General features: G+C 44.9%; 1 protein-coding gene across 1 annotated transcript; it reads left to right on the top strand.

The window, feature by feature from the left end:
* The first annotated feature begins 23600 nt into the window (after positions 1-23600).
* On the top strand, positions 23601-143621 carry LOC147724735 (uncharacterized). Its single transcript, XM_086967054.1, has 2 exons — positions 23601-23696; positions 141718-143621. The coding sequence occupies exons 1-2, from the start codon at positions 23661-23663 to the stop codon at positions 142735-142737; spliced, it is 1056 nt and encodes a 351-aa protein (XP_086823180.1). The 5' UTR covers positions 23601-23660; the 3' UTR covers positions 142738-143621.
* Positions 143622-144179: the final 558 nt, after the last annotated feature.

Here is a 144179-nt window from a genome sequence, read left to right as displayed (position 1 = left end):
GGTTCGCTTGGCATCCCAAGGGCCACTATCTTGACCGCACCATGTATCCGCGCATATCTGTTCACCACCCAGCAGGGTATCTCCTCTTGGCTCTGTGCAGTCTCCTGCACCCCCAGCCATGGTCGCGCTCAGTACTAACCATGGGCGAATTTAGCGAATCTCGCGTTCGCGAATTTTGCGGATTTGCGAATTTGCAATCCGCAAAATACGCGAATTCTCGCGAATTTGCGGATTTTTATTTTTTTTTGTGTTCGCAAGTGTTTCTGCCAGTTCGCGAGGATTTGGTACTAGTTCGCAATTGCGAAGTTACTTGTCGGCTCGCAACGGTCGCGACTATGTTGTTTCTTCTACGTCTGGTTCATCATCACAGCCTCCCAGCACCCTCTGTTTCACCACTGGCACCCTCTCTTTGACCCATGCCACCCTCTGTTACATCAATGCCACCCTCTGGTTCATCATCACTGTAGAAGATGGGGGGGGGAAGCAAGCCCACCTGCCCTGCTTGAACTGACATGAATTAATTTGGGGTTAGTTTATTAACAACACCTGCCCTGCCCCAACTGACAATAATGAATTAGGGGCTAATTAATGTGTCACTGAATTTGAGGTTCCAGCCTGGCACCTGCTTGTCTGCTCCCTTAGCTGTAAATCAGGACCTTTGTGGCATACAGTTAAGGTCAGAGCAGGGTCACACAATAGTTGCAAGCAGGCAACCGAATTCTGGAGGGCCCCCTCAGGAAGCACTACAGTGAATCGTTACAAATCATGAGGTTGACCTTTTGCACCTGCTCATTGCTTTTGCTTTTGCAAAAATCGTTTTTCGGTTTTTTCGCGCTATTCGCGGGGCGCGGCGTCGTGCGAAACCGACCGCGGAAGCCGCCAATTCGTGCGAATGAGCTTTTTATTTTTTTGCGGCTTGTTGTTTCGCGAGTTTTTTTGCAGTATTCGCGAGCCGCTTGCAGCGCAACACGCGAATTTACCCCAAGGTCGAGTACGGGCGCGGCCATTTTGTTTGCGTGACGTATTTCCGTTTCCGCCCGCTATGTATAATCTCGCGCAGTAAGCGCATTGCGAGTAGAAGTTCGCACGAGATCGCGAGGAAAGTCTTACTTTCGCGCTCGTGAACGGGCGCCGGCCATCTTGTTTTTCATTCATTTCCTGTGTCTGGGCATGGTGTTTAATCCTCTTGCTATCTTTGCCATCCTTTGCTTGTTTTCAGTTTTTTTTAACGATTTTGCTTCTTATCTATCCCTCTCTTTTCCTAGCTGTATATTTTTGTCTTTTCTCCTATTTTTCTTTACTTTTAAACTACTTTTTTAAACTCTTTTCTTTTCTTCTTCCCTATCCTATTCCTTCTTAATTTTCTACTTCCTACCTTACCTGCCCAGACCATGGTGAAGCCAGGCGCCGTGAAGCTGCCCAGGCACTTGAGGGCGGCAGCGGCGGCGGGGAGGAGGATTCCTGGACCCCGTGCCAGGACACCATGCGGTCGATTGAGGGGGGAGCAGGTGATGCGACGGGAGATCTTCAGCCCGGAGGAAGTGGGCGCGCTGGTCTACTTCGTCCAGCGCCGCCTGCCCAGGACCATCGCGGGAGGCGGCAGGATCGCGGCCGGCGGCTACAACATGCAGGAGCGACGGAAGCGGTGGGAGAAGGTGTGCTGGGCCATATCCCACCTCTACGGGGTCCAGCGCACCTACAGCCAGGTCACCCATCGCTGGACGGACCTCCTGGACCGGGAGCGCGACCTGCTGCTATTGCTTCTAACTGAGTACGGGTTAAGCGCCAGGATGCCCTTTGTGGTGACAGGTTGCGCTATACAAGTATGCCACAATGCCAATGCTGGACCAGCTCGGCTTGGAGATCCCCGGGCTTGGTGAGTAGTAGTAGCCATTTCATCACTCACTACTATGATGTTTTCTCCTGCTCTGTGTTGTTGTATTGCAAATATTTGTTTTTTACATGGAGCAAGCCAATAATGCCGCTGATGACGATTACATTGTAGTTAAATTATATTTCAAAATCTTCCGTGCATTTCAGGTGCACTGCTCTCCTTCTCAGTGGCGTTGCTACTATGCTTATTTGTTTTCTATTTTGTGGTCTCATTGGCCTGAGTAACTATTATGTACGAGTGTACTTTACAGAACTGCGTAATGCTAGACACTAGGGGGCAGATTACATTTACAAGCCCCTTGCACCACATTTACGTTGCCTTGCGTGACGCAACAGCGGCGTAAACGTGCCGCATCCCTGCGAGTCATTTACAGCATGACGCATCTAGGGAGATGCGTCACGTTATAAAGCCATGGGCCTGCACCACAATGGGTGCGTTCCTAGTACGCAGGGTTGGCGGTCCGGCGGCTGTGCGCCTCGCAAAATTGCCTGCGTGAAATCTACAAGATTTAACGCAGGCACTTCTGCGACGCTGCTACGTCAATTCAATTCCTTATGCCTGCTTGAAGCAGGCGAAAGGACTGCCACAGCATGTTAAGTATTGGGTGGCCCTGAGCATTACTGGAGTTGCATTGCGTTGGCGACGTGACTCCAGCGATACGCCGCTCTTACGTGACGAGATGCGTCACGCAAGTGCCTACCCTTGTGCCAGGCACGCCGCATTGTAAATGAGGCGCATCTGCCGTTCGCAAGGGTAGTTTTGCGTGACGCATTTGATCTGGCGCATCTCTGGAGATGCGCCAGAACGCGTAAGTAAGTATGCCCCTAAGGAGCAGAATTGCAATTACCGCACAATTATTGGCGCATCCCTGCTACTTTGCAGGGATGCGCCAATAATTGTGCGGCCCGCTACCACCACCAAACATGGTGCGCCGTATTTGCAATGCGGCGCACCATGGGCCCAAAACGTCACCGAAGCTTTACTGCTGGAGTTGCGTCGCAACGATGGCGCAGCTCCAGCAATGCTCTGGGGTACCCTATCTCCCCAATGCTGGGTCAAGCCGTACGTCTGCTTCAAGAAGGTGCAGGGTTCGTGTGACGCATCATTGTCCTAAAGGTGACTGATTGAAATTTTGTAGATTTCCCTCAGCCACTTTTAGGATGTGTTCCAGCGCAGGAATGCCCTCCCTTGCGCCGGAACGCCCCCTGTGGCGCCGGAACGCCCCCTGATGGCGCAGGGCTTTATAACGGGATGCATCTCCCAAATGCGTCACGTTGTTATAATATTATACGCCGCACCATGGCGCCCTTTTTTGTTTAGCTGCTGCGTCACAAAAGTCACGCAAGAACGGAGCAAAAGAGCCGCAAGGGGCTTAAATCTGCCCCTTCCTTTGTACCCCTGACAATAAGAAAAATAGTGGCGGTGGATTGATAGTTTGACTATTTAAATGACTGGTAATGTAGCAGGCAACTGTTAGTGTTGTCACTGATCTGACTGAAATCACAATGGAGTTTGTCTGTCACTTTGCGTCTTGCCTGCGGACTGCTGCCTGCCAGTCCTAGGTGAACCTTTCAGTGCTTTGTTTAGTGAGTTACGTGACTTTCGAAGTCACAGGTCCGCAAATAAATGAAAACTAACCCTAATCAATATAATTTCGCGGAAATATTTTGTTATTGTTCTTTTGAAATGTTTGATTTGGTTGACATTGACAAGCAACAATCATCCATGTTTTCTGTTCTTTCTTTCATGTTGTACGTCAGCTCCCCCCAGGGGCGAGGGGAGGACACAGGAGCAGCAGGCGGCGGATGCTGTTGAACAGGGCCAGGATCGGGCAGGCGAGGGCTTCTTTGCTGGCCCCAGTAAGTTTTCATTTTAGACTAGTACCTATTTTTCCTAGCGTTTCTCATTTGATTTTTTCAAAATCGTCTTTGATCTTCTTGTAGACTGTATCTAAATTCTTATCCTGCCTCTACTATGACTCCCTGTGGTATTACTAGATTATTCTTATTAGTCTGTCTGTGTAGCTAACTAAGATTGCACGGTTGGCGAAACTCCCATTCTAGTCAGCAATAGCTCTATCAACTTAGTGCAGTCCTCTGGGATTGTCCATAATGTCTTTTGAAGTGTTCTATCTGCTTTGAAAATTCCCAACTATAAAATGTGAATGACCACCAAGAAAGAATAAGATACTACCTTTTGGTTTGGATAGGAGAACAATCCATACCACTACAGTGGCGCGGACAATTCTTCTGCAGAAACAGAACTATGGGCAATAAATAGTGCATTGCTTATCAATTATAATAGGCGCTGTTAGAGTTTCCACATACCTCTGTGATAACAGACTTTGAACCCCCAATGTCCTTACTGACTGACTACATAGTGTGGCACAGTCATATACCTCCCGAATTCATCGATCATTGATCCCCAATGATGATTATTATCCAACGTAGCTGAAGAGTACGGAGTCAGAGTCAAGAAGTGTCAGAGGCACGGACTCATGCTTGCAAAAATTGCAAAACCTTTCGCTCAGTCACTCTAGTCACTCTGGACCAAAAAACACAGAGTCTCTCTAAGTTTAAAAGCTTTATTAAAAGTAAACACATTTATTAAAATGAAGTCATAATAAAAAAACGAAACGTTTAACTGAGAATGTAAAAGTGGTTAGTGCTGACGATTAATTGAAGACATTTCTTGTGGTCGAGCCGAGCTCTCAACTTGTTTCAACTTGATCTTGTTGTTAGAAGTCCATCTTCTGTCTGTGTGGAAAAAAATGGTGCGTGTTAAAAAGCCAGCCTTCATCAGTTGTGCCAAAAAGTGCTGCATTACATTGTTTTCACATGTCTTCATTCCTTGACCAAATACTAGTGAGTGGTTTATTCTAACATTCTTAAATGTACTTTGTAGGTGGAACATCTGGTGGCGGGGCCAACGCAGAGGTGGTGGTGCTCGACACGGAGGTGGAGGGCAATTCCTCAGGGGAGGATGCGGCGGTTCCAGTGCCGGCTGTGAGAGTTCAGACGGTGGTGGTGGCGGGCAGAGGTAAGCTCTTATATATTCCTTACTTATTGAGATTGAAGACGTGGCTGGGAAGGAAAGAATATGAGATGCATGGCTGGGTGAATGATGAAGCAATGATTGGTGGAAGGACAACAGCCTGGGTGGGTGACACAGAAACTGTATGTGTCCATATACCTGGATCATGCTACTATCTGACTCTTAGATAGCATATGTGTATCTAGAGCAGGGGTACTCATAGTACGGCCCGCGGGCTGGTGGCGGCCCGGCAAGCCTTCCTTGGCGGTGTGCAGACCTTGCAGACAATCACTGCTCCCCCGGCCCCCACAGAGCAGAGTGGAGATGCATGGCCACAAAGAGGTGAAATAGAACAAAGCCTCTGCTCTGTGGGGCCAGGCAAGCAGTGATTGTCAGGGTGGAGATGCAGGGGCGCAACAACAAACAAAGCCTCAATAATATGTTAATGGTCTTTTAAAGACCTGTTAAGTTCTTTGGTGTGGCTGTCTGTGTGTGCGCGTTGAGGAAGCTGTCTCAGCCCGGGCTGAAGGCTGACACAGACAGACACACACACAGTGAGATGACAGAGGGGGAGGGAGAGGGAGGGCAGGAGGGAGAGAGAGATGGAGAGGGAGGGCAGGAGGGAGAGCATGAGTGAGAGAGATGTATGTAAATGCTGGGTCTGGTGGCTCAGTGGATGAAGGCATCTGCTGCAGGGACCTGTGTGCAATCTCATGGTCACAAGTTTTCGTTTTGCTTTAGCCCCGCCCCCTCTGACTCAGCCCCCACCAGTGCAGCCCTCGGCCACAAACTACACTGTAAATTTAGCCCCTGAGAGAAAGTTTGTGAGTACCCATGATCTAGAGAGAGTAGACGGTCAGTGGATCAACTAAGTGTAACTTTGAAGAGCATGTAACACTGCACCCGCACGTCCGTTCCATTGTAGGAAAGGCAAGGAAAAGAAGTTTTAATTTTGTCCAAATACTACCATCAATAGTAGCAGTAGTTTGTATTGCAAGCACAGCATAGATCCGGTTATTACGGTGGCCACTCCCTACCTCTCTTAATAAGTTTAGTAGTACTCAGTCATTCATGTGTGGATGTATCAGAGGTCACTCAATAAAAAGCAAAGCACCTAAAGTCATCCCATATATAAGCAATAACATCCCATGTGAAGTGATAGATAATCAGATTATTTATCTTCTTCAATTTTCCATTTCTAGTTCTCATTTCCACTGTAGGGTGAAAGTTAAATTAATTAAGCAGTAGCCCTTGAGTTGTAACAGAATATTCTCAGTGCCACCCGTAATAGAAAAGTAAGAGCTTCACCACCTGCATGTACTGGACGGGCACAGTAACGCAACGCAAGTCTAGGTCACTCATCATGGCGTGCGTCTCTTTTTCTCGGGTGCAAGTTTACTGCGCTGGCATTATGCCGGCTTGCAGAAGATAACGTACCAATTTTCCTAAACAAGAGACAAGAAGAAGAATAAGACTGGTGTACTTTCATAGTCGACTCCAATGGAAGTCCATAGTGCTCGTAGAATTTGTTCCTTAAACTCCCACTAATGTTAGAGCAAGGATGAAGAAGTGTGAGGTTAGATAGATACTGGCCTCAATAGTTATGTAATGCGCTTGCAAGTTGCTAGTTGTACTGCAACACAAATTTCTGCTGAATGATTGAGTTAATCTTAAAGAGCATTGGTTACAGACTATGTCTTTCTTTCTTCATATAGATTCTCCTTCCGAACAAACAAGGAGGAAGGAGCTGGCTAGAGCGGCCCGGCAACGGAGGATCGATGCCACTGTGGCCGAATATCGGCGGCTGGTGGCCCTGGAGGACGAAGAAAGTGTGCAGTCGACCACAACAACAACGTCGTCTGCATCGGCCTCCATGCCCCCACGGGCTGCCACCCAGCACAGTGGTCCACCCAGACTGAGCCGGGCTGCCAAAGCCAAACGCCACCGCCGAGTAGCAAGGACAACAGCTTCCTCTCACAGCCGTTGCACCTGCAAGGCAGTGAAGGCACGCCTGCGCCGCAGTACCCTGATGGTGTCCCGCCTCCAGCAGGAGCTCCACCACTTTTCAAACGTGTTGGAGGGGCTCCGCGTAGAGCACGCCTTGCTCTGCCAGGAGCATGATGCCCTGGCCCAAAAAGTAGACAGCATCCACCCATAGTGTCCCTTGCCCCATTATTAGAGACTTTTGGGGGGTGGGAATTGGGAGTTGGGTTTTTGGGGACTTTTGAAGGACAATCGTTGGGGTTAGGGAGGGTCTTGCGGGAGATTATTTTGTTAGGGATATAAATATACTTTTTCAAACTTTATCTGAGCATACCTGTTTCTTACTGCTTGCCTGGTGGGTGGGGGTTTAACAGTGACTTTGTTTTCCTGAAAGTTTAGTTCCATTTTCTTCCTTTAAGTGTAAATGCCCAAATGTTTTCAACACTAAGTGCCTCTCACAGAGTAAGTGAAGTGAATCCAAGAGTCCTAGGACTTTAGTAGTACTACCGTCAGTCTCTCGTCTTTCCTACTAATACTCCATTATACCCCCAAACCACCAAACGCTTATCTTACCTGTAATTTGTGTTTGAAAGTAGGGCTAGACCCGGGGCTGGCTCCACGGGAAACAGCGAATAAGGTTGGCAATCTTGGTCGGATAAAATTTCCTCATAGCGGTGGTACTAGTGGTGTGACACAGTGGCAGTTGCATGCCTATGAAAAAAAAGAAAATTAAATCTGATTTGTCCTCCTGAGCAATTCAACGGTACAATAGAGAATATAGCAGGTGACAGAAGTACACTAGAACAGTGCCACATTGTAGCCTAACAAATGGTAAAGTATAACTACTAATTCGGTTGAAGTTTTTTGACATTAGCCATGGGTCTTTGTCAAGCAGAGTAAGAATATATCCTCGGATTTCTTCACCAGCCTGTTGCTATCACCTTATCCTCCCCAGCAAGTGTGTGGATTTATTGCTGTAATTTAGTCACACATCAATCAAAACCACACAGCCCGGGGGAAGAGGGTTAGGGTTTGAAAAATGGATCGGTACGGGGGTTTTTGGGAAAGGTTTTGGGAGACAAGAAAAAATAGCACAGCATGGACAAACAATTGTGAACATAAACAAATCTTTGGGTACAAACCTATCCATCAATCTTTGAAAGTGCATGCACTACTGCATGCATGTCAGTGAAAAGTAAGTAGTACTTTCGACAACTGTGGAAGAAAGAATGCGACAGTACAGGGCCTGTGTGGAATTATTGATAACTATATTCAACATAAGGTCTCTGTAGCCAGATACCTGAGAGTCTTGCTGGTCACTATAAATCCATTCACAACAACACTCAATGGGGTTGGTCTGGAAGGTATAATAGATAGAAAAGGAGAAATTGCTTTTTTTCTAGGTGTCCCCTCACTCACCAGGGTTGCCCCTTGGTGACATGCTTCATCATTGGGGCCATCCCAGTCCTCTACGGGCTGGGGCGTGCTGCGACTTGCGAATTACGTAGGAGCACTTACAAATGACTATGTGTGGTGCAGATGTGATAGTGGAGTGGACTAAGTGATGTGTTAAGGGATCAATTTAGAAGCAGGGAGAGATACAAGAAATGCAGTCACAGTCAGAGAAAAAGGCAAGGGATACTGTATCTATGTTGTTGTAGTTGTCCTGTTGGAAGTGGTAAGTAAGTTGCCTGCAGAAAAAAAATCCTCTTATTAGCGGCACTCCTCCATTGCAGCCGACGCTTCGTCCATCAATGTTGGTCACCAGAAGACACCCTGTAAAAAAAGCACAGCATAGACAAACAATTGAACATAAACAATTATTTGGGTACAAACCTATCCATCAATCTTTGAAAGTGCATGCACTACTGCATGCATGTCAGTGAAAAGTAAGTAGTACTTTCGACAACTGTGGAAGAAAGAATGCGACAGTACAGGGCCTGTGTGGAATTATTGATAACTATATTCAACATAAGGTCTCTGTAGCCAGATACCTGAGAGCCTTGCTGGTCACTATAAATCCATTCACAACAACACTCAATGGGGTTGGTCTGGAAGGTATAGTAGATAGAAAAGGAGAAATTGCTTTTTTTCTAGGTGTCCCCTCACTCACCAGGGTTGCCCCTTGGTGACATGCTTCATCATTGGGGCCATCCCAGTCCTCTATGGGCTGGGGCGTGCTGCGACTTGCGAATTACGTAGGAGCACTTACAAATGACTATGTGTGGTGCAGATGTGATAGTGGAGTGGACTAAGTGATGTGTTAAGGGATCAATTTAGAACCAGAGAGAGATCCAAGAAATGCAGTCACAGTCAGAGAAAAAGGCAAGGGATACTGTATCTATGTTGTTGTAGTTGTCCTGTTGGAAGTGGTAAGTAAGTTGCCTGCAGAAAAAAAATCCTCTTATTAGCGGCACTCCTCCATTGCAGCCGACGCTTCGTCCATCGATGTTGGTCACCAGAAGACACCCTGTCCACTGCCTGCCTGATGCTGAATTGTGGCTCGCTAATGTGAAGCCTGACTCCATCCTTTTTTCCCCATTGCAGAGACTGAAACCCGGCCTGTAATTATTCAACGAAAAACAGGAAGTGATATAATATTACAACACCACTGATAAATAAATATAAGGTATGTAGGCTGTGGAGTGCAAAAAGTCACACTTTGATTTTCCTAGTAGACAGTACAATATTTTTGAAAGTGCGTACTCTGTCTGAGTCACCTTTTGAAGGATAAATAAGTAGGGGCAAATTAATGTAGCGGATCTTTCCCCTCAAGCTAGGTGTACTGTAAACTGTGTTTTAGAACAAAATTAGATCTTCCTAGCAGTGCTCCCACCCAGACCCTTACTAAAGCCAGTCGCAAAAATGTAGAAGACCCCCAATCAAATCTCAAAAAATGAGGCTTAGCAGAAAACTGGTGACAAAACTTACTTTGAAAGTAAAAGTAGGCCGAAGTACCCCCTTACTAATTAACCCCTTACCCACCGTGGATTGCATTCAAACCACTTGCAAGCAACCAAGCAAAAGTATCCATAGCCAGCATCGCTCCAAGACTCGAAATCCCCCCCACTCAAACACATGCAATAGAAATACTGCTAACCCTAACGAACCCTAAGTTAAGAATAGTGGCAAAGGCTTTCTTTAACTATGCCAAATCCCCCCTTTCCCACCATGGATTTTCTTCAAATGACTTGCAACCAAAATTACACATTCTCACGAGTGCTCTAAGACCCCAGAACTCAGTTGCAAAAATCTAGAACACCCCGAAACACATGCAATCCTGTTGCGAGGGCTAACCCTAACGAACCCTAAGTTACAAAAAGTGCCAAAAGGCTTTTCCGCAAGGATTTTGTCCCAACCACTTCTACCCGGTATTAGACCTTCCCAGGAATGCCCCAAGACCCGCCAACCCACCCGCCAAGAAGCATAACACCCCCAAACAGGCCAAAAGCAAAACCTCATACTTGCAATATTTCTCGGCCTTCGGTCCAAACGCGCTGCGTAGCTAGGCCATAAGTCGGGGTTGCCACCACGGATTTCCTGAAAAGCAAATGCAATCAAGATTAGAGTGTCCCAGAAGTGCTCCCAGACCACGAAACTCACCCACAAACAGACGGAACCCCCCCTAAAAGCCCCTCAAAGGCAAGCAAGTAATCAAAAACACAAAAAAATTTCTGCCTGGGATTTGGTCCAAACCACTTTTATCCGGTATTAGAGCTTCCCAGCAATGGCCCCAGAGCCGTCAACCCAGGAGAAAACGAGTAGAAGACCCCCAAACAGCCAAAGAGCAAAAGTACAAAAATGGGGACTTTGTCAGTTTTTCCCAAATTTCCCAAATCACTCCGCGCGCGCTCTGCAGCTAGGCCCTAACTCCCCTCTGCCACCATGGATTTGCTTCAAACCTCTTGCAAAGTAAAGTATATATAGCCAGCAGTGCGCCCATACCCCGAAACCCACCCAAAAACACCAGGAAGCCCCCCAAACAGGCCCCCAAAAACGCTACATTGAGCAAAATGTCAGAAATAGCCAAAAAAAAATCGGCCTGGATTTTGTCCCAACCACTTCTACCCGGTATTAGACCTTCCCAGGAATGCCCCAAGACCCACCAACCCACCTGCCAAGAAGCATAACACCCCCAAACAGGCCAAAAGCAAAATCTCATACTTGCAATATTTCTCGGCCTTCGGTCCAAACGCGCTGCGTAGCTAGGCCATAAGTCGGGGTTGCCACCACGGATTTCCTGAAAAGCAAATGCAATCAAGATTAGAGTGTCCCAGCAGTGCTCCCAGACCCCGAAACCCACCCACAAACACCAGGAAGCCCCCCAAACAGGCCCCCGAAAACGCTACATTGAGAAAAATGTCAGAAATAGCCCAAAAAAAATCGGCCTTGATTTTGTCCCAACCACTTCTACCCGGTATTAGACCTTCCCGGGAATGCCCCAAGACCCGCCAACCCACCCGCCAAGAAGCATAGCACCCCCAAACAGGCCAAAATTAAAATCTCATACTTGCAATATTTCTCGGCCTTCGGTCCAAACGCGCTGCGTGGCTAGGCCATAAGTCGGGGTTGCCACCACGGATTTCCTGAAAAGCAAATGCAATCAAGATTAGAGTGTCCCAGCAGTGCTCCCAGACCACGAAACTCACCCACAAACAGACGGAACCCCCCCTAAGAGCACCTCAAAGGCAAGCAAGTCATCAAAAACACAAAAAAATTCTGCCTGGGATTTGGTCCAAACCACTTTTATCCGGTATTAGAGCTTCCCAACAATGGTCCCAGAGCCGTCAACTCACCTGCAAAGAGGTACAACAACACCCCCACAAGTGCTGAGTCTTTCTTCATTGGGCGTAAACCAGCCCTCTGGTTTGATGGAAATAGGAGTCGGGAGGAGGAGGATAGAGGAGCATGTTCTTCTGAACTTGTGAACCTGAGGAATGCAGACTGCGGCAACTTCAAATCAATTAGCAAACCAGTGAAGACAGTTCTGCTGATGGGCTTGTTTTTGTGATTATCTGATTAAAGTTTGAAATATATTAACTGTGCACAACAAAGAAAGACAGACACACAGGAATAAAAGTGAATAAGGACGAAAAAGAAAGTTATTGATTCGTTGTCTCATTTTCAGGGCTTGGTATCACGTTCCAGGAATGAGAATAAGGCTTCGTCATCATACTCTGCGAATTCAGGCAGGGTGAGCTCAGTGTCACCTGACAGAGTAGAAATTCCCTCATCTATGTTGCTGGCCACCTCCTCTTCATCCGGCATGCTTTCTCGTACTCTGAAATCTGGTGGTATGAGGTGCTGATTCATCTTGATCATTGTTAACCTCTCCACATTTTTGGGCGAGAGGCGGCTCCGTTTGGGAGTTACAATGCCACCAGCAGCACTGAAAACCCGTTCAGAAGACACGCTTGCGAGTGGGCAAGACAAGTAGTTTAAAGCCAGGTTGGTGAGCTATGGCCACAATTCTTTTTTCCCATGCCAATACGCCAATGGGTCAGAATTAACATAGACCTCTGTTGAGTCATTCAGATAGTCCTTCACCATCGACTCAAGGTCCTCATCCAAGGTTCCTCCACTTTGCTTAGCTCTTGCTGTGCCTCTGACCTTTTGAGAACCAAACCCATGCAGAGCTAGCCAATCCTCTTCAGCCTCCATTGTTTCTGTTGTGTCTCGTGCAGATGATCCGGTTGCCGGTGTCTTTAACGGCTGAGAGGTCACTTGTGCCACAGCCACAGGTACAGAAGTGGATTGTTTTGACTGGGGATGGCCTGCTGATGTACTGCCATTTCCTTCAATTTCCAGCCGTTCTCTTTCAAACCTCTTGGCTGACAAGGCTAGCCAATGTTTGTACTTTGGAACATGTTCATCATCAAAAGGAAAGAATGCTTGGCCTGCCAGCGCCTTTTTGTAGCGTGGATCCAGAATAGTAGCACAAATGTAATGCTCTTCTGAGTGGATCTTTTTAAGACGTTCATCACCTTGTAGGAGCTCTAATAATTTCTCAGCCAGAAGAAAAGAGTCTTGGTTTTTTACATCTTTTTCAAACACAGAACACACCTCCTTCAGTTGGTCCTCCAGCATGTACAACAATGGGATAGCTTTTCCCAAATTACAGTCCTCCTTGCTGACTGCACGTGTGAAGAACTCAAAAGGACGAAGCATGCGTGTCAGGCTTTGAACTATGTTCCATTGCGCCGCACCCATCCTCAGCTCCTCTGTACCCTCTGTAAGGAAATATTGATCGAGTTCCTTATACTGCTCATACAGACGCTCAAGCATGTAGAAGGTTGAGTTCCAACGTGTTACCACCTCCTGGATGAGTGCTTTCACTGGCATTTTACGTTGATATAGCAGGCTCCTCAGCTGCTTCCGGGCCTTAAAAGAATGGCTGAAATGCTTGCACATTTTTCGGCAGGTTTCCAATACACTGTACGCTGCACTGCCTTTATTACCCAAGAATTTTTGGACAACCAGGTTTATACAGTGCGCCAAACACGGCACTCTGAAATAGTTACCGTCCCTCATGGCCTTAACTATATTGGCGCCATTGTCCGTGGAAACATAACCAACCTGGCGTTTTAGTGGGGACAGCCAGTTAAGGACCTTTGTGTTAAAGACATCCAAAATGTTTTCTGCTGTGTGACGTTTCTCCAAACCAAACATGGCTAGTGTTGCATGTTTCCGAGCAGCTTTAAAAACAATGTCCGTGTCAACACCTGTGTTTAGCTTTGCTTTAGCCCCTGAAAAAGAGTCCCAGTGTGCAGTGATGCACATGTAATCAGCGCCTGCGCCACTTGTCCACCTGTCTGTTGTCATATGTATAGTGTGAACAGCACTCTTCTGCAAAGCTGCCCCAATCACCTTCAGAACATCTTCATGTAGTGCTGGAACCGCAACTCGGGCAAAATAGAACCGGCTAGGAACCTTCCATTTAGGGCAGAGCGCTGCCACTAATTCTAGAAAACCAACCCCTTCTACAAAAGAAAAAGGGAGAAGGTCCAGAGCTAGCATTTTAGCCAGCTTAGTGTTATACAGACGTGTCAGTGGGTGGTTGCGTTCATATTGCGCTTCTGTAAACAACATCTTTTTAATGTTGCCCTGGACCAAAGATTTACGGGATGATGATGATATCTTCGACCCAGTTACGCTCGCTGATGAACTTTTTCGCAATGGTGTATCACTCTCTCCCACACTCTTAGTGTGGCTCACATGGGGTGTGCTGCTGACAGGGGTACTGGGTGTAAGTGAAGGGTTTGACACGTCTTTTTCCTCCTCGTCATCATCAGATGAAACGGCATTATGTGCAATTCGGGCTTCCTTGATCGCCTGTAGGTGCGCAAACCATTTGACAGCGTGCTTTCTTTCAATATGACCTCTCTGGCCTCCGGTACCATAGTTGGAACCCAACTTACCACAACTAACTCGAACCTTACACATGCTACAAGTGCCTACGGTTTCATTTTTTGGGCAAACACTAAAGAAGTCCCAAACTGCAGAGTTGAAATGTCTTTGGGGCCGGAGGAGGGTGCGATACTGGTGGTGGTGGTCCTGCTGCTAATGCCAGATGAAGTGGAGGATGTGGATTGCCGAACTTCAGTACGTTTTGCACTTTCACCACCACGAATTGAGGTCGAGGTGGATGTAGGTCCCTTCTTGTGAGGAAGAAATATGGAAGCGGTAGGTGTTGGTGTACTAGTTAACTCCAAATCTAATGATTGTTGTGTTTCCATTTCCATTGCCTCCTCGTCGACATCATCATCACGCTCAGCACTTCTCGGGATAGGGTCAAAATGTCTCTTTGCTGCATGCCCGCTGGGGCTGCAGTGACCTTTGTGATGACTGGCTCGTCGTCATCGTGAGAGGCTTCATCACCAGCAGTATCTGTCACTTCTTGTTGAGCCTCATCACACTCCATAGCTATGAGTTTTTCGACGACCTTCCTTTTACGCTTAGGTACCTTTGTCAGATCATGGTGTGCCTCACTCTCAGGCTGCAGTGGTGGTACCCAATCGTCATCCACATCATCAGTAGGAGGTGGGCTTGAAGAAGATGTAGACACCCCCCTTGATCTTTTCCTTGCTAGGGATGTGGAAGACAATGAATGATCATCAGGAGGAGTGGCTTCCAATGATACCTCGGCTTCATTGTCGATTTCCTGATATGCCCCTACTTCGGGAGGAACAACTATTGTGGGCACTTGTGACCCTCCATGCACCTCTGCTTGCGCATCTCCTTTTGCTGCCTCTCCTTCCACATGTACTTGGGCGTGTACTTGCACATGGTGTTGTTGTTGCGGCTGTGGTTGTTCAACACTTGTCAGATGAGTTACAACAACCTGTGTTGATTCAGAGACATTGCTGCTACTTTCTTGCGATGAGCCAACATCACTGGTCGATGGTGATTGGAGAAGTACACTGACTGCCTCTGAAGCACTCAAGGGCTTTGACTTAAGTTGGTGTGGTGGTGGAGGCACTGAACCCAATGGAGCAGGGGTGCTGCTCCAGGCTTGGTCCCCAGCAGATCCTGCTGCTGCTGCAGGCGTACTTTTTTTTCGCTCCATAAAAAACCTGCCGGTTGGCACACCAGCCTCCTTGGTAACTTGCTTCTTCTGCTCCTTACTAGCAACTTTCTTGCTAGAGGAGCTACGGAGAACTTTTTTTGGGGCCATCTTCTTCAGAGCAGGTCAGACAGCAGGCCGCAGTTGCACGAATTGTAGAGTTGTCTGAGGCCAGACGTGACGTCGCGTGACGTTATGCTGCACACACACACCGCTGCAGGACTTCTTCCTGGCACTGGTGGTTCTCTTGAGTCTTGTGCACCTAAAAACAATGGAAGACAGAGGAACATCAGTTCAGTTATACACCACAAAAAAATCGGAAAAAAAACAGAAAAATCAGCACAATCCCATTCCATCCATGCCCTCCATGATGTTTAAGTTCAAGACACCCCACAGAAAGACTAGGCCCATGCTAGACTCAAATACCCCTGGTGAAAAGGCCACAAGTACAGCCCCAAAAAACGAAAATCACTGAAAAATCAGCACAATCCCAATCCATCCATGCCCTCCATGATGTTTAAGTTCAAGACAGCCCACAGAAAGACTAGGCCCATGCTAGACTCAAATAACCCTGGTGAAAAGGCCACAAGTACAGCCCCAAAAAACGAAAATCACTGAAAAATCAGCACAATCCCAATCCATCCATGATGTTTAAATTCAAGACAACCCACAGAAAGACTAGGCCCATGCAAGACTCACTACCCCTGGGCATAAAGGTTGAAAAGTAGGCAAAATGGTTGCAGGCCTAACAACAAAGCCTGCATTCAAAATGGCCACTTGCCTCCCAGCACATGGCCAGTGCCTGTAGCAGCACTCAAAATGGCCACCAGCCACATGGCCTGTCCCTCCCCATGAACACCCCCAAAAATCGAAAAACACTGCAAAATCAGCACAATCCCATTCCATCCATGCCCTCCATGATGTTTAAGTTCAAGACAGCCCACAGAAAGACTAAGCCCATGCAAGACTCACTACCCCTGGGCATAAAGGTTGAAAAGTAGGCAAAATGGTTGCAGGCCTAACAACAAAGCCTGCATTCAAAATGGCCACTTGCCTCCAAGCACATGGCCAGTGCCTGTAGCAGCACTCAAAATGGCCACCAGCCACATGGCCTGTCCCTCCCCATGAACACCCCAAAAAATCGAAAAACACTGCAAAATCAGCACAATCCCAATCCATCCATGCCCTCCATGATGTTTAAGTTCAAGACAGCCCACAGAAAGACTAGGCCCATGCTAGACTCAAATACCCCTGGTGAAAAGGCCACAAGTACAGCCCCAAAAAACGAAAATCACTGAAAAATCAGCACAATCCCATTCCATCCATGGCCTCCATGATGTTTAAGTTCAAGACAGCCCACAGAAAGACTAGGCCCATGCTAGACTCAAATACCCCTGGTGAAAAGGCCACAAGTACAGCCCCAAAAAACGAAAATCACTGAAAAATCAGCACAATCCCAATCCATCCATGATGTTTAAATTCAAGACAACCCACAGAAAGACTAGGCCCATGCAAGACTCACTACCCCTGGGCATAAAGGTTGAAAAGTAGGCAAAATGGTTGCAGGCCTAACAACAAAGCCTGCATTCAAAATGGCCACTTGCCTCCCAGCACATGGCCAGTGCCTGTAGCAGCACTCAAAATGGCCACCAGCCACATGGCCTGTCCCTCCCCATGAACACCCCCAAACATCGAAAAACACTGCAAAATCAGCACAATCCCATTCCATCCATGCCCTCCATGATGTTTAAGTTCAAGACAGCCCACAGAAAGACTAGGCCCATGCTAGACTCAAATACCCCTGGTGAAAAGGCCACAAGTACAGCCTCAAAAAACGAAAATCACTGAAAAATCAGCACAATCCCAATCCATCCATGCCCTCCATGATGTTTAAGTTCAAGACAGCCCACAGAAAGACTAGGCCCATGCTAGACTCAAATACCCCTGGTGAAAAGGCCACAAGTACAGCCCCAAAAAACGAAAATCACTGAAAAATCAGCACAATCCCAATCCATCCATGCCCTCCATGATGTTTAAGTTCAAGACAGCCCACAGAAAGATGAGGCCCATGCTAGACTCAAATACCCCTGGTGAAAAGGCCACAAGTACAGCCCCAAAAAACGAACATCACTGAAAAATCAGCACAATCCCAATCCATCCATGCCCTCCATGATGTTTAAATTCAAGACAACCCACAGAAAGACTAAGCCCATGCAAGACTCACTACCCCTGGGCATAAAGGTTGAAAAGTAGGCAAAATGGTTGCAGGCCTAACAACAAAGCCTGCATTCAAAATGGCCACTTGCCTCCCAGCACATGGCCAGTGCCTGTAGCAGCACTCAAAATGGCCACCAGCCACATGGCCTGTCCCTCCCCATGAACACCCCCAAAAATCGAAAAACACTGCAAAATCAGCACAATCCCATTCCATCCATGCCCTCCATGATGTTTAAGTTCAAGACAGCCCACAGAAAGACTAGGCCCATGCTAGACTCAAATACCCCTGGTGAAAAGGCCACAAGTACAGCCCCAAAAAACGAATATTACTGAAAAATCAGCACAATCCCAATCCATCCATGCCCTCCATGATGTTTAAGTTCAGGACAGCCCACAGAAAGACTAGGCCCATGATAGACTCAAATACCCCTGGTGAAAAGGCCTCAAGTACAGCCCCAAAAAACGGAAATCACTGAAAAATCAGCACAATCCCAATCCACCCATGCCCTCCATGATGTTTAAATTCAAGACAGCCCACAGAAAGACTAGGCCCATGCAAGACTCACTACCCCTGGGCATAAAGGTTGAAAAGTAGGCAAAATGGTTGCAGGCCTAACAACAAAGCCTGCATTCAAAATGGCCACTTGCCTCCAAGCACATGGCCAGTGCCTGTAGCAGCACTCAAAATGGCCACCAGCCACATGGCCTGTCCCTCCCCATGAACACCCCCAAAAATCGAAAAACACTGCAAAATCAGCACAATCCCATTCCATCCATGCCCTCCATGATGTTTAAGTTCAAGACAGCCCACAGAAAGACTAGGCCCATGCTAGACTCAAATACCCCTGGTGAAAAGGCCACAAGTACAGCCCCAAAAAACGAAAATCACAGAAAAATCAGCACAATCCATCCATGCCCTCCATGATGTTTAAGTTCAAGACAGCCCACAGAAAGACTAGGCCCATGCTAGACTCAAATACCCCTGGTGAAAAGGCCACAAGTACAGCCCCAAAAAACGAAAATCACTGAAAAATCAGCACAATCCCAATCCATCCATGATGTTTAAATTCAAGACAACCCACAGAAAGACTAGGCCCATGCAAGACTCACTACCCCTGGGCATAAAGGTTGAAAAGTAGGCAAAATGGTTGCAGGCCTAACAACAAAGCCTGCATTCAAAATGGCCACTTGCCTCCCAGCACATGGCCAGTGCCTGTAGCAGCACTCAAAATGGCCACCAGCCACATGGCCTGTCCCTCCCCATGAACACCCCCAAACATCGAAAAACACTGCAAAATCAGCACAATCCCATTCCATCCATGCCCTCCATGATGTTTAAGTTCAAGACAGCCCACAGAAAGAATAGGCCCATGCTAGACTCAAATACCCCTGGTGAAAAGGCCACAAGTACAGTCCCAAAAAACGAAAATCACTGAAAAATCAGCACAATCCCAATCCATCCATGCCCTCCATGATGTTTAAGTTCAAGACAGCCCACAGAAAGACTAGGCCCATGATAGACTCAAATACCCCTGGTGAAAAGACCACAAGTACAGCCCCAAAAAACGAAAATCACTGAAAAATCAGCACAATCCCAATCCATCCATGCCCTCCATGATGTTTAAATTCAAGACAACCCACAGAAAGACTAGGCCCATGCAAGACTCACTACCCCTGGGCATAAAGGTTGAAAAGTAGGCAAAATGGTTTCAGGCCTAACAACAAAGCCTGCATTCAAAATGGCCACTTGCCTCCCAGCACATGGCCAGTGCCTGTAGCAGCACTCAAAATGGCCACCAGCCACATGGCCTGTCCCTCCCCACGAACACCCCCAAAAATCGAAAAACACTGCAAAATCAGCACAATCCCATTCCATCCATGCCCTCCATGATGTTTAAGTTCAAGACAGCCCACAGAAAGACTAGGCCCATGCAAGACTCACTACCCCTGGGCATGAAGGTTGAAAAGTAGGCAAAATGGTTGCAGGCCTAACAACAAAGCCTGCATTCAAAATGGCCACTTGCCTCCAAGCACATGGCCAGTGCCTGTAGCAGCACTCAAAATGGCCACCAGCCACATGGCCTGTCCCTCCCCATGAACACCCCCAAAAATCGAAAAACACTGCAAAATCAGCACAATCCCATTCCATCCATGCCCTCCATGATGTTTAAGTTCATGACAGCCCACAGAAAGACTAGGCCCATGCTAGACTCAAATACCCCTGGTGAAAAGGCCACAAGTACAGCCCCAAAAAACGAAAATCACTGAAAAATCAACACAATCCCATTCCATCCATGGCCTCCATGATGTTTAAGTTCAAGACAGCCCACAGAAAGACTAGGCCCATGCTAGACTCAAATACCCCTGGTGAAAAGGCCACAAGTACAGCCCCAAAAAACGAAAATCACAGAAAAATCAGCACAATCCCAATCCATCCATGCCCTCCATGATGTTTAAGTTCAAGACAGCCCACAGAAAGACTAGGCCCATGCTAGACTCAAATACCCCTGGTGAAAAGGCCACAAGTACAGCCCCAAAAAACGAAAATCACTGAAAAATCAGCACAATCCCAATCCATCTATGATGTTTAAATTCAAGACAACCCACAGAAAGACTAGGCTCATGCAAGACTCACTACCCCTGGGCATAAAGGTTGAAAAGTAGGCAAAATGGTTGCAGGCCTAACAACAAAGCCTGCATTCAAAATGGCCACTTGCCTCCCAGCACATGGCCAGTGCCTGTAGCAGCACTCAAAATGGCCACCAGCCACATGGCCTGTCCCTCCCCATGAACACCCCCAAACATCGAAAAACACTGCAAAATCAGCACAATCCCATTCCATCCATGCCCTCCATGATGTTTAAGTTCAAGACAGCCCACAGAAAGAATAGGCCCATGCTAGACTCAAATACCCCTGGTGAAAAGGCCACAAGTACAGCCCCAAAAAACGAAAATCACTGAAAAATCAGCACAATCCCAATCCATCCATGCCCTCCATGATTTTTAAGTTCAAGACAGCCCACAGAAAGACTAGGCCCATGCTAGACTCAAATACCCCTGGTGAAAAGGCCACAAGTACAGCCCCAAAAAACGAAAATCACTGAAAAATCAGCACAATCCCAATCGATCCATGATGTTTAAATTCAAGACAACCCACAGAAAGACTAGGCCCATGCAAGACTCACTACCCCTGGGCATAAAGGTTGAAAAGTAGGCAAAATGGTTGCAGGCCTAACAACAAAGCCTGCATTCAAAATGGCCACTTGCCTCCCAGCACATGGCCAGTGCCTGTAGCAGCACTCAAAATGGCCACCAGCCACATGGCCTGTCCCTCCCCATGAACACCCCCAAAAATCGAAAAACACTGCAAAATCAGCACAATCCCATTCCTTCCATGCCCTCCATGATGTTAAGTTCAAGACACCCCACAGAAAGACTAGGCCCATGCTAGACTCAAATACCCCTGGTGAAAAGGCCACAAGTACAGCCCCAAAAAATTAAAATCACTGAAAAATCAGCGCAATCCCATTCCATCCATGGCCTCCATGATGTTTAAGTTCAAGACACCCCACAGAAAGACTAGGCCCATGCTAGACTCAAATACCCCTGGTGAAAAGGCCACAAGTACAGCCCCAAAAAACGAAAATCACTGAAAAATCAGCACAATCCCAATCCATCCATGCCCTCCATGATGTTTAAGTTCAAGACAACCCACAGAAAGACTCAGTCCACCCACCACTGAGTACCCCTGGGCAAAAGGCCCCAAAACAGCCCAAAAATCGAAAATTCCAAAATTTTAGTTGCAGCAACTGTAATGCCCCAAACAAACTTACTTGTAAAATTTCTAATCCAACAGTGATCCAAAGAAAGTCAAAAAGGCCTCAAATCCAAATATCCAGCAGCATCCACAAAAAGTAATCCTTCCAGCTCCACTCGCACTGGGAGGAGCCTGCTGAACAGGAACAGGAAGTTGAAGACTGTGGGGCACTTCCTTCCTCCCAACCCCTCCCCCCCCTCCCCAAAATGGACTCCTCGCTAAAAAAGTGCAGGCAAATATCAACCTAAGGAGTTATTCAGATAAAAATCATCATTTCAAGAAGGTTTATGCTGCTTGCCTGTGGATTTCTTGTGTAGAATTGCAAATTTTATATTTTCGCTTATGCGAGATTCTTGCTGCTCGCCGCATCTCAAATCTCGCAATTGCGAAGTACCGCGAGACGTGATCTCGCCGTACTCGCGTTGACAAACCCTCGCTGTGCAAGTTGGCAAGCCGCGATGACGTAATCGCGCTCGCCAATTCCCGCGGGATCACACAGCAAGATCCAAAATGGCGCAGCACTCGCAAACTATCGAGAAAAACAACCCGGCAAACGATGATAAACGCCGCGCGCCGCAAAAATTGTATCACCAACGCCGCGCGCCGCAAAAAAAATCCGCTGCGTGCGAATTTGTGGATTTTGGGAAATTCGCAAATCTCGCGGATTGCGAATTTCCCGAAAATCCGCAAAATCCGCGAGCGTAACGGATTTTCCGCCCATGCTTACTCAGTACCTGCAGCACGGCTAGGTAGCAGTGGTAGGAGGCATAGGATTCCCTGGCTCGCGAGCCTAGGCGAGATACACCATCGTGGGCCTCTGCCTTGGTCATGCCCTCACCCAGCTGCGACTGTTGTGGGAAACAGTAGATAAGTTCTGTATTTTACTTTCTTTTATTTGCAACAATTTCGGACAAATAAAAAAGCTCTTCTTTGGCAATCAAGGCAGGTATATCCAGATAAATTTAGGGGTATGAAGAAGGGACCAAGCAGTATGGGCAACAGATATTTTTTCATATTGAGAGAAAAAGAAAGCCATCTAATGGTGCATGTGTCTGATTATTGGCTGCACTTAACAATAGCACACATAGGATCACTTGCAGCCAAGGGCAGCAGTCTAACATTTTTACTGGACCTGCACAGTGAAGCTTTCTAATGAGATATAAATATGACATCTGAAACTTTAAATTGAGAGGAAGTTAATTAAGGCAACCAAATAATAATAGCATTGTGATTTTTATGAAAAACTCTAGTTGGTCCTATAAGTCATCAATATTGTTATCAATAGTGGCATTGGTGATTGAAGATGCAGTATTATCAGTTATGTCAAAAGTCATTCAATTAGCGAAACGACCTGAGATGACGCGGCGGTTAGATTAAAGAGGAAAATAAGACGTGCATAGCTCACTTTATGAATTAGCTTGAATTAATTGAATCTAATGACGCCCTAATCCTGAAATTACTTAAAAAAGAATTGATTATTTGTATTGAATGTATTTAATGTTCGTATGGTTTTATTGTAATTTATGGCTGTTTTTAAGTCGGACTGTATCAAGTGTTTAGTATGCTTTTATGGTTTTAATATGAACCGAATAAAGTATTTTTGACTGACTGACTGACTGTACAAGTCATAAGATGTTTATGGAGGAGTGTATACATGGAGCAGCTACTGTAACAGGTGAATAACAAACACACACACGCATGCACCTTCCTATACAAACTGCTAAGAACTGAAATGTGGACAAAGGGAGCGATACTGGCAATCTGAGTTTAAAAGGCAACCCTCCACTGATCCATAAATGACACATTCCGTTTTACTCTTAGACACCTATTCAATTGGGCAATTTGTCTACCACAAACAAACCAATAATCAGAAGGTGATCAGAAGCAGGAAGGCCAGGTAAAACTGGCAGGGGATTTGAGAGGAGAGGTTTTATGGCTTGATTCTAGCTGTGCACAGCTATTTTGGACCAATTTCCCTAAGTGCCTTCACAAGCAATCACCTTAATCCCCCATTACTTATCCTGGAGTGATGCTGAATGTATAAGCTCTCACTGATCCCAAGTGAATACAAGCAATGCAGCCTTTTCAGACTCAGGCACTGCACCTGAACGACAGGACGGAAATTGAGCCCATCAACAGAGAGAGGGAAGGAAATGATCGCGACAAAAGAAGAGCTGTTGGGGCAAAGAGTGAGTGGCAAGTGAATGCTTTTCTTTGCGCCAGTGTACCTAGAAGGAATGACAACTTAGCAACGTTACTGATGGCTGCCATGTTATCTTTTTAGCATTGATGAAAGAATCTGTCTTTTCCTTTTTAGCACTGTTACACTTTCTGTTCTTTATCAGGCCACATTCTAATGGTAATTGTGCATCCTGTAAATAACAATACCGCAGGGAGTGGTATTTAGAAAGTGTGCAATTACCTCACCATTCAAAATATCAGATCTTAGTGTCCGATGTACGACCATTCCGTTGTGCAACTCGCAATTTGCGACTGTCAAAATGATCTAAAGTGTCTCAGGCACAGTTAACGATTCCCAATGGGGTCGCATATGGCCTTCCTCAGGAGGCATTGGGAGTGGTCTACAATCACAGGGATGGTAGCCTGCTGGAGACAGAAGACCACCATTTCTGTGATTGCTTTTTAATAAAGCAACTTTTTATTTCAAATGCAGCATGTATTCCTTACAGAAAAACGGGATGCGTTTATAAGAAAAAAAAATAACGTTTTCTTTTAATTTTTTAAGGAAAGCAGTGGTCCATGGGACCTCTGCCTGCACTTGAAAAATATTTTTGCATACATTCACAAAGGAGAAGCAGTCCCCTGGGATCCCTTCCCATTTGTGACTGGCTTACCACTTACTTGAAGTAGGTGGTAACTGCGATTGTTTTGCAACTGCACTAGCGTTCGCAAAACAATCATACATACCAGTGTTACTCGCTATAGGAAAGGGACGCCCTTGGCATGCCCTTTCCGAATAGCGACTCATAAACCCTCTTTTGCGAGTCAGTAATAAGTTACTGAGTCTCAAAATAGGGTTTGTACATGCTACAATCCTTTTTAGTGGTCGCAAACGGCCCGATTTTCCATTTGCAACCGCTAAAAATGGTTGTTCATCTGACCCTTAATGCTTACTGCCCCCCACCAGAGATGTGTAATCTGAAAATGTGCGGCCTTTGCTCATACAAATTGCACTGGCTGGAACATAGAGCCACATGCAAACTCCTGTTTGCAGTCGAATAAGGATATGAACAGGAGCGCGAACAAGTGTTTCCCCAATGTTAATTGGTGTGATGATCTGATTGACTTTATCTGTGTTTCTATTTTGAAGCGTTTAGGTTTTTCATTTTAACCTATAGATTTACCACAAAAGTTCAATATCTGTGACTTAAAGAGGACCTCCCTGTAAGTGGGTGAAGACGGCACCACATTGACAAATGTTCTTACTTTCGCAACAGCACAATTGACACTGGAATCAGCACAAACATTGTAGAAAAATATAGAAAATAGTGACAGGTGATTAATTGGTGTTTCAATAAAAGAATGGTTTATCAAGCGCAAAGGTACTGTGCAAAAAATGTATTTCCAGCTATGGAACTCTCATTTACAATGTACTTAATAGAACTGCGATGAACAGCAATTTATAAGCAAGAGGTGTAAAACACAATGAACATTTGAAATACGTGGCCACTGTTCGTGCAGTGTCAAAACATTCAATGTTCCTTGCTGCAGCCTTCTCTGGGGGTTATTTCTGTTTGGTTGTTTTAATTACCAGGAACACTTAAGATGCTGTAGATAGAAAGGTGTGATGTAGGTGGAATTGGTGAGTGGGAGACTGGATTACAGAATCTAGGTTGTGATAAGAGTGAGGGGGGCTAACACGATAGAAAGGTTCAGAAGCAGAGGCAGAGAAGTTCCATGAATGCACGAGGCACGCTAGAATGAAGGACCTAATTAGATTTTTTATTCCAGGAAAATCTGTCACCCTTGAACAATGTGCTATACTCATGATGCATCCCCCAGATGGAAAAAGAATAACTACTTTATTAAAGTACAAATACATTTTTTAACTATTTCAGGTAGTGTAAAACTGTAGAATGTGCCACATTGTCTTTCAAATGCTTGTGCAGGAGCTCCAATGAGGTCCAGACAGCTCTTCTGATGGCAGGATCCCAACTGCACGAGCTCCGCCCTCCAACTTCCTGTTTCCGTGTCCAGCAAATGCGTGCACGGGAGGTGCTGACGTCAGTAAGTCGGGAGCGACACTAGACACTGTAGGCCAGGGACACAACTAGACCCGAACCTCAGGGAAGGGGGCTAAGACTCCCAGTCAGGGCAGGCCCTAGCACTGGTCGCACGCGGTGCAACCGTCTTTTCTGATGCACCTTTCCCTTCCTCCTTCTCCAAGAATTCCCTCACTACCACTCGCCAACAATGCACCTCATCTCTCTATAGCTCCCTTCTGACAAACATTTCATATTTTTTATAGGGCTACTCGTAGTTTACTCAGACTCAATTCTGTGATCTGCATGGTACACGTTCTTTGTAGCAGACACGTTAACCCTCTGCGCTGTGTAAGTGACAGGAGTGCCCATGGTGGTGCACAGTGAGTGATGCAACGGTGTGAGACAAGTGACTGCAGGGTGAGTGAGGTGACCATATAAATTTGGGTGCGGATGTAAGTGCAGAGCTGGATGAATTATTGTATGGTTAGTGATGGGCTTGTTTGAGTGAGATTGCAGATTGAGCAGTGAGGGGGACAGGTGAGTGAAGTGTCCCCTGAGTTCAGGGTGAGTAGTGTGCTTGTGTGACTGCAGGGTGAGGTACAGGGTGAACAGCGTAAGTGCATAGTGAGTGCAGAGTGAGCTCTGTGCTCATGTGACCACAGGGTAAGTGGTGGGAGAATGACATGAGTTCATGGAAAGTGGCATTTGTGGGGTGTGGTCAGTCTGAGTGCAGGGTGATCACTGTGAGTGCAGGGTGATCGCTGTAAGTGCACGGTGAGTAGTGTGCTTGTGTGACTACAGGTGAGGTACTGGGTGAACAGCGCAAGTGCATTGTGAGTGCAGAGTGATCACTGTGAGGGCAGAGTGAGCAGTGTACTCATGTGACCTTAGGGTAAGTGGAGAGAGAATGGTGTGAGTTTATGGCAAGTGTCATAAGTTCAGTGTGGTCATTGTGAGTGCAGGGTGATCGTTGTGAGTGCAGGGTGAGGGTGAGTGTAAAAGCAAAGGGTGAGAATAAGGAGTGGATTGTCTGAATGCAGGGTGCATTCCCAGACATTTGAAGTAACTCAGCATGTTATTGAATACTGGCGTAGGGTTTCAGATATAAGTTAAACTATTGATATTATGTCATTATTCAGTGACAGGGCCAGACTGGCGTAGCGGGCACCAGGAGTTTCCTCGGTGGGACAGAAGGGCGGAGCTGGTTTCCGACCAGTGGGGGCCGTTTTTGGTACAGGGGGCCTGGTTTTGCAGCAGTGCTGCAATATCGGCCCACTGTACCAAAAGCAGCTGCAGTATTTTCCACCTGCACCTCTCCCCCCTCCCCCGCTGCCAGTCCGACTCAATTGACAGTGCTGGTTTACGAACCCAGTCCGCCCTGTTCAGGGATCGAGGGTGGAGTAAATAAACATTGTGCTCATTCTGCAACAAACTTCCAGTCTTGTGATTAGGGCTGCCAGCTCATTATATTGATGTCCCAGAAATTACAAAAATAGGCAGTTACCTAAAGCCTATTTTCATCACTTATTTGTGTTTACTTTGAACAGCAAATGTAAATAGAAAGCCTTTTTAATTGTGTTCTGTGGCTGCCTGAATGACCCATGACTGATAATTAATGGAAAAGCCAAATTGCAAATTAATACATACAATTTTATTTAAAACCCTATTTAGTGTTAAGATGAGGCCTTTGCAGGCTCTTTAAACAACAAAATACAAATGTATGGAATAGTCAGAGTGGGGCCCGGGGGTACTGGAACAAGAAAAAAACTATGCCTTCATAACCAGTTTAGAAAGGTATGTAAATATGCAAATAGTCTTTCAAAGACCTGTGGAAAACTCGTATGCCGGAGATAAGACTTCAGACACTGCCCAGCCGAGCCCACAGCATCTCAAGCTTCAGCAGCCCGGGCTGAGACACACGACGGGGGTGTGGGGTGGTTTAGGGTGCTCAAACCCTTTCAGCCGTATAGGTGATGGGAGCCTGCTGTAGGCAGGGCAGCAAACAAAATGTTATCAGGTATTGCAACAGGCATGGCAATTTCAGCCACAACTGTGCAAGGATTTTACTGTGCCACATGCATAAATGTGTTTTTACCAGTGACGGTCCCCCATCAACAAGACAGCCACATCTGCAACTGTCTGCTTCAGAGGGGTGCGGTGCCCTTTGCTGCCTGCTCCGGTGTCACCATAGTAAGGCTGTCTTGTAGCCCTCCTGGTATTTTCCATGGAGGTGCACACTGCACCTCAATGCGTTAAATACAACCTAATTGGTAGGTCAGGCAGCCTCCAAAGCGTCTTGAACCAACCCTGCAAGCACAACAGACGCCCTCCCAAAGGTGTCACAGACTCACAAAACTTCTGTGACTTGTGTAACACGTGTGTGTAACCGACCTCAACACTAAGCTACAGTGAGCAGTGTGGCGCTGGAGCAGCAGTGCAGGGACGTGAAAGGCTGTTCTAATCATGCATGTAACCACAACACTCAAAGGTCCGAGAGTAGTGTAACGCCGGAGCAGCTCTGCACGCAGGTGAGTCTGGTGTAAGCAGTCCGGAGGGCTCCCAATAGTCGCGGGGGGGGGGCCAATGAAAAGAAAACGTACCTGTCAGATCCATGCCGCACCGCGCCGCCGCCTCTGCTCCTGGGCTGGGGTCCGCTCCCGCCTTCTGAACAGGAAGTTCAGGAGCAGGCATGCTGCTGCTCCCTCCCCTACTGTAAGCCAATCACAATGTTGCAATGGCAGCGTTGCGATTGGCGCTGAATCCCGGGCAGCGCCCAGCCGGGCACCGGTAGGGACGCCATTTCTGCAGCCTACATAGAGAAAATGTAGAGTGTGCATGACCTCTTTGGTCGGCCCCTGGGCCGACCAAGCAGTCAGGGCACTCAGAGTGGTGCAAGCTACTCCTCCCCGAGCCCCCAACCAGGCATACCCGGTGCAGTCTGCTTTCTTGCGGCGCGAGAAGCAGGAAATAAAATGGTCTTTAAAATACCATTTTATTTTCTGCTTCTCACACTGCGAGAAAGTAGTGAGGCGGTGCTTCAACACCCTAATGGAGCGGCCTCCGCTGGGACATACCAATGTCCAGGATGTCCCCGCTGCCTGCCTTTCCTTTCCCTCACAGTTCCACGTGCGCAGCGTTGCTGATCCCTGTGACGTTTCTAGAGCGTTCGATCGGTGTTCCACAGCGCTGACACAGCAATCCCGCCAGATGACGCAAAACTAAGCCAATTATGGACGACGCTTCACAGGACGTGTGTGCGGTCCACCTGCGGATGATACAGTGCCTTGATGCTTTCGATGGCTTTCTTGTGATTGCACGCCTTCCTTCTCGGAGCAGCAGGCCCGACGAGTCCCAGGAGAGACAAATGTGCTGATACTGTCGATGCACTCCCTGCCAGGACCGCAGCTCGGCCCCAATTACAGAAAGTAAGGTCTTTTGTTTTTAAGTACTTGATTCTTTCAAACAAACTTGCTTTGACGCAACTGCTGCCGGCGGAGGGCAACAAAGGAAGGCCCCTGTCAACAGCATCATTCTGCAAAAAGTCTCATTATTTATTGAACTATTTTTACAAGTGCTGGACCAGCAATAAAAGAATGTATTTTCCACAGAGAAAAAATCCTAGAAGTAGGGCCTATCTGACTCAATATGTCTCTTACTTTGTTGGTTGCTGCATTAGCATTGCAACGAGCGCATGCACGTTTACAGGTGTGACGTGGTTATAAAACTGAAAAGAAAACCCAACATAAAATAGGAACACCGTACGAAGCATTGCATTTACATTTAAAAATACGTTTTGACGGTTTCTAATCTTCTCCAACCAAATCCTTTGCATCACTAAAGGTGCTGCTAAAACACTGGCTGATGAGCACAAGAAAGAACCCCCCCCCCCCCCCCCCCGAGATCAATAAATATGGTATGAAATTCCAAGAACCCTCATTGAAGCGAACATTTAAACACCGTCTTGACCTCAATGCATGGGAGAGGGGGGAGTTCCATCAGTCATTAGTGAAGAAATGAGCATGCCTATTCATTATACTTTAATGTATGTTTGGACATAAAAGTCCCCTGCATGGTGACGGAAGTGCATCCCTGCCCTGTGTGCCCCAGTTGCTTGGAGATCTGTATACCTGGTACAGATTTTTGGTCATGAAGGAATACAGATCATGATGTTCGCAATGACCTAGGGGTGTCTCATGGTAATGCGGTCATGTTAGGCGGAGGGCAGCACAAGCGCTACCCTCTTTCCGCTGCTGTCCGCTACTATACTTTGCAATTCTTCTACAAACGCCATAGCCACCATACAATCACTTCAATCACATTTAGTCTCTTCACTTATGGGTAAAGGTAGCATACTTAGAAAATCAGCAATCTTGTTGGAAGCACCAGGCACATAACATACCTCATATGCATAATCCAAAAGTTGCCTAGATAGCCTGGTTATCCTTTGTGACACATTACTAAGTTCTTGCGAGGTGAGGACCTTGATAAGGGGTTTCCTTATAACTACTTTGGTACCCCAAGCAAACTGTCTAAACTGTTTTACCCCATACACATTCCAGGGTCTCCCTCTCAATGATGGAGAACTTTTCTATGGAGTCAGCACCCAGGACGCAAAGTTAATGACCCGTTCTATACCATCCTCCTGTAGCTGGGACAACACTGCCCCTAATCCCTTCCCACTAGCATCCATGTGATAAAGTGCTTTCATTGTGGATCAAATCCTTGAGCAAATGTCTTTTGAATACTTTCAAAACCTTTCTGGCTTCCTCCCACCACATACATTTACATCCCTTCTTCAGCAGTTGTCTTCTGTCAAACATCCTCACTTAGATATTATACACAAATGTAGAGTAAAGCTCTGCTGATTCTTAAAAAAGATAGTACCTTATCCATTTTTTTCTGCGGAATGGGGGCCTTCATTATAGCACCTACCAATTCTGTTTCAGGGCTGATACCTCTGTAACTAATTTTGTGTCCCATATATGTTATGGTATTGTCAGAAAACGTGCAGGTGGTTTCCTATACATACTGTGCAATGTTCTCAGTACCTCAGCTCCAAGTCACGTTTTCCCTTTTTTTCCCATAATCAAGATTTCATCTTGAAAAAACATCTTTTTTTCCTGCCCTGGAACAACTTAAACATGAGACGTTGGAAGATGGCAGCAGCCGAGGCTAACCCAAATAGTACCATTTTGAGTTGAAAATTCCCTATGGGGTAATGAATGCAGTAAGGTATTTGCTGCTATGGTGTAGTGCCACCTGGTGATAAGCTGATGTAATGTCGACAGACAATGGAAAACGATCTCATCCCTTTTGTTACAGATAACAGTTCATTTATCCGGGGTAAGGGAAACATATCCACAAAATTGTTCTTATTTAACTCTCTTAAGTCCACACACTGGTGGATGTGACCATTAGCTTTGCTTGCCGTAACCAGAGGAGCTACCCCATCCTATGATTCTGCCGGCTCAATCACACACATATCGACCAATTTATTCAGTTCTTTAACTTCTTCCTCCTTCACAGTCAAATAAATGTTTCTTACTTTGCTTACTTCTTATCATGAGCTAGATGGGTCATGCTACCGATTTGGTACCACGACCCATCTAGCTTATTTCAGTGCCTTTTAAATCTTCCATTCTTTTATTAGGTTTATGCCTCCCAATAACCTTCCTGCTCATCAATTGAGTGTACTTTGTTCTTGACTATCTTAACAATTATGTCACCTCCACCTTTTTTTTTGGAGGATACAACCACTTTTGCACACCTAGAAGTAAGCTCCTACCTGCTAATAAATGCAGTGACCGCCTGCATGCTGTATTCGCCATGGACCCACAACCTGTCCTGTAAAATATGGTTATTACAATGCATAATTATTTGGTCATGTACTAACTTATCTTCTAACCCACCAAATTTGCATGGCAGGGCCAACTTACTCAATGTGGCTACATAGTCCTTTATCTTCTCATTCACACCTTGTTTCCTATGATAGAAATTGTATTGGTCAATAGCTTTACATACAGTGAGAGCAAAGTACATATCTACGTCTGCTAAAGCATGTGTGAACACGTCCCCCTCATCCCCTGGGCAGAGTTATTTTCTCCACGCAGTAGTACACCTTCAATCCTCCAGGACCCAGGCAGTGCAACAAAAATGTTTTTCTTACTATACAGAGCTATTTCTTCATTCACAAATTTATCAGTGTAATTGAAGTAATCTTTCTATTCTTCCCACTTTAAAGTATTTATTATGTCTTTCATCTTGTTAAAGGGTGTGGTGATGACAGATTCATTGTGGTAATTCTAATATCCTAACTGGGCTCTCCTATTTATGGTTACAACTATTCCGCTCAAACACCCTGAAATCCTTTAAAGGCTAACACGCACATGTTTTGGAGTGTATGTCACCATTTGAACTTGCAACAGAAAGAAGTACTCAAAGGCTAACACGCATACGCTTTGGTATACGTGTCAGCGAAAATGCATTGTCACAGATGACACAATGAAAATACAAAGTGTGCCTGTAACCGCAACTCCACTTCAACAGGCTGAAAACATAAAACATTAGCACACACGTTTGCTCTTGTGTGTGTCACCTATGTGCCTGAGAGCAAAAGACAGGAGAGGTTCGATAGTTAGTGTGTTCTTAATACTTGGAATGGTGTGCACATCACTGTGAAGATCTTCTAATCTGCTGCAAATGGCCCAATCCAAAATGGCTGGTCAAAGCATGACCAGACATGCCTTTGCTGCGTGTGGAATACACAAGGATGTCCACAATGCTCTTTCAGGCAGAGAAGCGCTTCAACTTGAGTGTTCCAGATGGTATGGCACAAGTTTTTGAAAGAGATACAATGGCTCGGGAAGGCTTGCACATCAACCTGTAGCTAGCGCTTCTATGGCCACCAAGTGGTGCTCACCTCAACCATAAGCTGCTGTAAGTACACATAACAGCAGTGCAGTTGCTGATGCCGGTTGTGCAAATCAAAGCAAAATGGTCCTTTGCTGAAGCTGGTAGTGCCACTTGGATAACTCCGAGCACAGATCAAGCATAAAAAGGATTAATTTGACTTACTGGAGATATAGATGACCTGTAACTTTGATGGGTTTCACAATGGGTTTTGAGTTATTGTTGCCAAAACTGTTGAGTCCATGATCCACACGACACTCTGCATAGGTTCAAGGTTTATTCTTCAGGCTCAAAACCCCTGGCACGAGAAAGGCATAAGCCGACTGTTCTCACAACTGTCTCCTTCAAGAATACCCCCACAACCTTCTCACCATGAGAACCTTTTTCATTTAATCAAGTATTTGGCTACTGACTGCAGTTTATTCTTTGAAATGGTGCACCAGTGTATGGCTCACACGTACCTCCCTTTCAAAGAGCCTTGGATTGCTCGATCGCTGCCACTCAGAATCAAGCACTCACAGGGGTAGTGACTTGGCCCAGTTACTCAGGGGCCCTTGTGGGCCAGGCCCCAGAATTGCAGTAGTAAAAGGCTGCAGTAACTCATGCATGCCCTGTGGCCCTCTAAAAGCCACTTTGGCAATGTATGCCAGTATTATCTGCTTATCAGCTTGTTATGCTTTACAAGATGCAACCATTCCTATTAAAATCAGACTTAAGAGCCATTGTCCAAACCCTGTTCCCCTTCTGCCAAGACTGCAGCAATACTTCCTTTGCCCCTGCCACTTGACAGACACCCACCTGGCACACTTGAAGAGTGCCAACCACTAAAGTCCCCATCACTTGAGGAGCTATGCAATGTCCATTACATAGAACTTAGTCGACCCGCCCCAGATGACCGTACAAGCACAGATCATCTCTCAGACAATCTTCATCACTTACAAGCAACTGGAAATTCGCCAGCATAACTAGCAGAGAAATGTCTACCCTCTGGTTGTCAACACATCATAAGCTGAAGCAATACCCGACTCAAGCAACACAATTACAAGCAAAACAAGCATTGGCAAATCAAAGCAAATGGTTGCCAGACTTTTGAGTTTCTCATTTTGTTGTTTTGCCAGAAAGCAACTGGATCCCAGACATTACCTGCTTATACCATTGTTTTTATTCCCTTTGTATTGCTTTAACTAGAGGTGCCTGGCTCAAATGAGTAGACTCTGAGGAGTCTTCTATAGTTACGATTTTTATTGAACTTTCTGGTACCTTGTAGTGCCCCAGGACAGAAAGCTTTCACATGAGCAATTGAGTATTGAGCTCAAGTTGTGTTTCTTTTTATCTCCTCCCCCCGGTTTTTGTTCAATTCTTTTTTTTTTAAATAGTTTTAGACCTCTTCAGAGATCAACAATTTAAAAATAGTACCTAATCGATACATTTTAATAAATCCTACAGAATATATACATGATTTCTTTTTAAAATAATAGTAAAAAGGATTTTAAACATGTATACAAATTGTAAGAAACAAATTCATTTGAGGATGATTTAATTAAGTCAATCAGGTCAATGATAGTAGGTAGATTATAACTAAAACATATGGTGGTTAAAAACGGTGCCTAGTTTCTAGCAGTACTTTGTTAGGGCATAGCACATAGACTACATCCTGGACTCCTCCTCTACATACTTTGAATAATCCTGTTTTATCACATGTGTTGCTCCAGTGTTGTATTGGCGTTTAACGGTAAGATCTCTAGACGAAGCATAATACTGCAACGTTGAACACTTCTGTTTTAGAGTTTATCTCAACTGTTTTTGGTAGGTCTTATACTCTAGAGTAGCTAATAGGCCTATAGTATGATAATTAATAGCAATATGCCATGTCTAGGTCCAAACATAGTCATAGAGTCATGTTATCCAGGAATAACTTCAAAAGTGCTGGTGACCAAGACTGTAGGAGTGTCGTGGTGCATTGGAAGTGGAAGTTTCCTAGAGCTGTCATGAAATTGTTATTAAAATTTAATGCGACTTGATCGGACCTTGAAAGATTCATGCTTTACGGGGGGTTCTTAAGGAGCTTTTTCCACATGCCATAGATTATACATCCAGGAAGTTATTTTGCTGAGTATTTTCCCTTTTTTCAAATTCAGGTTATGCCATTTGTATATGGAAATATATTCAAATGCATATAACAAGGTAGGGGGAATTTCAGATTTCATGGAGGGAATAAAAATGTCTCAGGAGGAAGCATAAAACCTCTTTAGGGTGTTTATATGGGCTGCCACCTTAAGTTCCATATGCTGGAGATGGGAAGTGGGTTCAAGTGACTGTTAGAGTACTCTCCCCAAGTAGGTATACACTTTTGCTACCTCTATGGAGTTTCCACTCAATTGCCAGTCAAAGTGGATATGGTGTTTCTTCTCCCATGAACTGTACCATTTTGATTTAGGAGAGATTTACTATAAAAAAAAAAAATTCGGTATATCTAAAAACGGGCATCTATGCTATGCGGTAATCCAATTGATGTAAGGTGAAAAATGACCACATCATTAGCGTACATTCAAGTGTATATATTGGATGAAGCTGCTTCAAGCCATTCAAGGTGGGTATCTTGTGGGTCAGTCCTTTGACCACCCCCCCCCCCCCTTCCATTTTAACTCTGCTACACATTGAAGAGTGTAGTGTGAATATTAGCTTTAATAGGGAATCTGGAATCCCCATTTTCATTAATTACCTCCACAGGGAAGCCTGTTGAAAGGTGGTGAAAAGTCTACACACATAGTATAGACCACATGCGACTTACTCATTAAGTATTTATCAATAATTGTAAAATTACCAATATTGTCAGTCACAGAATGTTTTGACCGAAAGCCGGCTTGGACCATCGGAATGGCACCCTTGGTGAAGGCCCAGTCTTTTAGATGATCTAAGATACATGCTGCAAAGACTTTCCAAGTTACATCCAGGAGTGTGGTTTGATGATAACTGCAAGGAGAGAGGCATGAGCCTTTTTAGGTCGAGGACCGTCGCACTGCATAGCAGTGGGCGGAGCCGAAGATGTTATGTTTTTTATTTAGGGTGCTTGAACCCGCCCCTCTTCTCCATTGGCTGGCTTCCTAAACGGAGGGCAACCATTGGAGGAGAGGGGCGTCACTCGGTTCAAGCCCGCCTTTTTCGGATTCGGGGGCGTGTTTTTTGCGTTCTTTCTATCTGTGACGTCATCCGTCACTCAGCAAAAAATACGCCCCTGAATCCGAAAATTTCGGACCTTTGCGGTGTACCGTCGTTTCAATCTACCCATCTAGCTGGTCTCTCCCCTCGTTTGTGCGCATGCGTATCAGTAAACGCATGCGCAGGATGCTCTTTTTTAAATACAGGTAGTTTTGATCTCCCCTGTGTGCTGCCGTTTTAGTGCGCATGCCTGTCTAGTTTTGATCTCCCCGTGTGCTGCCGTATTAGGGTGCATGCGTGTCATTTCACGCATGTACACTAAGTCATTTTTCATTAAATTTGAAGCTCCCGAGGCCACGGAGAGCGCGCCTTTCCTGCTGCGCTCTGCTGCTGAGGGGTGAGAACTGCCCCTCTGCTATGGTGCGAGGTCCGTTCCGCTGCTATGGTGTAAGAGCTGCCCTTCTACTGTGGTATGAGGTCTGCTCTGCTGCTGTGAGAACTGCCCTTCTGCTATGGTGCGAGCTCTGCTCTGCTGCTATTTATTGTACAAGGGTGCCCTGTTGCTGCGGTGCGAGGATGCCCTGCTCCTGCGGTGCGAGGATGCCCTGCTCGGCCGGGAGGGAGGGCGCCACCGCCGCTGAAGTGAGAGGGCTCCTCTGCCGCTGATGTGCGAGGGTTCCGGTTTTGGGTTCTACCGGGCAGTTTCCTCCTCTGAATTAAAGGCCGACCAGAGAGAGCAGCTCTGCCAGGGATGGGAGGATGGAGGCGGAATGCATGTAGGGGGAGGAGGTGGAGGGAGGGAGGGCATCACCTTAGGGCAGAACGGGGCAGCAGCGCGAGGCAGGGACCTCTACCCGCCAATCCCCCCAGTCTGCAACTCTTTAATTGTCTCCCCTACCCTGGACTCTGCCTCCCGGCGCCTTCAGCTTTAAAGCAACAGCGCCAGTTTGGTCTGTGTGTCCTTAGAATACCTCCATAGGCGCTCTCTAATGCGCTAAGATAGATCAGTGGGTTAATGCGCCATTAGCATAAGGCTTATAATTTCTATTTACTTTGTTCATGACACAATACACAACACAGGTGGTGTCATTATGTGCTTGACAGCAATCACTGCAGTGATATGTGCTTGCTTCCATGCCCCCTCACTGTTCTTGCTTCCCTGCCCCCTGGCTGTGCTTGTTCCCCTGCCCCCTGGCTGTGCTTGCTAACCTGCCCCCTGGCTGTGCTTGCTCCCCTGCCCCTCACTGTGCTTGCTTCCCTGCCCCCTGGCTGTGCTTGCTTCCCTGCCCCCTGGCTGTGCTTGCTCCCCTGGCTGTGCTTACTCACCGACCCCCTCACTGTGCTTGCTTCCCTGCCCCATGGCTGTGCTTGCTCCCCTGCCCCCTGGCTGTGCTTGCTTCCCTGCCCCCTGGCTGTGCTTGCTCCCCTGCCGCCTGGCTGTGCTTGCTCCCCGGCCCCTCGCTGTGCTTGCTTCCCTGCCCCCTGGTTGTGCTTGCTCCTCTGCCCCCTGGCTGTGCTTGCTTCCCTGCACCCTCGCTGTGCTTCGTTCCCTGCCCCCTCGCTGTGCTTGCTTCCCTGCCGCCTTGCTGTGCTTGCTTCCCTGCCCCCTCGCTGTGCTTGCTTCCCTGCCCCCTGGCTGTGCTTGCTTCCCTGCCCCCTGGCTGTGCTTGCTTCCCTGCCCCCTCGCTGTGCTTGTTCCCCTGCCCCCTCACTGTGCTTTCTCCCCTGCCCCCTCGCTGTGGTTGCTCCCCTGCCCCCTGGCTGTGCTTGCTTCCCTGCCCCCTCGCTGTGCTTGCCCCCCTGCCCTGTGGCTGTGCTTGCTCCTCTGCCGCCTGGTTCCCCTGCCCCCTCGCTGTGCTTGCTCCCCTGCCCCTCGCTGTGCTTGCTTTCCTGCCCCCTGGCTGTGCTTGCTCCCCTGGCCCCTGGCTGTGCCTGCTCTCCTGCCCCCTGGCTGTGCTTGCTTCCCTGCCCCCTGGCTGTGCTTGCTTCCCTGCCCCCTTGCTGTGCTTGCTCACCTGCCCCCTCACAGTGTTTGCTCCCCTGCCCCCTTGCTGTGCTTGCTCCCTTGCCCCCTCGCTGTGCTTGCTTCCCTGCCCCCTCGCTGTGCTTGCTTCCCTGCCCCCTGGCTGTGTTTTCTCCCCTGGCTGCGCTTGCTCCCCTGCCCCCTGGCTGTGCTTCCTCCCCTGCCCCCTGGTTCCCCTGCCCCCTCGCTGTGCTTGCTCCCCTGCTCCACGCTGTGCTTGCTTCCCTGCCCACTGGCTGTGCTTGCTCCCCTGCCCCCTGGCTGTGCTTGCTCCCCTGCCCCCTCGCTGTGCTTGCTCCCCTGCCCCCTGGCTGTGCTTGCTTCCCTGCCCCCTGGCTGTGCTTGCTTCCCTGCCCCCTGGCTGTGCCTGCTCCCCTGGCTGTGCTTGCTCCCCTGCCCCCTAGCTGTGCTTGCTTCCCTGCCCCCTGGCTGTGCTTGCTCCCCTGCCCCCTGGCTGTGCTTTCTCCCCTGCCCCCTAGTTCCCCTGCCCCCTCGCTGCACTTGCGCTCCTGCCCCTCACTGTGCTTGCTTCCCTGCCCCCTGGCTGTGCTTGCTCTATGCCCCCTGGCTGTGCACGCTCCCCTGCCCCCTGGCTGTGCTTGCTCCCCTGCCCCCTAGTTCCCCTGCCCCCTCGCTGTGCATGCTTCCCTGCCCCCTCACTCTGCCTGCTTCCCTGCACCCTCGCTGTGCTTGCTTCCCTGCCCCTTGGCTGTGCTTGCCTCCCTGCCCCCTGGCTGTGCTTGCTTCCCTGCCCCCTGGCTGTGCTTGCTCCCCTGGCTGTGCTTGCTCCCCTGCACCCTGGCTGTGCTTGCTCCCCTGCCTCCTGGCTGTGCTTTCTCCCCTGCCCCCTGGCTGTGCTTGCCCCCTGGCTGTGCTTGCTCCCCTACCCCCTGGCTGTGCTTGCTCCCCTGCCCCCTGGCTATGCTTGTATCCCTTCACCCTCGCTGTGCTTGCTTTCCTGTCCCCTCGCTGTGCTTGCTTCCCTGCCCCCTCGCTGTGCTTGCTCTCCTGTGCGTGTATGTGGCTCTCGGTGTGTATGTAGCTCTGGGTGTGTGTGTGGCTCTGGGTGTGTGTGTGTGGCTCTGTGTGTGTGTGTGTGTGTGGCTCTGGTTGTGTGTGTGGCTCTGTGTGTGTGTGGCTCTGCGTGTGTGTGTGTGTGGCTCTGTGTGTGTGTGGCTCTGTGTGTGTGTGGCTCTGTGTGTGTGGGGGCTCTGTGTGTGTGGCTCTGTGTGTGTGTGGGGGCTCTGTGTGTGTGTGGGGGGCTGTGTGTGTGGGGGGGGGGCTCTGTGTGTGTGTGTGTGGGGCTCTGTGTTTGTGTGGGGCTCTGTGTGTGTGTGTGTGTGTGGCTCTGTGTGGGTGGCTCTGTATGTGTGTGTGGGTGGCTTTGTGTGTGTGGCTCTTTGTGGGTGTAAATGTAATAGGTCATGCATTTGCGAGCAATTAAGCTATTGGCATTGTAAATGACAATGCCATTTATTTAACGATTAAGCTATTGGCAATGTAAATGACAATGCCATTTATTTATGAATTAAAAAAATCTTGTCTTGACCCATCGGTGCTACTGAAGAACCAGGTTTTCAAGTACGCAGCGGCGTCAGGGACACGCCCGAAGTCCTCTAGGTTCCCTTGCCTTGGTATACAGAGACACGGAATACTTCTAGGTGGCGTCAGAGATCAAATTTATTAGCTGCAGCTAGTAGAAGAAATCCCAGCAATACAACACAGTGTACAACTCAAGAAACTGCTCAGTTTTACTAAGGCGAGACATCCCTATTTATACACAAAAAGGTACATTTAAAATGCACGCCCCTGCACCAAAATTCAACCAATAGAAAGTACATGACATCACACAGCATCATACAGTAAAGTTCATTTTACAGTGTCCCAACCCACAAGTTAATATTTAGGCATATCTAAATAATAATCTGGAAGGCCCGAACAAACCCTTAATTGGAAGCGTAACCCATGAAATGAAGAAATAGTCAAGAAAAGTAGTTTCAGATAATGTGCAGGATAACAGAGACGTAAAGAAACTTTAAAAGTTAACAAATGTCTGGAATAGTGATTGGAAAAGTAAATAACGATCTTGCAGGGAAATTGGCTTGGCAGGGTCAATTCCAGGTTAAAGGCCAGCTTCTGAAATTAACTCCAGCGCACAAAGAAATCCCTAGTTAATGTATATATATATGATTCACAACAGGTCAGACTGCTTTGCTCACAAACTAACTTCTGAGGCCTACATAAAAAGTAACACCAGATGGCAGTCACGACACATCGCAAAAACCCATGTTTCAGAAAAGAAAGTTTTAAGGAAAGAAACCATTTAGATATTGTTTAGGATAACATATGCGCAAGGAAACTAAAGGTAAACAAGGTCCTGAACAGTGATTGAAAAACTCAGACAACGATCAGCTAGCGAAACTGGTTTTGCAAAAGGTCAGTTTCAGGTGAAAAGGGTTACTCTCTCTGCAGTTTATTCAGAGTCAGAGAAACCCAAATTAATATATGCACGAACTCAGAAAGCAAAGCCGCCTGTTCGTTGGGCCTACTTCACTGGCCTACGTGAGGGCAAGAATAAAATGCAGACAGGTTTGAGAATTACAGAACCACAGGCCCTCCTTTTGCCATTATGTAGGCAATAACCTAAACTCATGTCAATCTGAATCTAGGTCTATATCTATTCTCATCAGGTCATCAAAGTGTTGCTGTAACATCATCTTATTATCCTTCACTTCTCTAGGGACTGGTCTTCTCACATAGATCACAGCACAAAGACTACAAATGGCGGGACCACACTGGATGCATAAACAACACGAGAAAAGGATAGCTAACGCCATACCAAGGAATGTCAGAATCTTCCATCCCCATTTGGACAACGACTCCCATAACCATCCCATCAACGACCAGTCTCCTTCGTCCACATGAATAGACTCAGAGATCTTATGTAGTCTAGAGATGGCTTGGTACACAGTTGGGGCATTATCTGGTATGAAAACGCAGCAACTAGATCTAATCAATTTGCATACCCCACCTCTATCTGCAAGTATAATATCCAAAACAAAACGGTTCTGTAATGTCATAAGGCGATCCGCTTGAAGCTCAGCTGTAATATTGCTAAGGGCACCTGCAGTCTCATTTATAGTGGCCTCAACCACTCTCTTAAGCTGACGAATATTCCTACTATTAGCCATAGGACCCCAAAAGGGTAGGAAACCCATAAAGAAGTCTCCAACTTCTTGTGCCACAGTATCTTTCGCATCGATTATACCTCTACCATATCTTGTCTTATGGTAATCGGAAACAGCAGTGTATGTAGGGGGAAGCAAAAATGCCACATAACATGTGCCAGAAAAATCAGATGGCAACCATGTGTATGCTCTATCGTGACAAACAAAATACGTGCCTTTAGCTGGCACGAACGGAGGAGATTTCTGGGACGTATAAATGTATGTGTGAACACACACACTCTTACCAAGCTGAGCTCTCGGATTCTGACCATTACCTTGCAAACAAAGATGACCTTGGTGGGGTACAATCCAAATAGGAGGAGACCTTCGCTGTCTTTCTTTCTCCGTCAAGCTAGCACTATATGTGGTCTTATTCCAACTGACATATGCTCGTACCTCATCTCTAGGGATAGCTTTATACACATTGATATCTCTAATCATACCAACTATTCCCTGTATCAAGGCATTATTACTTGCATTGTCTTTGACAGAACATACAGGAGAGGCTTCATTTGCATAGATAAACATTGTATGGAGTGCCCAAACTGACCCGTTTGGCGAAAAAGGCAAAACCAAATATGGCATTCCCTTATCTGTAGTATGTGGCATAAGACCACACACCCAACAATTCGTGGTATTTATGGCTAGCTGATGCTGATGCAACATCTGTATAAACGAATTGTTCACAAATTCTGATCTTCGTGTCTGTTCATGTTCAGGTAACGTATGAAACTCATGTGGAGAAACAGTAGAAAAAGAAAGAGTAGGTTGAAAAGTTGGTGCAGACGTCAATTGTGTAGAAGAAACAAACCAGAATATAGTAGCTAATAGAATACATAAAAGTTTTAAAATAGATAAAGCTATACCACACTTAGAGAACAACATTCTATAATATCGGTTTTTCATCTCTTGCCTTTTATCGTCATTCCTCAATACAATCTCCATTTTCTAATGTCGCTCACGCAATCTTGATAGAGTACTTCAGCTGTGATTATTAGCAGGTCGTAGGGACACTGCAAGTCCTGCAGACCTACTGCCACTACTCAGGTCACAAACTGAACCGTTGGTACTCCTACGTGACTCTGCAACTGGCAAATGGTAACCAATCAAAAAATTTAACAGAAAACCATAATATAATTTCAGAAAAAGCAATAGAAAAAGAAAAACAAAAGTCAAATGCAAAATACTCGAAGAAATTGTTACTTTTTGGTCTCAGTGTGAAAAAAATAATGTTAAAAGTCTCTTTATTTATTCTGAGATCTGAGGTTGTAACGTGATTTAGTCGGCACAGTTTGGTCCGTAAACAAAAGTTCTGGATTGGTGGTGTCAATCTTTAGATGAGGAGGCACAGCAGCTTGCAGAACATCATCATCCTCGCGTTCTGACCGTGTCCTTGTCAAATGAGCATCACTAAAAGGCACAAATGTGGGGACTCGCTCGCAACCTGTATCACCCACTGATCATACGGTAAAGGCAAAGGAACTTTTTTCGTATGGGTGGCATGCACCCAGTTTTTCTTGCCAGCTACTGTAACAGCAGTTCGAGTGACCAGAAGAACTAAGTAGGGACCAGTATATCTTGGTTCTAAATTCTTGGATCGCTGGAAGTTCTTGATGAGGACGTATTGACCAGGTCTGATTAAATGTCCTGGATCTGTAGTAGCTGTCGTCAAACTGTCATAGACCTGTTGGTGGAGAACACGTAATTTAGCAGTCAAGTCATGTAAGTAATCCACCAGCATAGGGTACTCAATACTGCTGTATTCTTTAGGACGAGGCACACCCCAAACATTGGCCGGACGACAAAACACAATTTCGTATGGACTAAGTCCCACTCGAGAATGCACAGTCATCCTGGTTGACATAAGAGCCAACAGCAAGGTATCCGGCCATGTAAGACCAGTGCTCGCTTGTACCTTAGCTAATTTCAGCTTCAAGGTACCATTGTAAACATTCAACAAGTCCAGCAGACTGGGGGTGATTCGCTGCATGGAACGTCTGATTTATTCCCAATCCAGCACACACTTTCTTCATGATTTGACCCATAAAATTCACTCCCATTGTCCGACCATAAAATTCTCGGCAAACCATACCTAGGGAAGTACTCTCTCAGCAAAACCTTGGCTGTAGACAAGGCAGTATTATCCTTTAGGGGGTAAACCTCTATCCACCTGGAAAAGGCACAAACAACCACAAGGACATACTTCAAATTGTTGCATCTCTCCATATGTATATAATCTAGCTGTATCACCTCAAATGGATACGTCGGAGGAGCAAAATGACCAGCTGGAGTAGGAGTTCCCTTACCAGGATTATACTTCAAACAAATCGTACAATGTTTCACCACGTTCTCTGCACATTTCAGAATTCCAGCATTCTGCCAAACTGGAGCCAACAACTTGCATATTCCCTTCGAACTTATGTGAACCACTCCATGAGCCATTGTAACCACTGGGAGCACATACGCATCTGGCAACAGCCATCGCTGGTGTTCTGACAACTCAACCCAACAACCTGTTGAATCCAACATACCCGTAGTTTCTCTCCAAACACTCACTTCTTTCTCAGTCGCTTCAGCCTGAATCATTTTCACACTTTCTATTGTGTCTTCACACATTCCACCCGCCATTACCCAATTAGCTGGGCCTGCAACATACATACTGCTCATCATGTCTTTCGCCGTTTCCTTCGCAACTTCATCCGCAAACGCATTCCCTCGACCAACATCGTCCACAACTTTCTTATGCGCACTACACTTCATAATTGCAATCTGCTTTGGGAGAGTGAGAGATTCCAAAAGTTCATTCACCAACTGCCCATGCTGTATTTTGGTTCCGTGCGAAGTAAGGAACCCACGCTCTCTCAACAAATGCCCAAAACTATGGACAACTCCAAATGCATACTGGCTATCGGTGCTGTCTCAACAACTGTATGTAAAGTTGTAATAGCATACGCTGCAGTCGTTTCACCATTCGGAAACTTAAAACACGAACCATCTACCCATAGGGTACCATCAACATTCGCAAGGGGAGTATCCCTGAGGTCAACTCTAGCTTTCGTTTCTTCCTCTGTACGAAGAAAACAATCATGCTGTTCTTGAGGATCCGTCTCTGTAGAGATCGGTAACAACGTAGCTGGATTCAGCACATTACATCTTTTAATATGAACATGACTAGCCAACAATGTCAACTCGTAACCTGACAGACGTGCACTAGTAAGGTGCTGTGTCTTACTCCTGTTTAATAAGGTATCCACTGCATGTGGGACCATCACGATCAACGTGTTGTCCAATACCAAACCAGCAGACTGTCGGATAGAAACAGCCGCTGCAGCTGTAGCTCTCAGACAACTCGGCAACGCCTTAGCAACTGGGTCTAACATAGAGTAAAATACGCACATGGACGCTGCTTGTCCCCAAATGATTGTGTCAACACTGACAACGCACAACCTTCTCTCTCGTGCATGTACAACGTGAAAGGCTTACTATAGTCTGGAGTACCCAACACAGGAGCCGAACACAATGCATAGCGTAGTTCTGAAAAACTTTTCTGACATTTGTCAGACCAAGGAAGAGAATGCGGAGTATCTTTCAGAGTCAATGCTAACAGAGGTTTCGCCAACAGTGAAAAATTCGGGATCCACTGTCTACGATACGCTATAATACCTAAAAAGGCACGCACTTCTCTCTGTGTGGATGGTACATTCATTTGCGCAATTGCTTGAATTCGTTCTGGGGTCAATCTTCTTCCCTCCTTCGACAAGAGATGAACTAAGTAGGTCACTTCTTGGCGACAATATTGCAACTTTGAAGGTGATACTTTATGATGAAGGTCAGACAAATACAGCAACAAAGAAAGAGTAGCCTCTTTACAAATCTTTTCATCATCAGCAGTAATCAACAAATCATCGACGTACTGAATAGGAGTAGCACCAACAGGTAACACAAAACCGTCAAGCTGAGTTTTCAACGCCTGACTATAGATGGAGGGACTTTCACAATAACCTTCGGGAGCTCTCTTAAACCGGAAGCTTCGGCCTCCTAATGAGAAGCTAAAAATATCCCTACTCTCCTCAGCAATAGGAATACTGAAGAAAGCATTCTTCAAATCGATGACAGAAAACCAAGCTGCTGAAGCAGGAATCAAAGTCAACAAAGCAGTGATATCAGGTACCACAGGAAACTGTGGTACGACAATCTTATTTACTTCTCGAAGGTCGATCACAAACCGGTACACAGGTGGCTGAGAAGCATCAGTACGTTTAAGGATAGGCAAAAAAGGACTGTTACAAACATTACCTCTCGTTTCCTCAACTACACCTTTCTCAACCAGATCATAAACAATCGCTAAAAGAGCTCGCTCGCCATTGCTCGAGATCTTGTATTGGGGAATACGAGGTAGCCTAGCGTTCGACTTGAGAGTAACAACATAGGGTGAAATCTGCAAAAGACCAAAATCATTTGGATCTGTAGCCCAAAGTGTATCAGGAAGCGAACGCAATTCCAGTGGCAAACAATCCTTAGACAAATACATTGGAGATATCACTTTCTTACCGAGTGTAAGTTGTACTCCTGTAGGAGAACAATGTAATGTTGCATACAATCTTTTCAGCAAGTCCAAACCCAACAGATTCTCACCACAACCAGTCGTTAAAATAAGTGTAGCTTCCAATTCACAAGGGCCAATCGAAAGGGACAAATGACTAGAAACCGGATTACGAACTGGGGCGCCTGAAAATCCTACTGAAACATTGGTCAAGCCAGACAAAGGTGCGCCAGGAAGTTTAGAGTGCATAATAGAACTCTTCATCGCACCAGTATCCAAAAGAAAAGGTTCTACCACACATGATGTATTCACTTCAACATAAGGTTCACTCTGGTCTACTGGAACTGACACTACTCCCTCACTTTGTCCTTGGCTGTCCTAGTTATCATTATAACCAGAACTCTCACCTTCGACATAGTAATCCTCAACATAATACTGGGCAGACTGACCACTCTGAACATTCTGTCTGTCCAAATAATTCGCAGAATTCTGTAGGGAAGAGGAACGCTCATTCTGGGGAAACACACCACGTCCCCTACCCCTGGGAGCTTGCTGAAAACTACCACAACCTCTCTGACCAGATACATCATTCGCACGCTGTAACAAAGCCGGGCAACTATTCTTGTAATGACCTTCCTCTCTGCAATAAGCACACTGATTAGGGCCAGGAAAGAATCGTTGAACATAAGGCTCAGGCTTCTGTAACAATCTCTGAAATTGTGGAGGTTGCTGAAACTGAGGCTGATTCTGACGTGACGAATAAGCTTGCTGCCTAAGAACTTTCGTCTTTAACTCTTTAGTTTTCTTCTCCACTTTATCCTTCTCATCTTTATCCCTATTCTCGTAATATTGTGCAGTAGCCAATATCTGGGCCGACGAAGAGTCAGCCCATGAACTCTCAGAGTCCTTTAACTTATTAGAAAGTTCGGGAAGCATATTATAGACAAATTTATCCACAAACAACCTTTGACCACCCTCCGTACTCATATCCTGACCACTATGATCAATAAACGTCTCTTCAAACCTAGTGAGGAAATCAGATACACTCTCTTTCTTTCTTCTGCTTACATGCTGCTAACTTATCCCAATTCACTCGTAAAGCGGGCATCATCGTTTTCATAAGATTAATAATTCTACCTGGTAATTCTGAAACTAGAGGTTCAGGTTTAACACCTCCCTCCTGTCTACCATCTGCAGCAACATTATTCGCCCAAGTATCACCTAATTCAGCAGCATGATTTTCATGACGAATCTTCGCCCACAAGGGTTGAGGGACTACATTACCCATCAACATATCGATGTCAGCTAAATTCATAATACACGCTTCAATTGTCTGGGACAACTCCTTGTAATAACCAGCAGGATTCTTACGAGGGTCAGGTAAGGTCTGCTTAAGAGCCAAGACCTCTGCTCTCTTCCAAGGGACATGTACCCATACTCGCTGAAAATGAGCCGGAGCGGCCTGAATACCCTGATTTACATTAGCCTGAACTGCTTCTTTCCATACCGGAGGAACTTCTCTCATAGTTTACTGTTTCTCTTTCCTCCTAACAGAGGAATCAGGTTCATACAATGTCTGAGGCAAAAGCCTAGATCTGAAAGCAAGTATCGTCTCTACGGCATCTGTAACATCAGATTCCACTATCATCCCTTTGGCAAAATGTGACTGAACATCAAGCACATCCTGCGGAATCTGACCCAACTCAATATCTTCCCATTCCTGACGCAGAAAAGTGCACATTACATCAAAAACATACCTTTGCTTAGGCGGTTCCCACTGAAAGAAAACATCCATATCTGCTGGCAAATTATACCTCGAAGCATTTAAAATCCACCTACGAGCCAACAAATCCAACACTGCCCGTTCTTCAGAACTAGGAAGCTGAGTACGGCTCTGCTTACGTTCCGAAACAGGGGTCAAATTCAGTGACCCAAACAATAGTGACAACAAATTAGAAACAGTTTCTGTCATTCGTTTTCGGACAGAAGGAGAAGAAGCAGACATAAGAACAGGAGAATAAGTATTCTGAGGCAAGGAAGGTGTAGGAACAACAACAGTAGAATTCGAAGATGCAGAAGCAGAAAGCAAAGGAGTTTGAGGCAAAGCTGGTAGCAAGGCTGGCAACCCTAGAATGGGTTGCACAGGAGAAGGCAAAACCGTCTGTGGAGCACCGGGTGGCTGAACAACAGCAGGAGGTTGAACAACAAATAGAGGCGCAGTAGCACCCTGCACATAGGGAGGAGGCAATCTCAGTAAATGAGAGATCAAAGGATCTTTTTCAGGGTCTTCCATCACTTTCGGAGGAGAAGACGGCAAGGTCGGCTAACATTTATCTATGGCCATGCAACGCTGTCTATCTAAGACTTCACTCGCACGCTCTTCTCCATCTTCCTTAAACTGTCTAGCAGCTTGTAGTACTGACATATTTTTATCTTTCCTATCTCTCTTTGCTTGCTTAATTTCTCTCTGTTTGGCTTCCTTACGCCAAAGGCGGAAAGAGTCAAACATTGCCAGCCGGGCTTTCTTCTTAAATAGCTTAACTTCTAGATTGTCTAAAATCTCTGTTTCAAAACTACCATGTGGGGGCCATCGTAAAACACCATCCTTATTAGTGTAGCGGACCCATACTCCATTATAAGTAATAGGGCTCACTCCGTGTTTTGAGTAAAGTTCATAAGTCGGAGTTCCAACCGGAGGTATCGGACATGAATCCTCCAATCGGGAATCCCTGTTACTACCACAAACAAACCAATTACCAAATTTACCAAGACCAGGCATCTTGCTCACCAGTCTGGTTTCAAACTTCAAAGGGAATCAAAAAATGATACACTCGTAAATATACAAGCCCTTCGGCTTTGGGTACTGCAGCAACCAAATCAAAACCAACCAAATCAAAACCAAGGAACCAGACAAAGTCGTGGGAGGGACCCACTTATACTTAACCAAATATCTGTCACGCCACCAGAAGACCGTCTATCGTCTCGCTTTACAAACATCAATTGGAGGGTCCAAGACAAGGCGACAGTCAGGGCAGCAGTCCTTCGTAGCCGTTGGAAAGTGGGAAACCTCGCAGAAAAGACCTTTGGTCCACGTCGACATGCAGGGGTCGATGAAGTGGGGGCCCTCCTCCAGAATTTCCTCACGTGGCTCCTCGCAATCTTTGGGCTTGGACCGGTACCACTGAAGTCGCCCAACGTTGGGCGCCAACTGAAGAACCGGGTTTTCAAGTACCCAGCGGCGTCAGGGACACGCCCGAAGTCCTCTAGGTTCCCTTGCCTTGGTATACAGAGACACAGAATACTTCTAGGTGGTGTCAGAGATCAAATTCATTAGCTGCAGCTAGTAGCAGAAATCCCAGCAATACAACACGGTGTACAACTCAAGAAACTGCTCAATTTTACTAAGGCAAGACATCCCTATTTATACACAAAAAGGTACATTTAAAATGCACGCCCCTGCACCAAAATTCAACCAATAGAAAGTACATGACATCACACAGCATCATACAGTAAAGCTCATTTTACAGTGTCCCAACCCACAAGTTAATATTTAGGCATATCTAAATAATAATCTGGAAGGCCCGAACAAACCCTTAATTGGAAGCGTAACTAATGAAATGAAGAAATAGTCAAGAAAAATAGTTTCAGATAATGTGCAGGTTAACAGAGACGTAAAGAAACTTTAAAAGTTAACAAATGTCTTTAATAGTGATTGGAAAAGTAAATAACGATCTTGCAGGGAAATTGGCTTGGCAGGTTCAATTCCAGGTTAAAGGCCAGCTTCTGAAATTAACTCCAGCGCACGAAGAAATCCCTGGTTAATGTATATATATATATGATTCACAACAGGTCAGACTGCTTTGCTCACAAACTAACTTCTTAGGCATACATAAAAAGTAACACCAGATGGCAGTCACGACACATCGTAAAAACCCATGTTTCAGAAAAGAAAGTTTTAAGGAAAGAAACCATTTAGATATTGTTTAGGATAACATACGCGCAAGGAAACTAAAGGTTAACAAGGTCCTGAACAGTGACTGAAAAACTCAGACAACGATCAGCTAGCGAAACTGGTTTTGCAAAAAGTCAGTTTCAGGTGAAAAGGGTTACTCTCTCTGCAGTTCATTCAGAGTCAGAGAAACCCAAATTAATATATGCACGAACTCAGAAAGCAAAGCCATTTGTTCGTTGGGCCTACTTCACTGGCCTACGTGAGGGCAAGAATAAAATGCAGACAGGTTTGCGAATTACAGAACCACACGGTGCCTTTTTTGTTTACATCTGTGCACAGTCAAGGCACAACTAGTGTTTATTGCCATAGTGTATTTCTGGTGGCCCCCCTACCCAAACATGGTGCCCTTTACAACTGAGGCTACCGCGAGCTGGCACGGACCCAGGAAGTATCTGGGTGTATATCCTGCTCTCACTGGTGTTGTCATTACCTGCTTTTACTATTGCTTGTGCTTACTTGTATTTATTTAACTGGGGTGCCTGTGTCCCATGAGCAGCCTCCAAAGAGTCTTTCTTTTATGTTGATGGCTTAGCTTTTCTCCTGTTTATTTTAACTTATTGTGTTACCTTGTAGAACCCAAGGCAATGGAGGGGGCGCAGGAGCTGCTGGGCTCCGATTTTGTTTTTAATTCCTCTCTCATTTGTTTATATCTCCTACTGTCAGAGTGCAACCAGTGCTTAGTGATCTAGAGTTTCTCTGGTGAACCTTATCAGACCATGGTGCCCTTAATTACAGATGCTGCAAAGCATTTGTGCAGTGCACACACACAGCAGACACACCGACGGTGCACCAAAAGCTTGCCAAGGGCAAGCCTGTGTGTGCTCAGATAACACCAACCACCAGCACCTCTGGTCTGCTGGTTTAGTCTCCTAGTTTATTATTGAGATATTTCTCCGACACCCTTCACAAGCTTAATTTTCAAGTCCCGGGGACAGCCATCTTCCTGGGGTAGTACATAATGAAAATAGGGGGGGCCAGCTCAGTTCCCCGTTGCCCCAGGGACCGCCACCCCCCTGAGACACACTGTTTAATTAAAGAAATGCTGGGGAGGCCACCTCCCCGGGGCAATGAGTGATGTCAATGTGGGGGGTCCTGCTCAGCCACCCGCTGCCCTGGGCCACCACCTCCCCAGGGCAATGTAAATGAGGGCCCACTGGGCCCACAGGTGCACCAGGGACAGGAACCTCCCAAGGGCACACTGATATTTAAAGAAATGTGGGGGAGGTGGTAGGGCCTCCAATGCAGCCTCTTGGGCCACCACCTCCCCGGGGCACAAATATATTAATTAAGGGTGTCTGAGTAGATCCCCGGCTTCGGGGACCACCACCTTCCCGGGGCTTAATTCACAAAAGAGAGGGCCTATGTGGCCCTGGTGACTACCACCCCCCAGGGCCTGCTCCAGCATTGTCCCGGTGTGCCCTCCCCTGGAACATTGTACTTTGATCTTGCCAAGCCAGAGCAAACAAGTGCTATGCTGTTGTCAAGTGAGCAGGGAAACAGACACCGTTCCCTGGGTCCCAAAGCAATGTTGGCTCCCGCAAAAGGCAGGTAGCTGCCAGGGATCACGTGGTCCTTCAGGCCCCCGCAGTTCTCAACGTTTTAAATATGCGTGCCCTGGGTGGGATCAGGGCACCCACATTACAGGCTGTGCCCCAGGGAATGAGGTCCCAGGGGCTGAAATCAGCCCAGGAGTGGGGATGCAAGGCCCCCTCCCTTTTTTTATAAATCTTTAAAAAAGGGGTCAGGACCCAGGGCCAAAAATGGCCCGGGGGGGGGGGGTGCAGCTCATACCACTCTATTTGAATTTTATCAAAAAGTAAATGAAAGGCTGAGTTCAAAGTATGGGGTCCCTAGGGCCAAAATCGACCCCTTTTTTCATTTTTATTTTAAAAATGTTTAAAAGGGGCAGGCCTTGGAGGATGGGTTCCTCCTCGGGACCGAAAATTGTAAAGGGAATGGGACAACACGACCCATCTTCCTAAAGAGGAGACACTGCTTGTTTTGGCATGTTCTGCTGCTGCCTGCACCAACACTCTGGTGGGACAACAGGTCCCAGAGTGCACCGAGCCCCGTTCACCCGCAGCACCTGACAGGGGAGAAGAATGGACATCTTGTGCATTTAGCGCTGCCTTCTTCCCCGCTGTGCAGGACACTGGCTTGTTTTGGGGCTGTTCTGCTGCTGCCTGCACCAACACTCTGGTGGGACACTAGGTCCCAGAGTGCACCAAGCCCCATTCATCCGCAGCAGCTGACAGGGGAGAGGCGTGGAAATCTTGCACATTTAGCGCTGTCTTATCCCCCGCTGGGTGGGATGTGCTCAGGCGAAGCCCGGGCCAAGGGTTGGACTGTCCTGCACCCGTCAGCAGCAGGAAGAGACAGGGCAGTGCCACCCACCTTGGCCCTAACTTTCCATTTTCGGAGTCCTGTTTCACTGTTCTGGCTAGGGCCACAGGACCACAGTGCCTTTACCGGTACTGACCTTTTTCATTTATATGGCATTAGAAATGGGATGGCCAAGTCCAACATATGTGTATAGTGATGCCTTAAATCCAAGGACTTGGCTCTATAACTTATAAATTATGGGACTGTTCATCATTGATGCAATTTTGGACCACTAACTTTTAGCTTGCTCCCTTGCCTATTCAATGTCTCTGGGCTTAAATGGGCAAAAGGAAAGCCTGCGAGGGAGATATGGGTGATAGGTATAAGAAGAAGGTGAAGGAGGGCAAAAAGAAAGGCCCATTAACAACCTAAGAAGCAGGGAGAGGTGTACTGGACAGAATAGATAATTTAATAATTGAATGCGAGGGTCTCCTTGATAGTACCCCTGACAATCCTATATCAGGTAGCCGCACCGCTCAGGCTGTGGGAAATTTGACTTCCAACAGGCATATCCCAGAAATGTTTAACCCCTTCGATGCAGGGGTTATTTTCCTGCTGTGCTGGGGGGAGGGGGGCGCGCACGGCGCCTGCATGCTCATGATGAGCTGAGATGTCATGAGGCACGGCGCTCCTGTGCTCATGACGAGCTAGGCTATCGTTATCGCTATCGTCCATAAGAATTCCATCCGCATCTCAACCAGCTCAGACGTCAATCTCGCCAACTCTGAACACCTTCACTTCCAGATCCACATCGACCCCAAGACCACACTCAGAGGCACCCTCCTTTACAGGCCACCAGGACCCCGCGCACAATTTAGTGAAGACATCACGGACTTCATCACTCCACACGCGCTCCCCTCCGAGGACTACATCCTTTTGGGAGACCTCAACTTTCATCTTGAAAAGAACAACGACCGCAACACCACCACCCTTTTGGACAACCTCGCAAACCTCGGACTTAAACAACTTGTCACTACCCCCACCCACATCGCAGGTCACACACACGACCCTATCTTCACCTCCAGCAAGCATGTTTCCTTCAGCCACACCACAGCTCTCCTTTGGACTGACCACAGCTGCGTTCACTTCACCTACAACAAGCCCACATCCAACAACCACCCTCAACCCACTCTGCAAAGAAACTGGAACAAAATCACCATCGACCAGATCTCCTCATCGCTTCTTCATAAGCCCCCCGCCCACTCCTCAAACCCAGACCAAGCAGCCACCAACCTCACCCAATGGTTATCCAACAGCGCCGACATCCTAGCACCACTGAAAAAATGACAAATCAAACTAGGCAGCAAGAAAGCCTCCTGGTTCAACGATGATCTTAAGAAATCCAAGAAACTCTGTCGTTCCCTCGAGAAGGCCTGGAAAAAAGACCCAACCACCAGCACCAAGGAAGCCTTCAAAAACGCCACCCGCATACACCACCAACTAATCCGAAATGCCAAGAAAGCAGCCTTCAAGGACCGTCTAGATAACAACGCCCACAACAGCAAGGAATTATTCAACATCGTCAAGGAATTTACCAACCCCTCAGCCAACTCCAACGACATCACCCCCTCTCAAGCCCTCTGCGACTCCCTAGCCTCCTTCTTCCACAACAAAATTGCAGACATCCACAACAGCTTCGACAACCAACCCGAAGACCAACCCACCCAATCCCCTGCAGTACCCCCACCCCCCCTGAACATCCTCAATGACTGGAAGCCAATCTCCACTGAGGACTCCATCCGTCTGATGAACTCTATCCACTCAGGATCCCCCACAGACCCTTGCCCTCACCACATCATTAACAAAGCAGACTCCATTATTGCACCGCACCTCCGAGACGTCATCAACTGCTCCCTCAACTCCGCAAACTTCCCGGAAAGCTGGAAACATGCCGAACTCAGCGCCCTCCTGAAGAAACCCACAGCTGACCCCACCGAACTCAAAAACTATCGCCCTATCTCACTCCTTCCATTCCCGGCCAAAGTCATCGAGAAAGCTGTCAACAGCCAGCTCGCCGCATTCCTCGAAACCAACAAATCCCTCGACTCCTCACAGTCCGGCTTCTGAGCCAAGCACAGCACCGAAACCGCCCTCATCGCAGCTACAGACGACATTCGAACTCTACTGGACAATGGAGACACAGTCGCCCTCATCCTCCTCGACCTCTCCGCAGCCTTCGACACAGTCTGCCATAGCACCCTTCTACAGCGCCTCAAAAACATCGGAATCCAAGGAAAAGCACTGGAATGGATCACCTCGTTCCTCTCCGGAAGAACACAGAGAGTCCGCCTTCCACCATTCAAGTCAGAGGCCACTGAAGTCATCTGCGGCGTACCTCAAGGGTCCTCACTCAGTCCCACCCTCTTCAACGTTTACATGAGCCCCCTCGCGGCCATCGCACGCCAACATAACCTCAACATCATCTCCTACGCCGACGACACTCAACTGATCCTATCACTCACCAAAACCAAAGACCCTAACATGGCCAAAACCAACCTACACGAAGGAATGAAAGAAGTAGCTGAATGGATGAAGCACAGCCGTCTGAAACTGAACTCAGACAAAACAGAAGTCCTCATCTTAGGTACCTCCCCCTCCGCCTGGGACGACTCTTGGTGGCCAGAGGCCCTTGGAAAAGCACCCATCCCAACGGACCACGCACGGAACCGGGGCGTCATCCTGGATTCCTCACTCTCGATGAACAGACAAGTCAACGCCGTTTCTTCATCTTGCTTCAACATTCTTCGCATGCTCAAAAAAACATTTCGCTGGATCCCTACCAAAACTAGAAAAACAGTCACCCACGCTCTGGTCACGAGCCGACTGGACTACGGAAACACCCTCTACGCCGGCACTACCGCAAAACTCCAGAAAAAACTACAACCCATCCAGAACGCCTCAGCCAGGCTCATATTAGACATCCCGCGTAAAGAACACATCTCTGATCACCTGAAAAACCTCCACTGGCTCCCCGTCAATAAGAGGATCACTTTCCGGCTCCTAACCCACGCACACAAAGCACTCTACGAAATCGGACCCGAATGCCTCAACACACGACTATCCTTCTACACCCCCTCCCGCCAGCTACGATCCTCCAACCAAGCCCTTGCCACTGTACCTCGCATCAACAAAACCACCATGGGAGGTAGATCCTTCTCCTACCTAGCAGCTAAAACTTGGAACTCACTTCCCACTCACCTTCGCCTTACTCAGAACCACCTAGCATTCAGAAAGCAACTCAAAACGTGGATATTCGACAAGTAACTCCCCACCCTTCTACAAGCGCCTTGAGACCCTCTGGGTATGTAGCGCGCTATATAAATCTTTTGACTTGACTTGACTTGACTCGTCATGAGCATGGAAGGAGTTAAAAAGTCAGCCAACAGGATCCGGTCCCCTGATACCTTGGGTCCCCGTCCTGCAAGCCCAGTCACTGAAGGCACCTCCTCACCTACCCCCCAAGATGCCTTAGCTCTCTTCCCTTGTCTAACAGATTTGATTTTCTGATTGAGCACTTAGAGGTAGTGACTAGCCCCCCAATAGTAGGTATCCAGGATTACAGGGAGGGTATAGAGAGTAATACGAATTGCATTGTAGAGGAGCAAGTGATAACAGGCGAGGCTATTCATAATGAAAGAGGGAAAGGTTCCAACGCTGGGCAAATCAGTAGGCCCCCTGCAGGCTCCCCACATAGGTCCGTGTCCATGCAGCTAATTGACTTAATGAGTGAAATCCATGCTCTTAGCCTCAGTTCGTAAGTTAACTGATTCTCTAAACAAGGTTCACTCAGTCATTCAGCAGGTTAAATCCTCGCTGAGATATCAGCCCACAAGCAACTTTTGTACATTGCGGGATACGGGTCATGATAGACACCGCGCTTCCTATAGTAATGCACAGGCCCCACATGGCGTAAGCAACTCAGTCACAAATCCACTAACAAGCAGTACTAGCACAGGTTGTATCCAATCTGATAGGAGCTCAAAAAAAGACCTATAAATAGGAACCTACACACCCCTCCTTTGTACCTTTGCCCCCTACTATCCTCGTTCATATAGGACCTACTGGACTGGGGCATCTTATGAGACCACCAATATACCAGGCATGAATAACGTTGTGTACATGACAAATGTCCCTAAATGCTCAGGCAACTCTTATAGAGAAGATGAGGACTCACTTTGTAATAAGTGTACTCAGTGGATCCATCATTTAAGGGGCTGTTGGTCCGTAATCACGGATGACATTCTTAGGGCCAATCGATATACATCCCTGAAGCCTCCCTGGACTACATTGCCCTGAATCTCCCACATCACCACATGGCAGAAAATATTGTAAACTTTGATATCCGTACCCAAAAATATACATGCTCTGACATCTGATTCAAATTCAATCCCCCTGAACTAGATATACTTACGAGTTCCTCACCACTCAGGTAGATAGATTGAAGGTCCCCTTCACTCGCTGGAGCCTCCGATGAACATACTAAGTGACCACCTGCCAGTGAGATTGTTACTCCACTTACTCTAGTCCCACTAATCCCAGTACCCAGTAAAACAACCACAATAGTTCCCCTGACTGAGGGTAGGCTGGAGAATATAGCAGAACTAGTTCAAAGGTGTTGTGACCACATTGAGACACGTCACACATCTCCAAGTCTAAGGTTAATGTCCTGGAACATAGTTGGGTCAAGGTCTAGGGGCTCATCCCCAGAGTGGCCCACCTTTATTGAAGAGCATGACACATGACCCCCTCCAAGAAACTTGGCTAGTAGACCCTCTTTTTCATCTAGGGTTCTTAAACTATTACATCCTGGCATAGGTGAAGGCAAAGGTCGGCCTTCAGGGGGGCATACCATCTGGGTTAGGCAGGCTATCAGATGTAAGATTCATGAGCTCCCGACGTAGTGTAATGACATCCTTACCATTGGGCAGATGGAGGGACCTCACAAGGAACATTGACATCTATAATATCTACTCAAAGGGGATTAGCGGGGGCAAGTGAACAAAAGTCTTTACGATCCTTGATGACCTCCTAGATTATTTCTCTAGGGATTCCCCAGTGATAGTGGCAGGGATATTAATTTGACCTTTGAGGCCCTTGGCGGTGAGGACCAGGACCTCACGAGGGAGGAGTGGGGAATTCCAAGCCTCGAGTTAACACCCGTTAAATGGTGGACAGATGTGGTAAACCAAATCGAAGCCATCTGCTTGTGAAAAGGCCTATGGGTGGCCAAAGGAAGGACTCCTTCCGACAGACATAGGGTGAATACCTTTAACAACGGCCGCTACACGAGTCGTATCGACTATTTGTTAATTAGCCTAAAGTTATGGCACGCCCTCCTGGACATGGTGGTGCATGATCGCTTTGAGAGAAATCACAACCTACTAAGTGTTACCTTTAAATTACTGGCCCTACAGGAACATACTCAACCAGATAACTATCTCATCACTCTCGATCTGGTACCTACTAATGACATGAGACGCCTTAAATGGGCAATGGTCCTAGAGTAACCAGAAGTTTTAGCTTCCATTACCATGGAAACTGAGCACACACTAGCTGAATTAGAGGCCCTCCCCTCTTGCCCTGCTTCCCTTGTGGCTGCCACCACTTCTCATAATAAAATCTTCTCTAAATTGCGACCCCTTTTTATCAAAGAGTATAGAGCCAAGAGCACCCCACAAAAGAAAGCGTGCAATGATACAATGATGAATGCAAAGTGGCCCGGAGACATCTTGGGGATGCAATCAGATCAAAAGAGCCTAGCTGCATACGGTCTGCAAGAACAAAGTATAGGAGGGCCCAGGAGAAAGCAAAATAGGAATGGGACGAAAACAGGTGGCAGGACCCCAGATTGGCATGTGCCAAAAACAACTTGGTTAAATGCAGTAGGGGCGGACATCGACCACAGCCACTAAATTATGTAGCGCAGGATTAATGGTTTTGCCATTTTGGATCACAATACGCAACTGGTTCTGATGAGATTAACGTTCAAGTGCCTCCTCACAAATACTATTCTTGTAAGTTCTTTGCCCCAGCTGATGTTAATGCAGTGTTTTGTGCAATTACTGGCGGTAGAGCGCCGGGATGGCATCCCGGCTGACATCTTTCTCCATGATAAGATAAAGTGGAATAGGTATATCCTGTTATTGGCAAATGCGACCGCCCTCGGAGCTCCTGTAGCCCAATTCCTGGAAGGGAGATGAGATTATTAATGTGCACAAACAAAGTGACAAAGAGATGCAGGCCCATAAGCCTAATTGAGTCCATTCAAGAGTTGCTTGCTCGATTGGTGCTTTGAAAGGTCCAAGATTGGATCTGGATCAGGACCTTCTCACTCCCTTACAGGCGGGTTTTCAGGATCACGTTAACACAATTGACCTGATGATTAGGTTCAGGCTAATACACTGGTGGACTGTGGTCTTATGCAAGCTCAACATGTATGCTGCTTTTGTTGACCTTAAGTCAGCATTTGACCTGTACTCCCGGAGCCAGCTCTGGGTCGTGTTACAGGAGCTGGGGATGCCACCGGAACTACTCTCCATCATAGCTCGCCTCCATGAGGATAATTTTGCCCAGATTTGCTGGGGCAAGCAGGGAAATGTCACCAAATGCTTTCCTGTAGAGAAGGGAGTGTGCCAAGGATGTGTCTTGGCCCCCACTTTTTTCTCAATTTTTATTAACGGCATTGTCAAGTTCTTAACATTGATCCATACCGATGCTCGGGGTCTCGCAGGTATCAAAATCCCCATCTTAATGTTCGCTAATGAAACGCAAATTATTTCCCCAAAAAAAGTGTTCATCAGCGAGCTTTACATCTTTTAAAAAAGTTTTGTACTTCAAGGGGCTTGAAAAGTATTGTAGCAAAAACGAAGTTTATGAACTTCAACCAACATAGATCTTTTAAAGGAGGCAATGGGCATACTCTTGGATAGTCGACCCTTGGAACAAGTCAGCGCTTTCACTTATCTGGGGGTAATCCTGAAAAAGACATGAGATTGGGTTTCCAGATTGACACTTTGAAGCATCGACAATTGTCAGATACCTTGCATATGGAGTTCAATGCCTCCTTGACCAAACCTGTTAGTCTGGTCCTACAAATTTATAACATTAAAGTAGTGAGCTCAGTGTTATACGGGCGGAACATTGGGGTTTTGAGAATCTGCCTCTTAACTATCGCTAAAACAGGTTTTTGCAAAATATTACTACTTCCCCAAAGTACCCTGGTGCTACCAATGCTACAAGACCTAGGCAGGAAAGCATTGGCTGACCTCGCCAGACTGTGCCCCATCCTGTATTGGCGCAGAATCTGGTGTAAGATCAGCTGACTATGCGAAGTAAGAGCTACTCTACTAAATATGGGCATGTCAACTTTTTGGGAAAACCCAATGAGCTCCCATTTACCTTCAAAAGAGATTATAAAGGAAAGATATTGGGATCAGGTGTACCAAAACAGCAATATTAAAAGGGATAGCTCATCCCTAATGGGGGCTTTCCTAGCAGTTAAACCATGGCCTTGCTTGGAGCAGTATTGGGACATTATAACCAAACCCTTTGACCAGAAGTTGCGTCTAAGAACATTCATGGCAAAATGGGTTAGGGCAGGTAATAGCAGATGTCAATTTTGTGAGGTATGCCCACGTCTTATTTGTCTGTCCTGCTTATTCTGCCCTCGCAAAGGGTGGTTGACCCCAATTTGTAGGGTTTTGGGTACCAGAGCATGTAGCATCGCTTTGAAGGTATTACGCAATAACACTTTCCTGTGTTTCAAAATTGCAGTAGCCACGTTTTTGAGAAGGATGTGGGAAATTAGATCACGGACTCTCTCTGTAACTTCATAAATTACTGGACTGCATTTGTACTTGATCCTTACACCGCTAAAGAAAGGTGTGTGTTTATTTACCTCTCACATATCTATTTGAAATGCAACGTGTCTAATAATTTATATTTTTATAATATGTATTACTTTTTAAAATTTATAATGAATTTTAACTTTGACTATGTTTGCTGCACTAAATTTTGTATGTTTTATTGCTCCTTTTGTAACTAAGGTATTTCACGACTGGAAATGATTCTGTTTTTACTGTGATCTGCTTTTATGACATGATTGATCGAATCAAGCTTTTTGTAATGGAATGGAATGGAGTAGAATTTATTTTTTATTTTTATAAAGCTGGAAACTCAGCGGAGGCCCTGCCCTCTTTCTCCACCACTCTGCAAATGCGCCTCATGGCATGTGCTGGTTGGGTAATGAAGTCTCCTTGGCTGCTGGGGGTCCTTAGGGGCCAACAAGGTTTCCTGTTACCTCAAGTAAGCCCCACACAAAGGGATTGCTGAGAGGTGGCCAGAGGCCATGCACCCTTTCTCCAAAACTCTCCAAATGTGCCTCTCGGCGCACTGCTGGTGGGGGGAGCAGGTCCCCTTGCCTCTGAGGGCCTCAGGATTAAAGTGGACAACATCCCCCAAATCATAGATTACAGGAACATTATAGTTAGAAAATAGAATTTAAAATAAAACATAGAAATTCACTGAAAAAAACAAAGGTTACAGAGACATTATAGTAGGCTCAGATGTCCCTTGGACAAAACAGGAGAAATTCAGCCATTTTAGTTAGTGATCTACTCACTCACGCCCCGCAATGCACTGATTACGACCTCACATGTTATATCACTCATGAAATGGTCAGTGACATCACTTGTGACATCACTCATGACATCACTCATGACATCTCAAATGACATCACTGATGGCATCACTGATGACATCATCCAGTGACTGTGAGAGTTTCAAAAATGTTCATGAGTGATAAACATATATATATATATATATATATATATATATATATATATATATATATATATATTCCAAGGTGTATTGGTGAATCAGTGGATGTATGTATGAGTGCCTGTATGGATGATTCAGTGGGTGCGTGACTGACTGTATAAGTGAGTGATTAGATGTCTAAGTGGCTAAGTGGCTGTATGGGTTTCTTGACTGGGTACGTGAGTGGCTGTATGGGTGATTTATTGGTTGTCTGTGTACCTGTATGGGTGTATGAGTGTCTGTGTGGGTGGGTGGGTGAGGGGTGTGTGACCACTGGTTTACCAATACATCTTGGTACATATATTTAACACTGATACACTTTTTAAAAGCACTCACAGTCACTGGATGATGTCATCAGTGATGTCATGTGAGATGTCATGAGTGATATAATCAGTGATGTCACTGACCATGTCATGAGTGATGCAATATGTGAGATCATAAGCAGTGCATTGCAGAGGCACAAGTTATTGTTAGCTCAGCTAACTATAACTGCTGAATTTCACTGGTTTTGCACGTGTGAAACCTGAGCCTCACTATAACTTTTCTCTATCCTTTGTTTTTGTTCTGTGAATATCAATGGCTTATTTTTATTCCATTTCCTAACTATAATGTCCCTTTTTTCGGTGAATATATATATTTAAAGTTGGAAAAAGGCTGCTCTTGCAGCGGAAGCGTGTTACTTGGCAAGCTGTTTTAATTTGAATCAATAAATACCAGAGGATTTCGTGGTGTGTCAGCCCTGCTGTTTCATTCAGAGTAGGAATGTGATGAATATATATTCATCCCATGCCATCCACAGTTTTCGCAAGATGATCGACCCAAGTAGGAGAGAGACGGCAAGGAAGAGGAGGAGGGCAGCCCGGGGATGCAGCAGTACAGGTAAGTGTTTATTTTTTGTTTTTAATAATGTATAATTAATTTTTATTAGGGGGTGGATGTGGGTGGCGGAATGGAGCGGTGTTTGTTCCCAACTCCATGGACCTCCGCGAAGTCCCGCTATGCCAGCTACGCCCGGGCTTAGTTTTAAACTGCCATTTAACCTGAAATGTCATCCCATTCCATTCCAGGATTTCTGTACCAGAGATATGTTGGAGTGAATTTATTATTTTCCTACGTATTAATAAAACATATTTTTGGTGCTACTTCTACCCAAAATTGTGACACTTTATATTTTGGCAGTTAAATATTAAAATCTCAGTATTCTGGTAGAAAGCCCCACGCTGTATATTGACATCAAATATTTGTGGTTATTACCTGTGAGTAGGTGTACAAGGATGTGTAAGGACCTATTAATAAAAAGCAATATCACTGCATTGAGCTTTACTCAGTTGCATCAGAGACTATCCTGTAACTGGTGGCAGTCAGTAACCCCATGCTGTAAAGAGTTAGTGACACATCAGGGTGGAGCTTTCTTTACCCCTCGGCTGTCAACGGCTCTTTACTCATTGGCTGTATCTGGAACCTATGATCATCTTCTCGCTCGTGTATCCAAGGGATGAACAACTGCGGGATGTACAGCCTTCAAGCCGTGGTCACAGGTTCCAGGCTTTACTGGCCTCAATCTCTGTATACATATACCCACACATATGTACACAGGAACATTCTGATTATTTCTGTGCTTTCGATTGACTCATTAAAATTCATTTCCCACTTCTCATTCATGTATGTTTCGTCTCTAATGTAAAACATGGTCCTCATTTTTGGTCATTGGGTAGCTGCCCCTTAGTGGCGGTCAGTACGTGGAAATACCCTATGGAGCCTACAGGTCAGGGCCGGCGCTAGGCATGGGCAGTGTGGGCAGCGGCCCAGGGCCTCGCGCTCTGCCAAAGATTAGGGGGCCCCCCAACAGTGTTAAAGGCCACACTTTCACATTAGCCAACCTATTCTTGCGAGGCCCCCTGCCCCAGCTGATCATATTACATCATGAACTTGCTGGCGTGGTGACATTCCTGGGGGTGCAGGGGTGGGGGAAGGTACAAACTGAATGGGGGACAGCACACCAGCTGGGCCAGCAATTATCTCGGCTCAGTGTCAGAGGCAGGCAGCGCCTCAGTTAAGTATCAGCCATTCTAGGCCCTTTCTTTCCAGGGGAAGGCGGACACAGGTAAGAGGAGGTGGGTGATGGGTGGAGGGGCAGCCAGATCAACTTGTTTTTGACCTTTCTTTGTGTATAAACTGTGTGTTGTGGGAAGTGTGTCCTTACTGTTTCATGGTCCAGGGGAGGGGGCCCCCTCCCTGGGCCTTGAAGCACTGGATCAAGCTGCAAGGTTCAGGTGTGGGGGCCCCCTTCCCTGGGCCTTTTAGTAATTATGCAGTGCCAGGGTTGGATTGGGAAGGGAGTTATGCGGCTGGTGCGAGAGGTCCAGTCCCTGAGGCTTAAGTGGGCCGTTTTTTTTCCTCATTTATGTTGAGGCTTGCTCTGCTGCTGTGAACTCGAGAGGCCTCAGCAGCTTCTTCCACTGCCCATTTTCATATAAATAATTCGTTTTTCGATTTGTCCTTGAACAGCAAAAAAACGGAATGGTTTTTGGGATTGATTTAATATTAAATGTTCAATCTTGGTGCTCCATGTAAAGCAAGCATTTGCAATGCAATGGGTCTCGCATTTAAGTGCGTTTGAGCTATTGACATTGTAAATGACAATGCCTTTTTATTTATATTTTGATTTTTTAAACATAAATAAAAGGCATAGTCATTTACAATGCTAATAGCTTAAATTCCCGCAAATGGGAGACCTATTGCATTGTGAATGCTTGTTTCCTTCTGGCACTCCTAGCGCCTAAATTCGTGCAAATGGGAGACCTATTGCATTGTAAATGCTTGTTTCTTCTGGCACTCCGAGCGCCGAAGAAGGGAAGTAAAACTACAGGTCCCAGAACGCACATGTGTGAGGCAACTATAGAGCTCTAAGTATCTGCTTGATGCCTGCCCACTAAGTCTAGTTAAGCATATTCGTTGCACAGAGAGCCAGTGATAGCACTGTCCACCTTTGGAGCTGAAATCATCCATAACAATTACTCAGTGAGAATTATCATGGCATACTTATCCTCCTGTGTAACCTTTGACCCACAGTGTGTCCGCCTTGCATGACATCTGGCACTGCAAGTGAGAGACCAACTTCACCTCTCTATTAATTTCTGAACTTCTAAAGACTCTTATTTTGCAGTCATATTTAAATATTATATCCCTTGTGGTTCTCGCTGAGTCATGGATTAGGAGCCCGTGGTCCCAGACCAGTTATCTGCTCTGCATAAATGAGCTTTGCCTGAGTCTTTTTGTTGGTAATTTAAAAAGAGAGAAGTCTGACAATACCATCTGCATGTATGTATTAAGCGGGTATATCGCTCCTTGGTACGGGGCCTGTCCTTTCACCAAAAACACACGATGTAGCATGCAGCCTTTCAATAAAAGAGACAAAAATAAACACACCCAGCCAGCAGTGGTCTGCAGTAGTTTATTTATAGCTGGCAGAATAGTTTCAAAGAGCAGAGCAGTGAGTGCTTAATTTGTAACAACATAAGTGCAAGGGCTCTCATCAAGCGGTCACTGCAGCTTGCACCACACAGTGCCCTCGCCACGCATCCAATTTTAGTAACAACACAGCTACTAACCATCACACTACTGCAAGCGTGATAATTTGAACTATTTCAGGCCTCCAAGGCTGTAAGAATGGCTTGGCTGGCAGGTACGCCTGGCTGGTCTGGCTTGTCTGCGTACCGACCAATCACAATGCTGCCATTGCAGCCTTGAGATTGGCTTAGGGGAGGGAGGCTTCCTGTTCTGTTCCTGTTCTTGTTGCAGGAGAACAGGTCAGGAGCAGAGACGACGCAAGACCTGGGAAGGCAAGTTTATTTTATTTCTAAATTACGCCCCCGTGTGCGAACACCTACGTGACCTCCCACTCGCGCATCAGGCCGGCCGCGATTGGATGTTACATGCAAATTCAAGGGGCCTCACATCTTTCCTTTCGCCCGGGGCCCCAGAAGTTCTAGGACCGGTCCTGCTACAGGTAATACAGTATTAGGGGCCCGATGTAGGTCGGTCGGTAACGGCCGAAAATCGGTATTTTCGGCCGTTACCGATCGGTAAATAGGTGATTGGCATGTAGGGGGCTTTATTTTACCGAATCGGTAAAATTACCAATTCAGTAATTTTACCGATTCGGTAAAATAAAAAATCGGTAAATTTACCGAATCTGAGCCACCTATATGTAGGTGGGACTCTTCAGAGTCCCAGGAGCCTTACCGAATCGGTATTTTACCATCAAATCCAATTTGATGGTAAAATACCGATTCCGGTGTGCATACACATGTGTGCATGCACACCTATGCCATGTGACAGGCAGACCTGCCCTTAGGGCATGTATGCCTGCCACATGGCACCCGAGCCTGTTTTGGGGGTGCCAGAGGGTGTCAAAGTGACACCCCCTGCACCCTTGTGAAATTCGTTATTTACCGATTCGGTAAATACCGAATCGGTAATGCCCATTCATTCCTATGGGCTTCAAAGCCCATAGGAATGAATGGGCTTTACCGATTCGGTATTTACCGAATCGGTGAATACCGAAATCATCCGATTCAGGATTTCCAGCACATCTGGAATACCTACATGTCGACCCCATAGATTTACCGATTTTTCATTACCGAATCGGTAAAATTCGGTAATTTAAAATCGGTAAATCTATTTGACCTACATCTAGACCATAGTTCCCTAGGTACCACTGCTGGTTTAATGATATTTGTGTAGATATTTCAGTAGCTAAGTGGGAACAGTTTGAGGCAGAGGAGGGGGGGTAATATCAGTAGCAGCCCTTTCCCTGTCAAAGTGGCGTGCGGGCCGGGTCGGAGGAGGGATGGGGAGGGTTCAGGGACAATTTAAAAAAAAAAACGTAACTTAACGCCGCCCCCCTCTCCCACTGCGGCGTGCTCTTTCTGCTTCTGGGCACAGGCTCCCAGAATGCACTGTGGCCAATCCCGACGTTGCATGAGAGCAGCGTCTGGATTGACTGGAGCTGCTTGCACTCCCAGGCAGACTGGGACCCTGTGCCTGCTCTCTCCTGGGGCTGGAGACACCTTCACTGCGCAAGATGGTTTACCCAGCCTAAGATGGCTGGCCAAACACCTCATGCACATTGAAGGGAGTGACCAAAACATCCCCACCAGCAGTACCATCCCCTGGAACTGCTCCCATGACTCGTCAGAGTCCTGGGGACAGGACCAGGGGATTAAAATAAAGAAGATACTAAAACAAGTTTAAAACCCGTTTGTTTTATTATCTGGTGGTGGCAAGGGGGGTGGCAATATATTTCTAGAATGGCTCTCTAAGAGACCTTTTTGTCTGGTGAGAACAGTTTAGGTTGATTCAAGGCAAATAATGCAGTCAATGTTAGTATATCTCTGTGTCTTTCTGAGAGGGAAATATAGAAAGGACATTTTATGCTCACTTTTTTGGGGGCTGTCATTTCTTTATATTGGAGTGCGGGTAGAACTAGACCACACTTAACATCTTTACAAAGGTGTTTATTTGTGACGTGGCTTGTGCACTGGAATCATTACTAAACACTGGTGATAGGGACTATATCCTAGGGACACTGACATTTAGATGGGTATAATCATTGACACAATTCGGTACACTCATATGAGGGGTGTTTAATTTAGGGGGTGCCGGACGCAGCTGACACAAGGAGGTACAATGAATGCACGAGGAGTTCCAGGAGGGGGTTATACATTGCTATGACCTCTAGGGAGGTACACCACAGACATTGGTGAGGGGTGTAGTGGAATAACTTGTGCTTGTCTTTTGCACTGGATCAAGGTGGGTATGCCTTCATGCCTGGGAATGAAACATGCATGACGTTGTTGGACTATGACTCATCCCTTTGAAACACAAGTTTAACTATGTGTAACTTGCTATAGCACTCAAACATGCACAAAGAACTACAGGCTATGGAAAAAATAAGCTTGGTGCTGTGCGATGTGTGCATATATGCCTGGGAGTTAGCCATGTGAAGGGAATGAGATGAGAATTGTCTGTGGGGGCTGAGGCACCGGGTGAGACTTGAATATATGGCATATAAAACGTCAGTGCTTAACTTGAGATAGGTGGTTTCCGGTGCTAGCCCTGACACTTAACTGTCAAACCCGCACTTATGATGGTCTGCTAGTTGGTGGTGCTCTTTATTTAATTTAAAGACGAGCACAATACTTGTTTGTCAATTCAATATACCTTAAAAGGGACTAATACCTTCCACCAAGGGATGTATGACGTACTCATGCATGCTTTTACAACGCATGCCTTTACAACGCAGGCAAAACAACAAACGTGTTGTTACCACACGTTCCATTACAACCCGTCTTGCCTTATGGAATCCCTGGACTTTGAAATAGTATATTTTACTTTTTCAACTCCAACAGTAGGGAAGGTGTTGGATTTCAAATCCAACAATGCGTTCCCTAAAGCAAGTCATTGTAACAACTTGTGTTGTAATGGAACGTGTGGTAGCTACACGTTCATTGTAGTACCTGCATTGTAATGGCACTGTGTAGTTCTGTCTGCATTGTAAATGCTGTTTTCCCACCACCAAGCCATTCTTTTAACTTTGGGGGGGCTGAAGTAGTCTGAATTGCCACACTTGAAGGAGTGTAATAGTTAGTAAGTGTGTTGGTACTGTCATTGTCAGAGCTGACTGTGGCAATGGGTGGTGCAAGCTGCACTGGCGTCCTGACAAAGGCCCCAGCACGTATTTTTTCACAAACTAAGCACTGTAAAGAGTTCTTAATTTCTGTGCACACATGAGGTGTCTCTAAAATATGTAAACAGTGGAGCTGGAGTCTGTAAAAGAGGGGGGCTGAAGATTGTTCGAATAACTGGATTTAATTGGCCTGATAATCCAGATAGGTCCAGAGGTGCATTTGTAGCCAACAATTAATGAGTTTCTAGAATGCCCCATGATGGTGTTAATTTATTTGGAGTTAGATTGCAGCTGTTTCTGTGAGCAGTGAGGGGCCGCTAACAGCACCTCACTGCACAGTCTTTCACCAAACCAGGTGAGAGTACTTTTAAAAAATGTCATGTGGCTATTCTCAAAGGCTCTAATTTCACCTGTACAGAACTCTCCCCAGAGGAGAATTCTGCACTATGCATTGGAGCCTCATGCACCCAATGCGAAGAAACATTTTTTTCCTGTGGCGAAAGCCCTTGCTCTTAGTGTCCTCCAAATAAGGAATCAACCACTCCCTTTCCCAGCCTGGAGTGATTGTTACTGCAGCCCTTTGTAGAAGTAAATATGTGATTAGTTTCAGGTTGGAAATTAGACAGACAGGAGTTTTGAAATGCCCACAAACATGGGTGTTTTCAAACTTCCAAGGCAAACTGAACTTTGGAGCACCCATGTCTAAGTCGTTGAGTTGGATTTATGATGTGAAAATTCTGCACATTCATAGCTGAGGAATCCACACATACAAATGCATATATGCCTACTGGAATCTATTTGGAGATTACTATCAGGCATAGAAAAGCTACATTCAATTTGCTTTTGTGAATCAGCCCCGAGTTTTATCCAAAGCTGACCTCTGTCCCTGGCTGTGACCTCTGTCCCTGGCTCAGGGCCGGTCGCTCCACGCACCGCACAGCTCCCTGTAGGTGTGCCCAGCCTCGCCGCTGCTGACGCAAGTTCGCCGCTGCCCCCTGCGGCTAAGTATGCATTACTGTACAGTATTTGTGCCCTGTGACTCTGTTTATTGACTTTGTTTTTCTCGTGCCTCTGCTTCCCCTGATTGTATTTTTGTTTCTGCTGCCCGATCTCGGGACCGTCTCTCCTGCCCTTTACCCCCTCCCCGCCACTGCTCCCCTGCGGCCCGCCCCTTTTTCTCTTCTATACCCCTCTCTCCCCTCCCATTTGCCGCCCCGCTCCCGCCTCCCAACTGCTCCTCCCACCCTCCTTCTTCGCCACTCATGACGGAGACTACGAGTACGCGCAGTGGTCACGCGCAGCGGGTGCACGATTGCGTTCCAAAGGCAAGCCGTCTACGCCCGTCCATGCCTAAACCGAGCCCAACGCCAGAACCCCAGGACCTCGCCGGACCCATCAACCGACTGAGATACGACAGCGCCGCCCTCAACGCACTCAACACCGGACAACCGCGCGCCTGCTATCAAGCCACCCCCAGGCGCACCCACAGACCCTTCACCTGTCATGCCTGCAAATTCACCTGCCTCCATAACCGCTCCACGCCCACCAAACCCAGCAGCAACAACCACCTCAAGTGCATCCTCCTCAACACCCGCTCCGTACACAAGCACGCCATCGACCTCTGGGACCTCCTCGATGCAACAACTCCTGATGTCGCCTTCCTCATGGAAACCTGGATGAACGCCTCCTCAGTGCCCGATATCGCCATAGCCATCCCGGACGGCTACAAAATCACCCAGAGGGACCGCATCAACAAAACAGGAGGAGGAATCTCCATTATCTTCAAGAACACCATCAGCATCACAACCAACACCGAAGACACCATGCCCACCGCCGAACACCTACACTTCCAGATCCACATCGACCCCCAGACCACCCTCAGAGGAACACTCATCTACAGACCCCCAAGCCCGCGCACCCTATTTAGCAAAACCATCGCCGACCTCATCAGCCTGCACGCCCCTGCCTCACCTGACTACATCCTCCTCGGAGACCTGAACTTTCACCTAGAAAACAACAACGAAAACACCACTGCAACACTGCTCGACAACCTCACCAGCCTCGGACTCAAGCAACTAGGAGTCTCCCCCACTCACCTCGCCGGCCACACCCTCGATGCCAACTTCTCAGTCAGAAATCTCATCGCTTTCGACCACGCCACAGGACTCCACTGGACCGACCACAGCTGCGTACACTTCACATTCAAGAGAACCACATCTCACCACCACACCCTTTGGATCCCCCACAGACGCTGGAGCAAGATCACCACGGACCAGCTTACCACATCACTGAGCCAGAACCCACCCACCGACACCGACAAACTCGACACCAACATCGCAGCACTCAACCTTGCACACTGGATCACCAACTGTGCCAACGACCTCGCTCCGCTAAAAAACACCAACAACAAGACCACCTCCAGAAAACCCACATGGTTCACAGATGCCCTCAAACCCGCAAAGAAAGCTGCCGCTCCCACGAAAAGACCTGGTGCAAGGATCGGACAACGGAGAACATGACAGCCCTCAAAACCGCTACCCGCGAATACCACCAGCAGATCCGGAACACCAAGAGGACCTCACTCAAGGATCGACTAGACAACAACTCCAACAACAGCAGGGAACTCTTCAGCATCATCAAAGAGGTCTCGAACACTGACGCCAGCAACAACGACATCACCCCCTCGCAAGACCTCTGCAACTCCCTCGCCACGTTCTTCCACCACAAGATCACTGACATACATGACAGCTTCGGACCCTAACCTCCACCCAAACTCCTGGACCCCCATCAGCAGTGAAGACACCATCCGCATCATGAACACCATTCACTCCGGCTCCCCCGCCGACCCGTGCCCCCATCACATCTTCAACAAGGCAGACACCACCATCGCACCCCACCTACGGAATGTCATTAACAACTCCTTCATGTCAGCTACTTTCCCAGAGAGCTGGAAGCACGCTGAGATCAACGTCCTCCTGAAGAAGCCCACCGCAGACCTCAGGGACCTCGAGAACTTCCGGCCCATCTTGCTTCTCCCCTTCCCGGCCAAAGTCATTGAGAAGACCATCAACAAACAACTGACTGCCTTCCTCGAGGACAACAACATGCTCGACCCCTCCCAGTCCGGATTCCGAGCAAATCACAGCACCGAGACCGCCCTCATCGCAGCCACCGACGACATCAGAACCCTGATGGACAATGGAGAAACAGCCACCCTCATCCTACTGGACCTCTCCGCAGCCTTCGACACCGTATGCCAACGCACCCTAGTACACTGCCTCAACAACACAGGCATCCAGGGGAAGGCTTTGGGATGGATCACCTCGTTTCTCACCAGTAGAACGCAGAGAGCCCGCCTCCCCCCCTTCCGATCCTCGGCAACAGCAATCATCTACGGCGTAACCCAAGGATGCTCTATCAGCCCAACACTCTTCAACATCTCCTACGCCGATGACACCCAGCTGATACTCTCCCTCACCAAGAAGCCAGCCATCGCCAAATCCAACTTCCAGGAAGGAATGAAAGAAGTAGCTGACTGGATGAAGCTTAGTCGTCTCAAACTCAACTCGGACAAGACAGAGGTCCTCATCCTCGGACAATCCTCCTCAGCATGAGACAACTCCTGGTGGCCCCCGGCACTGGGCACCGCACCCACACCCACAGACCGACCACGCAACCTGGGTTTCATCCTGGATTCCTCGCTCACTATGACCAAACAAGTCAACGCCGTCTCTTCCTGATGCTTCAACACCCTGCGCATGCTCCGGAAGATCTTCAGATGGATCCCCACCGAAACCAGAAGAACAGTCACCCAGGCCCTCGTGACCAGCCGACTGAACGCCCTCTACGCCGTAACATCTGCCAAACTCCAGAACCGTCTCCGGCGCATACAAAACGCCTCTGCACGACTCATCCTCAACATCCCCCGCCACAGCCACATCTCAACCCACCTGAGAGACCTCCACTGGCTCCCTGTCAGCAAAAGAATCACGTTCAGAATACTCACCCACGCACACAAAGGACTCCACAACTCGGGCAAGGAATATCTCAACAGCCGACTCACGCTCTACACCCCCGCTCGCCAGCTCCGCTCAGCCGACCTCGCCCTCGCCACCATCCCACGGATCCGCAGAGCCACCACCGGAGGAAGATCCTTCTCCTACCTGGCAGCAAAGACCTGGAACTCACTCCCTACCCACCTACGACTGACCCAGGACCACCTCAGCTTCAGGAGGCACCTCAAGACCTGGCTCTTCGAGCAGTAGCAGCCCCCAGCACTCCCAGCGCCTTGAGACCCTAACGGGTGAGTAGCGCGGTATACAAATATCGGATTGATTGATTGATTGATTGAAGGTCAATAAAAGGCAAATATCCAATGAGCTCTAAAGCCACAAGTCAGTTACAAATCCAGCACATGGACAAAGATGGAGCCATACCAATTTTTAGCCCATTCCTCAGTACTGCTACTATCAAACATCAAGTATAACAGTCCAAAAGCTGACATTAAGTAAGTCATCTCTCCTAGTGCCTTTCACAAGTAAGGTCCAACTTCGCAATGTTCAAATTTGAACCATGGTAGAAGTATTCACTTACATACTGAAAGGGCTCCTTGTGCTAACAATGCCATATTATTATTCCACATAAATTCACATATATTTTCCTTGACAATTTTTTTTTCATGGCATTTTGATGAGGAGATAACAAAAGTAAATCTCTGCTTAACCTATGTACATACTATCACAATATAGTGGTAGTTGATATTTTGGCCACATTATTGGGTCATAAACCCAGTAGGGAACCTCAATCCTGAAGAGTGTGGAAGACCCAGTGAAGCTAAATATTGCCATAAACATGTTGACTTACAAAAAATGAAGAGGTCAAATAGCCCTCCTGCTTTAAGTTTTGCTACAAGGAGACTACTATGAAGCAATCTATTGAATTTGCCTCATACATGTCATCAATTTTTAACAAAGGTGTAGTGTGTACATTGAATATGCAGTGTGTACATTGGATGCGTCCCATTGAGAGAGAGAGAGAGAGAGAGAGAGAGAGAGAGAGAGAGAGAGAGAGAGAGGGAGAGAGAGAATATACATGCTAAGACAGTGGAGCAACATGATAGAGACCCCAAAAAAGAGACCTCTGTTGATGACCATTATAAACTAAAGGTGTTTTCCCAGAAAGCATCAGAGGACCTGGGAACAATTTCTAAACAACAATTGGTCCTGACTTACCTTTTTCAAGCCTGCAAAAGGCGCAAAGTACTAGAACATTCTAGATGATTTATTGAATATTGTCTATTTGTAAGGATCAGGAAAAAAAGATTTTGTCTTATAAATGCAGTTGTCTTTGGTCTTTCTCTCTGGGGTATTTCTCTATGTATAGAATAACTTATCGAATGACCGTTTGGATTGGCTCTGTTGATGACCAGCACATACTGCCAATGAATACCGAATTCAGTTTTTAGAATTAGCTCTTATATTAATATGGCTGGAGCAGAGACATCAAATGTGCTCGCATCCCCTTGTGGGTATTTTCACTTACCATTCTTTCTATCCGTTTTCTTCACACTCTAGGAAGGATGTTGTGCAGGCAATTAATTGATCTCTTTTCCCCCTTGAAGGATATTTAGAGTGAACACTCTAGGATAAACACTGTTTAACAATTAGTAAGTTATCTGCATCACAGACGTTTTTTGAATTATTGTACCTTCATTTTACATGTGAAAATTCCATAATAAATTTCCTTTTTAAAACCTAGGGGCTTTTTTACAAGCCCCTATCACCACCACACTGTTACTTTCAGTGATGTTGTGATGGCGATAGGGGCCTTGCCTGTTTTACAAGGCAGCGTTAAGCCACTTAACATGGCTTAACGCTGCCTTGTAAATAAGGCACCCTTTCACACTGTGTTTAGCGTGAAAGGGGCAATGGATGTTTCGGTGGGTATTCCACTGCAACATCCATTGATTTTGATGCTGCCCCTATATACAAGGGCAACGTACATAGGAGGCAGAGCCAAAATTAAGACCAGGGAAAACCTGGTCTTAAACAGGCGAACCGAGGAGAAATGCTTTTTTTCTCCTCTTTTTTGCTGCAGCAAACATAGAAACAGCAAAATGCCAATGATTGTTTATGTGCAGGAAGGTCCCTCTTCTTGCACATAAACAATAATTTGAAAAGATGCTGTTTTGCAACGTCTATGTGTGCTGCATTAAGCAGCACAAATAGAAGTTACAAAACGGCAATTAAAGATTGTTTATGTGTAGGAAGGGGGACCTTCCTGACATAAACAAGCTTCCCCTCAACACTGGCACCCATGCCTGTGTTAGCACTAGGCAGCTTAATTTAGCACCATCACTGGGGGAAAGCACAGGGCTACACCATATTCTAGTAAGTATGGTGCATTCCTGCGTTTCTTGGCTTAACAACACGCTTTGCCACTTTCTTGTAAATATGTCCCCTAATTTCTTTTACCAGACCTACATGCTACTTTCTTGTAAATATGCCCCCTAATTTCTTTTGCCAGACCTACGTTTTACAAAATTTGAAAATCAACATCATGGCTACAATATTATTTTCAGGGAGCCTCTCTGACTTTAATTACATTCTCTGACACCTATTTCACCTGTATTTTATGGTAAGGTTTAACTTCTTGTACTGAGCCTTCCGTGATGATCTAGGACAAAACTGATCATGCATATGTGATGTTGTTTTGGGCAGATTCTGAGGAGGCTGCAAAATGTTCAACAAGCATATTTACTTCTGTACCATAGTTTTTAAACAAAAGCACATCAAACAAGAAGCTCATGTTCTAAAGGCACTTCTTCAGACTCCTATTTTGGATCTCAAATGGTATATTGATACATTGATACAATAAAATGAATGATTGAAATGATTGCATGTTTCTCTTGTACTGATATATATATATATATATATATATATATATATATATATATATATATATATATATATATATATATTACCTACTGGCGGTCGCCAGTAGGTAGTTATAGTTAGGATTTTTTTCAATGTTAAATCTGAAAATTCTATTTGGAATAACTTTGGCGCCGGTTGACGAATCTGCCTGAAAATTTCCTCAAAATGGCCTCGCGGCGTTCCGGTCCTTCCCAGTATCTCTCATGTGCAGGGTTTGGAGGCAATCAAATATTTTCTTTCTAAAAGATCTGATGAGTTCAAGGACCACAATGTTATGTTATTGGACATGTTGGATTTTTGTTTGTCAAACAATATTTTTATGTTCAATCAGTTGGTTTATCGTCAAATCCAGGGGGTGGCGATGGGGGCCTGCTTCTCCCCGAGCTTCGCATGTTTGCACATGGGAGCGTGGGAGGAGCGGGTCCTCAAAACCGCCTTCCGGGAGGAGACGGAAAACAACATTATTGTTTGGTTTCGTTTCATTGATGATTTGTTTATTATTTGGAGAGGCAGTGAAGAGTCTGCAACAAAATTCATCAATGATGTAAACATCAATGACCTAAATCTCAAATTTACTGCCACACTCAGCCAGGAAAGTGTAACCTTCTTAGATACTGAGGTATACGTAAAAAATAGCCAATTACATACTAGGGTTTATCGAAAGAAAACAGCTGGAAACAGCAGTTTGCATGCTGCGAGCGGCCACCCTAGGCATCTCATAGCAAGCATCCCATATGGGGAGATGCTAAGAATGAAAAGAGGATGCAGTGACCCTGTGGAGTTGAGTAAGGCCCAAAGTGAGAGCAGAAAAAGATTTCTTGAAAGAGGATATTCAGCTGAAATAGTGGACAAAGCTATTGCTAAGTCTACTACACTATCCAGGGATACTCTACTGGAGGGAGGCTATCGGGAAAAAATGAACTTGACCACACAGAATAGCTATGAGTTCAGAATCATAACAGGATTCAGTAGGCAATCCAGGGACATCTATCGGATTGTCAACAAGTACTGGCCTCTTGTGAAGAAGGATCCTATTATTGGTAAAGATTTACCAACTAGGGTCTCTCTAACCTACAGTAAGGCCCCTTCCCTGAGGGACCAAATAGTGAACACAAACCCGGAACCAGTCAGAGGTAGCAGTTGGTGGCAATCGGGCAGGGGTTTCTACAAATGCAAGACATGCAAAGCATGCACCCATGGCGTCAATACCAGGACCTACAAAGAGGGGTTAAGTGACATAGTACATCCAATCTCACAGGTACTAACCTGCAAAACCGACCATGCGGTATATATCTTACAATGCCCCTGCCCATTGATGTACGTTGGTAGTACAAAGCTCCCGGTACACCAACGTGTCCTCCAACATCTTAGAGCAATATCCCATGGAGATAACACCTACCCTGTGGCCCGTCACTATCGCGAAGTACATCAAAGTAACAACAAATCACTGACGTACTTTGTGATAGATAGCGTGAACACCAACAGACGGGGAGGGGATAGGGAAATCAGATTAAGAAAGCTGGAGACAAGATATATCCTCTTGTTGAATACAAAGGCTCCAACAGGGTTAAATGTAACTGAGGATATGTATACTTGCTTACTGTAATGAAATCACGACCAATGATCGAATGGTTTGAAATATAAAACAAACTGGTTGAAAAATCTTGTAAATCAGGACAATCTCTGGGCTGGGACAGGGGTCCTTGGTACTGTTTGAACATATTAATGGTTACGTTATAAACTGATTATGAGACTATGGAGCTGAGCTGCTACTGTTACATGTTAGAAAAAAAGTAAGAAAGAAAAACAGGTTTTTTTAACAAAAAAAAGAGCAAAAATTTAAAAATAGTTATAAAATATGAACATCAATATACATAGGGGTCCAGTATATCTAGCTCAAAGGTCATTATTCCTAAGTAGCTGATAGGACTTATATGTTCTTAGTTTTAATACACTGCACTTTTTCACTTTACGGTGGACGTGGACAGATATAAATACCACTTTGCTTACATAGAACCTATAAGTGGTCACCATGTAAATAGGACGAATCGAGTTAAAACAACCAATGTAAATATCAGCTTTTGAGATGTGCCCTAGGACTTTGTCATATTTTAGATGGTGTACCTGCAATAATTCTTGCTAAACTGAGGATATGATGGGATATTTAATTAACATCAGACGAGCAATCTCACTGCATTACTACATGATTTTGCACAAAACATTCAAGCACTTTAGCGGGACATTTTCATAATGGACAGTATATATTATGTAAATATGTTAATATGTATATACATTGCAATAGTATTTCTTCTATTTTTATATATACATATATATTTTTCCAGGAAACATAAGTTTTGCACTAAAAATTGATAAAAATATATATTTTTGTATTTGACCATAAATAAGAAACGGAGACAAGTCTTTAATGAATAGTCCAGGGTATTTGACCTATCATTTAAGCTAGATTATTAGCGTTGTATATCTATGTGGTGTAACACTGGGAGAACAAGTTGTGACTAGTGAGTATTTTTTCCATGTCCACTCTTAAGATCAAGCATGTGATCAACTCTCTCTTTTTTTCAACAGAGGCTGTCTCTTTAAAAGAACAGCTCACCCAGTTGGACACTGTCATGTGAACAAGGCTCCTCGGAGCCGAAACGTCATGCGATGTGCTTGCACTAAATAAACGAATTGCACTAAATTGGACCGTGTCTGCGTTTGTCTGTGGAGCGGGAGGGACGCCTCGCCTGCGGAACATTTTCGCTGATTGCTTGGATATATATATATATATATATATATATATATATATATATATATATATATATATATATATATATTACCTACTGGCGGTCGCCAGTAGGTAGTTATAGTTAGGATTTTTTTCAATGTTAAATCTGAAAATTCTATTTGGAATAACTTTGGCGCCGGTTGACGAATCTGCCTGAAAATTTCCTCAAAATGGCCTCGCGGCGTTCCGGTCCTTCCCTGAAAGTTTGGGGGGGATTCGTCAAGCGGGGGCCGAGATAAAAGGGGGGTCCCAAAACGCATTTTCCCCATGTTAATTTCCATAGGGCGGTCGATTTCACTTTTAGCCCGAACGGCTGAATGGATTTCCACCAAACTTGGCAAAATTGTAGGGACTGGTAGCCCGATGTGCCTTTGCTATGTCTCAAGATATGTGCTCCAGTGGATTTTGAGTAATTAAGGTTCAAAAAAATATATATATCTATAGCCGCGCTCCGGTACGCGCACCGGTACGCGCACCGGGCGCTTACCGCGACTTGCGCGCAGAAAGCTGATTGGCTCTGGGATGTCTGTAAACATTCTAAACAGTCCGGAGCGGCCGCCATCTTGTGTCTCGGTAGGATCGAGACACGAGAGGTGGCCAAAACAAAGAGGGAAATGACCATAAGGGGGCAGAGTAGACCCCCCTTGACCCCCTAGGTTTGATGTGGGGGCCATAAAAGGGCCCCGCGGAGCAAAAAAAAAAAAAATTTTTTTTTATTTTCGCGGGGTGAGCGCCCGGTACGCGCACCGGTAAGCGTACCGGGGAGCGTACCATGGGGAAAAAGAATGACAGTTTTAAAAGTAGCTGTTTAAAAAAAAAAATGTTTTGTTGTTTTTTTTTATACATACACATACATATATATATAAATGCATATGCATATATATATATGCATATATGTGTATATGTGTGCGTGTAGAGAGAGGTAGAGAGGTAGAGGTGTAGAGGTAGAGAGGTAGAGAGGTAGCGGTAGAGAGGTAGAGATTAGTAGAGAGAAGAAGAGAGAGGCGGAGAGGTAGAGAGTAGAGAGTGAGTAATAGAGAGTAGAGAGTGAGTAGTAGAGAGTAGTAGAGAGCAGTAGAGAGAGTAGCAGAGAGTGAGTAGTAGAGAGTAGTAGAGTGAATAGTAGAGTGAGTAGTAGAGAGTAGTAGAGAGTGAGTAGTAGAGAGTGAGTAGTAGAGAGTAGTAGAGAGTAAGTAGTAGAGTGAGTAGTAGAGAGCAGTAGAGAGTGAGTAGTAGAGAGTAGGAGAGAGTAAGTAGTAGAGAGTAGTGGAGAATATTCCAAAGTTTGGCACAGCACCACTTTCACAATGAGTCCAATCAAATCATATCACTTAGAGTACTTATTGAAGCGCTGAATCTTGGTGTATATTCAAATGCTTTTATTTTCCTTAAGTTTATGTACCACAGCCAGCCGAAAGGTTTCGTTCTGTACAACAGAACTTCTTCAGGGCGTTCTTATTTCCTTCAAGTTATGTCGGTATCCAGTTGTCATATAACTAGATATTTCTTCCAAATGTTAGACGAGACATAAGTATATTCTTATTCAAAGTGACTAGGTATCAATTTTACCCACACAATTCGGGCAGACTTGAGTAATTTATAGCATCCTCAAAGTCAGTCTTTCAAAAATTCCAAAGTATAGGACATGATAATCCAAATCCAAATGTTTCTCAAGAAAAGTAATTTACAATTGTTCGGAATATCGGTGTTTGGGCAGATATGATCCAGGGACCCCCAGTATGCAAGGGGAATTAGTCCCCCCTCTACAAACGCGCCAGTGGCCTGCATTGCAGAGAGGTGTAACAAGGGTGTGGCCTCATTACACTTCTCTGCAATGCAGCTCCCTCGCGCATACTGGAGGCTCCTGGTGGACCAGTTGACCCCAGGGACCCCCAGTATGCAAGGGGAATTAGTTCCCCCTCTGCAAACGCGGCAGTGGGCTGCATTGCAGAGAGGTGTAACAAGGGGCATAGTCTCATTACACCTCTGCAATGCAGCCCCTGGCGCATACTGGAGGTTCCAGGTGGGCTAATTGGCCCCCAGGGGCCCCCAGTATGCAAGGGGAATTAGTTCCCCCTCTTCAAACATGCACGGGGGCTGCGTTGCAGAGAGGTGTAAAAAGGGTTGTGGCTTCATTACACCTCTCTGCAATGCAGTCCCCTGGCGCATACTGGAGATTCCTGGTGGGCTTTCAGGTCTTATATAGTTAGGAATTAGCATTAAAAAAACCTTTGAAATTCACTGAAAAAACCATAGGTTTCACACCAGTTATAGTTAGGTATTAGCATTTAAAAAACCTTTGAAATTCACTGAAAAAACCATAGGTTTCACACCAGTTATAGTTAGGAATTAGCATTTAAAAAACCTATTAAATTCACTGACAAAACCATAGATTTCACACCATTTATAGTTAGCTGGAAAGTTTACTGACATAAAACCATTGAAATTCCCACGTTATAGTTAGTTGGACTCACTATAACTTGCGCGCCTGTAATGCACTGCTGATGACGTCACATATTACATCACTCATGACATGGTCAGTGACATCACTCATGACATCACTGATGACACCATCCTTGTGACAGAGTGACAGACCTAATTTCAGTGTAATGTAACGCTTGAAACACATATTCAAAAATAGAAACAAACATTTTCAAAAAAATGGAGATACCCAAACCAGTAACAACAACCAATTCAGTAATTCCACCATCTATATACACATCCACTCATTCACCAACAGTTCTATATAGTCACTCATATATATACTCACTCATCATATGTAGTGATACACCTATACATCCTGTTACACATCAGCAGTCATCCAAAAGTTACTCACACACATACTCACACATGCAAATAAACTATTGAACATCCATTTATTTGCATATACATTTATACACACACTACCACCTTACTTCTAAGGAAACTTACCCATACTTACTCTCTAAAACAATCACTTATAGAAACACATACTTATTTAAACAGGAACTCCTACAATCTCTCACTATATATACTATACTCACTTATATACATCAATACTCACATATACTAGATTAAAACATATGTCGTTACTAATGAAGACACTAGTGAGACAGTCATTCACTCACTAACACACACATATACACACTCATCCACCCATACAGTCCTGCACATATGCTGTCTTCAAAACACATACAAACAGTGAGTCAGTCACCAACCCCTGCAGCCACTTATACACAAAGAGAAACACTGATACAAACATTTAAATATTTAAACAATACTCGCTAATATATGTATTCACTAAGATACACGTAATAAGCCAGTTACCCAACCAATTTTTTTTAAAAAAAACATCCATTTACACACTTATTTAAACATTTATTCTTCCATCGACCTTTACAAATACATATAGAAAACAAATTTATTTTTCAGAAAGACACACATTCACTGGATGGTGTCATCAGTGATGTCATGAGTGATGTCACTGACCATGTCATGAGTGATGTAATATGTGACGTCATCAGCAGTGCATTACAGGCGCGCAAGTTATAGTGAGTCCAACTAACTATAACGTGGGAATTTCAATGGTTTTATGTCAGTAAAATTTCCAGCTAACTATAAATGGTGTGAAATCTATGGTTTTGTCAGTGAATTTAATAGGTTTTTTAAATGCTAATTCCTAACTATAACTGGTGTGAAACCTATGGTTTTTTCAGTAAATATATATATATATATATATATAAAACTTTACACGCGCACTCACACACACATATCTGTAAATTTTCACCTAACCACAATGTTACTTTAACCTTTGGCTTTTCTTAGAGAAGAAAAAACAATACATATACCTTTTTTAATTCTATTTCGTAATTATGGCGTCTTTGTAACCTTTCGTTTTCGCTATAGTTACGAAATAGAATTAAAAAAGGTTAGAAATTCACTGAAACAAACAAAGGTTACAGAGACATTATAGTTACGCTCATATTTTGCTCGTAAAAAACATAGATATTTAACAGTTATAGTTACCTGAGCTAACTATAACTTACACTCACAATGCACTGCTTATGACCTCACATATTACATCACTTATGACATGGTTAGTGACAACACTGATTAGATCTCAAATGACATCACTGATTCAATCATCCACAGAACCATTCACACACCCACCCACTCACTCTGTCATACAACCACTCACTCACCTATACAGCAACTCATACAACTAGTATGTATAAACATATGTATATATATCTACTGCGGGGCACGAGTTATAGTTAGCTGAATTAACTATAACGGGGGTATTTCTCTGGTTTTGTATGAGTGCAATGTCCAACTAACTATAACTTTCCCTCAAACCTATGGTTTTTCCAGTGAATTTCTAAGGTTTTTAAATGCTAAGTTCTAACTATAACGTGCCTGAAACCTATGTTTTTTTCTGTGAATATATATATATATATATATATATATATATATATATATATATATATATATATATATATATCATCAATCTTCCTTCTCTGCTTAAGGAAAGCGGAGTCGCACTGCACTGGGCTGAATGTTTTTATTCATTAATACAGGTTGGGCAGTCCTGACGCGTTTCGTCGAACATCGACTTTTTCAAAGGTTTGCCGCTTTTCATTTGCACGGAGTTTTCAGCAAAGCCAGCTTTAATTGGTTGATGCTATATTAGCGTTTTTTTCTTCCCTCTGGTGGGCATGCTGGTCCTTGTAGTTCTACCCTGCAAATCACTCTCCCTGTGCCCCGCTTGAACACCTCTTCATGTCCTGGCAGGAGTCATGCTGGAGCCGGTCTCCAGTGGCAGCCACTTCCCTTATGTACCGCATTCACGGTGAGTCAGATGTAGTCCTTTGCAGGGAATTGTTGGCGCTCTCGTTGACTGTGCGCTACTCCCACGGCTGGACCATGCCGCAGTAAATATCATCAATCTTCCTTCTCTGCTTAAGGAAAGCGGAGTCGCACTGCACTGGGCTGAATGTTTTTATTCATTAATACAGGTTGGGCAGTCCTGACGCGTTTCGTCGAACATCGACTTTTTCAAAGGTTTGCCGCTTTTCATTTGCACGGAGTTTTCAGCAAAGCCAGCTTTAATTGGTTGATGCTATATTAGCGTTTTTTTCTTCCCTCTGGTGGGCATGCTGGTCCTTGTAGTTCTACCCTGCAAATCACTCTCCCTGTGCCCCGCTTGAACACCTCTTCATGTCCTGGCAGGAGTCATGCTGGAGCCGGTCTCCAGTGGCAGCCACTTCCCTTATGTACCGCATTCACGGTGAGTCAGATGTAGTCCTTTGCAGGGAATTGTTGGCGCTCTCGTTGACTGTGCGCTACTCCCACGGCTGGACCACGCCGCAGTAAATATCATCAATCTTCCTTCTCTGCTTAAGGAAAGCGGAGTCGCACTGCACTGGGCGGTCGCCAGTAGGTATATATAGTTAGGATTTTTTCTCTATGGAACTTTTGAAAATTCTATGTCTAATAACTTTGGCGTTTGTGGACGGAATCGGCTGAAATTTTCAGGAAAATGGCACATTTTGTTTCTGAGCAGCCCCTGAAAATTTGGGGTGGTTCCGTCAAGGGGGGGCCGAGAAAAAATGGGGTTCCCAAAACGCGTTTTTCCCATTCATTTTTCCATAGGGCCTTTGGCCTCACTTTTAGCTCGAACGGCTGAATGGATTTACACGAAACTTGGCAAAATTATCGGGACTGTTAGCCCGATGTGCCTTTGCTGGGTCTCAATATATGTGCTCCAGTGGATTTTGAGAAATTAACGTTTAAAAAAACAGATAAATCTGTGACAGCGTCCCAGATAGCGCACCAGATCGCGTACTTTTCGCGTAACGGAGCTTTGCGTAGCGAAGCTGATTGGCTCTCCAGTGTCTGTCAACATTCTAAACAGTCCGGTGCGGCCGCCATCTTGTCTCTCGGTAGGATCGAGAGACAAGAGGAGGAGAATAACGAAGGGGGAATTTAATAAAAGGGGGCAAGGTAGATCCTTCTTGACCCCCTAGGAATGATGTTGGGGTTATTAAAGGGTTCCGTGGGGCAAATAATAAAAATTTGATTTTTCGCGGTAGAAGCGCTTCTCGGTTCGCGAACCGGGTCGCAAACTGGTAGCGAAACGTGAATTCGCCATTTTGTGTTTCGATTTAATTAAATTACTAGGTATAAGGGGGTACGGGAGACGTATCCTGACCACTTATGTTTTCTGAGGGTGGCTGAGGAGGCTCATATATGTTGATACATGTCTTCCAGCGGCTGTGCGTGAGCGTTTTTTTTTTTGCTGCGTGACGTCTGTTAACGTTCGATTAGATGGAAATCAGGAATTGTTGACCGCCATTTTGTCACTGCGAGTAAATATTTTGTTAAAAATAATTGTTATAAATTAATCCTTATTGATAAACATTGTCTGCGCCATCTTGCCTTTTTTGCAATGCCACACTTTTGTCGAGCACGGCAGCCATTTTAGATGCCTTGACCAGACCCACTCTCTGCACGCCGCCGATCCTCAGTATGGCTCCCCACCCTCGCAAGCATCTCCCCCACGCACTGGTCACCCCCGCTCTCTCTCTCATGCATGGGCCAGAAACCTCCTCCCATCTGCGCTGTTCTTCTCTGAGAATCACACCCTGTGCCCGCCCGACACCTCCCTTTCACCCTATTCACTACCGCACCCTCTGACACTCCTTTTCCTCTGTGTCCGATTGTCCAGGCTGGTCCCAGGCTATCACCTAGCCCTGCAGATGTAGTTTATGGCCCCAGCTGTAGAGAATCACCCCTCTTCAAAGGAGTTATAGTAGATCAAGGCCCCCACCCGATGAGATCCGTCACACCACACGCGTTCCTACTATCTGATAACCATCCTGTATTGTGCTTGGGGAGGGGATTCTCACTGTGAGGGTGTGTGGGTCCGAGCCTGAAGCGGAAGATTCCAGGGATGCCTCTTTGTACATCAAAGTTTTTACAATTATGTGTCACATTATAAATATGTAGCACTCCAACAAAGTTGTAGGATTATAGCACTTTAATAACTTATAAATATGTACAACGCTCCAACAAAGTAAACACGTTAAAAAAAAATTTTAAACAACTATTTACATGACATTGCTTTAACCAGGATAGACAAAGAAATGACACAGTGATGTAAAAGTTTCTGAAAGAAATGCCAAGAACGTCCCATGTGAAAGTGAATTTTATCTGGCAATTTTTTTCTTTTCCTTCCCATGAAAAGAAAGTTAATGCCAGGTTCATTACCTGCCTCATCTGCAAAAAAAAAAACTCTCGAGAGGGACCGAAAAAAATGTAGCTATGGTAATCATACCATGCATCGGCACATGGAGAGGTGGCACCCTCTTAATTATTCTAGAGCACAACTTCGAGATTTGGTGGATAATCCCCGACCGGCAAAAACATCCACCAATGACTTAGCAATAAGTGAGTCAGAGGCAAGGGAAACGGTCCCAAATCTGTAAAAGAACTTTAGGCAGATGAGATTGACTTGTGTAGCATGTGGAAAATTAATTTCATGCGGAGAGATCAGTATTACTTTAATAAATAGATCATATGAAAATCATCAATGTCCAAAACGTCCTAGAAAGTAATTTTTGTCATTTTTGAGGAAGAGAGATAACCTATAGTGCTACGGGGTCGTTTTCATTCGTACTAGGGGGGCCAGGTGACATTCGTTCGGGGTGGCTTAGGGGCATTTAAAACAACCTACAGGTAGCATATAAAGTAGAGGCTAAATACCAGGATCTTTATCGATTGCTTTATGCTGTAGAAAAATGAAAAACACACAACAAACCTGGACCATTCATATTTTCAATGTTTCTGCGTACTATACTTTTTAACTCTTAACTAATTGAGCTGCTTCATTTCACCTGCTTTTTTAAAAAAATAAAAAAAAATCGGAAACAGTGGCCATTTCTTCGAAACTTACCAATCTACGCGTTACAACTACGTTTGCTTTTTCAAAAACCTTTAATAAAAATGTTGGTGCCCAAATACGGGCTTACAACCCCGTGGGCCAGCCACGGAGCAGGCTGGAACTGAAAATGGGGGGGGTATTTATTTGTGGAACAAATAACAGAGAGTCAGTGGTCGTTGATTTCATAGTAAAAAGTGCGACAAGTGCAACAAAATCATATCGATAATTCATTGTGAGCAAGTACCAAAAGTGTCGACAATTCGAACCTTCAATAATAAATACAGTAATCAATGATGCATTAGAAGGTAATATCAATTCATTGTTCGAACGTGTAATCAGTACCCGTCACATGTCAATTCATTGTTCGAACGTATAATCAATACCCATCCTGGATCAATTCATTGTCCGAACATATAATCAGTCTTATCCCATATCAATTCATGTGCTAAAAACTGCATACATATCTCATGATATCAAGGCTGAGCAATCGGGGCACAACAAGGAGTTGAGAGTTTCATTTGTACCGGCGCCATTTTGGGTGAGGTCAGGAAGGTCCAAGTATAGTCAAAATGTCTCCACCAACTCGTGGTTGGACCGGGACCTCTTTCGGCAGTCCAAAAGTTTTCGTTGAAGGGTAGCAGAGGGGACTGCCGACATGAACCATCAGTCAAAGTGGGGTGGGAGGCAACAATCTCTGACCATGTCATGAATGATGTAATATGTGACATCATCAGCAGTGGGTTGCAGGTGCGCGATATATAATTATTGCATCTAACTATATATGCGAATTTCTATGGTTTTGTGCGAGTAAATTAAGGTTTTGTAAATGCTAATCCCTAACTATATATGGCCTAAAACCTATGGTTTTTTCAGTGAATATATATATATATATATATATATATATATATATATATATATTCCTTGTACTCGTCCCACCTTCCACAAATTCTTTTTTCGAAGGGCGAAGCGAACCCAAAATAGTGCTTACTTAAAGTTTATTGCTTGCCCAGCACCGCCGCCATTACGCGTTTCGGTCCTCGTGGGACCTTGATCACATGACACGCTACATGGAACAGGCCACCCTTTTAAAGTGACAGTGCAACTTTACAATGCATGACCATGGAAAACAGACTGCATTCAATGCTTTGCTCAATGTTTTCTCTTATAGATGTAAAATACATATTGATGATGTACAAATAACACCAATAATTCAGTGCAGTTTTACAATTTATCAATAAATAGTATTAATAAATATCCCCTACTAACTAGACCATTAATTTTCAGTCCAATTTCAAAATCTGTTTAAAACAACAGAAGCCTAACGATGGACCCTTCTTGCTGGCAGCACCTAACCAACTATCACCCCAAGTATTTGTCTTCCCCCAGGATTTAAATTGGGGTTTGTGTGCACACTGGCTGGCACCCACCGCAACTGTACCTATTCCCTAGGGAATTAGATTCAATATGAAAAACCGCAAAGGTGCACCACAAAATTTTGCAAAAACCAATATTTTAAATACAATAAATCGCAAAAGATGGCGTTTTCTTGTCTTTCAAAGTTCTTTATTTCAACGATAAGCACCACACAGCCGACGCATTTCGTCCCAATTGGGACTTCTTCAAGGCTTGTAATTGGAAGAAAATGCTTCCAAATAAGTCATCAAAGGGAAATTCCATACTGCTCCTTACACCAAATGTTTACACATAAGAGATGAGGGCATGAGCTTGGTGTTCTAAGACAACTAATCAAGTCAAGTCTAGATGAGTTCTCGAACAGATACTGAGATGCCAGCCCATTCAGGGCTAGATAGTAACACAGGAGAACAACGAGATGTAATCTATTAAGTAAGAATGCATTGGAATTTACCAAAATCAATTGGTCCAAACAGAATTAGTGCAATATTTATGCTAGTAATTGTGTGATTACAATAGAAAGCAAGCCTTGTGTTAGGAACTGTATAATATTTATGTTCTTTTATCCCCTGATTTGTAATTGTTGTTGTTGTTTTTATTGCACACAGCACTTTACCAAACGGCTTTTTTAATGAATTTTATATTCTACTGAACATGTTTTGCACAGAAAAACAACATTGACGAAGCCGTAAGGCTAAACGCGTCTGTCGGGGGGTGAGGGGTCTGTAATTAAGCATTTTTTGCAAGGATACCAGTGTGCTCTTTGTCTTCAGCGTCGGGATAATGCTGAAAGTGTCGGAATATATATTGAACTGTTTCAAGGCATGTATGTATATATATATATATATATATATATATATATATATATATATATATATATATATATATATATATATATATATATATATATATATATATATATATATATATATATATATATATATATATTCACTGAAAAAACCATAGGTTTCACACCAGTTATAGTTAGGAATTAGCATTTAAAAAACCTATTAAATTCACTGACAAAACCATAGATTTCACACCATTTATAGTTAGCTGGAAATTTTACTGACATAAAACCATTGAAATTCCCACGTTATAGTTAGTTGGACTCACTATAACTTGCGCGCCTGTAATGCACTGCTGATGACGTCACATATTACATCACTCATGACATGGTCAGTGACATCACTCATGACATCACTGATGACACCATCCAGTGAATGTGTGTCTTTCTGAAAAATAAATTTGTTTTATATATGTATTTGTAAAGGTCGATGGAAGAATAAATGTTTAAATAAGTGTGTAAATGGATTTTTTTTAAAAAAAAATTGGTTGGGTAACTGGCTTATTACGTGTATCTTAGTGAATACATATATTAGCGAGTATTGTTTAAATATTTAAATGTTTGTATCAGTGTTTCTCTTTGTGTATAAGTGGCTGCAGGGGTTGGTGACTGACTCACTGTTTGTATGTGTTTTGAAGACAGCATATGTGCAGGACTGTATGGGTGGATGAGTGTGTATATGTGTGTGTTAGTGAGTGAATGACTGTCTCACTAGTGTCTTCATTAGTAACGACATATGTTTTAATCTAGTATATGTGAGTATTGATGTATATAAGTGAGTATAGTATATATAGTGAGAGATTGTAGGAGTTCCTGTTTAAATAAGTATGTGTTTCTATAAGTGATTGTTTAAGAGAGTAAGTATGGGTAAGTTTCCTTAGAAGTAAGGTGGTAGTGTGTGTATAAATGTATATGCAAATAAATGGATGTTCAATAGTTTATTTGCATGTGTGAGTATGTGTGTGAGTAACTTTTGGATGACTGCTGATGTGTAACAGGATGTATAGGTGTATCACTACATATGATGAGTGAGTATATATATGAGTGACTATATAGAACTGTTGGTGAATGAGTGGATGTGTATATAGATGGTGGAATTACTGAATTGGTTGTTGTTACTGGTTTGGGTATCTCCATTTTTTTGAAAATGTTTGTTTCTATTTTTGAATATGTGTTTCAAGCGTTACATTACACTGAAATTAGGTCTGTCACTCTGTCACAAGGATGGTGTCATCAGTGATGTCATGAGTGATGTCACTGACCATGTCATGAGTGATGTAATATGTGACGTCATCAGCAGTGCATTACAGGCGCGCAAGTTATAGTGAGTCCAACTAACTATAACGTGGGAATTTCAATGGTTTTATGTCAGTAAAATTTCCAGCTAACTATAAATGGTGTGAAATCTATGGTTTTGTCAGTGAATTTAATAGGTTTTTTAAATGCTAATTCCTAACTATAACTGGTGTGAAACCTATGGTTTTTTCAGTGAATTTCAAAGGTTTTTTAAATGCTAATTCCTAACTATAACTGGTGTGAAACCTATGGTTTTTTCAGTGAATTTCAAAGGTTTTTTTAATGCTAATTCCTAACTATATAAGACCTGAAAGCCCACCAGGAATCTCCAGTATGCGCCAGGGGACTGCATTGTAGAGAGGTGTAATGAAGCCACAACCCTTTTTACACCTCTCTGCAACGCAGCCCCCGTGCATGTTTGAAGAGGGGGAACTAATTCCCCTTGCATACTGGGGGCCCCTGGGGGCCAATTAGCCCACCTGGAACCTCCAGTATGCGCCAGGGGCTGCATTGCAGAGGTGTAATGAGACTATGCCCCTTGTTACACCTCTCTGCAACGCAGCCCACTGCCGCGTTTGCAGAGGGGGAACTAATTCCCCTTGCATACTGGGGGTCCCTGGGGTCAACTGGTCCACCAGGAGCCTCCAGTATGCGCGAGGGAGCTGCATTGCAGAGAAGTGTAATGAGGCCACACCCTTGTTACACCTCTCTGCAATGCAGGCCACTGGCGCGTTTGTAGAGGGGGGACTAATTCCCCTTGCATACTGGGGGTCCCTGGATCATATCTGCCCAAACACCGATATTCCGAACGATTGTAAATTACTTTTCTTGAGAAACATTTGGATTTGGATTATCATGTCCTATACTTTGGAATTTTTGAAAGACTGACTTTGAGGATGCTATGAATTACTCAAGTCTGCCCGAATTGTGTGGGTAAAATTGATACCTAGTCACTTTGAATAAGAATATACTTATGTCTCGTCTAACATTTGGAAGAAATATCTAGTTATATGACAACTGGATACCGACATAACTTGAAGGAAATAAGAACGCCCTGAAGAAGTTCTGTTGTACAGAACGAAACCTTTCGGCTGGCTGTGGTACATAAACTTAAGGAAAATAAAAGCATTTGAATATACACCAAGATTCAGCGCTTCAATAAGGACTCTAAGTGATATGATTTGATTGGACTCATTGTGAAAGTGGTGCTGTGCCAAACTTTGGAATATTCTCCACTACTCTCTACTACTTACTCTCTCCTACTCCACTACTCTCAAATACTCACTGTCTACTACTCATTCTCTACTACTCTACTACTCTCTACTACTCTCTCTCTACTACTCACTCCCCACTACTCGCTACTCACTACTCCCTACTACTCACTATCTACTACTCTCTACTACTCACTCTCTACTACTCTCTCTCTACTACTCACTCTTTACTACTCACTACTACTCTCTACTACTCACTCTCTACTTCTCACTCTCTACTACTGTCTACTACTCACTCTCTACTACTCTCTCTCTACTAGTCTCTACTACTCACTCTACTACTCACTCTCTACTACTCACTACTATTCTCTCTGCTACTCATTCTCTACTACTCTCTACTACTCACTCTCTACTACTCACTCTCTACTACTCACTCTTTACTACTCTCTACTACTCACTTTCTACTGCTCTCTACTACTCACTCTACTACTTACTCTCTACTACTGTCTACTACTCACTCTCTACTACTCACTCTCTACTACTCACTCTCTACTACTCTCTACTACTCACTCTACTATTCACTCTACTACTCTCTACTACTCACTCTCTGCTACTCTCTCTACTGCTCTCTACTACTCTCTACTACTCACTCTCTACTCTCTATTACTCACTCTCTACTCTCTACCTCTCAACCTCTCTCTTCTTCTCTCTCTACTAATCTCTACCTCTCTACCGCTACCTCTCTACCTCTCTACCTCTACACCTCTACCTCTCTACCTCTCTCTACAAGCACACATATACACATATATGCATATATATATATGCATATGCATTTATATATATATGTATGTGTATGTATAAAAAAAAACAACAAAACATTTTTTTTTTAAACAGCTACTTTTAAAACTGTCATTCTTTTTCCCCATGGTATGCTCCCCGGTACGCTTACCGGTGCGCGTACCGGTGCGCGTACCGGGCGCTCACCCCGCGAAAATCAAATTTTTTTTTTATTTTTTTTTTGCTCCGCGGGGCCCTTTTATGGCCCCCACATCAAACCTAGGGGGTCAAGGGGGGTCTACTCTGCCCCCTTATGGTCATTTCCCTCTTTGTTTTGGCCACCTCTCGTGTCTCGATCCTACCGAGACACAAGATGGCGGCCGCTCCGGACTGTTTAGAATGTTTACAGACATCCCAGAGCCAATCAGCTTTCTGCACGCAAGTCGCGGTAAGCGCCCGGTGCGCGTACCGGTGCGCGTACCGGAGCGCGGCTATAGATATATATATTTTTTTGAACCTTAATTACTCAAAATCCACTGGAGCACATATCTTGAGACATAGCAAAGGCACATCGGGCTACCAGTCCCTACAATTTTGCCAAGTTTGGTGGAAATCCATTCAGCCGTTCGGGCTAAAAGTGAAATCGACCGCCCTATGGAAATTAACATGGGGAAAACGCGTTTTGGGACCCCCCTTTTATCTCGGCCCCCGCTTGACGAATCCCCCCCAAACTTTCAGGGAAGGACCGGAACGCCGCGAGGCCATTTTGAGGAAATTTTCAGGCAGATTCGTCAACCGGCGCCAAAGTTATTCCAAATAGAATTTTCAGATTTAACATTGAAAAAAATCCTAACTATAACTACCTACTGGCGACCGCCAGTAGGTAATATATATATATATATATATATATATATATATACATGCCTTGAAACAGTTCAATAATCTCTGCGCTCTCAGGTAAAAAGGAACCAGGCTCAGTACGATTCAAAATTCACCTCCAGTTTATTCACAGAGCTTCATCATGTGAATGTGCAAACCAATGCGGGCAGTAGTTAACGGCACAACAACATAGTCATAGACATGGGACTGCATTACATTGGCATATTGGACTGTTCATGTTAATAGTAAAATATTATAAATGGTTACAAAAAGTCTGCGATAATTCAACTGAAATTAGTATATACGCCGGCCATTAATGTGAACAACAATTGTAAATAAAGTAAAATACATATTCATATTGTGCCGTGCCTCGTAATCTAACTAATTATTGTGCCCGACTATGAAACAAAAGTGAAAATCCAGTGTGGTGTGCGGATGGCTATCAAAGGTAGCCCTGGGGGCAGTCACGTGCCCCATACGTCAGACCCTGAACTACCTTTGTGTCAATCATGCGTCCCTGGTGTGTGCCCATGGTAACGGGAATACACATATCTGCAAGATATAGAAAAGGCAAAGTAATACCTCTTCCGCGCAACGGTGAATCATTGCGAATGTATTATTTATTGCAGGAATGGTCTATAAATACCCCCGGTGATCGTGATGATGTCACATCACAGTCAGCGATACACAGGGAGGGGATGTGTATATCCTGGCATGGTAATTATCGTATATAAGGTCCATCAAATAACGTGCCCTACTATGTGATCCATGGTATAAATACATGTATATAAACACAATGATTCTATTCTGGCATGAAATCTACGCAGTATTTCCATAGTGGTGCTGTCCCAAACAACAGATGAAAACAAAGTTCCACGATAATTTCTTGAAAAAACATTTGTCAGTGAATGACGTGTCCGCATCTAATATGAGCACCAAATACAATGCAACAATTCCAAAATCCATCAGATGTAATGTTGTGCAGCAGTAAACATTACCCATACATAGTGCAAGTGACGAAGTGCTCAAATGTATAGCAAAGGAAAAAAAAGAATGAGTGTAGGTGGTCCATGCCAGTGATAGTCAGTGAGTGGACCCCTTCCTTTCTTCCTGTGAGACAGATATGAGAAAGAAAAGACAATTACCCTTTAAAAACAGATCATCTGATTGTTGATTGCACTAGACAACTCAAATAGATTAAAACAGTGAATACTGTGTTCGTCTTGCAAAACAAGAAGATATAATAGTGAGAAAAATAAGTAGCTAGGAGATATGCAGAAAAGAAATGAGAACATGATGTTCAGAAAGAAGGAGAGGATAGCCTGTGTCTACAAAACTACACAATGTAACTAGTAAAGAGGGTACATCAGAGGAGATATCCTGGAGCTTATCTATATGATCTCTATTCTTTGAGATGTATGGATAACTCCTCTTCCTGATTTAATCCCCCTGGGTTCTTAGTATGAAAGTCTATGATGTATTTAGACTCCCTTTGTCTCAAAGTAAGTAAGCACCCTGTTACCACCCCTGGGGTGTTTGTCAACCTGTTCCAAAATGAAATAGCTCATATCTTTGGTGTTGGAAAAGTGTCGAAATTGGTAATAGCTCTACCATGCTCAAGGATACGTTTTTTTGCCATGCAACAAAGAAAAACACTCCTTCCGGACTCCTACGACCCATGGACAGTGGCGCACACACCAGCGGAGTTGACCAGCAAGGGTAATTTGCCTTGAAACAGTTCAATATATATATTACTGTACTGGCATTCTCCAGTAGGTAGTTATAGTTAGGACCTAGTTACCATTGGAAAATTGTGACATTCTATTCCCAATAACTTTGGCGGCGATTGACGAATCTTCGTGAAATTTTCCAGACTCGTGTGGCGCTCTGGTCCGTTCCTATCTTGAAAGTTTCTGGGTGATTTAGCAAGCAGGGGCAGAGAAAAAGAGTGTCCCAAAACGTGTTTTCTCCATGGAAATTTCCGTAGGAAACTTTAGACATAGCTACAGCCCGAACTGCTGAATGGAATTACACCAAATTTGGCAGAAAGATAGCTCTTGGTTCAGAAAGACCCTTTCTGTTAAATGGTATAAATCCATTCAGTAGTTTTTTAAATATTAATGGAAAAAGAAATATATATATATATATATATATATGGGCGGAGCCTAATTACACATCTGATCTTGAGATCTGATTGGCTGTCAGCCCTTCATCCAAGAAGTGTTGATAGCCATCTTGGGACCAATATACATGATAGCACCTCATTAAAAAGCATTGCTGTGAATATAAGGTTTTTGGAAAGGGGCGACCACTCGGTCCCCCCGAACGTATGGTGGAGTACCCCGATCCCCCCGGGAGGCCATCTTGGGCGGGGGGCGAGTCCCGGCTGGTATGCCCGAAGCGGCGTAGCCGGGGCGCGCCTTTTCCCGCCCTGTAGGGGGTTGTCCTAGACGCTGACGCCGCCGGCCACGCCCCCGGGGGGCAGGCGGAGGCGGGTTTACGCCCGCCCGAAGACGGATAAAAGGAGCAACAAGCCAAGAAAGCATCCTCTTGTTCCTATGCTCTGAAGCTGCACCTCCCCGCTGCACGTGAGCTCGAGACGGAACGAAGAGCCAATTTTGAGCGTTGTAATCTTTCTCTTTGTCTTACAGATATCTTCGCTTGAGAATGCCGGGCAAGAAGGTCGGAAAGCGGGTCGGTACCGATCAGATGCTACGCATGCTCATAAAGGAGGTAGCCGATTTGAAGAAGCAGATGGCGGCTAAAGACGGGGAGGGAGGACCGAAGCGAGTCATCGGACCAGCTTTGCCGGGAGTAGTCCCTAGCGGGAGAGGCAAGAGGTCAAAAAGGGGGGCACTTGGGGGGGAAACCCCGGTTCCCGATACTCCACGTGAGGAGCCAACCTCGGTTCCGAAGGAGGGGCATCCGATCCCCGTGGTGGTCACCCCCGTGAACGGGGAAGATATGCCTCCCGAGTTGGCGGCGCAATTGGCAGCGTGGTTGGGGAAAGATAGTAAGGGCGCCACGGCTGACGACGCCCGGGCAGTAATGAGACAGCTGCGGGAATCCAGAGAGGCTGCGAAGGCACCATCTTCTGTTCCCCCACAGGTTCCGGCGGCTGAAAGTGCAGCAGGCCCAAGTTCGGCGGCAAGTGCGGGATCTACTTCAGGTAAGCGGCCATTGCCGATTGCGGGGGAGGGGTCTGTACCTTCTCGAAGGGAGAAGATTGCCCAGCATGTTCCACTGGAAATTAAGGAAATGATTTGGGCGGATAAGTATGTAAACATGTTTTCATTGCTTACCGACCATTACGAGATAGAGCATGTGAAGAGCCAAAAGGAGCTCATGCATCCGAGTGTTTGGCGCGCAAAAATGGCCGCCTTTAAGGTTGACGAAAACATAGGTACTTGGGGCAGAGCGTGGGGCATTTTTACCTCCATCATGGGTGAGCGCAGGCCCGAGTTGTTGACCGAGTTGCCTATTTATCAGTCACGTATCATGGAGTATTCCCTGACGTACGGGGGCAATCAGTGGTTCTGTTATGACAATCTTTTTAGAAAGGCTAAAGAGCACAACCCAGTTCTAACATGGGATTGTTTCGACTCTGTCTCGTGGCAGAAAATGGAGAGTTCAGGAATGTTAAAAGTGCCATTGTCAGGGAGTAATGGGGGTGAATCTTCCCGCCAATCCTCTGGAACACCCTTTCGGACAGGTGCAGGTAACGAACACCACTCGAAGTCGAGTGGCAACACAGGTAAAAAGGGGATTTGCTGGAATTTCAACAGGGGAAAATGTACGAGGCCCCAGGGGTCATGCAAGTTCAGACATGAATGCGGGGGGTGTGGGCAGTCATCCCATCCTGAGTCCATGTGCAGAGCCAAGACGGGTGATAACGGTGGTAAGGGAAGCGCCAAACAGGTCTGAAATAGTCCGAGGGGCGCCTTTACCTACTCCGATTGATACCATGGCAATGATTCCTTGGCTCAACGAATACCCGGATCATGCTTCCGCTGGGGTGTTGCGGGACGGGTTTTCATATGGTTTCCGCATCCCAGTGGGGGATTTTCAGGGTGTAGCAAACTGTAAGAACCAACTGTCGGCCTTGCAGTATTCGGCGGTGGTTCAGGTAAAGATTGGGAAGGAGGTAACTCGAGGTCGTGTTGCCGGTCCATTTGATTTGCCACCGGTTGCTAACTTTGTTTGTTCCCCTCTAGGGGTGGTCCCCAAGAAGGACCCGGGTGAGTTTCGGCTAATACATAACTTGTCAGCCCCACGTGGTCTTTCCGTGAACGATGCGATAGACCCGGAAGTGTGTTCGGTGCGGTACGCATCGTTTGATGAGGCCGTCGCCATGTTGAATCGCCTGGGGCCCGGGGCGCTGATGGCAAAATCGGACATCGAGTCAGCGTTCCGGTTGCTCCCGGTACACCCAGACGATCAGCGTCTCCTTGGTTTTATGTTTCAGGGTCGCTATTACATGGATAGATGTATGCCAATGGGGTGCTCTATATCTTGTGCCTATTTTGAGAAATTCAGTTGTTTTCTGCAATGGGTATTTACAAGGAAAACGGGTTTTCGGCATGTTATGCATTATCTCGATGACTTTCTCTTTTTGGGGGCAGCCGGGGATCCTGAATGTGGTAAGGCCTTACATGAATTTCGTGTCTTAATGAATCAATTTGGTGTGCCATTGGCGCCAGGTAAGACTGTGGGTCCCTCAACTTTGCTCGAGTTCCTGGGGATCGAGCTCGACTCAGTAGAATGTTGTTTTAGATTACCCAGGGAAAAAGTGTTAAAATTTGGGACATCCCTTGAAACATGTATTCGTGCGACGAAAGTAAACCTGCATCAATTGCAACAAGTGGTGGGTCAGTTGAATTTTGCCCTGAGAGTGATGCCAATGGCCCGCCCCTTTTCCTGCTCGATTGCACAAGCCATGGTCGGCCTGAAGGAAGGACATCACCGCACGAGGCTCTCGGCAGAGGTTCGCCAGGACATGCGCATTTGGTTGGCATTTCTGGCGGATTTCAATGGTCGAATTGTCTGGAACAAACCAGCGATGTCCTCCGAGGAGCTGGGGCTTTGGACAGATTCGGCGGGGAGTATAGGTTTTGGGGCCATATTTGGGACACAATGGTCGGCTCAAAAATGGCCGTCATGGTGGCACGAGTGCGGGCTGACGAGTAACATTGCTTTTCTCGAACTCTTCCCTATTCTGGTGGCCTTGAAAACGTGGCCGGAGGGGTTCCGGGATCACTCTGTGGTGTTCTGGTCTGATAACATGACTGTGGTTGAGTGTATCAATAGTCAGGCAGCACGTTGCAAATGGATTCTGAGACTGCTCAAAGAAATTGTGTTATTATGTATGCAGTTGAATGTGCTCTTTAGGGCAAGACATGTCCCGGGGGTACTGAACCAAGCGGCTGATGCACTTTCTCGTTTCCGTATGCAGGCCTTCTGGGGTTTTCTGCCCACAGCGGACCCGGTGGCGGCACCCTTTCCCAAAGCTCTCTGGTCTCTCGGTGCCCCGAACTACAAAACCTCGTGGGAGAGAGTTTAGCACCCAGGACAAGGAAGGCATATGAAGGGGCGTTCCGTTCCTATTGGTCCTTTTTGGGTTCTGCTAGGGGGGAGCTTTGGGGACAGGAAGAGCTTGTCGTAAAATTCTTGCTGTCTTTACATCAGGCAGGCAAATCAGTAGCTACGGCCCAGAGGCATCGGGCCGCCATTTCCTTTATGGCAAAGGCTCATGGGATTCAGGACCCGACAGCATCTTTCGTGGTGCAGAAAGCGCTACGTGGGTGGCAACGCCTTGAGGGTCGCAGAGTGGATGAGAGGCACCCGATAGGTCTGGATAGGTTGGCCCTGTTATTCTCCGTACTCCCTGCAACATGTTCATCCCAGTATGAAACTGTGTTATTCCGAGCCGCATTTGTGCTAGCATTCCATGGGGCTATGCGGGTAAGCGAACTAGTGGCAAAGAACAAGCGGGATACGATGGGGGGACTGTGCCGGGAGCACATCCGGGTCAAGGTCGAGACGATGACTGTCTCGTTTTTCAGGTCAAAAACCGATCAGGGTGCGATTGGGGACTGCATAATCATTCAGAGGATTCCCGGGTCTTCCATGTGCCCTGTTGTTTGCGTAGAGGAATATTTAGCGCAGAGGGTGGCATCATGGGGGGGGACCTTGTTGAGACACGCTGACGCCACCCCACTGACGAGGTTTCAGTTCCGGCGGGTGCTGGCGATGTCAATTTCGGCCGCGGGCTTGAACCCCGGCGAGTTCGGGACCCACTCCTTTCGGATAGGGGCTGCTACTGAGGCTACAGCCAGGGGTCTGAGTGTTGAAAAAGTAAAGCGTTTGGGGCGTTGGTCCTCGAACTGTTACAAAAGGTATGTGCGGTTGCACATGTTGTGAAGCTGTAATGATGTACTCATGCTTCTTGTTTTTGTTTAGTTTTCAGTTGCGCAACCTTACGAGGCGGGGCGGACTGTGCAGTCGACCCGACACCTGGGAACCAGCGGTCAGACATCACCGGCTGCGGAAAGAGAGGTGTGGGTCGTGGGCCACTCATACGTGAGACGTGCCGCAGACGTATTCAAGGCAGGTGACATGATTCACATGGCTGGGGAATACGGGTACAGGGTAACCTTCTACGGAAGGGGCGGGCTCTGTATTGACCAGTTTCAATCCTTTTTCGAGGGTTTGTTAGGGCGGACAAGGTCACCGCCGTCTATAATCATAGTCCATCTTGGGGGTAATGATTTGGTGACCACTGGTAGACGACTGCTTCTCGAGGCAATGCTTTCCACTGTAAGTTGGTTGGCGAGAAGAGTTCCAGGGTGCACCATTGCATGGTCCCATATGATTCCACGTAAAATGTGGCAGGGGGCGATTTCGGTTTCTGCTCTGAACCACTCAGTGAAGAAGGTAAATAACAAGTTGGGTAGATTGTTTCGTTCAAGTACACTGCATTCTATCCCGCATGGTTGTATCAAGGGGGACAGTATGTATTTGGGAGATGGGGTCCATTTGTCCCGGGTGGGGAATGAGTTACTCATAGGAGACCTCGTTGCTTGGCTGAAGAGTTTAAAACATGACCTTTAGGTAGGAGTTTTGTGGGGGGTCCGGATAGCCGGTCAACTATCCGGCCTGTGGCGGTAAGGTCATGATCGGTGAGCAGTAATTGGAAGATCCCTATGGGGGGCGTCACCCATTACGGATGGGAGCGCTCGGGGGAGGTGGCCATTGGCCCCTCAACGGGGAGGCGGTCCCTTCTAAGGATGGGCCGCCGGAAGGAAAGGAAAGGCGGTCAAGGCCCCTTCCTGGATAGGAGGGGCTACGGGCCCTCCTGGGGAATTTCCCGGGGCCAGGACATCTGCGACGGCAGATGGGTAAGTTGTGTGGGGTTCGGGAGGGGGTTTACGCTACCTTTTAGACACCTCACACGAGTCCTCGTACGACCGTTAAATGGCGTCGAGTCCATTGGGGCCCCCGTCAAGTCAAAGGGAAATTGGTAGATGCACTTGAGGTACGCCTCTGTGCGGTCGCCCCCCCTCACAAGTGAGGGGGGTATTTTCTGGTTTAGGGATCTGACACCGGTTACGACCTTGCCGTTGGCCCTTAACGTTAGGATGTACAATTTCAAGTCAAATGTTTTGTAGGATGTTAGTTCGGCTAGGAGAACCTTTGTATTAGAGATCTGTTAAGGTTAGCCAAACATCGTAATGTGGAAATGAAATTGTACATAATATGAAACTGTTATTTTAATGTTTTAATTTTGTTTCATATTTTAATAAATACGGCCGGGAGGGTCACTCCCTCCCGCCTTCCAAAAGTCCAGAACAGTTTCCAGTTTCCCATCCTTGGGGATTGCGTCGAGAGGGGGTGGCGGGTATCTCTGCCATATGGAAAGGGGCGACCACTCGGTCCCCCCGAACGTATGGTGGAGTACCCCGATCCCCCCGGGAGGCCATCTTGGGCGGGGGGCGAGTCCCGGCTGGTATGCCCGAAGCGGCGTAGCCGGGGCGCGCCTTTTCCCGCCCTGTAGGGGGTTGTCCTAGACGCTGACGCCGCCGGCCACGCCCCCGGGGGGCAGGCGGAGGCGGGTTTACGCCCGCCCGAAGACGGATAAAAGGAGCAACAAGCCAAGAAAGCATCCTCTTGTTCCTATGCTCTGAAGCTGCACCTCCCCGCTGCACGTGAGCTCGAGACGGAACGAAGAGCCAATTTTGACCCACCCACAAGCCCCTGAGGACAGCCAGTTGTTTTGAATAAAGTTTTGATGTGGTAACTCTATTTCTTGCAGGTTGTGATGATTGTCGTGTTATTTTGAGTATGCAATAAAGAATGGTCATCTACAGTATGTTTTTCTAATAAAGTAATTTTGCACTAGTATTGATCAGTAATCATACGTGAAACGGTTATGGTTGTTTTGTAATTGAGTGATTTTAGTTAAATTGTCGTATTTATTTTGGTCGGGCGGTAAGGTCATGATCGGTGAGCAGTAATTGGAAGATCCCTATGGGGGGGCGTCACCCATTACGGATGGGAGCGCTCGGGGGAGGTGGCCATTGGCCCCTCAACGGGGAGGCGGTCCCTTCTAAGGATGGGCCGCCGGAAGGAAAGGAAAGGCGGTCAAGGCCCCTTCCTGGATAGGAGGGGCTACGGGCCCTCCTGGGGAATTTCCCGGGGCCAGGACATCTGCGACGGCAGATGGGTAAGTTGTGTGGGGTTCGGGAGGGGGTTTACGCTACCTTTTAGACACCTCACACGAGTCCTCGTACGACCGTTAAATGGCGTCGAGTCCATTGGGGCCCCCGTCAAGTCAAAGGGAAATTGGTAGATGCACTTGAGGTACGCCTCTGTGCGGTCGCCCCCCCTCACAAGTGAGGGGGGTATTTTCTGGTTTAGGGATCTGACACCGGTTACGACCTTGCCGTTGGCCCTTAACGTTAGGATGTACAATTTCAAGTCAAATGTTTTGTAGGATGTTAGTTCGGCTAGGAGAACCTTTGTATTAGAGATCTGTTAAGGTTAGCCAAACATCGTAATGTGGAAATGAAATTGTACATAATATGAAACTGTTATTTTAATGTTTTAATTTTGTTTCATATTTTAATAAATACGGCCGGGAGGGTCACTCCCTCCCGCCTTCCAAAAGTCCAGAACAGTTTCCAGTTTCCCATCCTGGGGATTGCGTCGAGAGGGGGTGGCGGGTATCTCTGCCATAAAGACTTTTGTAACATTATAAATCATTTGTTGATGGTACCATACTAATTTTAGGAATTGTGGTGTGTTCTAAAGTGATTTTACCCTGTGAAAAATCTTTCAGTTGTGATATCATGAATCATGTTTGAGAGAAAATAATTTTCTCATACTTTTCCCACAGAGGTTTGGAAGGTGATCTAGAAGCTAAAATGAGAGCATATTTTCTGTAAATTCACATTATCTTTCTCAGTCATGTGAGAATGAAGTCTGACATTCTCAGTAAAACATGTACATCCAACAAGGGCAGAGACTGTCAGTTGATTCCTTTATCTTCTATTGTAACTTCCCAGAGTGCTCTAAAGAACAACTAGAGCACTAACAGTCTTACTTATGACAAACGTATTGCACACCTGAAGCTATCTTAATTGGAATAAAGTGGTAACTCTTAAAAGATTTAATTTAAAAAGGAACAAAATGAGGGGGTTCATTTTGCCACAGAAATTATGATTAGTGCTGCAGAAAGAAAACTTAGGGCACATTTTGAGTGACTTCTCAAATGCTCTTCTATTTCCTAAAAGAAATTCTGACATGCAGACTGAAACATGCACTTTCAATACCAGCAGCAGTATTCCCTGTTGAGCAGTGATCTAATGTGCAACTACAGTGCTAACATTCTGAATTAATGCAATATGTGACACATATGAATGCCTTCTTGATGGAATCAAAGTAAACAAACTGAAAGTATTTCCTACTGAGGAGACTGTAGTAAATGAGGAAATTTGGAAACTTCATAACAAATAAATCTCCCAAGATGGCCACCAGAGACAAAAGAGCCCAAATGTAGCAAAAATATCACCCTGATGTACCCCGCGTATAGCCCAATGACAGAATGGCCCCGATTGTTCTAAAGAACAACTAGAGCGCTAATAGTCTTACTTAAGACAAAAGTATGCCACACCTGAAGCCATCTTGATTGGAATAAAGTGGTAACACTTAAAACTTTTAATTTGCAAAGGAACAAAATGAGGGGGTTCATTTTGCCATAGAAAGTATTATTTGTTGCAGAAAGAAAATTTAGGGCAGACTTCCGTAGCATTACTACAGTGATCTAATGAGCAACTAGAGTGCTAACATTCTGAATTTATGGCAAATGTGTGACACATCTGAATGCCTTATTGATTGAATCAAAGTAAAAAACTGAAAGTATTTCCTACTGAGGAGACTGCAGTAAATGAAGAAATTCGGAAACTTCATAACAAATACATCTCCCAAGATGGCACCCAGAGACAAAAGAGCCCAAATGTGGCAGAAATATCACCCAAATGTATGCCATGTGTAGCCCAATGACATAAGTATGCAAAACACTTTTTATTTTTTGTGTTTTTGCAGTTTTACATAGTGCAGATTGATCAGGTATTGGAGTGCTTTACTTGAGAATTGGTTACATCACACAAGGACAAATTCATTTTGATTGTAGACATGGGGAGATTAAGTGATTTGACCAGAATCACAGAATGTCGAGCTGAAGCAGAAACTCCTTCCTGGTTCCCCAGTTGCAAAGTCTGCAGCTCTGGAAGTAACACCACATCCTCTCCCCTAAGTGCAACATTTATTCAAGTGGTCAACTAGATAAAAAACATAAAAATTACAAATAATTTTAAAGTGTTTTGTCGCAATTTGAAAACTCAGATATGTCCTAATTTTAGTTTTTTTGAGCACTAACCATAATTTTGATGCAAATAAGACTCTCTTACCTATTTAATTTCTAAAGGAAATGCTCTAGGTATTACAGTTTTGATTACATCAAGATGATGTCAGGCGTGCCACACTTTTGTAATAAATATAGAATGTTAGCAATCTAGTTGTTCATTAGGATACTGTTGGGGGGCATAGGGGCATAGACTCAGAAAATTGAAGGCAGGTAGAAGGGTGCGGAGACAAATATTTGACCACACTGGGCAGGCAGGAAGGGGAGTGGCAGCACAACAGACTATGGAACTTGGAAAGGAGGGCTGGGTCAAGAAACCAACAATACAGGACAGGCAAGAGAGGCTGTGGCAATATAATAGACCATTGTGGGTAGATGGAAGAGGCAGTAGTAGTACAAATATACCTGCCAACAGACCTGATTCAGCCAGGAAACGCCCAATGTTTTTAAGCCCAAATGGGCTTTATTTGATCTGTCTCCTGTCTACAATCTCCTCTTTTTTCAATGCAAGTCAATCGGGAAAATCAATATCCCCGTTTGTTTTCAAAATCTCCCTCTTACCAAGTTCAAAATGTTAGCAAGTATGGTACATTGGATCATGGAAGGCAGGAGGAATTGGGGTAGGGACATGGACCCGGATAACAGAGGACAGGAGGGACATGGAGAGGTTCACCAACCTGACCTTACGGGTCAGGCATCAGAGTTTGCAGCAGCACAATACACCACAGGGCATGCAGGACGGGAGTGCAGCACAACAATCAATAGAAAGCAACTAGCTGACCACACAGGGAAGGTGGGAGGGGCCGTGGCAGCACAGAAGACCATGCATGGCAAGTGGGTGGGTTAGTTGCAGCACAATGGCCATGATGGGCAAGAAGGAGGGGGCAGGGGCATGCACAAAGGACCATGGAGGATAGAAGGGAGAGTCAGGAGCTGGACACAGACAAGAGAGTTCAGGGGAAGGTGCTTCACAACAGACCCCGTGCGGCAGGCAGGAGGAGCAGTTGCAGCACAACAGACCAGGGAGGGCAGAAGGGTGTGGCAGTAAAATGGACCATGGAGGACAGAGGGAAAGGGTTAGGGGTATGGAATGTAGACAGGCAGGTTGAAGGTGGCAGTGACATGTTACTGTCATCTGGAAATGATAGGCAGGTGGGAGGGGAGTGGCAGATCAACAGAACACTAGTAGTAGATAGGAGGGGCAGGTCCATGGAACATGGTGGGCAAAAAGGATGGGGCATGCACACAGACATCGGAGGGCAGGGGGAAGGAGAATAGGCACAGCAAGCTAAGCACAGAGGCTAAGCAGGAGGACAATGATGGGGCATGGAATTGGGCAATGGAGGATAGGAGGAGTGGACTAGTACATCGCTAAATGGAGGGCAGTGGCAGCACATCAGACCATGCATGGCAGGAGGGAGGAGACTAGTGCATGGATTCAGACAACATAGGATAGGGAGGAGGTGGATGGGGCAGCACGCTAACTGTACACAGAAGGCGGAAAGGCCAGTGGCAGAGCAACGGCCACAAACGGATCTAATAAGGGAGCAAGGACATGGACTTGGACAATGGATAGCTAGGAGGAGGGAAGGCAGGAGCAGCAAGCTTGGGTGGGGGGAGCTCAATGCCAGGACCAGCATCCAACCCCCCACCATCTATTGTGATATGCATCTTACTTAACGTTAAAAAAAACTAGAAATTTGCTGAAAAAACAATGATTACAGGGACGTTATAATTAGACTCAGATTTCACTCATTCACAACCAGTGAAATTCAGCAGTTATAGTTACTGAGCTAACTATAACTTACGCCCCTGCAATGTACTGCTAATGTCCTCAGACATTACATCATTCATGACATCATCAGTTAAATCACTCATGATGTCACTAATGATATCTCAAATGAACTGTGAATGAAATGGAACTATAATCGCTAGAACTTTATTTAGGGATAGTGTGTGTATATAAACACCCTTTTTTTTCTTTTCTTTCATGTAAGAACCATTATAATACGCAACGTGCCCAGATCAATATGACTGATAGCCTTTCACTTTAAGGTAATGTGTAGTCCATTATTTATGTTGATGTTTGCAGCCCTAAGTATCTTTATTATGAATAAGTCCCGTTGACAAACATACAGGTAGGGCGGTCACGGAGCAAGATGTGCTGAAATGACATTGTCTGCATATTAACACTTTTTTATTTTTCTTTATTGTATCAATTCCTAAATTTTCACATTGTGACCAGGCCAATATGGCTGCCAACTTTTTGGATTAAAGTAATATGCAGTCTTTGTTAATTTTGGCAACTGGATGTATTTGTACATTTAAATAAGGAAGGTACAATGATGTCTTGTATCGTTGTCAAGGTTCGGACGAGCTGAAACGCGCAGATTGCATCCTTTGTAGATTAAATACTTCCAAATTACAACCTGAGTGCTGATTCCTGCCTTAAAAAGAGTAAGAGGAGATTAAATACATGTATATAAAATTCACTTAAAAAAACACAAGTTTCAGGGACATAATGGTTAGAAATTAGGATTTAAAAAACCTTAGATATTCACAGAAAAAACACAAGTTTCAGGGACGTTATAGTTAGTCTGACATTTCACTGATACAAAACCAGAGAAATTCAGCTGTCATCGTTAGCGGAGCTAACCATAACTCACACCTGCAATTCACTGCTAATGATGTCACATATTACATCACACATGACATGGTCAGTGACATCACTGATGATATCTCAAATAACATCACTGATGATATCACTGATGACATCATCCTGTGACTGTGAGTGTTTCTAAAAAGTTTAAGAATGTGATATATATATGATGATTCAGTCAGTGTGTTACTGACTGTATAAGTGAATGATTATACATGTCTGGGTGAGTGACTAATCTGTGTGAATGTCTGTATCAGTCTGTCAGTTGGTGTGTAAGTGGCTGCATGGGTTGATGAATAGGTACATGTGTGTCTATATGGGTTATTGATTGATTTTCTGAGTACCTGTATGGGTGCCTGAGTGTATGTGTGTTGTGTGACTATTTATTTATTTATTTATTTGACTTGTATAGCGCGTTATAACCACCGGGGTCTCTAAGCACTGTTTGTCCAGATTGCGTAGTGGGGTTTAGCATATACTTGATCTTAACAGTGCACCTAGAGGCTGCTCCATGCTTGCTTGAACAATACAGTTTTTAGTTTTTTTCTAAAGGATAACAGATTGCATTCCTTCCTTAATTCTGGGGCCAGTTTGTTCCACAAAGCAGGGAGTGTGTTGGAAAAAGCACGTCCCTGCATGGATGTGTGAGTAGGCAATTCCCTGGCTATATGGGTTCATGAGTGCATCTGCATGGGGCTGTATGGGTGATTGAGTGTGCATATGGCTGTGTTGGTGTGTGGCTGGATGTCTCAGTGGTATATGTGTGAGTAACTGCATATGTGAATGGCAGTATATGTGAGTGTTGGAGTATATGAGTGACTATGTGAAAGTGAGTGATTGTGAGAGTGGATGTATGGATGAGTGTGTGATTGTGTCAGTGATTGTAAAAGAGTAAGTATGTTTTCATATTTGTGAATAAGTGAGGTGGTATGTGTATAACAGTATAGGAGAGTAAATGGCATTCTGATTGATTCTTTGGGTGACTGATTAGGTGTGTGAGTAACTCTATCGGTAAGTGGCGATGTGTGAGTAGTCTGTATGGGTGTATGAGTGCATATAATAATAGTGGCTGTATTTATGAGTGACTGCATATATGAGTGACTGTATGGGTGAGTGAGTGGATGTGTGTATAGACATAAAAATCAATGAGTGGGTATGTACTAATTGGTATTGGTGTGACTATGGTTTCGAGAATGGTAGTCAGTATTTTAGAGTGGGTGTATAAAAGGTTATATTAGGGTGCGAGTAGGTGCATCAGATTAAGTGGATGATGCCATCAGTGATGACATTTGAGATGTCATCAGTGATGTCATCAGTGATATCACTGACCATGTCATAAGTGATGTAATATGTGAATATGTGATGTCATCAGCAGTCCATTGCGGGTGTGTGAGGTATATTTATAGATAATTATATATATTATATATATATATATTCACTGAAAAAACAATAGGTTTCACACCAGTTATAGTTAAAAGGAAATTTTACTCGCATAAGACCATTGAAATTCCCACGTTATAGTTAGTTGGACTCACTATAACTTGTGCGTGCAATGCACTGCTGATGATGTCACATATTACATCACTCATGACATGGTCAGTGACATCACTCATGACATCACTGATGACATCTCAAATGACATCACTGATGATAACATCCTTGTGACAAAGTGGCAGACCTCCTATCAGCATAAAATAACCTTTGACACACACATTCAAAAATAGAAACTAACATTTTCTTAAAAAGGGAGAAACTAATACCAATTACAACAACTTATTAGGTAATTCCAACATCTACATACACATCCACTCATTCACCAACAGTTCTATATAGTCACTCATGCATGTACCTACTCATCATATGTACTCATACACCTATAGATCCTGTTACACACTAATACTCATCCATATAGTTACTCACACACAAAATCACACATGCAAATAAACTATCAAAAAACAACTTACTTGATTACACTGCTATATACACACCACTAGACATACTTCTACAGAAACTGAAACATATTTACTCTCTTAAACAATCAATTATAAAAACACATACTCACTAACCCACCCATACACACAATCATCCACCCATACAGTCTTGTACACATGCTGTCTTCAAAATACATACAAATAGTGAGTCACTCATTCATGCATCTGTGCTCTAAGTAATATCCCCCACCAAACCAAACAGACACTGATACTGATACTCAAAAAAACAACTAATAACCCATATACACATGTAGCTACTCATCAAGCCATGCAGCCACTTATACACAAGTGAGACACAGATACAGATATTTAAATATTTAAACATTACTCGCTAATATATGTATTCACTAAGATACATTTAATAAGTCAGTTAACCAATCAATTTTACACAAACAAAATCAATTTAGACCTTTAGATATACATATATAAAAAATATTTATTTTTGAGAAAGATACACATTCACTGGATGATGTCATCAGTGATGTCATTTGAGATGTCATCAGTGATGTCATGAGTGATGTCACTGACCATGTCATGTGTGATGTAATATCTGACGTCATCAGCAGTGCATTGCACGTGCAAGTTATAGTGAGTCCAACTAACTATAACGTGGGAATTTCAATGGTTTTATGCGAGTAAAATTTCCACCTAACTATAACTGGTGTGAAACCTATGGTTTTTTCAGTGAATTTAATAGGTTTTTTAAATGCTAATTCCTAACTATAACTGGTGTGAAACCTATGGTTTTTTCAGTGAAAAAAAAAAATATATATATATATTATATTATACATTATGAACTGTAAAGCAATAAGCCCTAAAAACAATTAAGATGCTTTGAGTACTATACTCATATAATCATAGCACACCAGTCCTTTGTTTTAACCTTAGTTTTAATTTATTTGTTTGCAACATATTGCTTGATAAACTACATATCCCATAATGCCACTTAATGGCTAACATGGGGCAGTATATAAACAAAAAGCAAAAAAGGACTTGCTGACCGTGAAAAAAGCCGTGAGGCTGAAACGCGTTGGTGGAGTGTTTGTTGTGTGTGAATAAAGCTTCATAAAGTATCCAGTTGTGCCGCCCTCTTTGTTCGAAAATTAATTTGGGGCTATGATCCAGCTCCCGGGTTGAGCACACACTGTGGAGCGCTCTCAGGCTTGGAAAGGATCGATTTTGGATTCATATATATATATATATATATATATATATATATATATATATATATATATATATATATATATATATATATATATATATATAGGTTAATTTCTGCTTCCCAGGCTGAAACCACAGAAAATACGGACCATCACACGGCTCGCAGAGTGTTCACAGCAAAGGTTTATTATCCATTCGCAGTTAAGGTAGGCATGACGCGTTTCGGGCAGGAACTGCCCTTGATCACATGGCGGACATGCAGTAGTGTTCACTTTAAATAGGGCACACACTCATTTTTTCAAAATGACACCACGTGCTCTAATGATGGACATAGAAAATAGACTTCTAGTGTGGGGTGTTTACATGTGCACAAAATTGGTGGCATTGCACAAACGGCATTTTACAAACATAACAGCACGTTAAATGGGCACATATAATACTGTCAATTGTTCAAGTAACAAAGGAACATTTATAACCGCATAAATGCGTTTAAATTGTGCAAAATAGGCTAGCAGCATGAAAATGTTTAGTTAATACATCTAAAAACATATATAGCAATCTACTCCATAATACAGATGCACTAAATAAATAAATAACATATAAATATGTTAAAATTAATTCTTTAAAACACCATATATATTAAAAAGCCATTTAGTAGTGCTTGTATTGCATATGTATATTCATATATGCTAAAAATAAATGTGCAAATGACAATATGTATTGCCGCAGTGGAGATTTTTATAGTTCTAGTGTTTTTAGATGAAAATACATACTCGAACTGCCTAGCTAAAATATTATGTTAGACCTCGCGTTACATGTTTATATGAACAAATGTCATTTAAAGTGCTGGTGCTGAAATGGTTAGGCATAGATAGTTACACTGTCCTGATCCCAGGATAGAATCCTTGATTAAATTGAGTAACCATTTAGTGCAAATTCGCAATCCAAGTCTAAAGTGCTGAGTGATAATAGTGCAACCAAATAAGGGGATTTAAAAAAAGTGATAATGGAGAGAGATAAAATTCAAGGTTAGAAGAAGAAGCTCATAGACACTTTTTGTGTATTCATAAATTTACAAACATAGCTGACAACAAATACTGGCCGGGAATGTCTGCAATAAACATGACCATAATTAGAGAGATGGATTATGGGGCAGGACACAGTAAGTTTTATCATAGAAAGGTATACATATCCTCTCTATCATTAAGGCCATTAGGATGCTTGCTGTTGAGATTGAGAATGTATCTTGTCTCTAACTGCCTTAAAGCCTTGTCCCTGTCTCCCCCTCGCTTAAGTACCGGTGCCTGATCAATCACAAAATAAGTAAGACAATTAACGTCTTTGTTATGGCTTATTTTGAAATGTCTGGCTACCGGGTAAGCCGGGTCACAGTTAATGATGGCACGGATGTGCTGCAGGATACGCATATATACCGGATTTTTTGTACTGCCTACATACCTTAAGCCGCATGTGCAGGTGAGAATGTATACAGCGTACTCAGTACGGCAATCATATTTGCCCCTAATGGACTGTTCTTTAGTTTTGAAGGGGGTCCTGTATGTGGCAGTGTTGGCTCCAAAGTTACAAGCCCTACAAGTCGCGCATTTGCGAAAACCATTGCTTGTGGGCAGCCATGTTTGAATATTGGTAGACCCAGATGGAGTCTCTTTAGATAAGAGATCAGCCATGTTTTTGGACTTTCTGAATGTTACACTAGGATGATCCGGTAGCGTGGTTTTCAGAATAGGGTCAGTTAACACTATGGGCCAGTTTTTGTTCATGATATTACGTATTTTGCGTTCCTGCTTACTATACGTGGTGATCAATCTAGGTGAACTATTTTCATCTGCTATGTCGTTATCTGGCTCAGTGGTGCTGGGTAACAAGGCGGATCTTGGTCTCTCGTTAGTTTTAGCCATGGCTTTGTTGAGGATGTCTTCACTATACCCCCTGTGTCGCATACGTTCCAAACATGACTGGCTACAGGCATCGAATTGTTCCGAAGTGCTGCAAATGCGCTTAAGTCGTAACAATTCCCCGTAGGGTATGCTTGCTATTAGGTGACGCGGGTGCGCACTTGAAGCATGTAAAATTGTGTTACCAGCAGATGGTTTTCTGTATGCTGTGGTTGTCAATTTCTCATCAATTATTTGTACCTGGACATCCAAACATTCTAGCATAGTGGCACTTATGTGTGAAGTAAAATGTAAGTTAAATTCATTAATATTTAACAAATCAACAAAATCTTGTGCACTCTGCATGTCGCCCTTCCAAATAACAAAAACATCGTCTATATAACGAAGCCAAGAAACAACATTATTTTCAAATATAGCTCTGTGGTTGCTCATGAGGACCTGCTTTTCCCAGTACCCCACGTGTAACCCCGCGTAGCTCGGAGAAAAGCAGGCCCCATGGCCACCCCCTGTTTCTGCCTGTATATATTCTTTTCAAATGAAAAATAATTGTTATTCAAGCACCATGAGATGAGCGCCATGAGCATCTTGTTATGCATGGCATATTCAGCAGGACGTGTATTCAGAAAATGTTCAACACCACGTAGGCCACATTCGTGTCGAATACTGGTATAAGAGAGACTCTATATCTAGAATCAATAGAATCCATTCTTTAGACCAGATCATGTTACCAATATGCTGTAAAAAATCACCAGTGTCTTTTAGGTAAGAGGGCATAGTTTTTACTAAGTCCTGCAAGTAGAAGTCAATATAAGAGCCCACATTCTCAGTCATACTTCCTATCGCCGAAATTATAGGGCGTCCAGGGACTGGGATGGTGTTCTTATGAATCTTTGGTAACAAATATAGAAAAGGTAGCCTTGGATGAGTGTTAAACAAGAAATTATACTCCTCATTAGATATCAAACCCTCATATTTCCATTTTAGTAGCTCTTTCTTGATGTTATCCTTCGCTTTATTATATTTGCTCCAAGTAGTTAGTTCATAACACTCACTGTTGTTGAGCTGTCTCTTGGCTTCTATGTCGTATTGTTGCTTGGGCCACAGGACTACATTGCCCCCTTTATCTGACTTTTTGACAATGATGGAAGCGTTGTTAGCTAGTTTGTCAATTAATTTGTTGAAAGAAACTTGTCGTTGATTCTGTGCAAATTTCCTGTTGCGGTCAATGGAACAGTTTAATTCTTTAATCTCCTCGACTATGCGTCGTGAAAGACGTCAATGGCGTCTCTCGGCATCAAGGGGATGAAGGTGGATTTGGGTTTGAAAGGACTTTCCCCGGCACCTTTTTGCAGCAAATTCAGTTCTCTTAATTTGGTTTGTGTAGGTGCTTGGGAACTCAGTTCATTTGTAATTTGTAATTTGTAGGGGTATTTCTAGAGCGCGACGTTCGCTCCGGAGGGAGCATCTTGGCGCTAAGAATCCTAGATGACCGGTCCGGAAACAGAGGGGGATTAGATGGCTGCCTTGGCGAAGTCATCGGGGAGGTTGAAAATCCAAGTCTTCAGGAGCTTTCTGAAGGGTTTTTCGAGGGTTTGTTGCCTGAGATTTTTGGGCAGGTTGTTCCATGCTTTGGTGGCTAGGAAGCTTAAGGTTTTGCCTCCCTTGGTCTTCAGATTGTACTTTGCGGGAAGGATGACGTTGTCCTGGGACGAGCGGAGGGATCGACTGGGGGTGTAGTGTGGAAAACGTCTGTACAGGTATTTTGGGCCGGTTTTATTGAAAGCTCTGAAGGCGATGATCAAAATCTTGAAGAGAATTCTTTTGTGGAGAGGCAGCCAATGTAAGGATCGAAGGGCTGCGGAGATAGATGCTCTACGGGGCAGTTTGAGTACCAGTCGAGCGGCGGTGTTGAGCACGCTCTGAAGTTTCGCTAGAGTGCTCTTTTTTGCCCCTGCAAGAAGGCCGATGCAGTAGTCTGATTTGTAATCGTGAAATTATAAGGGCTACTGTCACAGTTTTCCTGGCGTCGAGAGGAAGAAAGTCGAAGAACTTTCTTAAAGATCTTATTATTCCGAAACATTTACCGGCTACAGTCTTAGCATGTTGATTGAAAGAGAGGTCTGAGTCGAATATGACGCCTAGATTCCTGGCCGTTGTTACAGTTTGAGGGGGAGCGACTGAGTCGTCTGGCCACCAAAGGGCTGGGCAGAAGGAGGTGTTCTTACCAATCGGGAGTATCTCCGTTTTGTTGGAGTTACACTTCAGATGGTTTGTGTTCATCCAATGGCAGACCTCCGTTAGGCAATTCTTGAGGTTGAGCTCAGAGCTGGTAGAGTTACCGTCGAAGGGCACGATGAGTTGTGTGTCATCGGCGTAGGAGGTTACTGGTATTCCAAAGGATTCGATCAAGGACAGGAGTGGAATGAGGTAGATGTTGAAAAGGAGGGGACTTAGGATAGAACCCTGCGGAACGCCTGAGGAGATCGTCTTCTCTTTAGAATGGAAAGGGCCCAGAGCGACGGTCTGTGATCGGTCAGCGAGGAATGATTTTAACCAGGATAAGGCGGAGTCTGAGATCCCTATGTCCATCAGTCTACTGATAAGGATAGAGTGGGAAATGGTGTCAAACGCCGCGGTTAGGTCGAGAAGAATGAGGATTGAGTTTTTTCGCTGATCTTGTAGCAGTTTGATCGTATCTGATAGTTCTATCAGCGCTGTTTCCGTCGAGTGTTTGGGACGGAAACCCGACTGCTGTGGATGGAGTATGTTATTTACTTCCAGGTATTGTCTAAGTTCTCTATAGACCAGTTGTTCTGTTATTTTTCCCAAGGCTGGGAGTAGTGAGATCGGGCGAAGATTGGTCAGGTCTGACGGGGGTTTGTTGGCCTTTTTCATGAGGGGCTTGACAATTCCTTCTTCCACCGGGGGGGGACGATTCCTGTACTTAGCGACGAGTTGACTATGTCGTTGATGGCTGGGTTCACCACATCAATAAGTTGGTGAAGAATTTTGGGGGGACAGGGGTCAGACGGAGAGCCCGATTTGCAGGCCAGGATGACTTCTCTGGTTTGCGCCAGTGTTACAGGGGAAAAACTTTTCAAGTTGCCGGGAAGAGAGTCAGGGGGGGGGGGAAATGAAGAAGTACAAAAAGGGGGGAAGTTGCTTTGGATGGAGACAATTTTGTCTTCAAAGTAGTCAGAGATTTTGTCGCATAAGTCTTGTGATGGAGGTATTTCGGGTTGTAGTGCTTTGGGCTGAGTGAATGATTTTACTATAGTAAACAGAGTCTTTTGTTTTTGATGGGATTCTTTGATGGCGTTCACGTAGTAGGATTTTTTGGCTGATTTGATATTCGAAAGATAGGTTTTCCTTATTTGAATATAGGAGAGACGGTTGTCGTTGTCGTAAGACTTGCGCCATTTTCGCTCTGCTTTCTTACAAAGTAGGTGAGAGGTAGCAAAATCGGGGGTGAACCAGGGGGCATTAGTTTTGGATTTTTTATGAGAAGTGCCTTGGCGTTTGGGAGGGTTTCTGGTTTTCATTTCCTGTGCGATCCAGTTGTAGAAGAGGTCGGCGTCGATTTCGACGTTTCCGGACAGGGTGGGGGTTTGGGATTGATTCATAGGTTTAAGAGTAAAGCTTTCTTGGACTTTTTTCCAGTTGACGGAGTTGGTGGGGTGGGAGTTAGTATTGTTGCGAGAAGGAGAACGCACGTTATGGATATGGAACAGGATCAAGCTGTGATCAGACCAAATTTGTGGAAGAGGGGGCAGGGTGGTTAGAGAGGAGAGGTTGGTGCACACACCATCAAGGGTATGACCCAGCAGGTGGGTAGGTTGGGTGACAAGTTGCTGGATGTTAAACATTTCTAGTGTTTGGGAGAAATTGATGGTTTGAGCATCAGACTTGGACTCAAGATGTAGGTTAAAGTCCCCGAGTAAGGTGAAATGGGGGTACCTGAGAAGGAAGTGACCCAGGGAATCGCACAATGAATCAAGAAATTCAGTGGCATTACCAGGCGGGCGATAGATAAGACCACCAAAGAAGGAGGTTTGTTCGTTCAATTTGATTGAAAAACCTAGGCCTTCTGTACTTTTTAAGGGCTCTAGATTGAAGGTATGGCAGGGGAAGGTGTTCCTAAGTATAATGGCAACACCTCCACCTCTGCCTTTCGGTCTGTCTTGCCTAAAGAATGAGAAGCCTTGAGGTAGGGAGGTGGCAATATCAGGATTGCTGTCATCTGTTAACCATGTTTCGGTTATCATTAGGCAGTCCAAATCAGAGTTGCGGATGAGGTCGCATATGTCTTGATTATGCTTGCACATAGACCGTGCATTAATCAGACCTCCTTTGAAGGGCGTTAGGGCGGCCTTGGGTTGTGATAGGGGAGTGGATGTGTCGGCTGGATGATTTGTAGTCGTCCAGCGGCAGTTTTTGCAGCTAATAGTGCCCGCAAGCTTAGCTGGATCGAGTTTACAGGGACAGTGTTTGGGGCCCTGTAATCGATAGAGGTCCCCAGGGAGGTACCTGATGAAGGTGGGGGTTTGGGCAGAGTTTCCTGCGCCTGGCGTGGTCTTGGCGCGGACGGGCGCAGACGGGCTTGCCTTAGGCGCGCCTTCGCCACGCAAACGGCGCTCGTCCGCTGCGCTTCCTATGCATGCACATTTCTGCAGAGGGTGAAAGGGCGTGGCCTAAAAAGTGGGCGTGGCTTAGCTCGCACGCCTGGGCTGATGGCGGCGGCTGAAGGGTGAAGGAGTGCGCGACAGCGTTTAAATCGGCTGCGTGCAGACGGCGATATTAGCTATTTAAAAGCAGCAAGTTTTACACAGTAAGTGACACCACACAAAAGTTTTTTAAAATCGAACAAATATGCAGTTTTTAGAGTACCTCCAGCTCCCGGCTTCCGCCTCAGGACTGGGTCAAGGATTAGTGAGTGAACGCTTGTTATCAGCGTATTTATAGGCGGCCTGATGGGCGTGGCCTACAAAGTGGGCGTGGCTTAGCTCGCACGCCTGGGCTGATGGCGGCGGCTGAAGGGTGAAGGAGTGCGCGACAGCGTTTAAATCGGCTGCGTTCAGACGGCGATATTAGCTATTTAAAAGCAGCAAGTTTTACACAGTAAGTGACACCACACAAAAGTTTTTTAAAATCGAACAAATATGCAGTTTTTAGAGTACCTTCAGCTCCCGGCTTCCGCCTCAGGACTGGGTCAAGGATTAGTGAGTGAACGCTTGTTATCAGCGTATTTATAGGCGGCCTGATGGGCGTGGCCTAAAAAGTGGGCGTGGCTTAGCTCGCACGCCTGGGCTGATGGCGGCGGCTGAAGGGTGAAGGAGTGCGCGACAGCGTTTAAATCGGCTTCGTGCAGACGGCGATATTTGCTATTTAAAAGCAGCAAGTTTTACACAGTAAGTGACACCACACAAAAGTTTTTTAAAATCGAACAAATATGCAGTTTTTAGAGTACCTCCAGCTCCCGGCTTCCGCCTCAGGACTGGGTCAAGGATTAGTGAGTGAACGCTTGTTATCAGCGTATTTATAGGCGGCCTGATGGGCGTGGCCTAAAAAGTGGTCGTGGCTTAGCTCGCACGCCTGGGCTGATGGTGGCAGCTGAAGGGTGAAGGAGTGCGCGACAGCGTTTAAATCGGCTGCGTGCAGACGGCGATATTTGCTATTTAAAAGCAGCAAGTTTTACACAGTAAGTGACACCACACAAAAGTTTTTTAAAATCGAACAAATATGCAGTTTTTAGAGTACCTCCAGCTCCCGGCTTCCGCCTCAGGACTGGGTCAAGGATTAGTGAGTGAACGCTTGTTATCAGCGTATTTATAGGCGGCCGGATGGGCGTGGCCTAAAAAGTGGGCGTGGCTTAGCTCGCATGCCTGGGCTGATGGCGGCGGCTGAAGGGTGAAGGAGTGCGCGACAGCGTTTAAATCGGCTGCGTGCAGACGGCGATATTTGCTATTTAAAAGCAGCAAGTTTTACACAGTAAGTGACACCACACAAAAGTTTTTTTAAATCGAACAAATATGCAGTTTTTAGAGTACCTCCAGCTCCCGGCTTCCACCTCAGGACTGGGTCATCTTCATTACTTAGGGTCATCTTCATTACTTAGGCCATGTAGTGCCCATAAAGCTGGTATTTCTCCGACCTACACGCCAGAGGGGTTGGAGGTTCCTGGCTTGTTTTGTTTGTCTTCTCCTAGATTTTTTAGGGCATTGAATTTCCTAAGTTTTAGTTTTCTGATGAATAAAAACAGATCTACACGGGTAGAAGCGTAGTCAAAATTGGTGTTAGGGCAGAAGTTTAAACCTAAGGAAAGCAACTGTTCCTCAGCTTTCGTGAGTGTTGTTGTGCTGAGGTTAACTACTGTGTTGTCATTCATTGTTTCTTTTTCCGCCAGTAGTTTTGCCTCTTTTTTGGCTTGCCTTTTGCGTTTTCTCCGGGCGGTTTTTCTGATGCTGTCCCGCCTTCGTCTGCTTGCTTTCTCTCTATCCTTGGTCTCAAGGTTTTCAAGCGGTCCTGCACTAAAAAATCCACTTCTTCCCCTAATCCCGGAATAGTGTTTACGGGTTCCACATTGCTTGAACTTGAACCAGCTGAACTCATGCTGGACTCACTCGTGAGAGATATTGTGTCTAATTCGGGTGAGTCTCCAGCGGATGCTGGTTGCTTAGCTTCCAAAGTGTTCGGTTTAGTTACCATAGTCCCTTTCATTTTACGAATATTCTCATATTTTTTCGCAAAAGTGTAGATCTGTCCTCTTTCGTAATCCTCCAAATCTCTGGCGAATTTGTGCACCTTTCTATTTTTTATTTTTTCCTCATATTTTCTTAACCGCTCTTTAATTTCACTCATTTTTGCCGAAATCCATATATATATATATATATATATATATATATATATATATATATATATATATATATAAAATTTCTATGGCAAAATGAAACCCCTCATTTTGTTCCTTTTCAAATTAAATGTATTAAATGTTACGACTTTATTCCAATCAAGATGACTTCAGGTGTGCCATACTTTTGTCATAAGTAAGACTGTTAGCTTTCTAGTTGTTCTTTAGAACACTCTGGGACATTCTGTCATTGGGCTATAGTTGGGCTACATCTGGCTGATATTTGGGCTACATTTGGGCTCTTTTGTCTCTGGTGGCCATCTTGGGAGACTGCATATCAGAATTGTTTTAATGAAATATAAGAGGATTTGAGAAGTCACTCAAAATGTGCCCTAATTTTTCTTTCCTCAGCACTAATCATAATTTCTATGGCAAAATGAACCCCCTCATTTTGTTCCTTTGCAAATTAAATGTTTTAAGAGTTAAAACTTTATTCCAATCAAGATGACTTCAGGTGTGCCATACTTTTGTCATAAGTAAGACTGTTAGCGCTCTAGTTGTTCTTTAGAACACTCTGGGACATTCTGTCATTGGGCTATAGTTGGGCTACATCTGGCTGATATTTGGGCTACATTTGTTTTTTTTGTCTCTGGTGGCCATCTTTGGGCTACATTGGGCTACATTGGGCTCTAACATATATATAGCCCAATGTAGCCCAATATATATTTTTTCAAAGGTAATTTTCGTAAAAACCACTGGAGCACATTTCTTGAGACATAGCAAAGGCACATCGGGGTACCAGTCCCTACAATTTTTCCAAGTTTGATGGAAATCCATTCAGCCGTTCGGGCTAAAAGTGAGGTTGACCACCCTATGGAAATTAACATGGGGAAAACACGTTTTGGGACCCCCCTTTTTTTTCTCGGCCCCCGCTTGACGAATCCCCCCCAAACGTTCAAGGAAGGACTGGAGCTTTGCGAGGCAAATTTGAAGAAATTTTCAGGCAGATTCGTCAACCGGGGCCAAAGTTATTCACAATAGAATTTTGAGATTTTGCATTGAAAAAAATCCTAACTATAACTACCTACTGGCGACCGCCAGTAGGTAAAATATATATATACATACATATATATATATATATATATATATATATATATATATATATATATATATATATATATATATATATATATATATATATATATATATATATATATATATATATATATATATATATATATATATATATATATACATACATATATTACCTACTGGCGGTCACCAGTAGGTAGTTATAGTTAGAACCTAGTTTCCATAGGAAAAGCATTTTTTGATTTGCTAATAACTTTGGGGTGTCTGTAGTCTTTGTTCACGTGCTCTTGCGAGTCACGTGATTCTATCTGAATCTAACATTAAGACTGAACGTACACCGACACTCCTTTAAACTGCCCAGGGAGACGCCAGCTGTATTGACAGAAAAGTTGGTGACTCCTTTAAGGTTCAAGGTATTGCAAAGATGTGTGCAGCTTGCTAAAACACAGTCAAGTTCCACATCTTGTATCAACAACAACGTACGGGGCTGATTACGCCATGACTGGTCGCCTCAAGAGCATTATGCAAGGAGGCAGGCGCCATAGAGTGATGAGAGCTGCAAAGATCGTTTTTCAATATTACGGTCCTTTTTCCTGTGATTTGTGAATGTCAGTCTTGTTTGTTCTTGTGTTGTTTTCTTACCAGAGCGGTGCTCCACACACCTGAGCTGCTGCCAGGTGGGGTGACGCTATTCCCTCCTACCAAATAGGTAAGCAAGCTTTAATTGGGATAATGGAAGTAAGGACCCTATTCTTTAGAAATACTGTGTGAATGACACTTATTAGTTGAACATATTGCTAATGTTCAAACTATTTATTTATTTGTGATTCTCTGTGTTGTCTGTTTTTGGAGCAATTTTTTCCTCAGCACGTTGGAGGAGACTGAGTAAGACCTGAAACCAAACAGGTACATTATTTTATTAATTTTGCAGTAGCTGTTAAAATCTAGGTCCTGAAAAAAGCAGTGACGTATCCATAGTCACAGATGCTAAAACATGTTGACCCTACTTGCAGGCAGATATTTTGTTAAATCTGTCAGTTTATCGCACATTTTTTAAGGTTGGGAGAATTGAGGGAAATCATTAAAGTTGTTTACCTCTACTCATTTTCTACCCAATTTTAATACACAACACTTTAGTCACATTTATGCACTGCAATTCAGTTACCCTGATGTATTAATATTTTTCTGGTCCCACCCATCACACAACTCTTTATTTTTACTGAGTTGATTGTCTGTCATGATAACATCTACTGACAGACTACATTTTCTCCTGGGTTAAGGAGAGCCCAGATGATGACTAGGGCGGTACCGAGTGGGAACTGATGGGCACTTTTTCCCAATTCAGGAATTGTGTGCTAGTTATTGCACTTATTGCACCATTTGCCTATTTGGTTTTCTTTCTTTGTACTACTTTTCAGTACACACACCTTAATTTTCTCTTTGACCCACAGACATTTCTTTGTTATTAAAGCTAATCAGAAAACCACAATCCTAAAAGTACATTGTCCTGGTAGCGATAGGGTGTTTTTGTTGTGTTTGGGACTATTCAAGGCAACCAAGAGAAAATTAATGCTTGTGGTCTGTGCACATTTGTGCCTTTGAAGGGTTATTTGACTTTATCTGACTGGAACATCTGCCTTCATCTAACTCGCAGATGAAACAGAGGAGGGAAGCATTAATCGTATTGTCAGGTTATGCGCCTGCTCACTGACCACCTTTCCTCCTGTCATCACCTTCATCCTCATATGGATCCATCCTTTAAACACTGGGCTACCTTGATATAAAATGTGGCTAGGAATGACACTCCATTTGCCTTGGGAACTGCAAGCAGTTGTGTTTGGTTACTCTGTATTCACAATTAAGAATGCAGAATATCTCACAAGGCATTGGTCACCACGGATCTCTATCCAATTTGTCATTTTGGTCTGGAATTACTACTCCAAGAGAATTTAAAGTACTGGGATCTCTTCAGGGTCTGCAGGTTGACTCACCACTTGCAGAGTACATGTCAAAGGGCTTAGGAACTCTGTGAAATAATTGTACAGTCGGAGTGTGTTACACTAAATGGGTGAAGCTGGACACTTCTTCATGCTGTCCTAGTTCTCCTGCTTGTATTAAATTAAAAAATGTCTTCCTTGTATCCTCTGATTTTTGTAATCCAGTATTATGTATCCGCCTGAAGTGCCCTTTCACTATGCTTCAGTAGAAAATGATGGAGGCGCCATTAGTCCTTTAATACATTTCATTAAAAATGTTTTTGGTGCAGAACGTTTTTCTTTCCTAGTTAAGTGGAAGTTAATAGTTAGGGATATTCTTAACACAAATATAACATTTATATTTTTGCTTTTTGCCATTTTAGTTTACCAATACGAGTACGGTGATCATTAACCCTCGAAGGATAGATTTTCTACATCTCTCTTTTATTCCCTTTTCAAGTCATTTTTTGGGTAATTAAGTAAGCATACTTTAAGTCTTTTTTAAGAAAAGTTAGATTATATCTTAAAGTTCTTTTTCTCCTATTATTTGAAGTGTGTTACACGAAACGCTGTTAAATACCTCTTAGAATGGCATTTGTGCTTGGGCAACCGACCAAACATAGGTCAGAATCTATCTTTAATAGAAAGAGCAGTTCTAGCTTCATTCTCGAGGGCACCTGATCACATTGTGCGTGACCTTGGTCACAGAACACATCAAGTCTGTAGCCTCTGTTTGTAGAATTTTTCTGTTAATGTTGGCCACACACCGTGTGGCTGTGGGTAGCCGGTGTTGTATAATATCTGGTATCCCCTTGGGATCATGTATCCCCTGCTCTTCGCTACTCTTTCTCTATGAATGATAAAAGATCAACCTCTACATCAAGCTCTTGACAAGCACCTATGAAATAATTAGTTATTATGTGCAACTACACCCACGTGCAATGAAACAGTGTGTTTTGGGTACCACAGCAGAAAAACGTTTTAATTAATGATGAAAGAAAATCTTAACTGTCTGGAATATGACAGTAATACACACATTTGTTCTGGAAAAAAGAACAAGAACCTATTCCTGAATCACATCCTGGTTTCACTAACAGTGTACTTCATTGAGTAGTATTCATTAGTTGTTTTTTACCATTATATTTCAATATGCATTTTATTGATGACTTCTACGTTTTTAGGCTACACTGCTTTACAAAGTTCTACACATCTCTATAAAATCTAACACTTTGTCATGAGTATTGTCTGATATACTTGTTATGTGATTGGAGACTACAACCTTGATGTAGTGACCACCGTAATTACCAAACCTGGAGGATTTGCAAGCCTCTTCCTCAAGGAAATGTCGCTAAACACAAGGAGGGCTATATAATTGGGTGATCCCAACCTCTCTCAGATAACTATAGGGACTCAAAAATCATTAATTTAGTGCTCTTGTTCTGACAATGGGAAAGTGAAATTTATTTTTTACCCTTCTTTTATTTGTCTAATGTGATTGATACATTCATTTTGTTTTACATTAATAGAAGAGTACCTTGTATTAAATATAATCCACAGTTGACTTGCTACTTATTGCTTACTGTGTAAAGGGAAGTGGATTTATCTCTACTGTGTTCCATAAACAAGATATTGAGCGAAAACAATAGATGAGCACAATGGAACATTGTGGCGATGGGAGTAGATATTGAAAAGTCATATGCTTATATACATCAAGTTTAAAATAAAAATTATATATTTGAAGTGGATATTATTAGTGAGCATTGTATTTGAAAGTAAAGCAGGTTTATGTACAATAAGAGCAAATCAAGAGTATACTGTTGAACTGGAAACTTGTTAGTGAACACTAATAGAATAGCATGGTTGGCAACTATTGTTCTAGGCATGGACCTTTTTTGCAAGGCTATCCCCAAACATTTTGGCTTCTTCTGTATATTTTTCTGACCTTCTTTTTATTGGCTTTAGGACTCTGAGCACTTTACCACTGCTAATGAGTGCTAAAGTGCATGTGCTCTCTCAAACCACAGGGGACAGAGACCCCTGGATGGCTTGGGGCCTGTCCCTAAAGACAGAACTTTCCCTGGGTTGGGGACAGAACCCAGACCCAAGGCATGGATTGGGCAACATCACTTTGTTGGGCATGGGGGTACTATCTTCCTACTGGGATGCATCTGTGAACAACTTAAAGTAAGGCGCTTCACACCTGGGTCCACAGACGAGGAGAAGGATCCCATGGTTAGCTTAGTGTGCACTGAGTGTATAGACAGAGGGATCCAACTGGGTTTAGAGAGGTGTAGAACTAGCAAGTGCCCCTGCAATAGCAGACCAGAATCTATGTTCTATCGTCCTAAGCAGGGAAGCCTATCACGGTATTGATTAGTCTACCCTGGATTTAGGCTGGAAGGGGGTATGTTGGGCCTGGCCCTTTTTTCAGGTTTATCCACAAACGTTTGGCCTTCCGCAACTTATTCTCTGACCTTCTTTTTGCTGGCTTTAGGACTCTAAGCACTTTACCACTGCTAATTAGTGCTATATTGCATGTGTTCACTCCTTTAAACAAGGTAGGATTGGTTTACACCTGGTTGGCATATTTGATTCACCTATACGTCTCTTGTAAAGGGGTATACCATATGTCCAGGGATTGTAAATTAAATGCTACTAGTGAACCTGCAGCACTGCTTGTGCCACCCACAGACATATCCTTTCAACCTTGTCTCAGGCCTGCCACTGCAGGGCCTGCTTTTGTAGTTGACTGACACTTTGACTTGACATTTAAAACTACTTGCCAAATCTTAAACTCCCCTTTTATTACACATAGGTCACCCCTAAGATGGGCCCAGGAAGCCCTGTTGGCAGGGTGCTTTGTAAGTAAAAGGTAGGACATGTGCCTTTCTGGTGGCATGACCTGGTAGTGACAAAAAGCCTATTTTGTTTCTCACTGCTGTGAGGCCTACTCCTCTCATAGGCTAGCACTGGGAATTCCCTTATATATACTTAAGTGGTCATTACTGGTCTGAAAGGAGCGAAGTTGCCATGCTTGGTATGTTCAGAATGGGCGTGATAAATCCTGCTCAATGTTGCAGTTAGATTTTACATTACCATTGTAGAAATGCCACTTTTAGAAAGTGAAGACACAAAAAAGGGGGGGACCTGGCTCCGTTATAGCTTAAGCTCCTATTACTTCAAAGCAACAAATAGACAGCTGCCTTATCTGTTTGAATGGAATTTTTATTAGACCATTCCTTTTTTCTCAATTTTCTTGTTATATTTACCAGAAAGAATTTAATTGCATGAGAAGTAGAGAGAAACGCATTTTTCAAATTAACCTACAAAACATGAAAAGTACTTATACCAATTCACAATAGACAACATATGTGATAATTATATACAAAAACATTTATATACAACAACATTTAATATTTGCATCGTAACGTAGAAACAACTAGAGCAATCTTATCGCTGTCTTGCTTTTTGGGCCAAATGTGTGTCTGTGGGGCATACTATTCAATACAATTCCCCCACATACTATATCAAACTTATTACATTTCCTCTCTGGCGAAAAGTGCTGACGTGTATCAAGACCCAGTCCGCTGGTACTGGGACTCTCATCAGGGCTTCATGTTAATGGCCAGCATTTTCTAAAAAACAAATAAATTAATGATGCTAACTCTGCAACGATAAGATGTAACCTCTCTCATTAAGTACGCTTACTACATATTGTGTACCTGATTACCTGATTTCCAAACAGAGCTGCTGCTCTTACTTGTATTTACGGAGTAGCCAAAATGGCCATCAAAGGTAATTGATGCGAGACGCCGCGTGTTTATTGCCAGTGATGGTGCCAGTGATGGTTTCTACAAAACATTAAAATGGAACAACCAATTAATGGTTGTGTCTATTTCAGATTTGTTTAAATACATAAACATTGGTCAAGTGGCAGGGAAAGGTCAAAAGCGTACCTTCCAAGCAGTGTCGAATCACTCAGATGTGGGCATCTATCTCTGCGGTATTGTCTCCCTGCAAAGGAATGAGAGACACGTTACATGAGTTGCGAACATTGCCAATATTATTGTAAGCATGATGGAAAGAGACACAGGCGCATTTTCTTTCTTTGAACCTTAACACATCCGTAATCTGAAACTGAGGTGGACCGCAACTTTACTGTCATGAGGGGCATTCCCAGTGAGAACACTTCCTGTGTTTCTACCCTAGTGATCATGGGAAATTGTTGTTAACCAATCACATTGTCACTCAGGCCCCATTGCTGTAGGGACTGAAAAGGTGCATTGTGGGACATGTAGTTCAGGGCTATGTTTTTGAAAGTCCTGTCATCCCATTCAATCCATACACTTGCTATTAAACTTTAAAATGAGGTAAGCTTCTTTTTGTAACAAAGCGGTATTTATGTCTATCAGGTGTTTGGTTGTGTCTAGAACTGACAATACTGTCCACTTAAAGTCTCTTTCACTATGAGAGTTATCGATGAAGTGTTGCACCATTGGTGCAGTGACAACCTTCTTTTTGATCCTGGAGCGATGTTGTGTAATGCATTGGTTGATCTGTTGGTTTGCCTTGCCAATGTATAATTTCGCGCAGGGGCAAAGTACCGCATAAAGAAAATTCTGGGATTTACAGTTGGAAAATTCTGAATGACGTCCTTATGTGAGAACTCAATCCCCTCTATTGTAGAATCACATGCAGCACAAGTGCCTCATTTATGATGGCCCTTATTTGGTTTTAATAGCCATTGTGTCCTCAAATTGTGTTTAGTCTGAGATGGAAAGATATCGGCTCTTCCAATCTTCTGGCCAATACTCTTGTTTTTTTTCATGGCAGAAGTGGTTTCGGGAATGAGCAACAGGTGCCTATTTTTAAACACAATTTATCTGAATGTATTAGTATCTGGACTAAGCGTTGTGACACAAACCTATCGTTCCAACAGTGGTTTAACTTTCTTTTGTAGAAGATCTTCCCGGGGCGTATAACACTCTCTCTTTATTGCGTGTTTGAGTAGTTTCTTGGGATATCCTCGAAGGATCATCTTATCATTAAAAACTTCTGCATGCTGTTCATAGTCAGATTTTCTTGAACAGTTGCACCGTATCCACAACAATTGACCATAAGGTAAATTTTCTTATCAGTAGACTTTCTGTGCAATGTGGTTGTCAATCTTTTTTCATTGGGAAACACCTCCACATCAAGGAACGTCAGGCTAGTCTTACTTGTATTCAAGCTGAATTTTATATCTTTGTGGCGCGTGTTGAGCCAACCATGAAAGCTTTCCAACTCTTCCTTTGGCCCACTCCATAGACTCCAAATATCATCTATGTAGTGCAGCCACTGTTCTATTTTTTCTCTGAATGGGTTATTATTGAAGATTAATCTATCTTAATATTTGGCCATAAAGAGGACCGCCATCTCTGGAGCGAGGGATGAATCTTTAAACTTGAAATAGTTCTTCTTTACAGCCACCTCCACAAGTTGTAGAATGACTGTTGTTGGTACCCGATGGGGACGTGGTCTTTCATCTAAGTACGCCTCTGTGACTTAGAGCGCCTTGTCCTGGGGTATCTGTGTGCACAAAGAGGTTACATCAAAAGAAACAATCCATTTTGAAATGTTGTCAAACTCTTGGCCTTTAACCGTATTGATAAAATCGGCGGTGTCTCGCAAGTAGAATGGCACATCCACCAAAAAGCTTCAGAAAAAAATCGACATATTTTGAAATTGACTCCAAAAGGGAATCACTTCCCGATACTATTTCTCTTCCTGGGGGTCATCTAGTCTCTTATGTATTTTCGGCAAAAAAACCATTACCGGGATCCTTAGGAACCTTTTGGATAGATATTCAAATTCTTTGGGTCCCAAAAACCCACTGTCCAGTCCTGTCTTCATTAATCCTGAAATGAATTCTTGTGCGGACCTGGTTGGATCTTTTTTAACCTTCCAGTACCATTCCTGATTGTAGACCTGGTTCCTTCCTTCAGATATGTACATCTCTCTGGGCCAAATGACTAAGGCCCCACCCCTGTCGGCTTGTTTTATCACTACACTTGTATATTGTTTCAGGTTGTTGATGGCCATCTGTTGTTTTCTGGTGATGTTACGTTTCATGAAAGCTTTCTTTGTCTCCAACTGGCTGATATCAGACAAAACCTCCTGTTCATAAGCCATAATTTTAAGCCATGTAAGTGTCCTCTGGGATAGATTAATGATAGTAGTGGACTTCACAATGTGTAAAACTACTGTCTCGTCCTCATCTCCCATGGTTGGGGTTTGAATCTGCCTCTTTGCTTCGGTTCGCCTTTGTCTAAAAAAGCAGCCTGCTTTCTTGAAGTGCACTCTCTTGGATCTGAATCCCTGGAAGTGTCTGAAGATGACGTTTCCGAAAATGTGAGTAAGCAATTCCTGGAACGTCCTTGGAAGTTCGACAGGGCCGTACAAGGTCATCAGCTTCTTTCTGACACAATCTTCGGGCAGTTTCGATGGTATGTACCATTAAGTCATGGCTGCATTTAGTGTTTATGCAACTGAAACCCTTCCTGTATTCCGGATTATCAGTAAATTTAACGGGTATGTTCTTAACCTAAAAACACCAGGGAATGGTACCAGCTTTCAAGTGTTCTAACAGGAAATGCTGCAGCAATTACATTTGAGGGCCATTTTGCTTACTCCGTAACCAAAACCTTTATTTAAGTTAGAGCTGCAGCTCTGTTTGGAAATCAGGTAATCAGGTACACAATATATAGTAAGCATACTTAATGAGAGAGGTTACATCTTATCGATGCGGATTTTGCATCATTCATTTATTCGTTTTTTAGAAAATGCTGACCATTAACATGAAGACCTGATAAGAGTCCCAGTACCAGCGGACTGGGTCTTGAAACGCGTCGGCACTTTTCGACACAGATGAATTGGAATACATTTGTTGTAGCATGTCAGGGAATTGTTTTGAATATTATGCCCCACAGACACACTCCAAGTATTTCCACGTGTTTGGCATATGTTTGGCCCAAAAAGCTAGACAGCGATAAGATTACTCTAGTTGTTTCTATGTTATGTTGCAAACGTTAAATGTTGTTGTATATAAATGTTTTTGTATATAATTATCACATATGTTGTCGATTGTGAATTGTTATAATTACTTTTCATATTTTGTATATTAATTTGAAAAATGTGTGTCTCTCTACTTCTCATGCAATTAAATTCTTTCTGGTAAATATAGACATTACAACAGTGACCCAATCAGTGGTGCAGCTCAATATTTACTTTTTACTTTGATAACTTTATTTCGGTCAAAGACCATAAAAGTGCAAAAAAATATGTACAAGCACAGTGATAAAATATAAGTACATCGAATTAAAAAATTATTAAACAACGGATATCAAAGTAATGGTTAGAAGTAAGAGCAGTCGTCCCTTAGTCCTTGTGGATTATTGCGGATCTTCTCCTCCACATACCGAGAAGAAACCGGGAAACAGCGAAGACAATGGGGGGGGGGGTAGTGTCATAAGTTAAGACTCTACGGGCAAGAGCACAATGCCTAAAGCCCAAATTCTTGCAAAGTGGGATAATCCAGCACTTCCGGATTTCACCATATGCTGGGCAGAAAAAGAGGATATGTGTGATGTCTTCCCTGTCATGATTGCAGGCAGGGCAGTTAAGTTTCGTCGCTTTTGTCCATCTTGAAGTGAATTCTCCGACTGGTAGGGAGCCATGTCTCAGTTGAATGTATAGCTTTCTTTCCAGTGGAGGTTGCACCAAGTCCAAAAACGCCTCCTTCCTGAATTCGACTTTGGTTGTGAGGAACTCATTGGATAGTCTGCCCAGGGAATTTGAGGAATGTAGCATTTTGAGGTTGTACGCTTTAACAGCTGCCACCAGGACAGTCCTTTGAGTCCTCAAACAGCTATCCTCCGGTGTGTCCCACAGTTGGGGAAGGCCGATTTGGTAGAAAAGGGACTTAACATGTGTTAGCCATGGTATGTTCTTGGTCTTTAACTGCCCCCAAATGATTTTAAATTCTGCTCTAAACGGTTCCAGCTCCGGGACAGACCAGAGCCTTCTCCAATAGAGCAGAGGTCGGGCTGCCACCAGCTCAGTAATAGGTTCCAGACCCAGGTCCAAACGTAATGGGAGCAAAGGTGTACTTTGCGGGAGGTCAAACAGATGCCGCATGAAAGAATGTTCCACTTTCGTCAGGTTCCATGTGTTAGTGTGTCCCCAGAGTTCTGCTACATTTAAGGCTGCAGACCTGACCTGTATTTTATATATCTCTAGGGCAGGGGAAACCGGTTTAAAGGATGAGGCACTGCAAAATCTGCCTATGCCACCCGCTATCTGTGCTAATCTCAGGGAGGATTTAGAGACTTGCTGGTCCCATATGAATTGTTCTGTCAGAGTCACTCCCAAGTATATAAAGGTCTTAACTCTCTCAAGAGGGGTTCCGTTCAAGGTGGGGTTGGGGCGGGTGTGCCTTGGGGGGTTGAAGATCATAAACTTGGTTTTCTCCAAGTTGATCTCCAAGCCCCGCGTGGCGCAGAAAGAAACAAACCCATCCAAAACCCGCTGGATGCCCGATGATGTCCGCGACAACAACAAGGTGTCGTCCGCGAACATCAGAGCGGGCACCCTACCAGTGACCAGGCGTGGTGCATCATTATCCTTGACACAATTGAGTCTGTCTATCAGGCCGTTGACATATAAGCTAAAGAGGGTAGGGGCTAGTACGCAGCCCTGGCGTACTCCTCGTGTGACAGGGAAACGATCAGATAATTCCCCGTTCTTCCCACACCTCACCTGGGCATAATTCCCTGTGTGGAGCCGGATTATGGAGTGCAGTAAATAAGGAGGGAGATCAAGATCCTCCAAGACCGACCAGAGCATCTCCCTCGGGACCAGATCGATTGCGGCCCGCAGGTCCTGTCGTAATTTGACAATGGCCGGGTTAGCGCTTAGCTTTGCTACACGTTATTTCCCTTAACTTGGCCTTATTTGGAAACGCCATTTTGTATGCTACGGCGGCCATTTTAGGGAATGAGCGGCCTCGTGGTCAGCATGTCTTTTAGTCCTTTGTCCGTGCCGCTGACCACTCGAGTTTGCCCAGCAACAGGCTATTTTTAGTAACGGTCAAGCCTGTACGTGCGCAGTTCCCGCTGACCAGTCACCTCTCAGGAATGTTCCGCCAAAACTGACCAGTGGAGTTGTAACCCCTCCCATGAGTTGGCTGTGCTCCAAAAATGACCATATATGTACCTAAACTCTGTAACTTTGTACCGCCTACCTTTTTATTACCTGTAAAATGTATAAAAGAGGACTCACACCAACGTTCGGTGTGATACTTCTTGCATTGCCGAAGGGTGCTGTAGGAATGTACCACCACCCCATGGGGTCTTAATAAACTTGTCTTTTGTATTTTTCAGTTTCCGTGCCAACAGTTCTTTTGGTGTAAGTGGGTATTTCTATGGAGCATGTAGGCCTTGAGAACCCAATACCACAAATTGGCGACCACGAAGGGACTCATCGGCGACTCGGATGCCCGAAGGAGAGGTCGTGACGAAGGATTGGAAACTCGCCATGGACGCGTACGCTGCCACTGAGTGACCCGAGTCTTGGCACCCATGGTGTTTTCTTCCTTTCCTTCTGATCTGACCTTCCAGGTGGCGCCGGTCTTCGACTGAGATCCTGATCGTCTGCGTTGCTGTACAGTGCCCGTTTGGCTGATTCGATTAAAGACCTTGGCAGTTGGAATCTGGATATTTGAGATTGGGTAAGATTTGTGATCGGTAAGGTAGTCTACAGACGCTTACTGAAGTTCTATGATTGTGACTATGATTTGAGTTAGCTAACATTGTGATTTTGTGAACTTTGAATATATATGTGTAGTGCACTTCACATAGGCAGGCATGTAGAGATGTTTCTCTAATTTTGTTTGTACTCTGAGCGGCACATTTGTGTGAAGTACTGTAAGTGGCATTTTTTATGGTATCACGCTTTCGTGGTACTTTTTGAACATGCCTGTTTTAAGCACACTCCGAGGGATGTGCTGTCTCGGAAATGGTACCACAATTAGGTTAGCGGAATCTCAGCCAGCTCCTCCAGAGGGAACTCCCAATCGTGAGATGTATGTGAAATTCGGCCTTCCCCCCATACTGTACAGTAAATTATGGCATAAATACACTAGAACCGATCCCGAGTTGCAATGGCCACTACATGGGTCGTTTGATTTGCGAAAGGTTCAGTTTGTGGAGCAATGTTTGTTTCAGCGCAGGTCTAGACAGAATATGTTTGATTGTGTGCGAATGTGGGAGAAAGCGGTGCGTGAACGTATGAAGCGTGAAGTTGCCTTGGCGGACAAAGAGCAGCGCAAGACTGCTCGAGATAAAGCTTTACAGCTTGAGGAAAAGGAGGCGCAGGAAAAGAAAGAGAGGGAGGCACGGGAACTTAATTTGCAAACGACTGGTCAATTTCCTATTCGACGGCCGCTTTATCCTGTCCTTAATAATGAAATTGATGATTTTTCGTTATTAGATCGATCTCCGCCTCCGTATGTTCAGCCTACGGCTCCGACTGAAGATTCTGGTGATGAAGAACAGGATAAGTCGGATGGGAAGGATAAATCGAGTGTCAGGTTATCTGCGGAGAGAGCCGCGGATTTGCGTAGTTATGCTAGAAAATTAAATTTGAATCATATAACTGTGGCAGAAGTTATAGCTGAAAGGAGTAAATGGACAGAACGAGAATTGATGTGTTTTTTTAATACTTTTGCAGACGAAGTTGTTACTCGATTTCGTAAACATTCAGAGACCTTAGAACCTAAGGTTGTGTCGGTCCATTGTGAGAATTTGGATAAAGGTTTATTTGTTCTTGCAGATGTCGATGACCTTTTCACACAAATGCTCCAGCTACGGGATGAGGCGTCCAGGTTGCGGGAAGAAGGGAAAAAAGATAAGGAGTCCGTGCCGGGGTCGACGGAGCAGTCCAAAGAGTGTTCTCTCCGGGGTTCAGATAAGAATTCTAAAGTGCATGTTATGCCTATGCGTGAAGCTGCACCTTTGTATGTTCCGCCTAAAGGGGCCGGTACGGATGAGGATAAAACATCGGCAAATGCGAAGGGGTATTTTATATATAATTGCGTGTATACGCCTTGGAACAGAGCAGATGTTATGGCATTGAAAAACGCTTTACCTAACCTTCGTAAAAATCCAGCCGCATTCTATGAAGGGGTGGAGGGGGCCATTTCCTCTTGTGTTATGACTCTTGTTGATATAGATCTCTTCTTTGGGTTAATTCTTCCGCCTGATATGTGGAGGTCGATTCGTAAGACTAATGATCAAACGATGTTTGGGGCAACTTGGAAAGACATAAGCCAGGCTGACTTAGACAGGGAACCTGCATGCAAACCATGTGACTTAATTTTAGACCTCCCAACGGCTATTTTGAACAAACTAAAAACGCTTGTTCCTCCTAAAAAGATCGATTGGACTATGTTAGCTTCGTGCAAACAAAAGCCAGATGAATCGGTATCAGATTTCTTTACACGTTTTGAAGAAGCGTTTCATGATTACAGTGGTCAGTCGTTAACAGATGATACGGGTAGGCATCTGTTTGTTGATAAGTATGTGGCTAATCTCCTACCGGAGATTGCAAAGCGGTTAAAAACGAGTGAAAGTTCCTGGACCTCGGCGACCCCTGCGTCTTTGTTAACTATGGCTCAGTATTATGAGCGGCAGGAATTAGAGGCTAAAGAAAGTGTAGATAAGAAAACAAAGGAATTGAAAACGAAGGTGATGTTGGCACAGGTTCGCGGGGCGCAATCCAGAGGGAATGATAGAGGCAGGCGAGGAGGGGGTAATGCGTCGTACGGTCGTACTGACATTGCGGAGGACCAATGTGCATATTGTAAAGAGTTTGGGCATTGGGCTGAAGATTGTCCGGTGCTTCGTGAGCAACATAGTCAGCGTGGTCGAGGAGGTGGAAGGTCGAAGAATAATTATTCGGGAGCGAGAGGTGGCGGAAGTGATCGTGGTAGGTTTGAAGCGAGGGGCCGTGGTTAGGATGAACGAAATACTTTTGATAGACAAAATCAATATCAGATATCGGAGGGTGAGAATGTGGAGCATCAGGATTATGTGCATGCATTGGACTGCGTAGGATGGGGTACGGAATCAGTTGAAGTGCCAGTAGATCAAAGAGGTCCATATGCATCAGCGGGCATTTTGGGTTCTACTGATCAGTTTTTAGTTGACACAGGAGCTACTCGTAGTGCTTTGTCCAAAAACTTGGTTCCAAGGGCTCCCATGTCTGGCGAAACGATAACATGTATAGGGTTTGATGGCACACCCTCTCCTAGCCCATTATCACAACCTCTTGCACTTTGTATTGACAAATTTTTCAGCTTTTGTCCATTTTTGTTGTCGCCTCACACTCCAGATAACATTATGGGCATTGATTTGCTCAAATACTTTCGAGCAACGATTCGCTGCGCTCCTGAAGGAGTGCGGGTTATTTTGAATGACAATTACCCAGATTCAGACAGATTTTGTACAATGAAGGAAATTGAAGCATTAGGCTCTCTCCCGCACACGTTGTGGGCGACCTCAGATACGGATGTGGGACAGATGCTTTTTCCACCTATTTGAATTACTGTCAAGGAGAGAGTACTTTTGCCACGTGTACCACAGTAAAAGATTTCTAGGGAAGGTGAAATTGCTTTGACGCACATTGTTCAGGATTTGATCATTGCAGGAGTAGTGGAGGAAGTTCCTTACAATGTCTGTAATAGCCCTATTCTTCCGATTCTTAAGAAAGACACTGACGACAAAGTCTATCGATTTATTATTGATTTGAGAGAAATTAATAAAATTGTCATTCCACAATACCCGGTGGTGTCTGATATCACGACATTGCTTACATTGGTCCCTCCCACAGCAACGACCTTTTCTGTCATTGATCTTCAAAACCCATTCTTTTCCATTCCCATTCATCCCGACAGCAGATACCTATTTGGCTTCACGTTAAATAATAAATCGTATAGATTTTGTCGTGTTCCTCAAGGTTACACAGAGAGTCCTAGCATCTATAGCCAGGCTTTGAAACGACAAGTTGACTCTTTTGAATTGCAATCCGGAGTAGCCCTTATACAGTATGTTGATGACCTCCTGTTGGCTGCAGACACTTATGCACAATGTGAGGAGAGCACGCTCGCTTTGCTCTCCTTTTTGGCTCAGAACAACCATAAAGTCTCTAAGAAAAAGCTGCAATACTGTAGACCCAAGGTGACCTACTTCGGTCATCTTTTGTCTAAGGAGGGGCGTGCATTAACATCAGATCGAATTCAGGCGATTTTAGATACACCAGTCCCTCGCACTCAGAGAGATGTACTCGCCTTCATAGGACTAACGTCCTTTTGTAGACAGTGGATTATGGGGTTTTCGCACATTATCAAACCTTTGTTAGCGTTACTGTCCAAAACTACACCAATGCCCCTTGAATGGACAGATGAATGTCAGAATGCTGTTGAACAATTGAGACAGGCCCTTTGCTCTGCACCCGTGTTAGGTACACCAGATTACACAAAGATTTTCACATTGTACGTGCACGAGAAAGATGGGTGCGCGTTATCAGTGTTAGTGCAAGCGCACGGGGATAAGCAGAGGCCATGCGCGTACTTCTCAGCCATTCTTGATCCTGTAGCACGAGGGTTACCTCGGTGCTTTCGAGCAGTTGCAGCAACAGCGGTAGCTATACGACGGAGTGAGGGAATAGTTTTGTCGCACAAATTGTTGGTGCTAGTTCCCCATGCAGTAGATGCCCTGTTAAATCAAACAAAGACTCAATATCTTACGAGCGCACGTTTAACAGGATATGAGCTCACACTCCTGGCGCCACACATTACACTGAAAAGACGTGCTACCCTGAACCCTGCCACTTTATTGCCTTATCCGGTTGAAGAGGGCCAGGAGGAAAAACATCATGATTGTGTTTTCCTGACTGAGGAACAAACAAAGGGTCGTGTTGACTTACAGGATATGCCACTTCCAGATGTGGATAGGGAACTGTGGGTTGATGGATCGTGTTTGAGGCTGCCAGATGGCACGACCTCTGCAGCATATGCGATCACGACACTTAAGACGGTGGTGGAAACAGCACGAATACCCCAGAAATCAGCCCAAGCAGCGGAGCTGATAGCCTTGACAAGAGCCTGCGAACTGAGTGCTGGCCTATGTGTGAATATCTACACAGACAGCCGGTACGCCTTCGGAGTAGCGCATGACTTCGGTTTACTCTGGAGAGAGCGTGGGTTTTTGACCTCTCATGGAGTACACATCATGCACGGAGAACTAGTGCGTGATCTCCTAAACGCGTTGCTTTGCCCAAAGAAAGTAGCGATAATTAAATGCAGTGCACATAAAAAGGTCACTGACAAAGTGGGACAAGGCAATGCCTTTGCAGACAGTATAGCAAGACAAACAGCTATGTCCCGAAATGACTCCCCCATGTATGTAGCGAAGTCGCAGGCCGAGCGATGGCATGATGCTTGAGCAGAGATACTAGACATCCAAAAATCAGCGACTGAAGCAGAACTTGTAGCATGGGCAGCAGAAGGGGTACTGGATGACGAGGGTTGTTGGAGGAGCAAGGATATGGAGAGATGGAAATTGCCTGCAGCTTACTTGCAAGTAATGGTCCAGATGACACATGGGTTGGCACATGTGGGGGCTCTTGCAATCACTCGATTGTTAACATGAGTTTGGGAGCATCCTGAGATTGCCAGTACTGCAAAGAGAGTAGTGCAGACCTGTTTAATATGTTTACAGCACAATCCTGCAAAAGGGACGCATACTCCGAAAGGAGGGTTCGTTCCACCTTCCGCACCATTCGAGGTACTTCAAATGGATTACATCCAGCTTGAGCGTTGCAATAACCTTAAGTATGTCCTAGTGGTGGTGTGTGCTTTTAGCAAATGGGTTGAGGCCTTCCCCACAAAAGATAATACAGCTTTGACAACAGCAAAGGTTCTGCTCAAAGAGTACTTCCCTCGATTTGGAGTTTGCACATTTTTGTGGAGCGATAATGGTCCTCATTTTGTTGGGAAAATTGTGGAGTATGTACTAAAGGGGCTGGGGATCCAGCAGAAGTTTCATGCTGTGTTCCATCCCTCAGTCAGCAGGTCTTGTCGAGCGGTACAATGCTACGTTGAAATTAAAACTGGCTAAGATTGTGGCGTCCACGTCATTGAAGTGGCTGGATGCCTTGCCGCTAGCATTACTCTCTCTTAGATCAGTGCCCCACTCTCGAACTGGCCTCACACCGTATGAAGTGGTGTTTGGAAGGCCTATGAACATATGGGGAGTTCCTAAGCCGCGATTGTTACATGATGTGCCTTGTATCATGATGAACGATTATTTGGCACGATTAACAAATGATTTGCTTTCTATTCACCAACAGGTTCGAGAAGCGCTCCCTGACAATTCCATTGGAGAGGCTCATAATCTCCGTCCTGGAGATTATGTTATGATTAAGTCGTTTGAGAGAGCGAACAGCTTGGAACCGAGGTGGCGTGGCCCCGAGCAAGTTCTACTGGCGACTCGAACGGCTGTGCGAGTGACCAACAGAAAGCGGTGGGTGCATTCAACTCACTGCCGTCGCGTCTCTCCGGACCTGGTGAATCCTACAGTGTTGTCCGACTACAAAGAGATCTTGGACAAAGAAAAGAGCCCAGCTGTGACGTTGGCTGAATCTGAGGGAGCCTTCCCGGACCACACTGTTTCTGGACGACAGCGCTACGATCTGCGGCCAAGATAGGAAGAAGATTTTTTTTTTTGTGCGAGACTGGTTGGTTACCGCTCTGGGGTTTGTGAAACGGAAGCCGGGAATCTCAAGGGGGGGGGTCAGTTCTGCCAAGAGTAGCGACACCCGTCTTGACCCCGGAGAAGAAAACAACGGCTACCTCAGAGCTCAGCACTAACGTTTTTATTTTTTGTAGTTGTGTATTTGAGACATTGTGAACTTTTGAACTATGGCTTCTTCTGCCTCACGAGACAAGAGAATTCTTGGTGCCGTCTTGTTCGTACTGACAATTGTGGTGATAGCAGTGATAGCCTGGGTAGTAGAACTTGTGGTGCCTGTACGAGAACATTTGCTGCCGACTACCCCGGCTCCATCTGAACATTTTCACTTCACCTTACCCTATCATGAAGAACGGCACCGACAGACTTACTTGAACAATAGCTTTATTCAAATCTTGCATCATACCCATAATATGACGAACACTTCTAACTGTTGGGTGTGTGGGATGTTGCCTGGGCGTCAGAAGAAAGGGGGCACACCGCTCATCCCACTCCCGTTTTCCAACAATGGTTCCTGCAATGCCTGGTATACTCTTCTATTCACTCTGCGATGGCCAACAAAAGGGGGGGTGCTTTCCGGTTAAACAAGATCTGTTATCATGATCGGGATGGCTATCCACGAGCTGAGGGTACTCGATTCGAATGGGAAGAGTACCGCCCCGACAACGTGTCTGCACCCCGAATTTACAGCAATCAACGGAACATTAACATGTCCAGCTCGCATGTCATTAATGTCATAGATACTAAGGCTGATCTCTGTATACGCAATAAAGGTACAATCCCGGTTGGAAAAAGTGAATGTAACACCACACTTACATTTGACAGTCCGAATGGCATATCATTTGTGGCATCTCGAAATACATACTTCATTTGTGATAATAAAGGCTATCATCAGCTCCTGTTAGGATGGCTAGGTACATGTTATATCTCTTTTGTATTGCCCCCTGTATTCATTGCCCCACCATAATGATTATGTTTTATATCATGACTTTGTGTTAAATAGAGTTAGACGTGCTGTGGTCTTGGATGATATTGACCAGACCGATACTGCCTTACAACAATATGTAGATTTCAATTTGGGATTGTTTTCCTTTGTGGGGGCTGCTTTGAATAGTCGGAAAATACGACGACTGACCCGTGTTGTTGAGGCTGCAGCTAACGATACCGCTTTCGCATTGGGAAATATAACGGAAGAACTTCAAATATCCAGAATTGTTACGCTTCAGAACCTAATGGTTCTTGATGTGGTTCTAGCTGATCGAGGGGGGGCATGTAGAATTATCGGAAGTAGCTGTTGTGTTTACGTGCCTGATAACTCACCATCTGTATATGATGCTATTTCCAAACTCCACAAAATTGCTGCTGAAATACACCCGGACAATGGTACGTGGACCCTTTCGGGGTGGTTCTGGTCAATGCTTAGTACTTGGGGCTGGAAGCTACTAACGATTTTATGTATCATAGTTGGGATACTATTCTTTGTGTGCTTATGTATACAATGTGGCCCTGCATTATGTTCTATGTGTTTATCAGCCTGTATTCCATCTAGACGAGCTCTTGCCCAAAAAGAATTGATGCTTCATAAAGAAGTAGCTCAAATAATGTCAATTGATATCGAAGATGAGTATCCCGACTACATCCACTATGAGGTAGCTTCAGCTAAACGCTAAAAGGGTCGTCTGTCGTAATTTGACAATGGCCGGGTTAGCGCTTAGCTTTGCTACACGTTATTTCCCTTAACTTGGCCTTATTTGGAAACGTCATTTTGTATGCTACGGCGGCCATTTTAGGGAATGAGCGGCCTCGTGGTCAGCATGTCCTTTAGTCCTTTGTCCGTGCCGCTGACCACTCGAGTTTGCCCAGCAACAGGCTATTTTTAGTAACGGTCAAGCCTGTACATGCGCAGTTCCCGCTGACCAGTCACCTCTCAGGAATTTTCCGCCAAAACTGAGCAGGGGAGTTGTAACCCCTCCCATGAGTTGGCTGTGCTCCAAAAATGACCATATATGTACCTAAACTCTGTAACTTTGTACCGCCTACCTTTTTATTACCTGTAAAATGTATAAAAGAGGACTCACACCAACGTTCGGTGTGATACTTCTTGCATTGCCGAAGGGTGCTGTAGGAATGTACCACCACCCCATGGGGTCTTAATAAACTTGTCTTTTGTACTTTTCAGTTTCCGTGCCAACAGTTCTTTTGGTGAAAGTGGGTATTTCTACGGAGCATGTAGGCCTTGAGAACCCAATACCACAGTCCACAAAGACAAGGTAGAGGCTGCCACCCTCTACTCTTGCAGTTTTCCAGTATAGGACCTGGAGTCGAAAGATCTGGTCCAGGGTCGAGACCCCTGATTTAAAACCGGCTTGGAGGGTGGTCAAGATTTTGTTTTCCTCCATCCAGCCCAATAGCCTCTCTAGCAGAATTCGGCCCATCAGCTTCTGTGTGGCATCAAGTAGACTAATTGGTCTATAGTTTGATGGAGCAAGCGGACAACCCTTTTTAAAGATAGGAACAATCTCTGCCCCCAGCCAGGTTTCAGGGACTGGGGATCCCCGGATGACAGCATTGAACAGAACCAACAAATATGGGGCCCAGATCTTTGGCTGGGATCTAAAGAGATCTCCGGGGAGTTTATCCAGGCCTGGGGCCTTGTTCGGGAGCAATTTCTCAATTGCCAGTTCTACTTCTCTGAGTGTGATGTTAATTGGGCAGTAAGCGGGGGCTCCAGTAAGGGCACCTTTTTTTAGAGTTGCAGGACAGAGTCCAAGTCCAGGGCCCAAGGCCCCCGGCAGTCTGCACTCATGCGGGGGGTCTGGGGTCATTGGGGGCTCGGAAGCGCGGTTAGAGCCGTGGGTTCTATAAGGGAAAGACCCTAAACCCGGGGCCCCCTGCAGTCGACACTCGTGCAGGGGGTCCCGGGGTGTACCGATACGGGAGTCCGAGGTCCCGAATCCCAAGGCCCCCGGCAGTCGGCTCTCGTGCGGGGGGTCTGGGGCAGCCGAGGTCTCGGAGACCCGATCAGAACTAGGGTTCTGACAAAGGAAAGACCCAGTGACCGGGGCCCCCAGCAATCGACACTCATGCAAGGGGTCCCGAGTCATGCGGGTGCAAAGGACCAAACTCTCAGTCCCCGGGGCCCCCGGCAGTCGACTCTCATGCACGGGGTCCCGCGGCACAACAACCCGTGTAGCCAAAGCCAGTTTTGAAATCACTCCCTGGGGCGACCACCCACTATCCTCCAACTCAGGGCTTGTGTAAAGAGACTTAAAGTGAGCCTCCCACACTATAGGGGCAATATTCGAGACCCCAGTGTCTCTCTCACCTATCACTGAAGAGGTGACAATTAGCCAAAAGGTCTTGGAATCTTTTAGAAGCAGTGCCTGTCTCAGCTCTTCCCACCTAAATTCCTCCCACTCACTCTTTGCTCTAATAAGTGCCTTCTTGTACAGCAGTCCAGTTATTCTAATTTTAGGGACATCCTTGGATTTAATAGCCTTAAGTAGGTCTTTCTTAAGGTTTTTGCATGTGTGGTTGTGCCAGGGATGTGTTTTATTCCGGTGCGGCTTTGTCCCGCTGACTGGATAAAATACCTCCCCTAGACTCTAAACTAACTTTCTGTGGATTTCTATAGTCTGCCCGTGGGAGGTAGAGTTTCCCATGTCACTTATTAATGGGACAGCTAACTGATAGATTTGTGCAAGACGGGTAGGAGAGTCTAGGCAAGAAGGCCATTTTACTCTTCTCCTATTATTAGATAAGATATAAGGTGGGGGTGCTAAGGTAGAGTTAGAGGTAGGATTAGTCAACCCAAATGCACCGGGTTTCAGCGATAATACCAGGGCATTGTGGTCGCTATCATGCCTTGGGACAACTTCAAAATCTTTAAACTTGCCCCAGTCTTTAGCCTCCATCATAAGATAATCAATAGTGGAAGTTCGATTAATCCTGTTATATGTGGGCAGGACGGAATTTTTATTATTGCCCCTTCCATTGCATGCCCGCAGAGACATTGCAAGGGTCAAGGCGTTAATTTGTAAAACTAGAGGGGTCCAGGCCTTTACTGGGGCTATTTTTGAGGCGGGAATTTGCCATAGCAAGCCCACCTCATCCTCCTCACACGACTCGGATCCACCCAGTGGCTCGAACTGGCAGTTCATATCACCACCTAGGATGATCGAGGTTGCAGGGTCAAGTGATTGAAGGAAGTGGTCGAGCGCTTGAATAGTGCTCGATTCTTTTCCATTCATTATGGGCCTAGAATAGATGTTAATAATAGCCAGTGTGGATCCGCCAACAGATGTTAGCAAAACACATAGGATATCAGGCGAGTTTGTGCCCACCTGTACGCCCTGCATACCTAAGTGCAGACCTACTCATATGGCAAGGCCTCCCGAAGGGCGGCCTTTCCCGCATGTGACTGCAGGGATGGCATAGGTTGCAAAACCAGGGTTTTCAATCTTCTCAAGGGACCAGGTTTCTTGCATTAGGCAGATATCAAAAGTGGACATGAAGGAGGTCCAGTCGGGTATAGGTAGCTTACTTTCTAGACCTGGGACATTCCACGAGAGTATTTTTATACTGCACTCCCCGTCCTTTACTTTATCCTTTACTCCCCCTCGTTCATTTGGTGGTACCTGGTTAGATCTCTGGTCAATCTTTGTCTCCTCCCAAAATAAGACTTGAGGGGGGAGAGTCGCAGAGCCATCAGAGGATAGTGGCTTTTCCTGAGTTACAGCTCAATATTAGCATTTGAAGGACGGGCCCCTGGTATATGGTATACCAAATTAAAAGAGACCTACCTATACAACAAATATGACAAACCGGTATATACCAATGTCATCATGTTTAGGAGAGAAGCACATGCATTTTAGCACTGGTTAGCAGTGGTAGAGTGCTCAGAGTTCTAAGGCCAACAAAGAGAATCAGCAAAAACAAGTGGTAAAAGTCAACAAATCCAGGAGACCACCCTGAGGATGTCATGTATTACAAGTATACACACATGTCTAAAACGCTGTAAATGCCATAATTCGCGAGAAGTTCTCTTTCACTGATGGGATTCGATTGTGGCAATGTTTTTATAAATTTCACTACCTGCCAGCATTTTAATTTACCCTGTAAACTACGCAAATTGAATGGATTCTGCTTGTAGACATTGTTTCACCTTCTATACGTGGACAGTAATCAGTTGCCTAACAAGGAGTAAATGGGCTCTCTACAAGGAAGGAAAATGGACCTTCATCCCCAGTTATGATAGTAAAAAAACAGCTACTAATTCGCTGAAGTGGTCCCTAACCTACCTAGGTCCTGGTGCCACTGCGCCTGCTGCACTGGCACCTTCACCATGTCAATAATTACTACAATATTTAATTTTCAGTTATAACTGTCACTATTCCTTCCGTACTTTCCATCAAGCGAATCCATCATTTATGTTCTGTTTCACACAATACTGCACTCCCGAGTGTTTCAATGTTGTTTTCTAAGTTTGTTTATAAAGTGAGCATTTATAAGAATAAAAAATCCATGTCTTATTTATATTTAAGAGTCAGAAAGTTGTGTATGAATCTATTTTCTTTGTGGTCTTTTAGCAATGTATTATATATTAAATAAATATTTATTCTTGCTCAAACGAATACCCATCTCTTCAGCAAAATTAAACATCAACTAAAATGACTAGGACTGACAGAGTGCGAAGATTACAGAGCACTAGTAACGTTTCTCTTGTTTTTGGTTTGTTTCTGCAGCGACTCCTAGAAGCAGAAAAGACTCATCTCTCAAAATTCAAGAGCAGCACCGCTGAGGTCGCCGAAGTGCATCCCAATCAATTTATAAACATGAAACATCCTCTTAAGATAACAGAAAAAACATGTAGAGATCCTGATTCTAAGGTCAATGCTGGCTGTTTACAGAATACCAACAGCCAGGAAGAGCACGTGCTGGGAACTGGCAAACAAACCAGTGGCCTGACTGCCAGGCAAACGCCTGCCGCCTCAACTGAGGCGAAAACCACGGGCAGTGTGGAGTTAAAGCGACCCGTCAAACTCGCGCCACTCGAGATTCCGTTGGAAGTGAAAAACGCTCAGCGTCAGAAGATAATGACGGTGCAAGCCGAGGCCAAGAAGGCTTCAGAAAAATTATCACTCCCGGGTGTCATCAGTAGGAACAATGAACCCCGTGCCAAGAGGGTCAAAAACCTGCCTCAAATGGAACTGGCCATTTTACACGAGATGCGCCTGACAGAAAAGGCACTGATTGAGAAGAGACGGGTCACGTGCTCACTGAAGGACACCAAGCAGCTCTCCATGAGCGCGCCCTCTCTGAAGGATGACGACGTTTATGTCGTAGCCAGGAAGCAAGCCAATGAGATGGTCCCTGGTGTTCCACTTAAGCCAGGCGTTCCTAAAGTCAAGGCTCCCATCCTTCAGGTCCCATTCTTACCAGCAAGCACCTCTCAGCCCGACCTCCCCCCCAGCACCGCCAGTGGACGATTCCGAATGAAAAGCACCAAAGATCGCGAGGATGACCCGGGCAAGTGTAAACCAATGAGGTTTATTGGACTGAGTTTGAATGATGCCCAACGGAAAGCAGGAGGTGAGAGCTGCGATGGGAAGGTTCGCTTGGAAGTGAATTCAGACAGTATAGTCAAGAAAATGAGCGGCAGGAGAGGTACTAATGCTGGAGCTAGAGAAGCTAAGACCATGGAAGAAAGACCACTGAGTCGGAGAATGGCTATGAATCATTCTAGATGCCCAGATGAAGAATAATTTTCCCAGTCTATGTATGTGCTGAGTGAGCACACATTTCACTGAAATGGAAAATAGAAAAGCAAGGTATAATATGTGTATTCCGTCTGTCGCAATAGAAGTGGCATTTGATACAAGGCACATTGACATTCTCACCCTGGGTATTCAACACAGGGCCAGATTGTACAAGGGTTTCTGATAATCTACATAAATCACATTTAAAATGTATTTTTCTTGTGAAAGTGGCACTCTTCTGGCAAAAAACGATAAGAAATATGCAGCGCTCAAATTCTATGCAATTGTGCTTTTATACGGAATCAGAACTTTTGCATTTGCCCTATATTCAATTTTGTATGCAAGTGTTGTTTCCTCGTGATTTTTGTCATCCATAAGGAAAATCTACACAAGGTACATACTGTTGAACCTGCAGGTGATCTTCAAGCTCTACGTTTCCTCGGAAAAGGAGACAAGAGAGACTGAAAAGAAAAACTCATGTTGCTCAGAGCATTGTCTTTTCAAAGTATTTCGTATTTTTCCTAAGTAAGAGAAATACGACTGGGCACAGAAGAAAGGGAAGCAGGAAATTCAAACACCAACAATCAGGGACTCTTCAATCCTACATAAATTTAGCACACTTCTCCTTTGCAAACAGGTAAAGTAGAAGTAATTTATATTATACGTTTTGGAACACAAGCATAGCCTTCTTTATAGAAAATAGCAACACTTTCATATTCTTTTAGGAATTTGTGAACTCAGTCGAATAATATACATTAACAACTCATCTTCATTAGTCACATACTTTACAAATCACTATCGTATTTCTGATTATTTACTAATATTGCTTATCACAATAACATCTGCCATTTTTTTCAAAATACATAAACTGGTATGATATTAATTATTGTGTGTCCGTGTTGTCTTTTTGTGCATTCTTCCAGTTTATAAAACCAATAAAGGCTTTTAACAAAGAGTATAAAAGAAAGAAAGGTCTTGGAGACAGCGTCTTGGATAAAGTGCTCTCATTGTGATACCATCGTCCCCTTTAACAACGGCATCTCCCACACTCAGGTCTCTAAGCAGGTTAAGGAGAAGCACATCACCATGGCTCTAATCAATGCGCGCTCTCTTGGCAAACATTGCCAAGAGATAGCCGATCTCATCATCGACTACAAATTAGATGCCCTGTATATTACGGAAACGTGGATGGACGAGGCATCTGCTCCCGACTTGGTCACGGCAGTTCCACCTGGCTATAATGTTTATAGGCAGGATAGAGAGAAAAACAGAGGCGGTGGCCTGGCTATTATAGTGAAAGACCATTTTGAGGTCCGCACATTCCCTATCCCTGCCATGTCATGCGAAGCTCTACATTTTAATATAAAATTCACACCGTCTTTTAGTTTCAAGGGAGTGCTCCTCTACCGACCTCCTGGGGCTAGAGCAGCTTTCCTAACAAACTTAAG

This window comes from Lissotriton vulgaris, chromosome 4_1 (assembly GCF_964263255.1).
Source record: "Lissotriton vulgaris chromosome 4_1, aLisVul1.2, whole genome shotgun sequence".
NCBI lineage: Eukaryota > Metazoa > Chordata > Amphibia > Caudata > Salamandridae > Lissotriton > Lissotriton vulgaris.
This window is presented reverse-complemented; position numbering and strand designations above follow the sequence as displayed.

Coding starts and splice junctions, on each gene's coding strand:
- LOC147724735 (XM_086967054.1), top strand. CDS start 23,661: ATGATCGCGACAAAAGAAGAGCTGTTGGGGCAAAGA. Junction 23,697..141,717: donor AAGAGCTGTTGGGGCAAAGA/GTGAGTGGCAAG, acceptor TTGTTTCTGCAG/CGACTCCTAGAAGCAGAAAA.